The following is a 139973-nucleotide window of genomic DNA, read 5'->3' on the forward strand; positions in this document are numbered from 1 at the left end:
CTCTATGTGTATCTACACATCAAGAGATGTCTGGAAGGATGGTTATCCAAATGTTAGTAATGATGATTTCTGGGTAGTAGAATTTTTCTTTCTTTCATATGGTTGAAAAAGAGAAAAAAAGCATTATTTTTGAGCAGGAAAAAAAAAGAAAAACCCTTTGTTAAACAATATTACAAGTCACACCAAGAGTTATTAAAGCATTCATACCCTTTGACCTATCTCTTGGGAACCAACCTGAGGAAATATCTCAAATGAAGGAAGAAGCAACAGCCATAAAAATATGCACCACAGAATTATTTATAATAGAGGTAAATGGGGAACCACTTAAAGTGACTTACATGAGGGTAGTAATTATTAAATCAATCACTGATTGGAACACTGTGCAACAATTAAAATGAAAAAGATGATGACCATGTAACAACATGGAACGCAAAATTAGATCTGTGCCAGCAGCACAACTGGGCAAAAATCCTGCATGCATTTGGACGAGAACTAGAAGGGAACATGGACAAATAAAAAGTTTAATTTGTTGGGGCCACTGATTATGGGTGATTTATTTCTTCTTCATTTAGAATTCTGTTTCTAAAATGTTGTTTGTGTGATTTAAAAAAGAAAGAAAAGGCTTTAAAAATCCCTGCAGGAAAAAAAAAGGGGAGCAGGGAAAGAAAGACAGAAGGGAGATTTGGGATTCTCCCAGAAGGGGGGGCTCTGGATAAAAGAACTTCAGAGGCACACACTGGCAAACACTTTTGCAGTTTGGTCTTCTACGTGGGTGGCCCCAGAGGTTGTCGCCTTTGCTCTCTGACTTGAGTGATCAGATAGACAAAGTAGATGCCAGAGTTAGGGAGGCAGTAGATTAGCTGACGATAAAGGTGGGGTTAAGAGTGCTCTTCAGATTGGAATCATTTGGAAAAATGGATCATGCTTGCTACTGTCAAGATTATAGAGAAATGAGCACTAATAACCTGGCAAGAGCATCAACGAGGCAGGCTTCCTCATTGGCATTGTGTATCCAAACAAAGGATGTGAGTATCTTCAGTCAGCAATCCCATTTCTTGGAATTTATTCTAAACCTAAGGAAATAGGCCAGCGAGCGCATAAAAATATTTATAAAAGATGTTCATCACAGAGTTTGTAAAAATCAGAATTAAACCCTGTTTCACCAAAAAGGCATTGGTCGCGTAAATTTTGCCATAACCATGCGGTGGTATACTATGAAGCTACACTAAAAAACACTGAAAAACACAGATGTAGATATCAATTTGACATGAAAGGATGCCTACCACATTAGCTAGAACAAGAAGCCTCCAAAGAAAGATGTCTATTATCTCGTTATTTGTAAGATTGTGTATCTAAATACGTTCCTTTGCATCCAAGAACTTTATGCTAAGATACATACCAGAATCGTTAACAGTGACTCATCTTTGAACGGTGGGATTACAAATTGGATCAGTCAGTGGAGTCTCAATTATGCTGCACTACTAAACAACCCGAAAATCTACGGTTTGTAACAACGAACACGAATGTCTCACTCCTGTTCAAGTCACTGTGGCTGGCTGCTCCTCTGCCCACCATCTTCTTCCGTCTAGGACCCAGGCTGATGACACAATCTCTCTGTGAACACCGCAGGTCTCTTTGGCAGAGAGGGGAGACGGTGGACCACCCACTGGCTCTTACAGTCAGTGTGAGCAAGTCTCATGGTCCTTCCCAGGTTTAAGAGGGCAGGGGTACATCAATCCCCAGCAGGCCCTCAGGGAGGGGCACTCAAGGAAGGGTGGTAAACATTCTGAACAGTAATACAATCGACCACACAAGTTATTTCATCCTTGCCTTAGTCTGTTCAGGCTGCTGTAACAAAAATACCATAGGCTGGGTGGCTTAGACAACAAACATTTATTTCTCCCAGTCCTGGAGGCTGGGAAGTCTAAGATCACGGTGCCAGCAGATTTGGTGTCTGATGAGAGTCTGCTTCCTGGCTGATAGACGTCTGTCTTCCCTCCAAGTCCTCACGTGGTGGAAGGGTAGAGGGAGCTCCCTGAGGTCTCTTTTCATAGGGCACTAATCCCATTCATGAGGGCTCCATCCTCATGACCTAATCATCCCCAAAGGCCCCCCCACCTTGCGGATGAGGTTTCCACATATAAATTCTGGGGGACACAAACATTCAGTCTGTAGCAATCCTATTATTTAAGGTCCTTTTCTTTGCAGAATGCAGGTCTGTCCCAGGAAGTGGATGGTCTCACGGAGATGAGACACATGGGTTCTTATTGTCCGAGCTTCTTCTGGAGGGAAAATATAGACACCAAATCCGAGCTACCCAGCGCCATGCCAAAATGGCAGCTTCAAGCCTGAGGCAGAGAGGGGAGAGAGAGGTCAGGATTTTGCCTAATTTAAGAGATAGGTCAATTGACCTGGACCTACTGCAAGTATAATATGATGATGTAACAGACAGTTCTAGATGTCCAGAAGTGTTATACCAGGTCTGCTACTTACTACTTATATGACTAGAGTCCAGTTAGAGGGCCTATTTGAACATCCCTGTATGTAACATGGAAATTATAATAGCTGCCCTGTCTACTTCATACTATTTGGTGAGGGTAGGGGTGGGCGACTCAGTCATAGGGCTTGATAATTGTCAGTGGTCTTGCACTCAGGTTGGTCCTTCATGCTGTAACCACACACCCACACATATTACATTTCCCCCAACTCCTCTCATCACCAAAGTAGCTCGTTCACCCCTTTTAATTGTGTTCACGTGCTTTTCAGTAGGGCAGGTGAAAAATGACAATAAAAGTCTCACTATGAAGGACAAGCCCTTTGATGGATGAGCCATGGAAGGCCTAGATGCAGAGCGAAGGACCCCACTCCAGTTGGTCACGTCTGGAAGTAGCTGTGTCCCCATCGTTCCTCCTGACCCCAGCCTCCCAGGATGGAAGGCAGGCGATGACAGGGCTTCCCAAACTGGCCTGATTATTAGAGCCATTTAGGAAGCATTTAAAAACTAGATTCCTGGGCTCTGCCTCCGGGAGATTCTGATTCACCTGAGGGTGGGACCAGGCTGAGTCACAGAAGATGATCCATGCCACCCCCACTTGGCCCTGGCTCCTGTCCAGGCTGTCTGCACAGGCCTCGTGAGGTGCCCCAGCAGGGAGGGCCTGGGCATCTCAGGTGGCACGAGCCCGGGCCGCTGGGAGAAACCTGAGTGGGCCCAGGTTATCTGATGGTGCACCTGCTCCGGCCCCGTGCTCACTTCTTGAATATCAACATCAGGAAGAGGCTCTCCCAGGCAGCATTGGTCACCCTGCAAACTGCCCTAGAGCCACAGGAGGTGGTAAGGAAAACGGGTTCCCCCTTTCCGATCCCAGCCTCAGAACCAAATGCGCTGCAGACTTCTACAGTCCGCCTGCACACCCTCACTGATAACCCTGAAATTTATCTCTTTACACATCTATCAACATGGCAATGAGTTCCTCGAGGGCTGGAACAGGTCTTATTCCTCTCTGTGTGCCCGGCACAGAGCCTGGCACACCAGTAGTGCTTGCTAAATATTTCATGAATAAATGAGAGGTAGTAACACCACGTTACCACAGGGTCACAGAAGGACTGATATTCACACCCACTAGTCACACGGGAAATGCACGTGCTCACCTCTGAGGGGTGGAGAACCCCGTCATTAGTCACCCAGCTAGCTAGAGGCTGAGCTTGGCATGCCCCGATTTGCAGCAGTACTAAATTACTTCTGGCATCACAGGACCCTTTGATTTGAAAATTTATAAAGCCTCCTCACAGCAAAACGCCTTTCCCTCACACACATATATACGTGCACCCTGCATGTGATTTCTAGATTAAGAGTATCGGCCCTTCAAAAAGGGAAAGCTCCTTTTATATGGATGTTCAATTAATGAATAGAGATGGAAAAATAAAGTCAGAAATTAACATTTTGCAACCGTCAGTCTAATCACTGATTCAGGCAAGGATCACTGATGGACGCTCACTCATTCGTAAATATTTGTCAGGGGACAGAAAGAGATCTCAGCTTAGATTTTGCCGCTAGCCCCCAAATCAAGATTCCGCAATCCAGGAAGGAGCCTGGACAAAGGACAGCACCATAGTCAAGGTAAGCTCCAGATAGTCTTATTAGGCTATTTAAATAAAACCAGGTGACCATTTCTGCAAGTAAAAGGCCAGGGGAGAATTACCAAGCTTTGGGGGCTTTTCTGTATTCATCTCCTCTCCCCTTCCCCTGCTTGCTCCCCTCACCTTCACTCTCTCAAGGGAAAGGCTGCAGAGGAGAAGGGACTGGGAAAGAGAACTCGGCAGGGTCTGTGAGGCTCCTGACAACCCAAACATATCCTGGTTGCCAAAAGAGAAGGGGCAAGGCTCGCTCTGATCTTTCCCACTGTTCTCAGAGTCCACCTGTACTGGATATACACATGGGTCCACCAGCATTCTCCGTCCCTTCTATGTCCTCTCCTGTGTCACAGGGGCTGGAAGCCTGAGACCTAGATTCCTCAGAATCTCTTGCCAGCCTAGATTTGCTTTAGAGGCCACTAGTGAGAGGCACTCACAGAAACCACTACTCCTTCTCTGGCAGTGGTGGGTACACTTGATGCCAGCTCCGAGGCCAGAAAGGTCTTCCCGTTCACCTCACTAGCTGGTCTCCTGGGGATGCTATAACGACCAGGGCTGAGATGGCTTCTGCCAGGGGAGATGTCTGCAGTGTCAGCCCAGCCCCCAAGCCCACCTGGCACAGTGTTCCTCTGATACAGCAGCATCTGGTCATCCTTCTGGCACAGGGGAGAGGGCTCTCTGCTGCCAGACCTCTTGGAGTAGAGGTAGAAGGGTCAGCAACAGAGAGTCCAGCACAGCCAGACCCTCCCAGGAACAACGAAGACCCCTGGAAAAACAAGAGGCCTGGATGTGACTGCCTTATCTCACCATTTTCAATGCCCACCCTCCACCAGTGTCACCCAGAACCCACAGGCCCCTCCTTATTGGTCTTTCTCACTTCTCCTGGGTCTGTGATCTCTAGTCAGGGATCCCGAGGGCTCCTAACCACCGCCCTCCCCCAACACACCTGTGATCCAGCCGCAACAGGCCCTGCTCCAACAATGTGTCCACCTGCTTGCTTGCTCCAAACACGTCCCAAAGGGTCAACTGCGGCTCAAACTGCTGCCAGTGCTGGGGAGACCGGAAGGGTCAGAGGTGCAGGGGCCACAGGGTGGATAGCTACTCGGGCTCTTCTGGGCCATGTGTCTGGGGGTGTGGTGAGGGAGGGTCCAGTCCAGCGCAAGGATCTTAGGCCAATAGGTCAACAGGGAGGTAAGTATCTTCTAGTAGCTATTCCATGTTCAAGTCAAAACCCAGCTCCCAGCCACGCCGGGTCTCCCTCCAATCCTTCTCCCAACCCCACCCAGCCTCAGCCAGGGCTTTATGGCCCTGACTTCATCCAGAGCAATTTTAAGTTTGATCGACCATCTATTGCATTTCCTATCTGCGCTTTCAGTGCTGCTTAAAAACATTTGAAAACCTTTAATCTAGTCTATTCCCTATAGTTGAGAAAACTGGAGTTCAGAGAGGTGAAAGGATGTGTGCCCCAGGTTGCAGTAGAATAGGGACTAGAGCCCAGGTTTCTGCAGTCCAAGTCTAGGGCTCTCACCCTTGCACCACAGTGCCCATCCGGTCTCGGCTGGATTAAAGCCCAAGCTCCAGCTGCCAGCCCCAGAGGAATGGGAGGGATATGTGTAAAGAAGGAGGAGTGAGGGAGACCGAAAATGGTTCTGCACAGCTCAGAAGTAGGAAGCAGTGTGCCACAGCCACTTGACCCCTTACCTGGTGAGTGATCCCCACGTCTGTGCGTAGCCCCATAGCCAAAACTTCCTCCAGCCTAAAAGGAAAACCGTCCAAGGGTCTTAGAGAGGAGACCCGGCTTCTCCCAGTCTTTCAACCCTATGCTGGGATGCGTGCATGGGGGGCTAATGAGGATCATGCAGTCTGGGGACAGAACAGGGCAGGAAATAAAGAGGGGAACACGGTGGCGGTTCTGGGGGTGCGAGGGAAGCCCAGGTAAAGAGCCCTGTGCCCTGAGATGCTCACAGCTCCAGCCTGCCCAGGGGGGTGTGCTTCCGGGTGCCATGACCATGTACCATCACCTCCTTCATCCAGACGTCAGGCTCCAGGGTCTGGATCCGAGCTTCCCGAGCGTGGCCCCCGGCCCCCTGGGGCACAAATCGCCCATGGGCCCCTGACAACATCAACAACCACCCCCACTTTCATAGCAGCTAACCGTCAGTGCTTGCCTGATGGTAACTCAGTGCTTCTCAAAGTGTGGCCCGTGGACCAACAGTCTAATTTCTCGGGCCCTACACCCAACCGTCCAATCAGAAATTCTGGAGGTGGGGCCCAGGAATCCGAGTTTTCACAAGCCCTCCAGGGAATTCTGATGCACGCTAGAGACTGGGAACCACGGTGCCAGGCACTGTATCAAGCACCTTAAAATACACGCGATGGCTCTACGCCATCCTTTTTTGGGCCACACGTTACATATGAGGAAACAGAGGCTTAGAGGTTAACAACTGGCCCAGCATCACACAGCCACGACGTTCCATTCCTGAATCATCTGTTCTACGGTTTACAGGGGACTCACCAGGCCCGATGCCAAGGTACTGACCGCACTGCCAGTAAGTCCAATTGTGGGTACTAAGCGCCCCCTGTGGGGAGAGAGGGTACAGTGAGCGCAGAGCAAAGAGGGTAGCCCCGTTTCTGTTCAGGTAAGAGGCACCTGGTTAGAATGTCCCACCTCCTCAGGCCTCAGCGCACCCAGCAGAGACCCTTCTCCCCACGGGATCACATTTCCCAGGTCATGCCCCAGCTTGCCCCCTCTGCACTTTCTGTCACCAGCCCTAGGACTTACGTTCCGGGCGAAGTTGGAGACCTCATACTGGCGGAAGCCAGCCTGCCTAAGCACTGCCCGTCCCTCCTGGTACATCTCAGCAGCGAGCTCAGGATCAGGGGCAGGAAGGACACCCTGTTGCACCTGGGTGAAGAGGGTAGTGCCCCGCTCCAGGGACAACTGATAGAGGGAGACGTGGTCGTCACAGTGGCGCAGCAGTTCCTTCAGCTGCCTGAGCCACGGCCCCACCTGCTGTGCCGGCAGCCCCAGCATCAGGTCCACAGATACGCGTCCGGGAAAGAGGCGCCGGGCCTCTGCCAGTGTCTGTAGAGCATTACTGGCCGAGTGTGTCCGCCCCAGCAGCTGGAGCTCAGTGTCGTCCAGGGACTGGGGAGACAGGGGCCAGTGTAAGTGCACAGGCCAGCTCAGAGGGAAACAAAAATACCGGACGTTACTGGAGACACAGATACAGGCAAAACTGCAGAACAAGGCAGGGAGCTGGAAGGCAGATAGTCAAGCCAATACCAAGGGTATCATTCCCGGAAGGGTCACTATGTACCAAGCATTTTTATGTAATATCTAATTCATTCTTATAAACCTCCAACGTTGGCTCCATTTTACAGAAGAGAAAACTGACGTTCAGAGATGCTAAGTAACTTGTCCAAGGTCATACAATGGCAAAGCCAGACCTGGAATTTAGAACTATCTGACTCCAAAGCCAAGAGTCTTTTTACATTTCACTTTTTATTTCGAAGTATTTCAAACCTATAGAAAAGGTGAAAGAAAAATTCAATACCTACCTTCATCGAGATTCACCAACTAACATTTTGCCACATTTTCTCAATCTCTCCATAAATATGCTCACATCTATCATTAGGTTGAATCATTTGAGAGTAAGTCAAGACCAGCACTGTCCAAACCAACTTTCAGTGATGATGAAAATGTCCTATACCTGCACTGTCCAATACAGTAGGTACTAATCACATGTGACTATTCAAATTTTAAAACAATTAAATTGAAATAATCACATTCCAATTGTTTAATGGCACGTGGTCAGTGCAGACATAGAACAATTTTAGTAGAATATCGTAGCCATTGGCCACATGCTAGTGTGCATTTGCAAAGTGGTTATTTAAATTTAAGTAACTTAAACATTGCACCCTTTTACGTCGAAACACTTAACTGTGTATTTCCTAAGGACAAGGACATTTCTCTTACATAACCACAATCCAATTACAGAGTTCAGGAAATGTAACACTGATACAATGTCATTATCTAACACAGTCATATTCAAATTTGGTCAACAGTCCCAATAATGTTTACTGTAGTAATTTCCTCTTCCTGCCCCAATCCAGGATCCAATCAGGGGTCACACATTGCACTCAGCTATCATTGTCTCTTTTGTCTCCTTTAATCTAGATCCTTAGTCTTTCTTTGGCTTTCATGACACCGACATTTTTGAAGACTATAAGCCAGTTGTGTTTCAAAATGTGTCTTAATGAATAAGGTCTAGAAATCTGCTGTACGTCACTGTGCTTATAGTCAACAATACTGTCTGCACACTAAAAAAAATCGTTAGGATAGGTCTCATGTTATCTGTTCTTACCTGACACACACAGTCTCTTAATTTAGGATAGGTCTCATGTTATCTGTGTCTTACCACACACACACAGTCTCTTAATTTAGGTTTTCCTGAGGTTTTTTCACACTTAGATTCAAGATATGTATGCACTTGGGGCTGGAATATCTCAAAAATGATGTGCCCCTTTCAGTATGTCCCATCAGGACAAGGCCCTGACCCCAAACTCTACGGTAAAGTGGTACATGTATTAGAAGAGGGGAAAATACTGGATATGCAAACACTAGGGGTCAACGTGAGAGGAATACGTTTCTCCTTACTTAAAAACCTTCAACAGCTCCCCTGTCACCACTAGGCAAAACCCCAAACTCCCTAGTAAGCATGGTGCTGAAGGCTTTCTTGCCTCCAGCCAGTCACAAGGAATGACTCCCAGCTCCCCTAAAACATGCACGGCTCTTCCATGTCCTGTGTCTTTTCCCCTCACACCTGGTGACCTTCTCCTCCTCATTAAACATTACCTCTCCAGGAAGAAATCCACGATTTCATCAGACTAAGATGCCCTGCAGTCTATATTCCCAAAGCCTTTTGTAGAGACCCCCTTTAACACGCTGCAATGATCTGACCACCCGCTATTTGCCTCTTCCTGTGTCTCCAATCATGTAACAAATCTTTTTTGAGCATCTATTACCCAAAGGTGGGTGCTTGGAATAATGTGATGAACAAAAAGCATGCATGATCCCTGCCCCATAGATTACTGATCCAGCACAGAAGCAAACAATTACATAGTTACCGAAGTGTCATGATACATTTTTCAGTACCTACTGGGCCCTGGCACCCAGAAGGAGCGCAGTAAATGTTTGCCCAATAAATGAATGTGACCAGAGGAGAGACAGCACTGAAGGGCTGGGTGCTCTGAAATGGGGTGGGTAAGGTGGGTTACCTGGACGCCAATAGACAACCTGTTGACTCCTGCTGCCCCGAATGCTGACAGCCTGGAGCCTGGGGCCGAAGTGGGGTTGGCCTCCAACGTGACCTCACAGTCTGCAGGCAGGTAGGTTGCTTGCGCCACTGCCTCCAGGATAGCAGCCACAGTGTGGGGGCTGGCTAGACTGGGGGTGCCCCCACCAAAAAACACAGACTCCACCCTGGCGAAAGAGGATGGAGAAGATGAGACCTGGGGGAGCACTCTGGGATGCCTGCACCTGTCCTACCCACTCCCCAAAGGTCCACTTCCAGCCTCCGGTACCCACCGCCGCACCCCGCTGAGCCGCAGCAGTGTTTGCGCCTCAGTCACCAGGCAGCTCCGCACAGCAGCCTCGTCCACACCACGCGGGATGTACTTGTTGAAGTTGCAGTAACTGCAGCGCTTCTCGCAGTAGGGCCACTGGGGGCAAGGGGAGTATACACGGGGCGAGAGGTGACTCCGGCCTGTCCTGACCAGTTCCAGGGTACAGTCGCACACATCTCCGTCCCCGTTCCAGGTCCATCTACAGTGGCTACGCCATCTGAGCCACACAACTCCCCAAGGCAGGTCGGACTGGAATTATTATGTCCACTTCACTAAGACTAAACAGGTCCCGAAGGGAAATAACGTGGTCAAGGTCACCGAGCTGGTGACCCAGACATTTCCCTGCCCGGGAACCGGGTCTCATCCAAGCTCTAGTCCGGGGACCGGGAAAGTCGGCAGGCAGGTGGGCTCACGCGTGACCAGTCGTACAGTCCCGGCCGGCGCAGTGGAGCCGGGCTCAGAGCTCTGCCTCCCCCCCCTCCCGCCCCCCACTCACGTGGACGTAAAGCGCCGCGCGCCGGTTCCCGGGCTCAGGACTCCGGGATCTTCCAGCACCTTCCGCTCGGCGGCGCCTCTGGGCTCCTTTGGCCGCTGCCGCCCAGGCGCGAGCCCGGAACCCCGGGAGTGCCATGGCGCGTCCTGCGGCTGGTGGCCGGGTGCGCGGGGCAGGATCGGAGCCCGAGACGCGCCCACAGCGCACAGAGCGCGCAGAGGCCGACCGGTGGGCTGCCCGGGAGGAAGGAAGAGGGGCTGCGTGACCCAGCGCCGCCTCCCACGGGGCGCGGAAAGAACCCGAGGCTTCGGGACTGCGACGCCACCTGCCGGGCACCGATGCGCTCACCGCAGTCGCCTGCCCTTCCTTTCCTCGGAGGCCGCGAGATAGTCCCGTGAGCTGCCCGCCTTTTGGCACCCTGTCCGGAGAAAGAGTCCCCTGACCCATCCAGGAATTCTTAATTCGTTCAGCGAATTCTTTCACATTTTATGTGCCTGCACCGAGTTGGGCGCTGGGGAAATCCAGATGCACAGGACTAGGTCACAGTGTAAGGTGTGCAAGATAGGAGGGAGGCAAACCAACAAAAGAAAACAGCCAATGGATATTAATTCAGCACCTGCTGGATACCAGGCCAATAGGCTCTGTGATGTGGAGCAATCTGCTACAAGGGCGGTGGAATCAGCATGGGAGGAGAGGGCACTTGGGCTGAACGTTGAAGCAGCAGAAAATCCCAGGGAAAGCCTCTTGGCCTGGAGACTAGGGGGTCATCTCCTGGATCAGGCCACCCTTCCCCCCACCGCACCCCACACACATCTGCTGGGAGGAGAGTCAGGAATGGTGTCTGTGGTAGGAGACAGGATTCAGGGCAAGGGCTAGGAAAGCAGGCACCTAAACTGTCCCATGAAGCGGACAGATCATGAGCTTTGGAGTCAGACAGCTGGGTTCTAATTCCAGCTGTGTGACCCTTAGGCAAAACACCAAACTTCCCTGAATTTCATTTCATCATTTGTGAAATGGGGCTCATATCTCCTTGACAGGGTTGTTGGGAAGGTTTCAAGAGAATGTGTATCTGAAAGCACCCAGCATAACGCCTGGCACTCAGAGTATCCTAATCTTATGTTCATTTTCTAAAAAGGAAAGAGGACGCCACTGCTGCTGGGGGCAGACACATTGGGAGGTGAGGACTGCAAGCAGAAGCTGTTTTTATTTCTTAGGTTAAGCTACAGCCTACTTTATCTGGCTCTGCCCATCAGGGAAGCCCATGTTCATCAATGAAGAAATATATATAAAAATTGGGTTGGTTGGGGGAGGGGGTGAAGGAAGTAGGAAGATGAGGATGATAGCTAAAGAGTATGGAGTTTCTATTTAAGGAGATGAAAATGTTTGTTTTTTTATGAGGACAAGCTAGGGCTCTTTTTTATTCAAGGGGATGACATAGATAAAATGTTTTAAGTTGACTGTATGATGGTGGCATACATCTGCGTATATACTAAAAGCCAATGAATTGTACACTTAAATGGGTGAATTAGATGATATGTGAGTTATATTCAATAAAGCTCTTATAAATAAGAATAGTTCTTGCCGGATTAATCTGGTGATGAGGTAAAAAAAAGTGAGTGTAGTCTTTAAAAAGTCTGGTGACAATGTGAAAAAGAAATGAGTAAAGTCTTAAAACTCCTCACTCAATCCGTCTGGTATCTCAAAGAGACTGAGTGAGGAGTAAATTAATTAGATAATGCTAACTAACACCAAAGTGCTTAGCACCATTGTTGACAAGGAATAGAAGGTCTGAAAGAGCTAGTTTCCCTTTTGTTTCTTCCCTTCTCCATCCCATAGTAGCTGCCAAGACAGGAAACCAGCAAGGGACCAGCCAAAGAAAACTGAGAAGTTCTTTATGCCAAATCACAAAGACAGACTGGGGAATGTGGGGGAAGGGCAGGGAGGGCCTGGGAGGTTCCCCCTCCTCTTTATTCACAGATTTAGATGTCGTTCCATCTGCTCTCGAAGTTTGAATTTCTGGATCTAGAGGAAAGAGAAAGGAATGAGAGCCAGGCTTGGGACCTCTGTCAGCTAGGGTGACCAACCGTCTTGGTTTGCCCAGGACTGAGGAAGTTCTTAGGATAAAGCTGGGAAAGTTTGGGGCAAACTAGGATGAATTGACTAGTTGGTCACCCTACTGCCAGATTCTTACCCATCACTAAGGGTGGCATAGGTGGGGCCACCTGGCCTTCTGCACCTGGGCCCCAAGCTACCCTACCCTTCCCTAGTCTCCTCCACCTTACATACCTTTCCTGAGATGGTGAGGGGGTAGTTGGTGACAAACACGACGTATCGGGGAATCTTGAAGTGGGAGATCTGTGGACCAGAGGGAGATACATGAGGCTGGGTGGGAGTCATAGGGCTGGGGAAGGGAACAGTGGGCTGAGTGGTTGGCTGGGAGAGGGGTTTGAAAAACAGAGGACTATCAGTTTGGGGTGAGTTGAGGCTCCTACCTTCCCTTTGCAGAAAGCCTTGATGTCCTCAGGTGTGGTCTCTTCCCCCTGCTTCAGCCGAATGCAGGCACAAACTTCCTCCCCCATCCGCTCGTCCTTCACTCCCACCACCTTCCAGAGTCACAGATAGATATCAAACATCCCCATCCCCATCCATGTTTCCTGCTCCTCTGGGCTTACCCGGACTGGGTGCCTCACCTGCACTTCTTGCACCTGCGGGTGTGTGTGAAAGAAGTCCTCAAGTTCTGCGGGGTAGATGTTCTCACCACCCCGGATGATCATATCCGTGGAGCGGCCCACAATTTTGCAGAAGCCCTGCTCATCCATTATGGCGATGTCTCTGGAAGGAAAGGCTAGGAATGGCCTCTCGCCTCTGCCTCAGCTGGCCCGCTCACTCACTCATTTCATCAAACATTTATTGAGCATCTACTATGTGTCTTGCACTGCCCTAAACTCTGGAGGATACAGCATGAATAAGATATTTCCTGGAACTTACAGTCTAGGGTGGGAGGCAGACAAACACAAAGCAACACCTATAACATTCTCTGTCTCTCAACATATCTATACATATGCTTTCTATGGCTGGCTTCTTTTCTATCCTTCAGGTCTCAGCTCAAACATTTCCACCTCAAGAGGGCGCTGACCATCCAGTCTAAGAAAAGATCCCCTCCCTATGATAGTCACTTTCTCTCCTCTGATCGTATTTCATTTTCTTCACTTTATCAATGTCTGAAATTATCTTGTTTATATCTGTCTCCGTGCACCAGACATGTGGGAAGTAAGAATAGGATCCTTCTCATCTTGCTTTCCACTGGACCATCGGTATCTAGAATAGTGGCACATCGCGGGTGCATAAGAACGTGTTGAATTAAATCAGTGATGGAATCTGGGCTCCAATTTTGCAGATACTGGTGTAGTGCTCTGTCCGAGGCTCTCATCAGTACCGCATTTGATCCTTCCACGAGCTCTGTGCACTGACTATAATCATCCCCATTTTACACATTGTGGAAATTAAGTCTCTATGACATGAAGGGGCCATCCTGACACACATGTTCTCCCTCTTCTAGTTTAATGCTCCCCACTCAGCCTCAGGACCCCCAGCCTCCCCTCAGCAGCCAAAACCTCTGCCCTGCCCTGTCCTCTCACCCTGTCCGATACCACTTGTCCTGTCGAATTACTTCCTTAGTCTTCTGGGGCTCATTCCAGTAGCCCAGCATGACACAGTATCCTCGGATCCACAGCTCTCCGGGTGTATTCAGCTCTGCCAGTTTCCCCGTCTCCATGTTCATGATCTGGGCCTGAGACACGGTAGCTTCAGGCTGGTGCCTCCCATCCTCTCACTTCAGGATGGGGGCCCTCAGGAACGGAGGGAACTTTGCCTTTTCTCCCTGCAATAATGAGGCCCCCTGGCTCTGCCCATTCCAATCCAGGGAAGGGAGACAACAGTCAGAGAGGCCCCATCACCAGACACCTGAGCTGGGCGTGCAAAAATAGGTGCGGCCCAGATCAGGGGTGCTGAGGCAGACTGGACAAGAGCTGCCACAGAGAAGAAGGCCTGTGGAAGGCCAGGCTGGCTGAAGAATTATAAACTGTGCAGAAGAAAAGGGAGTGTCTTCTTACTTCCCATTAAGCAGCAAATAGAGAAGCCAAAGAGGGTGGCGTGGCAGGGCCATGTGAACAGGAGAGGCAGCAGAGAGGCAGAGTCTGAAAGCCCAATGGAGAAATGAGCCACAGCAAACATGCAAGGAAGGCTTAGCTTCTATGTGCCTCAGTGTCTGCATCTGTGAAATGGGGAGAACTGCACTGGCCCCTCTCTAACTCACAGGTAGGCATCCCACAGAGAGTGGCAGCGAGGCTGTCTGACACATGAGAGGGGGCTAATGTCACCACACACTCACTCCAGGGAGGAGGGCAAGAAAGATCCACATCAGGGTGGTATCTGGCCCCAAGGGAAGCACAAGGGCACAAAGGGGCAGGGGAAACTAGGTGCGGGCTGGCATAAAGCACCAGTGTTGGAGCCGAAAAGGAGTGAGAGATGATCTGGGTCAGCCATGAAGTTCAAGGAACACCCACCCAAAGAGACAGGCTGCTTGGGAAATTCAGTGTTTATACTAAGCAAAAAGAGGAACTCTGCTGAAGTGAGGGTGGGGGGCCTATGGGAGAGAAAGAGCTCTGTAGGAAAAATCTCTGTGCTTTGACTCCTTTTTGAGGCTGTCCTGGCTGCTCTGAAACAGACAGTGGGGCTTGGCAAAAACACCCCTCAGACAGGAAGGGAGGCTGCGGAGAAGTTCCGCTGGCTACCGCTCATGGCTGCTGCTCAGCTCTTCCTCTCAGCCCTCAGCCCACAGAGAAAGCCCCAGGCCAGGCCCAGAGAAGACTCTACTGTGGGGAAGGGTGGGATTCTCTGTGGGAAATGGGATCTGGGGGTCCTAGTGTGGGGCTCACCTCTGTGTGAGGCACAATTCTGCCCACACTTTCTGCCTTCTGCTCCACAGTGTCCTCAGGAAAGTTCATGAAGGTCACAGGACTGTTCTCTGTCGTTCCATAAGCAACCTAGAGGGTCCAGAAAGGATGTTTGGAGGGAGCTGGGAAACTGCAGAGGGATGGGGTGAGCTACCCTGAGGGAATGGAAGGAACTCAGGGGAAAGTGGAAGGCAACTGAAAGGTGGAGAAAGAGGCACAGGTGTTAGAGATCGGGGGTCAGGAGGCAGAGGTGCTGGGACATTGAGCCGACTAACTCAACTAACAAGGGCCCCAGATATGAAATAAAATGAAGAGCAGAGCCTCTTCTAACCAGGGCTCTCTCAGTCTCTGTTTCCCTGGACAATCACATCCCTCAGCCTGTGGCTCCCAGTGTTACCCACACTCATACTCCTCTCTCCCATCTCCAAGCTGCCTTAGCCCCCCCCACTTCCTGATTTCACGCCACAACATCCCCTGCCCCTCCCTTCCAAGCCCAAGGTCCCATAAACTTGATGAGAAAGCCAGCCTGCCTTGGCCCAGCTGGGAGCCACCCAGACACAACCCCCCACCCCCACCCCTACCCTGCCTCATCCACCAAAACTCGGGACAAATGCCTGGCCTTGGGATGGGGGCCCCCCAAGCTTTGGAGAGTTTCCTGTGAATTTTATTTCCATCAAAATAAAAATACAGCCAAAGCAAGGATTTTAAAAGCCCGTGGCACCCCCTGTCCCCCGCCCCACTTCTAGTGGTTGGAACATCCTGAGCTACAGAAAACCAGAAACCAGTCTTAGGGGAGCCTAAGTACCATGAGGGAACATTCTAGGCCAAGTATGACCCTCATCTAGAGGCAATGGGGTGAAAGGGGCTTAGGAGAGGGGCAGGCCTCCACATCTGAGCACTAAGTGAGGGGAGAGGGACTAGCCACTCTGTATTCTAGGTCCCTTCCAATCCTCAAAGACACCAGAACTTTGTCCACCATATTCCCCTCCTTCCCTCCCTGCCACCAATTTCCTCTGTGTCAGCTGGCATAGCTCAGGCACAACTGGGGTCTAGCGAGACCTGGGGTCCAGTTCGTCCTCTCCCACCCAACACAGATAACATTCCCTGCCAGGCAGCCCAGAGCCCAGACCCTAACTGCCCATCCTCCGCTTTCCACAGGAATCCAGACACAGTAGCTGGCAAATGGACACAGAGACCTGGTGGGCTGGGGCAGGGCTGCCCACAGGACCTGAGCTGTCCAGGGCTGATCCCTTGTAGTCAGGACCCGGGCCCTCTCACCCGCCCTCACAGTCCTGGGGCCACTGCCCAGGTGTGGCCTCTGCCAAGTACATCTTGGCGCCACTCTGGCCGCCACCCTGAGAGACCCCTCAGGGGCAGGTCCTGACCACTGAGGGTGGTAATGAGGGGATGGGATATTTTAGGGAGATTAAAGGGGGGTGGGGGGGGAAGGTGGGACTGTGCTTGTGGTCTTCAGGTGTGTTTGCAAGTGCTGTGGGTCACTCCCCACACCCCCCCACACACACACTTTTCTGGTTAGTCTTCAGCCATGGAAAAAGGGGAGCGTGGATACAGGGAAACTTCAAGTCGGGCTGGGAGAAGCACCGAAGGCAAGTCCAAGGGTGGGGTGGGAGCGCCCATCTGCTTGGGGCTGGCGGAGTGTCTAGCCAGAAGGGGGAGCCCGACGCCAGGGCGGCTCGCACGCTCCGCCGGCGCCGCACAAGAGCCCCATTAAAGCGCCGCCGGCTGGCCGACCGCGGCGAGACTCGCGTCCGGCTGTCCGGCCCCGCTTCCTCCCTCCCCGGGTCCAGGGCACCGGGCCCAGTGTATAATGGGGGGGCGGGGGGAGGCGGCATGGAGGCTCGAACTTGAGCAAACAAATACGTTCATAGAACGCCTCTCTCCCTGCGGCGTAATCTCGGGGCTCTAGACAGTCCCCCCCCCAAAAAAAAAAAGAATAAAAAAGGCATGGAGAAAGGAGCTAGGGGGTCTGGAGACAAGCAGGAACTGAGGGCAGGGGATGAGGTTGCGGCCACGGTCCCTGCCCCGCACAGTCACCAGCTGGAGGAGGGGCCCCCTCCCCTCCCGGTCGAGGGCGGGGGCCCATCTCCGGGCGGGAGGGAGTTAAGCCCGGTGGCCTCGATGCTCCACGTAGGAGCTGGCTTTGGCTGCCAGTTGTGGTCAGGGCCACCGTATAAATAGGGCGGGAGACCCGAGCGCCGAGGACTTCCCGCTGCCCTCACCCTGCCGTCGTCGCTGCCGCTGCCCCCAGCCGGGCCCCAGGCATCCTGGCCATGGCCCGCCAGATGCTCTTGCTCAGCCTCGGCCTCCTGGCCGGCCTGCTGCCGACGCTGGCCGCCTGCCCCCATAACTGCCACTGCCACGGCGATCTGCAGCACGTCATCTGTGACAAGGTGGGGCTGCAGAAGATCCCCAAGGTGTCAGAGAAGACCAAACTGCTCAACCTGCAGCGGAACAACTTCCCGGTGCTGGCTGCCAACTCATTTCGGGCCATGCCGAACCTCGTGTCCCTGCACCTGCAGCACTGCCAGATCCGCGAGGTGGCCTCCGGCGCCTTCCGTGGCCTTAAGCAGCTCATCTACCTGTACCTGTCCCACAACGACATCCGCGTGCTGCGCGCAGGCGCCTTCGACGACCTGACTGAGCTCACCTACCTCTATCTGGACCACAACAAGGTGACTGAGCTGCCCCGGGGGCTGCTCTCCCCACTGGTCAACCTCTTCATCCTGCAGCTCAACAACAACAAGATCCGTGAGCTGCGCGCCGGCGCCTTCCAAGGTGCCAAGGACCTGCGCTGGCTCTACCTGTCGGAGAACGCGCTCAGCTCCCTGCAGCCCGGCGCTCTGGACGATGTGGAGAACCTCGCCAAGTTCCACCTAGACAGGAACCAGCTGTCCAGCTACCCCTCGGCAGCTCTGAGCAAGCTGCGGGTGGTGGAGGAGCTGAAGCTGTCCCACAACCCCCTGAAGAGCATTCCCGACAATGCCTTCCAGTCTTTCGGAAGGTACCTGGAGACCCTCTGGCTGGACAACACCAACATGGAGAAGGTGAGGTCCTGGCTGCAGAGCTCTGCCCTGGCTCCTTCTCAGCCTGGAAGCCCAGGGATCCAGGGCAACAGATGGGCACCATTCTGTCTCTCCTAAAATTGCCTCTGTCTCTCGGGCTATCTCCAAGGTGATGAGCTCTGTCCCTCTTGTCACATCCCCACTCCAATCCCTGACCTTCTGCCCCTGTCCTTAGTCTCAGCCACTGCCCTCCTAGCATTCCTATTTATAAACAGAGTTGGGGCTGTCCTGGCCCCACCAATGGCCCCTAGGAGGCATATCCAGAGCTCCCAAACCCCCTGCTGTGGGCGGCAGCCACCTCTTCCTGTTGGGCCTCTGCTGTTTTTTCCCCTGTCTCCAGTAAACCTACCACCCCATAAAGGAAGGTTTGTTTATTGAAGAGCGTTCCAGAGGAGCTGGGTGAATCAGGCCCACAAAGAGACCCTGTTCCTGGAGGGGGGCGTGCATGTGTGCTCTGGTGGGGTTGGGGGCTGGGGAGTGAGGGGGGAGCAAATGCCTGAGGAAGATCTCCCCCATGTCCCCCAGAGGCGCTGGTGGATGCCCCCTCCTCAGTCCACACACACATTCCACTGCATTCTTGGGTCCATTTCAACTGAGGGACCGGAGGCTCCCCCAGGTTGCAGGCATGGTACCCATGAGCTCTGTGAAGGGGCAAAGACAAGAGCCACACACTATTGTCAACCTTTGGCACAGGTCCCAGGTGTCTCCCCACAGGGAAGACTGGCTGTGCCTCACTGTCCACCAGACCACTGACTGCCTTTTACCCACCCCAGTCACCCAGACCCGTCTCCTGACTGCAACCTCCTTCAGTCCTTCCTCCCTGTGATGCCCAGCACCTGGCCAGGGGGGGCTGCCTTGGGTCCGGGTGGAATCTCTCCTTGGGGATAGAAAAATCTCTCTGGTACAGGGACTTCAGCCAGGAGGTTTGGGCAGAGATCAGGGCAAGGTGGGGGAGATGGTCATCAGAGCGATCTGCTTACCAGACAACTTCACAGCCCACCCTGGCCACAAGCATGGAGACGAGGGCAGAATCCTACCTGGAAGGCAGCCAGCCTTTGTCTGCATGGATGGAGCCTGCCCATACCTGCCCTTCTTCAGCCCGGCCCCTTGCTAGCTTAAGTCAGAATCCCCTCTGTCCCACCAGTGCCAGAGCAGCCCTTCAGTGGGCAGCATAGCAGGGCAACAGGGGCTGATTTGGGGTCGGGGAGGCCAGGCAGGATCTGTGACACATCAGCCAACATGTGGGCACCAATAGAACGTTTCCTCTGGAGCCGTCCAACCTGGAGGCTCCACAAATAGCTTCTGGCAGGCAGTGAGGGAGCAGTAAGGACAGAGCTGGGGGATGTCCCAGGACCCTGGGGTTGTGGGGAGCCTGGGCCCACTGCCCATCCCACCAGACACTAACCAGCTTCACCATGTGCCAGCTTAGGCCTCTGGGGCCAAACTCTGGCTGCCTCCCCAGTCACAGTGCTTGTGCAGGGAATATGGTGCCAGGGGCAGAGGAGCTGGGTGTGGTCCTGCAGCTACTGTTCACGCCCTCGTATGACCCTGAGCGAGGGACTTAAATCCCCTCCCTCATCTGCATATTGGAAATAACACCAGCTATCTCAAAAGGTGGTCCTATGGATTAAATCATCGGAGACAACTTAGTCATGCTGTGACACTCCTCAAGGTACCACTGCTTATGTCCAGGGAAGAACGGGAAGAACCCTGCCCCTCTGGGGCCATAGAGCTGGGAGAGGCTGGACACTAGGGTTGGGGTGCTCACTTGTGCCCACCTTGCCCCCAGTTTTCCGACGATGCCTTCCTGGGTGTGACCACGCTGAAACACGTCCATCTGGAGAACAACCGCCTGAACCAGCTGCCCTCCAACTTCCCCTTTGACAACCTGGAGACACTCACTCTCACCAACAACCCCTGGAAGTGTACCTGCCAGCTCCGGGGCCTCCGGAGGTGAGAGTACCCCCATGCCACCTCCCGAACCCACCTTCCTGTGACGCAGTGAAGACACTGCCCTGCACTAAGGCTTCCTGGGCATAGGTCCCAGATCTGCTACCTAATAGGTGTAGGACTTTGCAAAGTTCCCACGTTTGTGAAATGAAGATGACAATTGCAGACTATCCTGGAGCCAAGTCAATCCTGGCCTCGTGGCTCACTGTCCCTTCTCCCAGCTTTCCCACGTCTCTTCCCCAACCCCAGCATCTCTCTGTCTCTTCAGGTGGCTGGAAGCCAAGACTTCCCGTCCTGATGCAACTTGTGCCTCACCCGCCAAGTTTAAGGGCCAGCACATCCGTGACACAGATGCCCTCCGCAGCTGCAAGTTCCCCACTAAGAGGTCCAAGAAAGCTGGCCGCCATTAAACAGGTGGGTGCAGGGCAGGCAGGTCCCCCATTCTCCTCTCTGGAGATTCTGGCAAGTGAGCAGCGTGTCCCAGGATACTGCTAGCATATAGATCTTCCAGTTTTGCAGGGAGAGGAAGGGAGGGCTGGGGCTCCCTTCTAAAGGGGAAAATGATACTGCGCAGGCCTCTCATCATTCTCTCTCAGCATCATTTGGGTTTCTGGAGTCCTGACACTGATTCTTGTCTCACTGCAGGTCCTGACCCAGCTGGTCCTGGTGACTGGCCTCTGCCTTCTGCCGGAGAAACTACTGACCTTCCCACCTATGACCCCCACCTTCTTTCACAGCCTCTGCTGATGCACAGAGCTGTCCACACCTAGACACGTCCTGGCAGGGGGATTTGAGCACTCCAGCACCAACCCAGGTCCACTTGATGGAGAGGGCTCCATCACACCTGGCTCCTCTCAGAAAAGCTGTTGCCAAGACTCCTAAGTCCTTCAGAACCAGAACTGGGTGGTCATCAGGATGGCCACCCTTCCAGAACCCTCCTTCCCTCTGCTTCTCTTTCCCTGCCATTTGGAAACAAACATCAGATCCTTGCCCCACCCCTTGTTTCAAGAAAGGGTCTTAAGCCCATACCCCCGTCTGCCAGCTCCCATCTGCCAGGACGCTCTAACAGGACATTGGTGCTTTGCCGCATATCCCCCCATCTGCATTCCTTCCCAGATTTCTATAAATATATGTATGTATAATATTTACTCCCCGTTCCTTATCTCCATGACTTGACAGCTGCTGATGAAGTCAGATTGCATTTTCTCACATCTGCTTTCTGGAAGGAGGGTGGGCCTAGAGGGTCATCCCTGGAGATCGGGCCTGGGCTCATCCCTCTTCCCATCCATCGGTTCTGAATCCAAGGCCTGGCCTGCCTCCCATCCACAGCCTTAGCCCCAGCTACCACTTACCACCATTTCCTTCATGTTCAGCTTGTTGATGATGTCTCGGATCAGCTCTGGAGGTGCCGGGGACCCGGCAATCACACCTGAATCAGAGAGAGGGCTGACACAATTCCCCCCCTTCTCCAGGCCCAGTGGACCCCTTTTGCCTGCAGCTCTTTCTAGGGAAGAACATTCACTTCTCTCGCCTGATCCTGAACCTTTTCCTAAACCTGGCAGCTGGCCTTGGGCTGGTGTCCAGGAATGTTTGGGATTTGCCTCCTTCCCACCCATATTTTTACAGTGACCTTCTTGCCCCCTACATAAAGGATTGGGTGTAAACCTAGCTCACCCCAGCCAATCCTGGCCTGGCTACCCTTGACCCCATCCTACCTCCACACAGGGTTGAGACGTCGTAACTGAAGAAGTCTGGCTGGTTCAAAACATCCACGAACATTGTGGGGGTGCCATACAGAAAGATGCCTCTGTATAAGGGGGGGGTTGGATCTCAAAATCAGGCTTGGAAGTGGAAGGGAACTCCCTCTTCTCAGCCACCCCACCTTGAACCTGCAGCAAGGGCCAAGGCTACAACTCGGGGAACAGGCAGGAGAGACTCTTTGGAGGAGGAGCTATTGCCGTCCTTGGATCCCCCACAACCCTTTCCATTTCTCTTGGCTGGAGAGAGGAGGCATCTTGGAGAGGGGTCAGGGCCCAGGAGTGAGGACTAGGAGAGTCTCATGAGGCTGCAGGTAGCTGCTCACTGATGCCCACCTCTCTCTGCTGACAGCCTCCAGCGCCTTCTTGCCATCAAAGATCGGAGAGGACAGGATGAGGGTGACACCGTGCATCATGCTTACCATTGTGCCCCCCACAGAACCCAGGCAGTGGTACAGGGGGGTGGGCAGGATTAACCGCAATTGTTCTGATGTCTAGAGATGGAGGCAGGAGGCTGGGTCTACCCTGGAGCCAGCAGCCCCAGAAGCTAGTTCCTCTAGCCAGCAGGGGAAGCCCAGCAAGCCCGCCTCCCCACGCCTGCAGGGTGCCAGGAAGCCTGGGCCAGCACCTCCTTACCTTCAGGTGCAGTTTCAGGCGCTCCCCTATCATATTGGAATTGTTGACAATGTTGTAGTGGGAAAGGGTGGCCCCCTTGGGCCTGCCTGTCGTCCCCTGATAAGACAAGCAGGTGACACTTGGCTGCTTTCTTCCCATTTCCTTCCTGGCCTGGGCCTCTGCACGGAAGAGCACTGGACTGGGAGTCAGGAGACTGGGACTGTTGCCCCAGATCCATTCATTCAATACGTATTCATAAAGGTTTACCACGTGCCTGCACAGTGCCAGGTGTTAGGATCCAGAAATTTGGAAGATGAGTTCTGTCTTCATTCCACTCATGAAGTGGCTGAGAGAACTCTGTGGCCCAGCAGCAGATACCCCTTTTGGGCCTCAATTTCCCTATCTGCTAAAGAGGGGACAGGCTCTACTAGCTCTGACCAGTGGTGACACAGTACATCTGCCCCTCTGCTGGGGACAAGAAGGCCAGCGGATGGGGACACGTGACAAGGACACCAGTTGCTAATGGTTACCAGGGCAGACAGGACAGATAGGGCCAGTCCCAGGAGAAGAGTGTTTGTACTCCCCACTTCCTGTGTCCTCATTCTCAGGGAAGTGTCACAGGGGCAGGCAGGGGTCAGCTTGGCAGCCTGGGCTTAGGGCCTGGAGACCTCTGCCCTACCGAGGTGAACTGGATGTTGATGGCGTCGTGGCAGGACAGGAACTGCTGAGTGTACCGGAGCTGGGCCAGATGCTGCTCTGTGTTGCCAGCCGCCACCACCTCATCGAGGAGAAGTGTCCCCGGCAGAGGGGTGTCCACCGAGATGACTGTGGTCAGCTCTGGGAGCCTGGGGGTAGGGATGATGGGGAGAGTCAGGGGCTGAGGGGGTGGGCAGGGGATGAGGGGGCCAGGATGCCGCACGATGGACCCTTCCCAACCTAGGACACCCCCACCTTTGACTCTTCAATGCCCCCGGCTGGGCCTTCTCCACCTCTGGACAGATTTGCTTCAGGATGTTGTAGTAGTGCTGGGTCTTGAATTGCTCAGGGAAAACGAGGGCTTTGCAGCCCACCTGTGGAAGGGGACCGCCTTCCACAGTCAGCAGGGAGCCCCAGGCTGAGGGTCTTGCGGAGCCCACATTAATAGTTGCTCTCTCTCATACACACACACCACTACTCTGACACACACATACACCACCCTGTAACACACACACACCAGCTCCCTCACACTACCTCTGTGATGAATGTATGCACCCCCCCCAACACATACACCAGCCTTGGATCTGCCCAACTATCCCCTCCTCCTGCCCACCCACAGCCTAAAGAATGACAGACTCTGGGCATTACCCACCTATACGTGCCCTGCCCACCCCATCAGCTCTCTGTCACAACTGGAAGACCCCCGTGCCAGGCACCCACCTGGCCCCACCCCCGGGAACGAGTCCTACCTGCTTGAGGGCATACTCCAGCTCCGGAGCCTGGTAGGCTGGGTTCACAGACACCTGATAGAGACAGCAAGGCTGTGTCAGTGTCCTGGGCAGACCCTGTCCTCATGACCCCTCCACGGCACCCTGCCCCTCCAGGCCTCCTTGGTGGCTTCAGGTGAAAACATTACCTGGTCTGAAACCAGCCAGACACTGGCTTCATTCTGGGGCTAAGGGGCCAAGTGGATTCCCCTGAATGATGCAAACCCCCCCCATGCCCACATACCCAACTGTGCCAGGCAAGCCCCTCCTCTCCTCACCAGAATGATGCCCGCTTGGGCTGTGGCCAGCTGCATGAGCACCCATGCGTAGGAGTTGGGCCCCCACATGCCCAGCCGGTCACCCCTGCAGAGGCCAATACTCAGGAGCCCAGATGCAGCTTTGTCCACCTGGTATAAACATACAGGGCACAAGGGGTAAGCTATGGGCAAGCAGGAAGGGGTTATGACGCCTATGTCAGCCCTTGGTCCAGGGCTTCACACCAGAACCATCTGAGAACAAGTGACAGGCCTCAGGAGATCTGGAGTGGAGCTTGGAATATGCAGAGTTAACAAGTGCCCAAGGAGTGACTGATGCAGGAGGCATCCGGGCCACCTCTGCCTCAGCCCGGTCCCCATCCCTGACATCCCCTGGGGTTCTCTGGCAGCCCCAGCACCCTGCTCCACAGTCAGGTGCTGCCCGTGTGGCTCCACCCAGCCAGGACAGCCTGGGGGCTAGCACCTGCCCACGCTGAGGGGTCAAGGGCAGAACCCACCTCCTCCTTGAGCTGGGCAAAGGTCAATCTGACATTTTCATGGAGGACAACCAAAGCCTCTCGGTCCGGGAACTTCTGTGCTGTGGCATCCAGGCAACGCCCAACGGTCTTGTTGATAAGACGCAATTTGGTGCAGCCCTGGACATAGCTGAGGCCTCCGATGGGCAGGGTGGCGGTGCGTTCTACCTCTTTGGAACTGTAGAGAGAGTCATCAAGGGCTCAAATGCATCAAGGCAGGCCTCCCTGGCACACCCAGCTCATCCAGGGCTCAGAGGCATCAAGGCAGGCCTCCCTGGCACACCCAGCTCATCCAGGGCTCAGAGGCATCAAGGCAGGCCTCCCTGGCACACCCAGCTCATCCAGGGCTCAGAGGCATCAAGGCAGGCCTCCCTGGCACACCCAGCTAAGAGGCAGGCTGCCTGCAATGTGTTAGGGAGCACTCCAGAAACTGTCGGAACCATCGCCATTGAACATAGGCGCTGCTTCATTCACCCTCGGGAAATCCAAACTTGGAAGCTGACTTCTTGTCGTCAGAGAGAAGATTCTTTTCCCCAGCCTACTCCTAAGTTTCCCCTCAGTGCCCCTGGCCTGGAGCCTTGGTGCAAAAACACTGGAACGGGAAACTGAGGCAAATCATGGTGCTTTGACTAAGCAGAGAGGTGGCCTAGGAGGGCTAGAAACGGCCTCATCCTACATACTGTACCATCCTGATAAAAAAAAAAACAACAACAACCTGAGTAATTGTCAAAACCCACAGAATAGTCCAATAGAAAAACTAAACCTTAATGTATACTGTGGGCTATAGTCAATAATAATGTATCGCTATCAGTGCACTAATTGTAACAAATGTACCACACTGATGCAAGATATTAATAATAGAGGAAACTGTGTCTGGGGTGGGATGGGTATGTGGAACTCTCTGTACCACCTGCTCAGTTATTCTGTAACCCTACGGTTTTTCTGTAACTCTAAAACTGTACCAAAAAAGTTAAGTCTGTTATTTAAAAAAGGAAAACCAAAAAAGGCCTCCAGAAGTCCAGGTAGCACATGCTTAGATTGGCATGTTCTCACTTGACCGCTCTGGGTAACAGCTGCTGGCTCCCAGCCAGGTCTAGGTGGGAGCCTAACAGGTCTCAGACTCTGTTTCTATCAGAAAGGGCATGCTCCGGGTGCCCGCCTTCCAGGCTACCTCCAGACCACCGTTGGGGGGTGTGGGCCCTGTGGACTCAGGGCTCCTCATGACTCAGTGCTGCAGCTGCTGTGTGAAAAGACCATGCCTATCTTTTGTTCATTGGTCACTTGGGGCTTGTGCGGTAGAGTTTCTGGGAAGAACAGGGTATGCAGGGCAGGGTGGGGAGCAAATCTGGGTTTCCCTGTAAATGGGAGAGGAGACTACTGCCATCTCACAGGAGGGTGGGGCACAATGTAGGCTGATAGGGAGGTGGCCCTGATTTCACTCGGAAGCTGGTGCTGGGGACCCAAGCGTGAATCACACAGGGTGGGGACTGACTGCTGAAGCTCGACGGGGAGCAAGCAAGCACTAGGCTGGGGTTGGGGACCTGAGGTCTCACCGCAGGTGTGCTGCTGGCTGGGTGGGTGACCCCTTTGTGTCCCATCTTACATCTCCTCAGTGCATCTCTGGTTTCAGCTGCTGGGACAATTCCCTGGGGGTCTGTCTGCTCAGGGACTTCCTCAAGCCTCCCCTTTCGCAGCTGGACAGTTCTGGTTGGCAGCTGTTCCTTCTCAGAGGTCCGAGTGGGTAAAACCCTGGTTGCCTGGGGCAACAACTTCAATAATACAATCGACGTTGGCTTCTCTTCCTGTCTTCTCTTCCCACTCCCTCACTCCTGCTTCCTAGGGTCACAAATAAACCACCTGCACCCAAGTCATTGTTCTTGGGGGAATCCAACTTAAGACACAGGATTTATCCTCTTTGGGGTCAGTTTCTCCACCTATAAAGTTTGGGGACTACATGAGGGGTTATTCTCAAGGGAATGTTATCTAAATTACCTAGACAATCTTCTCCAAGGGTTGTGGTGAGCCACCTAAGCCAGGTGGTTCCTGCAGGAGTGCTGGACAGAAAACAGCCAAGAATCACAGCTCTAAGTTTCTGTGAACTCCCACTCCCTACTGACCACAGGTTGACAAACTTACAGAACTGCTGAAGTGGTTCTCAGTGGTCGCCATGACACCCCTCAAGAGAGACTGTGTACCCTACATCCCTACCTCACAGGCATACTGTAGAGGGTGAGGAAAAGAGTGAAGAACTAAAATGGAGTCACAACAGCCAAGCTGCTAAATTATTAAAATCAAGTAGGCTAAGGCATGAGGAAATGATTCTATTCTTGCTTTAACTAGCCTGGGAACTTAAACTTTTGAACTCGTTCTACTTGTGACAACATGAATGAACCTGAAGGACATTATACTACGTGAAATAAGGCAGGCATAGAAAGACAGATATTGCATGATCTTACTTATATGTGGAACCTTAAGATATTAATTATTAATTAATGCCAGTTTGAGTTGGGTTTCTGTTGCTTATAACTAGTGAATCCTAACTGTACCTACATTTTCCACCTTCAGTGGATAACCAGGGTCCTTGAATGCCGAGCAGGCCACCTCCCATGGCCCAGCATCTGGATTAGGAGGCAGCAAAAAGCAAAGCTCAGCCAGCTTGATGGTTTTGTTGTCAACAAAACATTAAAGGTGGGGGAGGGGAGGTTCTGCCTCACAACAGGCATCCTCCTTCTCACAATGACCCAGAGTCCTATTTGGTTTGGAACATTGTTTTCTCCTCATTCACTATGGTTTTTGGAATAGATAGTGGCCTCTTGGAAAGTCTAGTTGGTAAATCCACAGGATGATTTACATGCCAAAAAAAAAAAAAAATGCAGTTCGATTGTCATATGTTATCTCTTTTATCTCTGATAGGAGCTGTGACAGAGACCTCCCCCACCCCAATAGCCCTTTCTTCCTGAATAATACATTCTCAAATGTTTAGCTGGCCACGTGGAGTAGAGACCACATTTTCAAGCTTCCCCAGCAGGAGACTTGGCCCAAAGGTGAAGTTCTGGCCAATGGGATTTAAAGAGAGGTACTGTGTACAACTTCTGAAAAGAATCCTCAAAGAAAAGTGCATCTTCTCTCTTCTTCTGGACAGCTGGAATGCTGCCTGTGACAGGAAAAGAATGACAGCTATCTTGGACCACCTGGTGAGCTTGGACACCACAGAGCAGCAAGACAGAAGGGGGCTGGAGCCTGACAGCAGGCTGTACCGCGACTGCTACAGACTGGCTGTCTTTCAGAAAAGGAAACTCCCATCTCCTTTAAGCCGTGGGGAGAGTGGGTTCCCTGATACACACTACACTAATCGTTAAAACCACAGGACTCAAACAGACATTTTTCCAAAGAAGATATATACAAATGGCCATTAAGTGTGTGAAACGCAAACTAAAACCACAGTGAGATGCCCCTATGCTCCCACTAGGAAGGCTATCACCAAAAAAAAAGACAAACAAACAAACAAAAAACCAACAAAATAACAAGTGTTACCTAGCATGTGGAGAAACTGGAATCCTGGTGCATTACTGGACGGAATGTGAAACAGTGCAGCCACTGTGGAAAACAGTTTGGAGGTTCTCCAAAATGTTAAACATAAAATAACCATATGACCCAGCAATTCCACTCCTAGGTATATACTCAAAAGAACTGAAAACAGGTGTTCAAACCAAGACTTGCCCACAAAGTTCATAGCAGTACTATTCACAATAGCCAAAGGTATAAACAACCCAAATGTTTGGCAATGGATGAGTGGATAAAGAAAATGTGGAATACCCATACAGCAGAATGTTATTTGGCCATAAAAAGGAACAAAGTGTCGATGAGGGTGTGGAGGAAAGGGAGCTCTCATACACTGCTGGTGGAAATATAAATTGGTGCAGCCTCTAATATTTTCATACTAAAAAACAGTATAGGGTTTCCTCAAAAAGAACTCAAATAGCTAAAGTAAATATTTAGTGAAGCCTCAGCCACTTGCACGGTTATTGCAAAACGCCAGGCCTCAGGTGGAACTGAAGCTGCGTAAATCAGCCATGTCCGGCTGTGAGGCAACTGGAGACAAAACACAGCCAAAAAATTTAAATAGAGCTACCCTATGACCCAGCAATTTCTCTCCTGGGTATCTCCCCGAAACATTTGAGAACACTTATTTGTAAAGATATATGTCCCCTTATGTTCGTTATAGCATTATTCACAATAGCCACGGTATAGGAACAATCTAAGTGTCCTTCCACCAATGATTGGATAAACAAGATGTGGTACATATACACAATGGAATACTACTCAGCCACAAAAAGGATGAAATATTGCCATTTGTGACAACATGGATAGATCTTGAGAATATCATGTTAAGTGAAATAAGTCAGATGGAAAAGAACAAAAACCATATGATTTTACTCATATGTGGGCTATAAAACAAAAAGCAGCAAATGAACAAACAAAAAATTTGTAGACACGGACAACAGTATGGTGGTTACAAGAGGGGACAGGGGATGGGGACGGATGAATAGGTAAGGGGGTCAAAATATATGGTGACAAAAGGAGAACTGACTCTGGGTGGTGAGCACACAGTGCAATATACAGATGATGTATTAGTGTTGTACACCTGAAACTTACATAGTGTTCTTAACCAATGCTTCCAATAAATTTAATTTAAAAAAGAAATCATTTCCATTTTGAATGTGGAAGGATTTTCCTCTCTGAGAATTTCAGTGGGTATATAATTTATGTGCCTTCCGTACAGTTCATAATACACTACAACCATTGGCTTAACTAATCCATTTCATACATGGATGGACGTTCTCCAGGTTCAAGAGCACAGAGCAGCTCATGATACTTTGCTCATTGTTTAGAATGCAGCTTCCCGGATGTGAGGCTTGGGGTCCAAAAGCAACCCCCAACTGGAAAACTGCTCTAGCAGGAAACTAAAATCCACCTGATAACTATTTACAATGTCACTTCCAGGAATGTCTATAGAGACTTTTAATGACAAGTCAGAAATGTATTGACTCTGATTTATGAAAAAGATGGGTACTCTCAATGGGGACGGACAGAGATAGGTAAATACCCTGCCAGGTATGTGAACTGAAGGGAGAAGAATCATTGAGCAGCTTTTCTGTGATGTTGTCATGCAGGTTTTCGCTGGCAAATTGTTCAGGTACTTATTCCTGTCTTACAAATGGAAAAAAGTGAGACAGAGAAATTAAGTGACTTGTCCAAATGCCACAATAAAAGCTGATTAAAACAGCCTCATCGATTGGATCACAAACAGCTTTCCAGTAAAACAGACCAAGTGACACTGACACATAAAATACAATAATGACCAAATCTGCCACAAAGTCACAAAAAATTGAAGACAAATGGCCAGTAAGCATAGGAAAAGATGTCCATGTCACAAAGCAAAGCAAAAAGCCACAAGGCATTTGTTCCCCAAGAGATCAGCATAAATGGCAAGTTCTGACATTATGATGTTTGCAGCTTATTTTCAAATGGTGGCAAAAAGAGTGTGTGTGTGTGTGTGTGTGCGTGCATGTGTGTGTGTTTGCAGAGAGAGAGGGTGAAGGCAGAGGGAGAGACCTACTCTCTGATCCTTTAGCAGTTGATATTTCAAACTTAATCTTTTTGGTTATTCATTTGGATTGTTATACCGCTTCCAAAAAGCTGTTATTCCAAAACTCATATTTATATACGTATTTATATATGGAAAGTAATTCTTTTCCCCCCCCTTTCTTCAGCCCCCCCCCCCACTCTGGTTCAAGCTGTTGTTTCTCAGTCTAGTGTGTAGACCACAGCTCCCTGGCCCATGCTGGTATTATGAGCCTTGCGCTCTCCCCAGCTGAGGCGGTTGGTCAGCCACTCACAGCTGCCGGCCGCTAACAATGGCTGCCGGCCACTCATAATGGCTACCGACCACTTATGCTGACCACCAGCTGCTCCTGGCAGCACATGGCAGCACACAGCAGCCCAGCTCCAGGGAGAGCTGTTGTTCACAATCTTAGCTGTAGAAAGCGCGGCTCACTGGCCCATGTGGGAATCAAACTGGTGACCTTGGTGTTAGGAGCACAGCGCTCCAACCGCCTGAGCCACCGGGCTGGCCGAAAAGTAATTCAATCTGTCTGATACTATAATAAATAAAAAGTCACTAGGAGGGAAATATAACAAATCAGTAATTCTCTGCCCAAACCAAAGATTGCTGTTTCTCCAGAGGAGTTCACATTTAGTTTCAAAATTCCATAATAGGTATTCTTGTCAAAGACTGTTCATAGGCAAAACTAAACAGCAGTTTCAGCTAAATGAGAGTTCATCCTTGCCACAGGAGCCAGTCTGTGCTGTCCTTGGCTTCATGTAATCAATAAGAGAGCTCATCCTCATCCAATAAGAGAGCTCATCTCCATAAGGATGGGGAGTACTCAGCAGAGAGCACATAGATTATAATGCTGCCCTCAATATTCCCTAAATAAAGCTCCCCAACCAGAAAAGATTAGTCATTTCATCATAAAAACAAGAACAGTTGATAATACAGAATGTTGGCAATTATGTGGGGAAATAGGTCAGAGTGTAAATCAGTATAAGATTTTTAAAGAACATTAAGTATAGAAGCCAGGAAGCTATGAAGCTGATGTTTCAGGACCCCTTGCTCTCCCCTAATGCTGGGAGTTCTTGGGAATTGGAGAGGGGAGGCTGACTGCAAATCAGGAAGTATTTATAGGTCAGCTTTTCTGGCAAATGGCCTAAAGAGCTCTTATAAGAAAATAACCTGAACCTTCAAGGCCCAGCAATTTGTCACAAATTCTTTTCTTATTCTAAAGTAATACTCAATTTGCACTAAATTTGGTGTTTGTAATTTTGAGTTCTTTTTATAAAGAGGGCACCCCAAATTGTGTAAGCTTCAGAACCCCAAATCTGGATCTCCTCTGATTTAGTAGTATCTATTAACATTTGAATATGCACGCCCTTTGCTCAGCAATCCTACTTTTAGGGAATCTATCAAAACACTAGCAAATGCCTAAAGGTAGGAATAAGCACATTAATTGATGCTTAGCAAAGAAATGGAAGAAAAACTATTTCTATAGGGATTAGATAACTAAATGATAAGACATCTATACAATGGAACACTAGACCATTAATCAAACTGAAGACACTATATATTTAATGATATGGAAAACGTCTTACATTTTAGGTGAAAAAGCACATTTCTGAATAATATGAGCTGACATTTATTGGTGTATCCTCATGCCAGCTCTCTTCTAAACACTCCACACACATGATCTCCTGTGATTTTCATAACCACTCCCTGACCAAGAAATGTACCCATTTTACAGATGAGGGGATGAGGCTTGAAGAAATGCAGGTAAGCAGACAAGATGGGATCCAAACCCGGGACTGTCTGGTTTCCAAGACCTTAATACAAGAACTTTGTAGAGCCTTACAGCTTTAAAAGGGCTTCCATGTGTATCTCATACGATCCTCACATCAGTTCTAGACAATCTATAAAAAGGATTATTTCTTTCTATGGATGAAGAAGCAAGAGGTTCATTTTCTTAATGTTCCAACTCTGGTGGGTGGCAACCCTGGACCCCTTCTATGTGTACCGCTCTTTACACTTCAGCACATCCACAGCCTCCCCTGGGGGCCCTGTGGGGGTTAAAGCAGCAAACCTGGGACTGATGGGTGCCTCTGAGTGCCACAGGCCTGTGGATAACCACCCCCACTTGGTATCCCACCTCTCAGCCCTCAAGCACATGCTGGCCCTTTTCCATGATTTACTTCTGGTAACTGATTCATACTCTTCACTGCCTCTGACTTATTGTCCTGTTCTCATGGCTCCAACTCACCTCTCCGGGAACTAACCATAATGACTTTGTGCCTTAACTGCACAGCCTCCTGGTTACATTAATCTGGGAAGCCTTCTGCCCCAGTGTCAGTCCTGCCCAGTGCAGCTTGGCCTTCCAGCAGGTGATAGACAGAAAATATAGGCTGGCTGGTTCAAGGGATCTTATGTGCAATAGCTGTGGTATTCTGTGACATTCCAGGGATGATGACTAACTTTCAGGCTAGAGGCCTCTGTGGGCACCAAGGATCATACAATCCTGCCAGGGTCAGGCAGAGACCAGGCAGAGCTGGGCCCTGGAGGAGCCATGGGAGACAGGGACAATCAGAAAGCCTAAGCAAACAGGTCTGCAGGATCTACTTGGGGTAGAAACTGCTTGTTTTGCCTCCTATTATGTATTTGCTGGGTGGAGGTGCTTAAGGATGGGCCCAAAGGCTTGTGGGTAGCTTCTGTCCCTGCTGGAGGCTGGAATTCCCCCAGGTCCTGGGCAAGGTCACTTCATCCTTTTAGGAGCTAGCTGGAAGGGAGGGTGACTAGATGTGAGGGGCCCATGGAACTGCAGTAATATGCCCCACGCTGAGGCTGACCACTTCTTCCTGGGCAAGGTGCCATGCCAGCCACCAGCAAACAGTCTTTAGACACAAAATTTAAAGCAATAGCCTGCTTTGTTCCAAGTCTTGGATTGGCCTCTGCCCCTCCCCCCAGAGGCATTTGATGCCAGGCTGTCTCCTAAGCCCTAAGAAAAACATAAATCAACAAAGCGAAAAGACAAGTAACTGCCTGGGTTTACTAATTTCGTTTTATATATAAGAGACAAAGGATTAGTATTCAGCCTGTATTCTAGGAAGAAAACAACAATAACAAACAGTAATCAGTAAGGACAAGAAACCTAACACAATAAGTGGGCAAAAAACATGAACAGGATATTCAAAGACGACGGTTCAAAAGACGCCCAATCTCACTGGTAATCAGGGAAAAGTAAGTTCAAACCACAATGAGATATTCTTTCCCCCACCATTATGGCAAACACTTTAATGTCCAGCAATACTAAGTATGGGTGAAGATGTGAGGAAATGACAACCTGTGGTTGTTACTGGTGGTCACAATAACACAACCTCTCCAGGGCATTTTCTAGAGAAGCTGAAAATGTCAACTCTTTACCAGTATACAGCAATTGCACTGGTAGAAACACGGTCATGCAATGGACGATAGACAGCAGGTAAAGAAAATAACCTAGATCTACAGGTATCAACATAAATAGATCTCAAAAACATACTGTTGAGCGAAAAAGAAACGTACTGTGATGCAATTTTTGCTAAAATTTTTTTTCTTTTTTTTTTTTTTATTAAATTTATTGGGGTGACAATTGTTAGTAAATTTACATAGATTTCAGGTGTACAATTCTGTATCACATCGTCTATAAATCCCATTGGGTGTTCACCACCCCGAGCCTGTTCTCCTTCCATCACCATATATTTGAATTTTTGCTAAAATTATAATAGCATCAGTATTGTTTCTGGACACAAAAAATAGGCAAACTAAGTGCTTGACGTGATTCCAAGTGCTTTACAAATGATAGACTATACTGTTTATGGATTCAAAACTATATTAAAAGCAAACCAAAGTACTCTGACACAACACACATTAAATTTAGGATAGTGGCTCTCTGGTGAAGGGTGGATTGAAGGAGAGTCATAAAAGGAACTTCAGCTTGATGGGTAATACCTAATTTCTTCTATTTATAATTTTCGGTAACAAGTCTGATCATATTTTAATTTGAAGTGGTAAGTATACAGGTGCTTTGTTATTTGTTAATAACAAATTAAATTTTAAATGAAAAAATTTTTCTTTCATAGGAAATTTTTAAGAAGAAAAATACAAGAGGCTTGATGGTCTCCCAAGAGAAGTACCTAAAACACTTAAAAGATGGAGTAACTTCCTGGCATGAACAGAATGAGACCCGCAGGACCTGTCCTGTGAAGGGACAGGACAAGACGAACATTTACGCAATGAGGAAGAGCCCCAATCTGTCCATGAAGGTCACATGCTGCTCTCACAGGCAAGCCTCAGTCCTCAGCCAACACACTGACTCCTGTGAAACAAAACAGTCCCAGCTAAATGTGCCAGTTCATTTTCTAGCTCATGGCAGACTACAGGTAGGCTCTCCTCTTCCCTCTCCCTTGCATGTCACCCAAAGATTCATCACCCAGTACACCGTTCTTCCAGCCCATTCTACCACTCACTGACCTGTGGGGCTGCATCCTCTCAGGGGCAAGGGGCTGCTTTCCCTAAGCTGCACAAAGACCTGAGGCTGGTGGTCGACGTGGGAGTGACATGGAAGTAGAGATGGCAGATGTTTTAAAATAGTTGCAAACCACATATCTGACAAAGGACTGGCATCTAGAATACATAAAGAATTCTGAAAACTCGACAGTAAGAAAACCAAACAATCCAACTAGAACATGGACAAAAGTCATGAAAAGGAAGAACAGATGGCAAATAAGTACATGAAAAGATACTCAACATCATTAACCATTAGGGAAATGCATATTGAAACCATAGTAAGATATCACTATACACCTATCATGTCAAAAACAAATAGCGACAAAACCAAACGCTGGCAAGGATGTTGATCACTTATACATTGTTGGTTAGAATGTAAAATGGTAGAGTCATTCTGGGAAACGGGCAGTTTCTCGAAAAACAAAATGTGCAACTACCATATGAATTAGCAATTGCACTTCTGGGCAATCATCCCAAAGAAATAATGAATTCTGTTCCCAGAGAAACAAAGACTTTATGTTTACACAAAAACCTACACACACAAGCTTATATCAGCCTTATTTGAAAAGAACTGGAAACAACCCAAATATCCTTCAGTGGGTTAAACCAACTATACATCCATATCAAGGAATACTGTTTAGCAATAAAAAGAAAGGAACTATTGATACACAAAACAAACCGGATGAATCTCTAGAGAATTAAGCTAAGTGGAAAAAAAAATATCCCAAAAGGTTGCATACTATGATTCCATTAACATAACATCTTGAAATGACAAAACCATAGAAATGGATAAAACAGATAACATGGGCTTAGGAGGGAGTAGACATGGGCAAAAGTGGGTGTGGCTATAAAAGAAAAATTGGAAGGATCCTTGTGATGGAAATGTTCTGTTATCTTGACTGTATCAATATCCTAGATACTGTACCCGTTTTGCAAGACGTTACTGTTAGAGGAAACTGGATTAAGGGTTTATAGGATGTTTCTATTATTTCTTACAACTGCATGTAAATGTTCATATCTCAAAATAAAGAGTTTAACTTTAAAAATAAATCCTTAAGATTATACGACATTTGAGATCACAAGGTGTAAACTGGACTGCCCGGTTCAGTGGGCCTGGAAGCTACAGTGTCCCCACCATTCTCTGCTGGGTTAGCCTCTGACACATTTGTAAGAACTATTCTGGGGCCCCCACTTCTCAACTTGCCTTCTTGCAGCCATGCCCAAGAGGTGAAATATTGCGCATATAAGACCATGTCCTTTTCCCCATGGTTGTCAAGGAAAGCTAAACTGGATAATGTATAATAAATACTTTCATGAATTTTTGTCAGCGTTAATGGGTCGCACCTCCCAAAAGCATCGCTTGGTTTTTGAGCAAAAGAAGCCAGACACAAGAGTATGTGAACTCTGACGATTAAGTTCGTGAACTTGTATGTGAACTTGTTGCAACGATGTTGCTAACCTTTTTCTGACATTGGAGGGATTATTCATTATGAATTTGTACCAACTGGACAGTTAACCAAGTGTACTAGTTGGAAGTGCTGAAAACGCTACGTGAAAAAGTCAGATGACCTGAACTTTTCACCAACAATTCATGGCTCTTGCATCACAACACTGCACCAGCTCACATGGCACTGTCTGTGAGGGAGTTTTTAGCCAGGAAACAAATAACTGTACTGGAACACCCTCCCTACTCACCTGATCTGGCCCCCAGTGACTTCTTTCTTTACCCAAAGATAAAGGAAATAGTGAAAGGAAGACATTTTGATGACATTCGGGACATCAAGGGTAATACGACGACAGCTCTGATGGCCATTCCAGAAAAAGAGTTCCCAAATTGCTTTGAGGTGTGGACTAGGCACTGGCATCAGTGCATAGCTTTCCCAGGGGAGGACTTCGAAGGTGAAAATAGTGATATTCAGCAATGAGGTATGTAGCATTTTTTCTAGGATGAGTTTACAAATTTAATTGTCTGACCTCATATACTCTAAGATTTAAGAATAGGCAAAATTAACCCACAGAGATTAAAACTCAGAATGGTGGTAGCCTCTGGTTGGAGAAGGGAATTGACTGGAAAGGGGCATGAGAAAAATTTCTAGAGCTACGCTGTCTATATGGTAGCCATTAGTCACATGTTGCTGTGGAACCCTTGAAATGTAGCTCATCTGAATTGAAGTGTTCTGTAAGTGCTAAATACATATGTTTTGGAAGGTTTTATGAAAAAAATAGTGTAAAATATCTCATTAGCAATTTTTAAAAGATTGATTACATGCTGAAATGATATTTTGGCTACACTAAGATAAAGAAAATATATCATTAAAATTAATATCACATTGGGGAGATCACTTTGTAAGTTATACAAATGTATAACCACTATGCTGTACAACTGAAACTAATATAACATTGAATAATTTAAAAATTAATAAAATAAAATAATTTAAAAAAATTAATGTCGCCTATTTCTTATTACTTTTTAAATATGGCTGCTAGAAATCTTAAAATTACATGTGTAAATTTAAAACAAAAAAAACAAACAAAAAAAGAAAGTTGCAAGGAGACATCTTAAAAGGTCTCATAACTAGTATTCCATTGTGTATATATATATACCACTTAAAAAAAAAAAAAGGTCTCATCACAAGAAAAAAATGTGTAATTATGTGCAATAATGGATGTTAACTTTCTGTGATCATTAACTTACTGTGGTGATGTTAAAAAAATACACATGTGGCTCACATTCTATTTCTATTGAATTTAGAGTGATGGACAAGGTCTACATCTTGGGGTGCTGAGTAATAGGTGTATACATTTATTAAAATTCATTGAACTGATCAAATATATGGTGATGGAAGGAGAACTGACTCTGGGTGGTGAACACACAATGGGATTTATAGACGATGTAATACAGAATTGTACACCTGAAATCTATGTAAATTTACTAACAATTGTCACCCCAATAAATTTAATTTAAAAAAAAATACCACAAAAAAAAAATTCATCGAACTGTTCATTAAGATTCGTGCATTTTACTGTATTTAATTAAACCATAAAGCCCCATGATCTTTCACCACCCAACACATCTTCCCTGAATGTGTCTACAGTCTGCAAAGGTACAGACTACAAAGAACTCCCAAGTAGTAAGAGCCACAATAAGCCTTGAGCAAGGTATTCCACACTGGTGGAATACTTCCACCAGTGTGGAAGCTTCCATTTTTAGCATCATGAACAAAATGATATATGTGTGGTTTGTGCTTATATATGTGGTTTGTGCTTATTTATATAAACACACTGGTATACGTGTGTTTGTGCTTATATAGAGAAAGTACGCAGGAAATTATTAAGTCCAGTAAACCCAAGAACACAGAGGACATTTCTGAAAGCCTGAAATATTTGGGGCAGGGACACATTCATGCAGGTTTTCCTTTGGGCCACTTGTATGGGGCCCCAGGGAAAGCACACAGGGATCAGGTGTGGGGGCTGATTTAGGACACTCGGTCCTTGAGGGGATCACTAAGGTACATATAAGGTCTGGATCTTATCTATGTAGGGTCAAAACCCGTGATATTTTCTGTTCACTTGCAGAGGACTAGAGAGAGTCACAGAGTAACACTTCATAGAAGTGTCGAGGCTTCATACTTCAGCCACAGCCCGCTTGGATTCAGGGATCAGGTTCAAAGTCCAGCCTTTTTAGCAATCACAGAATGTCTACAGAAATGTAGAGTGCTTCTTGTCCAAGTGGCCTATTTTACAAAGACACCAAAGCCCAGAGAAGTTGAGTGACTTGCTTCATGCCATACTGAGTTAGAAGTGGCAGGACTGGGACTTGCTTTCCTGTCATCTGACTCCCAAACTGAGAAACACGAGCATGCCAACAAGGTTCAAAAAACATGCTTTGTAAGCTAGAAACACAGCTTGTTTATTTCTGAAGGGAGGGGCACCTGGCAGGATTGTTGGTACCTGTCATTTATTAGCAGGACGCTACGCTAGCAAGGCCTATTCAAGAGATGAAATAATATCCTATACTTTGGTTTGTTCAGCACATGATCAGGAAAAAAAAAAGAAAGAAAGAAAAAAAAAATCAGCCCTTAATCCCAACATTCAGATAAACAGGCGTGCCAACGCATCCCAAGTAGCCCTACCTTGGTTTAGGCAGTTGCTCCCCGTCCCCCCTCCCCGCGCCAAGAACCATCTCCTTCCTCCTCTCCAGACAAGGTGATTAAAATGTGGACCTTGGAATCATTGTAGAAACCTGCAAATCATTGTTACACAAGCACTATCTGTATAATAGCTCCTCACTGCAATAGGTTGAAGATCCCCTTGGTGCCAGACTGTGGGTTAAGAATTTTCTTATGTGACCTCATTTAACCCTCTCTACAGCACTACACATGAGAAAAGTCAAGTTCCACTGCAGTCCCAAAGCTACTAGAAAGTGGTGCATTTGAATCCGGATCTGTCTGACTCTAAATTTTCTGGCTGTAGATTGAATAAAGAAAATAATGTTGGGGAGGTTAGGAGGGCTTCATACCCAGGATTCAAAACTGTTCAAGCACAAGCAAGATTTTATACAAGTCTATAGGCTGGATACTTCAAACTAAAATACAGCCCTGTGGTTGGAAGGTTCAGGCCTCTTTAGGAAGCCTTCCCTAATCCTATTTCCACCAATCAAATTCTCCCCTGCTTTGATTGACATCCTCCATGGCACAGTACCCTTTCTGCCTTGAATCAGTGGTCCACGGTCTTCCCCTACAGATCCTGTTTAGGCAAAGAACTCAGTGAAAATAAGTTCATTCATCTTTGTATCCCCTACCGCATCTTCCCCAGTAGATTGCATACCTACCTTGCGCAAGGCAAGAAAGGATAACTAAAACCAATGTGTACCATTCACTGACTAAAATGTTCAAGTTTGTATTTTCTATTGTTGTAATTAGACTGGAGGTCCCCCAGTGTTGAGTAGGGACATCATTACCAAATCACTTATTAATCATCTTTGTGGAATCATAAGAAGAGGCTATTTTTTGGTAACTATTACGGTTTCCACCCAAAACACTTCCTGGCTTAATACAATCCCCTCATATAGAGACAGCATTTTATAGTTTCCGATACTGGTCCCACCTAATGACAGCCATCACCCTGGAGGGGGGTCCATGAAGACCACTTACCCCTCTGCCCCAGCCATTAGCATCGAGTCACTGGAGCCCCAGCTCTCAGCATCACACCCAATTCTGAGGGACCTAAGCCACTGTTCTTTCTTACCCAGCTCCAAGGGCTCCCAACACGCCAGATGGATGTAGCTATATGGCACGTAGCCCCAGGCCAGCTTTAGAGATCTGGAGAAGCATGCTCATCTCAGGTTTATCAAGGAATCAGTATTGGATTGCTCCTTCCAAGGTTCCTTGAAGCCCCAGGCTAGTCCATCAGCCTCCCTTGGGAAAGGGGATGTGTGGACAAAGGGAAGGAGTTGGTGGTTCAGATCTGGAGAGCAATGGACCGCTTCCTATTTCCTTCTGCAGGAAAAGGCTCTGGACAGCCCTGACTTTGATGGAGAAGGGAGTGTCCAGCAGATTCAAGTACTGGCCAGGAGAGAGAACCAGGTACAAGAAAGAGGCCACTGAGGACGGGATCCTCTCCTACCTTCAAATCAGTTGGAATTCCTACCCAGACACCATTTGAAAGTTCTCAGGGACCAGCTCTGCTACAAGGAAAGGCTAAGACAAGTAAGCCTTTGCCAAGTAGGAAGCATTAATGACAAACTCACCAGGGTCAGAGGTTAGGTAATGTGCCCAAGGTTATATAGCAAGTAGGTGGAGAGCCAAGGCAAACAAGTGCAGTCTGGCTTCAAAGTTCTTGTTCTTCCTTAACAGGCAAACCTGGGGATCTGATAAGTAACAGGCCTGGGGTATTGGGCAGCAGAAAAATTGGGGACCAGATCAGAAAGAGCAAAGGACAGAAGTTGAGGAGCTTTGCACACGATTTGACTTGGAACACTGAGTCATGATTTATCTTTGCCACCACTAGACTGCAAGTTTCTGTAGGACAGGGTCCTATGGTTTCCGTAACCACAGCACCATATGCTTGATATGACATGTTCTCGGGAATGTCTGTTGAATGCTTGAGACTTCTTGAGGGTTTCTGAAGGGGAAAGTAGGAGTAGAAGGGATAGGAAGGAATGAGGCCAAATGCTCAGGAAACCTTCTCTCTCTAGAAAAATAGTTCTTTTCATGACATAGAGTCAGAATTTCTCTGAGGCCTGGTATCCCTACCCTGTAGTTGCGGGCCTATAGCAGAAGAGTGACCTGTTTTGTTTACACACACAAAAAGACAAAGGTCAGGAATGTTACCATGTGGCCAGAGGTGGCTTGATCATGAAGCACGTACATTTTTGTGATTAACTTTCCTTAGAGCCCTCACAGTCTAAGAGAGTACCCAGGAGTCCCGAGGTGGGGCCTGGAGCCTAGCAGGGAGTGATGGCGGAGCTTGCCTAGGTAGGCACTGGGAGATAGTGAGGGACACAGCTATAATAGTAGAGAACCCAGGTCACTTCCCCAGCATGCCATCCACTGACCAGCCTTCAGGCCAGAAAATTAGGCACAGTGATCTTAAAGCAAGTTAAAACATTGCGATCTTGAAGTTCTAGCCAAAAGAGGAGTTTGCATCTCCCTCCATTTTTTTTTTTTTTAAACCAAATAGTTCTCTCAGATGAGAAACCTCTTCTAGCTCCTCCTCCCTCTTCCATGCCCAGGCGCATACCCCACCTGGCGCCTTAAACCAGGTCCTGATACCAGACTTTGTACCTGGCCCAGCTGGTGGCTGGGGAGGCTCAGTGGTGCCCAGACCTCCCCCCTGCTGGGTGCTAAAGATAACCACCACCACTGATGACCTCAGGGAGAGCCCAGCTCTGCTTCATCAACACACTATCACATTTGCAATCACAGGATGGCAGCATTCCTTATTATACTGCTATAGAGGCAGCAGGGCTACTGGGAACAGGAATCCTCCACCTGCCAGCCCCCATCCCTCCCTTTGCACTGAGAACAGAAGAAAATAGCCAAAACAGGCCTAGTAGGTAGCAAGGAACAAAAGCAGCATTTGTCAACAGCTAATGAGGAGAGGGGAGACTACTGAGTTTAGTGGTCTGGGGTGGGGAAGACTGGGTTGAGGATCCCCAAGTTTATCCCTGAAGGGGGTTCAGCTCACAGGCAGTGTCCTGGGGACAGAGACCAGGCCTGGCCCCTGTCCCTCCCCTTCAGGCTAGACTGCTAAGGCCCACACTTCCTAGCCGTCTGCATGCCCACGAATGTAAGAATATAGGGTCCCTGACCAGAATCCAAAGTCAGTGCAGGGCCACTGCAAGCCACCAGCCGAGCCCCAATCTGCGCGGGGTAGGCCAGAATCTCCTGTTGCCTAGGTGCTAGATGCGGGGTACCTACTCCCCCGAGCGCCATCCAGAGGTTAAGCAGCTGCCGGCCTCCCAGCCCGAATGGGATCAGCCCCCAGCGCAACTCTGCAGGACCTTTCCGGAGGACCGGCCCGCCCTCTCTCTTCCCGGGCCCGGTACCTGAGGGGACGGACGCCCTGCAACCTCGCTTCCAGCCAACCCGGAGGGAGGACGGCGCGGGCCCCTAGCACCCCCGGACTCCCGGCGCAAAGCCTCGCGACACGCAGCATCCGGACGCAGACAGCCATGGCTCACTACGCCCGTGTCCCGGCGGAGGAAACTTTTAAAGTCAGCTGAGGCGGGGCGAGCGCGAAGCAGGCGGAGACGCGGGGAGGGTCGCCTGTGCCTATGGGGCGCGGAGGACTCGGCCCGGCGGGGCGGGGCGAGGCGTGGAGTGGAGGAACGGACTCCGCGCGGGGCCACATTCCCCTGCGGCCCGCCTCCTCCCACTCTCGAAGAATTGCCCTGGTTTCCCTCTGGAACCGAGGTCCGCGGCCGCAGCCCAAGGCAGGTCTCCCCTCCCAACTACCAAGGACCTGGGCGTTGGGGCGCAAGAACTTGTTGATTTCGTAGAGGGGAGCCAGCGAGACGTAAATGCGGGGTGGGTGGTGAGGCCTGGGTGGGTCTGTCTATTCCCCCAGTACGGTTTAGCGCGCGGGTCACGTGCTGTCGCCTCCCCTCCCTTCCAGGGTTGAGAGCCAGAGACCAAGGGAGCCGGCGCAAAGTGCCTGTCCCCAAGGCAAGCCAGCTGGGGTATAGGGCCCGCCGGGGCTGGAGAGGACGCCGGGACAAAGAGTGCTGGAGGTGAGCGAGTCCCCGCTGAGGCCAGATGTCAGCTTCAGAAAGGAGGACAGTTAGTACCCTCATCTCCCATGAGGCAGCCACCCGTCCCTCCCCCAGGGCCGCTGCCTTCACTCGCCCGCCTGTGCAGTAAGGTGCCCTCGAGGATTGCAACTGGTGTCTCCCAGTCCCTCATCTGCCTGCCCCAGCACAGTTCCTGTGAGCTGTCCCAGGTGTAAATGGAAAGCAATCTCACTCTCTTTCCAGCCCCTCATTATGGTACCTTGAGGCCCTGGTGTGACTGGCTACAGGACAGAGAGAAGGTGACAGCTCCTCTCTGGTCCTGTCTGGGAAGGGTGGCACTGGGCACCAGAGTGGCACATGTGCCAGGGCCACACTGTCTGGAGCCTTGACCCTTCCTCCAGAGGAGAAGGAGGAGAGCAATGGGGGAAAGGCCCTGGCAGGGTCACCTCCCTTCTCATGACCCAGAGGCAGTGATGAAAGCTGGGCCAGACAGGAGGGGCAGCTAAGGGTGGAGCCTGGCCTGAGAAGACTTTTGCCCTTATCTGGGAACTTTGGCTCTACTAAGGTCATGAGGAGACTATGAAGCTCTTCTTCATGATCTTGAGAGTGACCTCAGATCCCCCTGAAACCCTGGCTCCTGGGGAGGGTCTCCACACTTCAAATTGTGTAGCAATGGGGCAGGAAGGAAGACAGAGGAGCAGGTAGATTATGAGGAGCTGGGCTTGCAAGGGCACACCTTCTTGATAAGACTAACACTGACTGATAGCCCAGCCCATGCATGTGGAGCACTGGCGAGTAACCCACATCTGGGCTGTCAGCCTGCCAGCCTGCCTGGTAGGCTCTGCCTCTAGCTTGCTGGGTGACCCTGGGTAAGTCGTTGCCCATCTCTGGGCCTGTGAAGTGAAATATGAATACAGATCTGGCAGTCCCTTCCACTTTCCTTGCTAGTTTGAGGGTCAGTCCTGGGGGAAGGGAGGGATGAATTCCTCCTTGAACTTTGCTCTAGCTTTGGCTCTCCACATACTGGATTTTCATGCCTTCCCAGACACCTGTGCCATGGAATCACAGCTGCCAGTTTTATGATACCTTCCACAAGCCTGATTTTTCAAGGATGTTATCTCTGGCCCCCTACAAGGAAAATTACCCTGCAAGGAAAAGGCATGCCTTGGTATGTGTCTCTTTTTTTAATGGATGAAGAAACTGACATCCAGAGAGGTTCAGCTACTTGCCCGAGGTCAATGTGGACACGGTGAGCACAGGCCAAGTCTCTGCCCATACTTGTTTTGTGGCTTTAGATAAGTCTTGGAGCTTCTCCAGCCTTAGTTCTCATCTTTAAGATGGGATAGATAATACCAGCCTCCTGCAGAGCGTTGGGGTAAGTGATACGGGAGAGCTCCCTCACTACAAAAGTTTTAAGCCTCTCTCACTATAGAAATTTTTTTTTTTTGATTAAAGAAATTTTAAGTCTCGTTTTTCCTAGTTTCTTAGCTCCTTAGCCCTGGGCTTTGATTACTCTTCTAATCAGTTCTGAGTCCTAGAGTAAAGATTGCTCCTGGCCTGAATCACAGGATGTTTCTCACCCCTGCCTCAGATAACTACTTAAAAGCCTGTGACTTTTCAACATGCCCCAAGCCATTCAGGGATGGACCTAACTCTTGGCCATCCCAGAAATCAAATAGGTTTTAACATTCCCCCAGGCCAGTACACTTGGGCTGTAATCACTGAAGCCTAATGTTCTTTCCAACCCCTTCTGGGCCCAGCTCTGGGATAGTTGACGCCACCTAAATAACTTGAATGGCCACAGGCTCTGTAGCGCTAACAGATTTAGTAATTAAAATCTATTTTTCCTCATTTAGGAGCTTTGGGGATGCAGAGGATACCCCAACAAGATTGCCAGTCCCAACCAAAGAAGCCAACATGGTCTTCCAGGCGGGTCCTGAGACCCCGTCCTCTCATCTGAGATCAGATAGGGCGAGAGTTCCGTGAATCCCTCAATAGATAGACACAGCTCTACACCCCTGCGCAGCAGGAAGCAGATACAGAAGAAAAGACCTTCTGTCCCTCAGCTTCCCATAGACACTTTATGGGGATCACATCTCTCAAGGGAAAAACAAGGCAGGCAGTTAGAGATAGGCATCTCTACATTACTGCCCTGAAGACTTCCCCTCTCTGTCTGAAACTTCCCCTTTCCGTTGTAAACAAATGGATACAAGATACCCAACTAGATCAAACCGGCCACTCACACCTGCGCAGTTCAAAAAAAGATGAGGTAATAGTCTTGTCAATCACAGGTTTCAATCAGGTGGTCCCTTGATGGAAAGGAACAGCCCATTTGAGAGAAAAAGATAAAAACCACTAAGGCCTCATTAGACGGCGCCCTTGAGCCACTCTACTATTCAGGTCCCTGTTTCTTTGAAGTGTACTATCTCTTCTAATAAACTACTCTTTCACCACTTTATTTCTGTGTCTCATTTCCTGGACATTGTGCTGAGAAGAAGGACTTACTCTCCAGTAACATAAGGGTGTGGCACAGAACTGGTACTTGACCAGTTTTCAGTGATTGTGAGTTTTTTTCTCCATCCTCTCCTTCCTCCTGTGTCGAGGACCTCCTCTGTGTTAGGTGTTGCAAAACTTTTTTAGGAGGAGGAATTATTTTCCATCTCTGCAAAACCTTGAGAGTTCTGGTAGGCATTGGTTCTGGTAGGCATTGGTTCTGTGGAAGGGAAAGAGGATTGGGAGAAAGGATAGTGAAGATACCTGATGTGGAAGTCTCTGAGCCTGGGTATTGGATCATGTTTATCAGAATACTTGGGTCATTTTGAGGGAGTACGGAACAGGGCACATGGGCCATCCTGGCCCTTCAACTTTCCTCCCTCTTCCTTCTACCAGCCTAGTTCCTCATAACTCCCTGAGGGGCTTTCTGCCTGAACCGAGTCTGTCTGCTGTGTGCTACACGTGACTCACATGGTTTATGGTCCCTATGATTTTGCTCATGCCATTGGCTACCCAGGGAAAGCCTTTAGTCCCTCCCCTTTGCCAATATCCTTCTCGTCTGTGCTTCAAAACGGGCTCAAACTATAAATACCACTTACTGATTTTTAAAATTCTTAGTATCAACCTATGAAAAGAGTTCAGAAGACTTAATCGCAGTTAGGAAACAATGTAAATGCTATGAACCTGGGAAGGCACACCTGACTGTAATTGAGAGGTAAAAGGGAGGAGATAGGGAGTAGAGGAAAATATTCTTACTTTGTAAATCGAGGTGTCGAGAGATTCTGTCTACCAATTATAGAACATGAATTAAAGGAGTATGTTTTTTAAAGTTACAAAGGCAACCAGTATATCTACAAAATAACAATGAAACTATTTAGAAGGACTTGGGGAGGAGAGAGGAGAGTGCAAATCCTTACCTATCGAACAGAAAATCAAGAAATGGCTGAATAAGTTTTTGTTTAGAGGTAAATAACAGAATATATAAAATGGAAATGGTTAAAATAGTTCAAAATGTTCCCTTTTGGACTTGAATAGACATTTTTTAAGGAAGACCTATGAATGGTCAATAAGCATATGAAAAGATGCTCTATCACTAGTCACAAGGGAAATGCAAATCCAAACCACAGTGAGATACCACCTTATACCCATTAGGATGGCTATTATCAAAAAACAAAACAAACATTGGGTGCCCGGATGCTTCAGTTGGTTAGAGTGTGAGCTCTCAACAAGGTTGCTGGTTCAATTCCCACATGGGATGGTGGGCGGTGGCCCCTGAAACTAAAGATTGAAAACTATGACTGGACTTGGAGCTGAGCTGCGCCCTCCACAACTAGATTGAAGGACAACGACTTGGAACTGATGGGCCCTGGAGAAACACACTGCTCCCCAATATTCCCCAATTAAAAATAAATAAATAAAACCAAACGAAAAACAGAAAGCAAATGTTCATGAAGATGTAGAGAAACTGGAACCCTGGAGAAACAAACTGTCGTGTGGAGCGGCAGGCGGGGTCTCAGCTCCCCCTCCCCACATAAGAACGCAGGATATGGTGAGGCCAAATAGGAACAACCACGGAGCCATAGGTAGGGAAGTCATACTACTCTATTCTCGCTGGCGGCTGGGCTGGAGACACAGGAAGCAGGATCTACATAATCTGCCTAACAGCAGTCCGCGCTTGCCAGCCACCATCTTCTTGCTAGCCCACATTCTTTCTGCTAGCGTAGCCACAGCAGTTATATTAGTGGCCAATGGCTTACGGGTTACAGCTGACAGCCAACTAGCCACAGCTGATGGCCATCTGCTCACAGTTGATGGCCATTTACTACCCGAGCCAGCACCTTTCTATGTGAGGCCAAGAGCCTGGAAACTGCTTGCTGGGGCTCTGTCCCCACACACACTGTTCTCCAATATTCCCCAATTAAAAACAATTAATTTAAAAAAGAAAAAAACAAACAAACAAAAAACAGAAAACAAATATTCATGAGGATGTAGAGAAACTGGAACACTTGTGCACTATTGGCAGGAATGTAAAATGGTGCAGCTGCTGTGAAAAATGGTATAGCAGTTCCTTAAAAAATTAAAAACAGAAATGAAAAATCATGATTCAGCAATTCCATTTTTGGGTATGTACACAAAAAAATTGAAACTAGAGACTCAAGCAGACATTTGTACACCAATTTTCGTAGCAGCATTATTCACAGCAGCCCAAAGCAGAAACAACCCAGATATTCATTAACAGATAAATGAATAAATAAAATATGGTACCGTGTTTCCCGGAAAATAAGACCTAGCCGGACAATCAGCTCTAATCCGTCTTATTATATTATATTATTATATTATACTATTATTATATTATACCAGGTCTTATATTAATTTTTGCATTAGAGTTGACTGTCCGGCCAGGTCTTATTTTCAGGGAAACATGGTATATACGTACAATAGAATATTACTCAGCCTTATAAAGGAAGGAAATTCTGACACATGATACAACAGGGATGAATCTTAAAGACAATATGCTAAAGTGAAATAAGCCAGACACAAAAGAACAAATATTGTATGATTTCACTTATACGAGGCCCCTAGAGTAGTCAAATTCATAAAGACAGGAAGTAGAACGGTGGTTGCCAGGGTCTAGGCAGAGGAGGAATGGGGAGTTGTATGTATATGGAGTTTTAGTTTGGGAAGATGAAAGTTCTGGAAATGGATGGTTGCACAACAATGTGAATGTACTTCAGGCCACTGAACTGTACCCCTAAAAATTGTTAAAATGATAACTTTTATGTCTATTTTACCCCATACACAGAAAAAGATTCTTTTTAGAGCATGGGACTGAGAGGTGGATCAGAGAACTGATGCTTTTTGTTAGAAAGCATTTATCTTGTACTATTTTCCTAAGACAGTGTACATGCTTTACCTTAATAATTTTTTTATTAACAGGTCAAGGGAGGCACCCTGACTAGCGTCGTTGATCATGTACAGGGACCAGTGTGTTTTGTGAGGTTTTCACTGTAAAACAGTGAGTGCAAAGGGGTTACATAGGCCTGCAGTCAGCCTCCAAGTCAGGTCTGGGAAGAATCCAGCTCTGCTTCTTTTTCTCTCCGTGACCTTGAACAAATATCTTCTCTCTGATGTAATTTTCTTAGCTCTCTGTTGTAATCAACTATTTCCAAGTAGTGTATGAAAAATGTTCCTTTTAAAGAATTTTCTTCCCTGTGTGAGAAGGGATCTGTCTAATAAGAAATGCAGCAATCATGAGAGGTGGGAAAAAAGGAGACTGCTGGCAGCCCCATAAAAAAGAGAGGAGAGGAGGATGAGGAAGGGAGTTTTTTAATTTTGAAAGAAGAGATGACCGTGACTTGGAACATAACATGTATACACATAACATGTATACTTTGCCAATTAGCTCCAATACCAAAACAAAACAAAACAGAGCAGAACAAACAAAACAAAAGAGTAGCCAATACCCCCACCCCCCCAAAAAAAACCCCAAGGCTGTTAAAAATTCTTCTAAAAGTGGATGTTTCTGATTTTCAAACTGAAAGTGAAAATAAGGAACTTGTTCTGAACTTCTGTGTAGAGTAAAATTATTTGATCACAACTAATAATTGATGGCAGACACAGGAAGATGTAATCTAAAATGATCAGTATTTTCTTGCTGCCCCAAATTAAAAAACTAAATAAGCTGCCATCCCAGCAGCTGCCAAAAATTGTGAAAGCCTTGCTTTTATAAGAGAGTGTAGGGCAAACATCGTTCTTTGGATGATGTCATTTTTAAGTTTTTGAGTCAAAATTAAAAGATAGTCAACGGTGAAGTCTTGGATAAGGACCCAGTGTCTTGGTAAATTAGACCAAATCTAATTTATCTTCCTGTCCTCATATGTTTGGTTCAATAGACATTCATTGAGTGCTCATTTGAGAGCAGTCGCAATTCTGGGTGCTCAGGTCGTATGAAAGAGAGTGTCTGCCTTCGGGAAGCTCACTGTCTAGTAGAGAACGCCAGCCCTGAGACTGATGATGGCATGTGGTGTGGCCAATGCTAGGAGATGGTACACCGGCACCCTCCCGGCATGTCATAGGTCTCTTAGAGGTCTGAGCCGAGTCCCAAGAAATGAGTAGTGTATTAGTTTCCTATTACCACTGGAATAAATCACACAAATTTAGTGGCATTTTAAATCAGCAGTTTATTCTCTTACAGTGCTGAAGTCTGAAGTGAGTCTTGTGGGACTAAAATCAAAGTATTGGCAGGTCTGGTTCCTTGTCGAGGCTCCCTAGGAAGAAGGTGTCCTTGTCTCTTCCAGCTCTAGTTTCCCTTGGCTTGTGACCCCAGCACTCTCATCTCTGCCTTCATAGTCACATTGCCTCCTCCTCATCTATGTCCAGTTTCCCTCTGCCTTTCTCATAAGGATATTTGTGATTTCATTTAGGGCCCTCCTGGATAATCTCTCCATCTCAAGATCCTTAAGTTAATCACATGCTAAATTATTCAACCACTCCCCTTTTGATGGATTTGACTTTAAATGCACTATTAATTATATATTAAGGACTCATATACATTTGTATCTGTTTCCAGATTCCCTATGTTGTTCCACTGATACCTGCCTATGACAATGCTAAACTGTTTTGAGTTTTATTATAAGGTCTAATATCTGGTTGGGCAGAATCCTTGTAACAATTTTTTTTTAAATTTCATGACGTATTCTTGGCAATTCTTGTACATTTATTAATTAGATTTTCTTTTTTTTAAAAAAAGATTTTATTGGGGAAGGGGAACAGGACTTTATTGGGGAACAGTTTGCACTTCCAGGGCTTTTTCCACGTCAAGTTGTTGTCCTTTCAATCTTAGTTGTGGAGGGCGCAGCTCAGCTCCAGGTCCAGTTGCTGTTGTTAGTTGCAGGGGATACAGCCCACCATCCCTGCGGGAGTCGAGGAATCGAACTGGCAGTCTTGTGGTTAAGAGCCCACCGGCCCACGTGGGAATCAAACCAGCAGCCCTCGGCATTAGGAGCACGGAGCTCCAACCACCTGAGCCACCGGGCCAGCCCTAGATTTTCTATATGAATTAGAGTTTTCACTCTTATATGCATTTTAAGATCATTTTTACCTAGTTCTAAAAACAAAACAGAAATCTTTTTGGGATTTCTAGGTGCAATTGCTTTAAATTTGAAATTTACTTTGGGAGGGCTGATTTACAGGAATATGATCTTGCTGCATGTGGAAATATTTAAAGAAATCCATGTAAATAAGTAAATTACATAAACAGATCATTTGCATTAAAAACTGCCTTGATGGCTCCAATCTTCAAGGGCTATCTGAGGCTGTCTTTATTTCAATCTACTTCTCTGGCTGTGATGACAAAAACCATTAACCCTTCCTAGCTACTCTTAGAAAGGTGGATGATGCATGCTGCATAGTGCTATTTGGCTCCTTCTTATATGTGTCTCTCTTTCCCATTTTATTATCTCCATTCCACAGAGGGAGAAACAAGTTAGGAGACATGGAAGGACTTGCCAGGATTGCACTGGAGTTAGCAGTCACAGTGCTGGCCTGACGCCCAAGATTTTTCCAAGAAGCAGCTGCGTCTTGTTTTTGTCCTGATCTTTGGCTTCTCAAGGGCTGTGGTACTTGTGTTACCTTTTGCAGCTCTCCAAAGAAACTCAACATCCAGGCACAAGATGGTATGTGATTTGGGGGCTGCAGCACAGTGCCAGTCTTTCATTCCCAAGGAAAAAGCTGCCAATAAATGACAGGCTCCACTTTCTCATGAAGCTGTGGGTTTCCAGCCTTAGGAGTTTAAAAAATCTTTCTCAAAGTGAACAGCTGCTGTCAATTCCTCTCTCTGCTGTCCTGCTTTCCCGGGCTGTATCTCTGCCTGTCTGCACCTGACCCATTCTTCAAAGCCCAACTTAAATGCCACCTCCTCTGTGGAGCCTTTTCTGATTTTTTCTTTCTTCCTAGGCTCCTCCTCCCTTCCTTGCTGGATATGAGCTACCTTCCTTGGAGTGCATTCACTTACTTGCTGTGACTGTCTTTAATTAGTTAAATAGATGACCTCTCTGAGCATCAATTACTTCTTTTGTAAAACTGAAATAATATCTTTTTATGTGGCTGTTGTGAGTTAAGAAAAATAACATGTATATGTAAATCACAGTCCTTGGACACAGAATGCGCTTACATATGTCAATCTGATGTTATCACACTTAAACATATACCCTCACAGCCCTGCACATCCAACACACAGATTTTATCTATATGTGTTAGAGCCCTTACTCTTTCTACCTTACATAATAGTTATTTGTGTTGATCTAGGCTTGAGGGTGGGGGTAGGGAAAGTACGGTGTAATGAAAAGAAACAGAATTTGGAATCAAAAGATTTGGGTCTGCCTCTCAACTAGCTATGTGACTGAGGACAAGGTACTTCTCCCTGAGTTTCTTCCTTCGTAAAAGGAGATACACGGTAAAATGTTCCTTGTAGTCTCTTCATGTACATTATCAAAATAAGATAACGGATACCCAAGGACTTTAGAGATTGCCAAGTGCTAATGTCTTATTACCCAATTGCCCTTGAATATTTCCCAAGAAGCCCAGCACAGTGTCTCACTGGGGGCTGGAGGGATGTGCACAAGGATTTGTTTCACAAGTAGGCCATTGCACTGACTTCATTTGACCTTCACATTCCTCTCTGAGATAAGCCTTAATATCCCCATTTCAAAGATGAGCAAACTGAGGTCTGGAACAGGTTAAGTGCTTCACTCATTCATTCAACAGACATCTGAATGAGCAACTACCATGCATCAGACACTCAGACACTGGGGATACAAGATAAAAATCCCTGCCCCATCCCCCAGTCCAGAGCAGAGGCAGACACATAAATATAAGTATAACACAAGTCAGATTATGAATTATAGGTAATATATATTGGGTATTTACTAAGTGCTATTCACTGTGGCAAGCTTTTCCTGTGTTTTACTCATTCAGTCCTCCCCAAACTCTATCAGGTAGGTACCATTATTATGCCTATTTCTCATGTATCCATAAATATGGCATGGTGACTGCTTAAGGTTTCATAAGTAGCAAGAGGCAGAGCCAGGCTTAATACTCAGTTGGTCTAGTACCAGAGGCCCCACCTTAGCCACCAAATTCTACCACCTCTGATAATAAGGTAGCACACAGGGCATATCAGGTCCCCCGAGGGAGGAACCCCTACCTCAGTCTGGGGTTCACCACTGCCAGGGGAGATTTTATGAAGGACCAAGAATTAGCTAAGCAGAGGTGCTGGGAGAAGGCAGGGCCATTCCAGAGAGGGAAAGGTGAGGAGGCCACCTAGTGAAGACCCACACAGCATCCCAGGTAGGTACTGGGGCTTGTCAGGAGGCTGTAGAAGCCGGCAGGGCTCAGTACACAAAGGAGAGTGATCTACATCCTAGAGGTAGCTGGAGGTTTGACGGGTTTTAAGTGGAGGAGAGAGTTGGCTAGATTTTTAGAAACATCACCTGGGCAACTGGGTAGAGGTGGATAGGAGGAAGAGAGACTCAGAATAATCCCAAGCACAAGTTGATGGCAGCCTGGGGCGGGGGAGAGGGGGTGAGGAGAAGATAAGAGAGATTCAGAGGTTAAGTTTTCTGGATGAAGATTTGGGGATTGTTAGCTAGAGGACAGGAAGCCATTTTGAAGGACACGCAGTGTCGGCTCCTAACCCAGGGGAATGAGGGTGATCTCATGAGGTCAGTTTTGGATGCTGTGGGGACAGAGTCCCAGAGAGCAGTTTCCAGGCTTGCGGCCTTATGTGGAAAGGTGCTGGCTAGGGTAGTGGATGGCCACCAGCTGTAACCAGTTAGCCATTGACCACTGATATAACAAACGTGGCTGAGCTAGCAAGCGCAGATTGCAGTTAGCAAGGGGTTGGTTGGTTGGCGGAGAAGCAGACTGCGGATTGCGGCTAGTAAGTGGGGTTAGCAAGCTGACTGTGGATTGCAGATAGTGTGGAGCTTGCTTCCTGTATGTCCAACTCAGCCACCAGCGAGACTATAATGGCATGAACCCCCCATCCATGGCTCCATTGGTGTTCCTTTTTGGCCTCACCATATCCTGCGTTCTTGTGCGGGGAATGGGACCAGAGACCCTGCATGACAGATGCAACTCAGGTCTTGCCCCCAATTCCGTGCCCGTTATCCTCTTGGCACTGCAGCGACGATGCCCGTGGGAGTGCCCCTTATGTCACTAGGGAACGCAGCTGCCCCGCTTGCAACCGAACTTGGAGCTTTGAACGCCACCCCTCCGGTGTTGGCAACGTCTGCAGTGCGCAATCCTCGGCGCCAGAGGGCGCTGCGACACCTGCTCGGGCCGCTCTGGCCCAGCCCGTCTCAGTGGCCGCGGAAGGTGACGTGGACACGGAAGTGGTCGTCGTCGCGGCGGCACCGGTGGGAGCTGGGCGCGGGGATCCGAGAGCGGCGGGCGGGCGGACGGGCGGGGACGGTCTCGCACCTGCGGCGGCGGAGGGCGAAGGTGTTGTCGGTTGGGTGCGAGTGCGCTGAGCCCCCGAGCGGCGTCTCAGGCCTTCTCCTGCCCGTCGGAGCCCCGGAGCTGGGACCTGCTTAGCCGGCGTCACCATGACCAAGGCCGGTAGCAAGGGCGGGAACCTCCGCGACAAGCTGGACGGCAACGAGCTAGACCTGAGCCTCAGCGACCTGAATGAGGTCCCCGTCAAGGAGCTGGTCAGTACAGCCCTGCGAGGCCCGGGCGCCCACCCGCGACTGGCGCTAGCCCTTGCGTGGGCCACCTTCTTTCCCCATGCCTCAGTTTCCACGTCTTAAAATAAGGTGGGGAGAGTGGGACTGAGGCCCTGGGGAGGCCTCGTGCGGCCCCAGGGTTCTTCCTGGGATGCACACGTGTCATTTTGGCACAGTTCCAGAAGGTGGGGGACCCGCTTGACCGGCCGTGGGGTTTGTACGGGGCAGGAGTGAATCTCCCCCCCGCTCCGTTTGGGGGCTTTCCCAGCGCTCGGCTGCGTGCCCGACCCCAAGTGGGCACCCACGGAGCGGTTGCTGGATGCGTGGGAGAATGAATGAACAAATGAATGAATGACGAGGTCTGAGAAGTAGGCCTCCAGGTAGACCGGGGTGTGGCCCAGAACCGGGGTTTTCTAGGAAGCTGGCAAACCCAGGTGACCGCTCCATCCCTGAGGCGTCCTTCTGGTAGGAGGTGAAGTCTTACTGCTTGGCTGGCAAGGTCTCTGGCCTACTGGTCTGAAGCTGGCAGGAATCCCACGCCACTGAGGCCCACCCTTCCAACCCCCCTACTCCCACACTCCCACCCAAGAAACTGAGGCCCCTGGGAAATGACACAACTAGTTGTTGCCCAAGTAGAGTAAGGTGGTAGGGACATCCTTGCTTTTCCCACCTGCTTCCCCACCCAGGCCTTCACCCTCCCTGCTGGCCTTACTTTGGATGACGTGCCCTTTCCTCATTTCCTTTGGCACTTGGCCCAGCCTTCCCTCCTCCTGGGTTGTGTAGTATGGAGGTTAGCGAGGGATTCCCAGTTCATGTCTCAGCTCTGTTGCTTCATAGCTGAGTGCCCTTGGCAAGCTAGTTAACCTTTATGCCTATATTTCCTCATTGATGAAATAATGGATGATAATAGTGCCCATCTTATAGGGTTGTGAGGATTCAAGGAGATTGTAATGTAAAATACTTGGCAGGTGGCAAATGCGGATGCGTGTAGCGATTATCATGGCGTTCTTCCCACTGTAATATCTAAAACGTTTTTAGGTGGACAAAGTTCATTCTTGGGAATGTCTGACAGTTGGCAAGTGTAGGTTGGCCCTGTGTCCTTAAATGAATATTTGGCTTCTCCACCCCAGGAAGATGGCCAGCGTTGTTTCCTCCCAGCCTTAGGACTGCTATCTGAAGCCGTTTACTCCAGGCGTCTGGTCAGCACAGTATTGCCCCTGTGGAAAAAGAAGGGGCAGTTTGGCTGAGCCTCTCCAGCCCTGAACCCCAGGGGGAAATGGAGATGGGCAGTGAGGGCCTTGTTTTCACTCTGATATTCACTCATTTACTCATTCATGAATGAATGAATCTGCAAACATGTGTATAAAGTGCCTGGAAAGCCTGAACTGGGGAATATGGAAATCACAGAGCTATGTTAAAAACAGTCCCTGCCCTAAAATCTAAAACAGAGGGGTACTGGAGAAAACATTAGAAGGCAGAATTTCTAAGAAATTCTTGGATGTTCTGCAGCCAAACCCCTACTCTTTGCATTCTTCCCTAGGTTGGGTTGACTGGCTCATTTTGTCTTCTATCCCTAGGAACATTATACTTGAGCGCTTTCTTTTCTTTTTTTTAAAGTCTTTTCCTAATAATGGGAGCTAGAAAATGCTTCCTTAGCAGATGCCACTGAATCGTTCCATGTGTTGGTTTGACATTTTGTTCTCATTCTCTTTCCTAGGCTGCCCTCCCAAAAGCCACCATATTGGATCTGTCCTGCAATAAACTGAATACTCTACCGGTAAGACTGGCAAGCAGGCACAATTCCTTCTAGAGCCCTGGTGCTTCTCCTTCCTGTTTGGGGGAGTTGTGTAATAAGGCATAATTTCAGAATAGGTCTGCAAGCAGGCTTCAGCCAAGTCTGAGTGTGTTGGGGTGGAGTGGGGTAGAGTTGGGTGGTCTCAGTGGGATGGAAAGCAAGGTAGGGGCCTCATTCTTTAGAACAGTGAGAAAGTCAGGCCACAGAAAACTCAAGTCAGTAGGATGCTGGCTGAGTCACTAACTAGGCTCATCTTTTTTTCTGCCTTATTTTATTACTTTGAAAAATAGTACCTCTCTATTGTATAGAGGAGACTGGAAACCTTTGGAAATTGCTCTCATTTCAGGGATCAGCTGTTTATAAACCTCCTTGTACATAGTTTGCTGGGGAACAGGAAAAAGTGTGGTTTTATAGGACTACTGTATCATAATCCTAATATTTAATTACTTGAGATACTTTTTTTGTTCAGCACATCCAATCTATGGTCAAATCCTTTTGATTTTTCTTGCACAACTTCTTCCAATCCCCCTGTTGCTTCACCTGTGTTGGTGCTGATGTCTTTCAGCCCCCTCATACTCTCCTGGGTAATGGCTGCTCTCTCCTCCATAGCATAGCAGTGCTCCTTCATTGTCAGGCCTGTTTGTTGTCCTTGTTGCCTTTCCCAGCCATTACCCAGGCCAGGTCACTCCTTGCCATTCTCTACTGGCCTCTGCCTTAAGGATTGAGTCTCAGAAGTTGGCAGTTTCTTCGCTGGATTGTTAGTCCATGCCCCTCTCGGTATCCTCCTGGACCTCATTCATTGTAGTATCTTGCTGCAGCTCATCAAGAACCATTTCTAACGCTGAAAAAAGCATTTGAGATCCCACTTTTTCTAGGAAGTATTTTGTGTCTAATTAAAGAAGGGCAGCAACTTCTTGCAGCCTGACACCTGCTGTATGCTTTGTCAGACAGTCACTCAGTGCCCCCAAGTGCACTTTTCAGTCTGTTTGTTCAGTTGTCTTGACCTCATCGGCAGTGCCGGTCCACTGGCATTTACAAGTCCCCGAGAACACAGACAGTGCTTCATTAGTGGAGGTTGAAGCATCACTTCAGATGGGTGCTGAGCAAAGCCTGAATAACAAGAGGGATGTTTTGAACTGTGCTGAAGAAGAGCCAAGATAGGAGTAGGACGGACCCCAGGCCATTCAGGCATTCAGAGAACACTCATGGAGTACCTGTGCTAAGTACTGTGCTAGGTCTGCAAAGAACAAAGGAGAATTACACTGGGGACTCAAGGGGACACTTGATATTAGGGAAATGGATGGTCTCACTATGTTTTAACAGCTCCTGTGAAAGGTGAATGGAGGTTGCTGTGGGAGGACAGAATGGGTCCCTCATCACTCTAGTAGCAATGTGGAGGGTGGGTTGGAGGGAAAACTGAGGGTGAAGGAACCCACACTTTGTGCCTGCTTTGTGCTCAGCCTTTTGCATACACGTCGCACTACTTAAGCACCAGGTATGATGCTTGTTATGTCCATTTTCATTTGAGGTAGAATAGCTGGTAAGAAGTAGAGTCAGGATTTCCACATAGGTGCCTCTGCCTTGAGGGCTTCTGGACTGTTCCATCAAAGTGTGGGAGCCTAAGATATAAATGTTCTCTCTTTGGGTCCTAGTCGGAGTTCTGTGGCCTCACACACCTGGTGAAGTTGGACCTGAGTAAGAACAAACTGCAGCAGTTGCCGGCTGACTTTGGTCGTCTGGTCAACCTCCAGCACCTAGATCTTCTCAACAACAGGCTGGTCACCCTGCCTGTCAGCTTCGCTCAGCTCAAGGTAATAATTCGTGAACCAGTGTTTCATAGCCAGGTGTAGCAAAGGGCTCAGGGACTGAGGGACTGTGGCTTTGAGAAAGGCTGACTGAAATATGACCTTGCTGGTATTGCTGAATGGCTTTCCCTGCAGCTGGGACACAGGGGCTCTCTTCCTGCTCATTTTGTTCCACTTTGAGGGACTCTGTGTGTGAACTCAGGCTTGGTCAATTTTTCTGCCCCATCTCTTTAGAGCCTGAAGTGGCTGGACCTGAAGGATAACCCCCTGGATCCTGTCCTGGCCAAAGTGGCAGGGGATTGCTTGGATGAGAAGCAGTGCAAGCAGTGTGCCAACAAGGTAAGCATGAAGCTCCCCGAGGTCTCCTTTACATGCTCCCCTGGGACTTACCTCTGCCGCTTGTTTTCCCTCCAAGCACCCATAGATGTGTGTTGATTAAAGCACAAAGATCTCAGTGACATAGGTCTACCATGACCTGGCAAGCATAGGGACCTTTGTTTCTGTGTTTACTTTACAAGTAGTGGAATCATACTGTTTACTGCAGCACGTCTTAAGAAACCAGGACCTTTCACAATCCAACATTTCACTGTCAACTGTTGTTTGAATGGGACAAGAGGATTAGGGGCTGTGGCCTTTCTGACTCTCAGTTATTGTAGGAATTTTGATATTAAAGGTGTTGTTAATTTTTGTGAGTTTATACTTATAAACAGACACATCCTTTGCAGATCTGGCATTTGACTTGTGAAGTCATCTTACGTAGTGAGGAAATAAAGTCTGCGTGGAAGGCAAACATTGCCAATAACCTTGAAGACGCCTTACATTGCTCTTAAGAACAGCATGTACCCATCTCTCAAAAACTCCAACTAGTTATTTTCCCTCCTCTAGCTTTAGAACAGATTGCTGCTGCTTCAGCCAAACACCAGATGCCTTACATGGCTATGTTTAGGGGGCCTGGTGGACAAAAAGGACTTAATTTTAAATGCTAGAATTAACGTAAGTGAAATGTGTGTATAATGGGTCTCTATATAGAATCTCAAGAGTAATGGCCTTATTAGTAGCTGAGGGCTTCTTAGATAGTCTCACCATCTGTGTCACCCATTGTTATAAGAATCCAAGAACAAAGTCAAGGCAACCACGTAACCAAGGCAACAGTTTGCCCTTAGGTGAGAACAGTACAGGTGATCAATGAAATCCTGTTTTGAAAACTTGGTGCTTTAGGAGTGATGTCAGTTGTGGAAGACCAACAGTAGCTACCACTTACTGCTCTCCCTTTGTCCTACATGCTTTACATGTTTCATCTCATAATCCTCATAACCCTGGGAAGTAGGTATTACTTCATATCTCTGACAAGAGAAACCCTCCTTGTGCACATGCCTTTCATTTATCCATTTATACATTCAACAAATACGTTGAACCATATGGAATTGCTGATGTTCTACTGTTTTTTACCTATACAAGTAATATTTATTGCGTCTAAAGGTCGTTAGTACTCACATATATCTTCTAGAGAGAGCACTGTGGAGGAGGTAACTTAAGCCGTGCTCCCCGGCACCGTTGCCCCAGAGGTGTCTCCGGCAGTGCACCTTCAGCCATTGTAGGGGAGTGGTGTGCAACAGTCGGAATGAGGTCACTTGTCTTCAGGAGTTATTTTAGGTCTCACCAGCTCTGACCTTGTGGATGCATGGGTTAGTCCTAGTAACTGATCAGCCCGATACATAGTAAAGCACCTTTTAAAAATAATTTGTTAGGGGCGGCCTGTTAGCTCAGTTGGTTAGAGCACAGTGCTCATAATACCCAGGTCGCCGGTTTGTTTCCCACATGGGCCAGTGAGCTGCGCCTTCCACAACTAGATTGAAAACAACTTCACTTGGAGCTGATGGGTCCTGGAAAAACATACTGTTCCCCAATTAAAAACTAATAATAATTAAAAAAATAATAATTTGTTCAGTAGTGTTCATCAAGTGCTTACTATATGTTGTGGGCTGGGATTAGGTAGACAAAAATCTACCCTCCAGGGGTTCACAGTCTAGACTAGAGGGGTCTCCCATTTCTGAACTTGCTGTGTTTTCAGATAATTAACTCCTGCTGTACTGTGGCTAAGGTAAAAAGGGACGTCTCTTAAACCTCCCAGCTCTTTATTTAGCCAGCTGTATACCTCCTAAAACCAACTGAATGGTTGGTGCTTATTTAAAATTCAGAGTTCAGAGTGACACAGGGACTTTGAACTTGGGCTGCCTGTCTCCATCATGCTTGACCTTTCGCCAGATCCTGAAACTCCTTGTTGAGCAGCCATTATTTTAGGAAGTTTGACTCCCTCTGGAGAGGTGCCAGCAGGTTCAATTCCTGGGTTACTCAGGATAGGGTTCCTTGTGGCTTCAAACCAAGCTCTTAGAGGGAGCTGCTTGTGTAGGCCTTCTGCTGAGCTCCTCCTATCATGAGTGTGTGCATGTCTGAAGTTTTCACAAAGTAAAATAATTACATTTGAATATATGTCTGTCCTAAAGGGTGTCTAGTGTGGTAATGAAACGGACAGTTTGCTATTGTAATTTAGAATAGTTTAGGTTTTCCTGTCTTGTTAATGCAGTGAAGAAGATGGAGTAAAAAAGCAGCAGTATTTATGAAGCACATATAATGCCAGGAACTATGTTAGGCAGCCAGTACAAGTTATGTAATTCAATCTTTGCAACAAGCCAGAGAAGTCTTACCTCCGTTTTCCAGATGAGAAAATCGGCTCTGAAATTCAGGTTAAGTCACTTGTTGAAGTGACACTGTTAGCAAGTAAGAGGTAGAGTCAGGATTGTTGGATTCCAAGCTTACACTCTGTCTCCTACATCCAAGGAGTACCAGCTTGTAACAAATACAAACAAACCTAGAAAACGTCTTTACCTGCTCCCCTAACCATGCCCACAGTGAGAATCTGTGGCTGTTTTTGTCAGAGGTCAACCATTACTGAGCTGACGAGGATTCGAGGGGCTCATGGCGCCAGTGCGTCATGTGTGTTTGGGCAGAATGGCTCCTTCCCTTTCTCCTGGAGCTCTCCTCCCTCTGCAAAAGGAGTAAGTGGAATCAGCTATGGTCTAGGAATTCAGAAGACCTGTACTCCTAGCTGTGCTGCTTTCTAGCCCTGTAACACGGACAGATCACCCGATCAGAGTCAATTTTCTTCCTTTTGAAATGCGAATCCAGTCAGTTGTTCATCAACCGTGTATTGAGTGCCTGTAATTAGCTAAGCTCTGTGCTCACCTACAGACAGGACAATAGTCCCTATCTTTAGGAACTCACAGTCTTATAATTGAGCTACATAAGGAAACTCCCCAGGATTGGGAGGAGGAGAACCTGAGGTAGCCAAAGGAGGTGAGGTCAGGGAAACCTCTTGGAGGAAGTGCTATCCCTGCTCATCACAGACTTGCTGGGAGAAGTGTATGAAATCGTGCACGTGGAGCCACTGTAAATGGCAGGATTTTTACACAACACTAGTTGGCATTGTTCACAAACCTTTTTCCTGATCGTTTAGTGAACTGGGCTCGTATGCCTCTTCTGTAACTGAGCTTCAGCAGTAAGTTAGGATACAAAGAGGATTAACTCGTTAACCTCTGCACTGCTTCCGGGGCCGGTGGCGATCTGGGATCCTGAGAAGAGCAGTCCCTTGAGACTCCCCTGAGCAAATGTGTAGCTGTGAAGACTGCTTACTGCGTGGAGTAGTTCAGCGCCCTCCTCTGCCTTTGCAGGTGTTACAGCACATGAAGGCCATGCAGGCGGATCAGGAGCGAGAGAAGCAGCGGCGGCTGGAAGTAGAACGAGGTAGGTAGCCATTCCTCGTCATCTTCCAGCCCTTCCTTATCCCGCAGCTGGTTCTCATGCTTCGGGAGCTGGAATGCTGTGGAGGAGTTGTGGAGAGCAGTGGGCAACAGTGTGGTAGACGGTATCACCTTTGTCTGACGAATCTCTCCAGGCCTGGCTTCTCCACCGAGCTCAAGAGTTGAGTTCAACTCCTTGTCTTGTCTCCTTGGAGGGTTGATAAGCATCTCAAATTAAGCATGGCTAAAACAGATTCCTTCAGCCCCTCACAGTCTCTCAGAATAGGAAATCACCGTCCGTGCAGTCATTCTCGCCGGAAAGTGGGAAGCTGTCCATGATTCCTTTCTCCTGTTAGTCTCTATCCAGTCTGCCAGCACATCCTGTATGGGACTTTCTCCAGCACCAGTGCCACCAGTGTATTCACGCCTCCATTCTGTGGACTGCCACAGTACCTCCTTACACAATGCCCTGTCTCCATACATGTGCCCTCTGCAGTCATTCTCCACACAGCAGCGTAGAGGGGAGATCTTTTTAAAACATAAAGCAAGTATGCTGCTATTTGCTTATAATCCTCTAATGCTTTCAACTGAACTTAGAATGAAATTCACACTCAGTGACGTGGTTGGCAAAGCCTGCCATAGCCCAAGCCTGTATGCGTCTCCGGCCTTGTTCCACACACAGGCAGAGCATGAAGTTCACTTCAGCCACATTAGCCTCTGCTGTGGCTTGAACACACCCAGCACCGTCTCACTTCGGGGCTTTGCTTGGTTTTCTTTCCTCTCAGATTTTTCTGTGGCTGCCTTCATGTAATCCTTCATGTCTTTGTTCAAATGATGCCTTAGGTTAACCATAACCCTTTCAGAACCAGCCAAACCAGAATAGCCATCCCACCTATCATTCCCATCACATGCTCTGTTATTTCTTTTATGGCACACATCACTGTCTTTTATACTATTTGTTGACTTTATTGTGTGTCTCCTTCTCTAGAAAGTAGATGACTTGGGTACTAGAACCTGGCTTGTCTTCACTGCTGTATCTTGAGCACTTAGAACAAGGCCTGGCACACATAGGCGCTCTGTCGCCTGGCTGGCTGACTCCTGAGCCCCTTATTGGAGGACTCCTGTGGTTAGAGGAGGGACATATGTGATACTGATTACAGGCAGTCCTTGAGATCAGGACTCTTGAGTTACGACCGTCCCTTAGATAGGTGCACAGCTGCCGTGATGCCCGTGTTTACTCTGACCACTGCTGCTTTCACTTCTTGACGACACATGTTCTCTTGAGGCGGAGTGTAGTGTGTTCTTGGCATTCTCAGTGCCCAGCTGGAACTTGGAGCTTGTTTGTTCATCGAGAAACAGTGGAAAGCTACAGTAATTATAGTTACTATTCAGCTACATATGGTTCAAATAGGCTTTTAAGCCCTAAAAGGACATTTAACCACCATTTGTGTCATTCTGGCTTTGGAAAAATGTACTTCAGATTTCCAAATAACTAATTTGGAAATGCATTTTTAGAACCCAATAATTTGTAAGTTGGGTACCACATGTAAACGTCCTTGAGCTGTGAAGTAAATTGGAATGTGTTGCAGAGATTCCTGAGTTAAGTCTACACATTACAAACGATTAGTCTTGCTTTTTCAGGAAAACATTTCCATCATCTCTAACCATAAACCTTAGTGCTCACTTTCTCTTCTTACTTGCCCTCCGCATGCCACATTCCTTTCCTTAGCTTGGGGAGATGGGAATCTCAGTCTCAGCACCTCCATTGTTTCTTTGACTGAGCTGTTTGAGGCTGTCGATGGCTGTGCCTCTGAATCATACCTACTCAGAGAGGAGCACCAGACTCATCACCACCCGTGCCTTTCTTATGCCCCTCTAGTTACCTCATCCTACTCTCTCTGCTGCTTGTGGCTAGGAGCCCAATAATAAGAATCCATTCAGCAAACCTTGGGAGCAGCTTATTGTATTTTGGGGCGGGCAGAAAGACAGCTGTTTCGTGGTATGTATCCTACGACTATGTGGCACAGGAAAAATGAACCTGAATCCATACTTTTAATTACTTGGGAAAGCACCCTGGAAGGTATGTGGGAGAGAAGCCATTTTGGGGTCTGTTTTCTTGTAGAGGCTGAGAAGAAGCGGGAGGCCAAGCAACGAGCTAAGGAGGCTCAGGAGCGGGAACTGCGGAAGCGGGAGAAGGCAGAAGAGAAGGAGCGCCGGAGAAAGGAGTACGATGCCCTCAAAGCATCCAAGCGGGAGCAGGAGAAGAAACCTAAGAAGGAAACAAATCAGGCCCCGAGTAAGTTTTCCCTCAGTTGTAAGGTTCCGGCATGGGGAGACTCAGTGTTCAGGCATGGGTGAGCGAGCGAGCTTGCACACCTCGTCAGATACAGTGAATCCTAAGGCCTGGGAGTACCTTGGAGGGGTTGCTCACAGGAGATGTGGGGCTCTGCTGGGATCAAGTGCCCAGTTGGCTTGTTTCCTCAGAGCCGCATGCTTACGTGCCGGTGTTTTGGTCAGACGCGGCTGAGGGCATTCTCAGAACAGCAAGTTGCACTTTTTCTAAGACTTCAGATTCTGAAATCACTGAGAAAGGCCAAGGCTGCGTATGGTCCAATGACTCTTAAATGTCCCTCACATTATTAGTGAAGAACACTGGCTGTGTTTTGAGTGCACGGTGCCGTCTCAGTAAAGCCAGTGCTGCCTGTGGTTTTCTTTCCAATTTGGAACCGATCGCTCTTTCCGCCTGAACACCAAGGGAATCATTTGGCCTGTGTTCAGGGAAGCCTATTATATAAAAAACACGTTAGTGTTTTGCCTGAGTATGTCCAGTGAAATTGTGTAGTGATGTGGCTCCATGTATGTGGGAAGTTCGTATACCCTCTGGGCCAAAAACGAGCCCCTGAGGAAGAGGCACCTGAGAGGGAAGGGGCTCTGGACGGAGGTGGAGGCCTGTGGCCCATCTGCTCACCTTCTCTAGCCTGGAGCAAGTCGCCTAACCTCACCATCATACCTCCGTACAGGGTAGTGATAGGACTGAGAAAACCTGTGTGACAGGATCATACAGCTCTTGGCATGTGGCTGCTCAGTCAAGCTTTTTAAAATTTTGCCTAAAAATCTCAAAACCAAACTTTTTTTTATAATGTAATATATGTGTTCATTGCAGAGAATTTAAAAGTTCTCTCTCTCTCCACACACACACACACACACACACACACACCCCAAAAATTGGCAGTCACCTCTAAAATCCCCCATTCTCAGCAGTAATCACTGTTAACAATATGGTGTATTACCTTCCAGGCTTTCTATGTATCTTATATAATGACGGTAACAATATTCATAAATCTCAAAGCCGTTTCCCCAAACGGGCAGCACCCTATCCATGCTTGATGCCCCCTGGTAAGCCTCACCCCCGATCCCGAAGGGCCTGGATCATTGTCGTTACTGAGGAGAACGTAGGACCCTGGGGACTGTGTGGGCCACGTGAGATGTCCAGAATGAGTTCCAGTTCCCAATGTCCTCCTCTGAGATCCAAGGAGAAGGTGTTTCTATTGCAGTCTCCGCATAGCAAAGTTTTAAAGAGCTGAAATATTCTTAAAATAGTTTCGTCTCCAGGGCCGGGGGAGTTTTCACTAGAGGAGAGGAGTGCAAGTGGAGGATGCGAGCATCAGTGGGGAGAGTGTGGGTCTCCTCAAACTGACTGAACTTTGTCTCCTGTGACTGTCCCTCCAGAATCTAAGTCTGGCTCTCGGCCCCGTAAGCCGCCGCCCCGGAAACACACCCGGTCCTGGGCTGTGCTGAAGCTGCTGCTGCTGCTGCTGCTGTGTGTGGCCGGCGGGCTGGTGGCTTGCCGGGTGACAGAGCTGCAGCAGCAGCCCCTCTGCACCAGTGTGAACACCATCTACGACAATGCGGTCCGGGGTCTGCGCAGCCACCACATCCTCCAGTGGGTCCTGCAGACCGATTCCCAGCAGTGAGCTTGTCCTCAACACCTGCTGCCTCCCAGCCTTGGAGCTTGGATTCCTATGGAATTGGGTTCTGCTGGACACAACCTCTTTAGGGTCAGACCTACCTGCCATCATCAAATGGCTGCTGATTGGTACTTGAGACCTCGTTTGTAGGACTTCTTTGTTCCTTAGTCAGGGTTCCCTGGTGGAATAAGAAGTAGGAGGTGGGGAGAGGAACAAACCTGCATGCCTAAAGGAATAGGCTTGGGGGTGGGGAGAGGAACAAGCATAGCCTTTTCTAGTTGTTATACAAAGCTGTGCAAAGGCAAGGCTCATTTCTACTAAATGGTCAGCTGTTCACGACATTTATACTTTTGTATGTCACAAACCCTTTCTTTCATTCCTTCCTGGGTAGCCAGGGCAGATCAGGAGGCAGTGTGTTATTGGGGACTAGGGGAGCACCATACTCAGCAAATCTAGCCTGAATTGGGGGGAGGGGCATACCTATTTTCTTAAGGACCTCAGACATTCATTTTAATGACCATACAAAATCTCAGGCTCTGAAAGGGACTTCAGGACCATCCAGTCCAATAGGACACTCACAGATGAGGAAATTGAGGCCTTCCATGACTTGCTTATGGTCGGTCTCCCAGCTAGTTTGAGGCAGAGCTGGACTCCCACTCCGGTATCTTCTTTCCTTCCCATCATTTTGCCTTATGTCCCGAGAGAACAGAACGCACAACAGAATTGAGTCTCTGTCAGCTGGAGTATGAAATCTTTCATGTAGACAGATCCATGACCCACAAGCAGAAATCTCATAGCCATGAGGGTCTTGGGCAGCTCCTGAGGAGTCCTGCCCCAGCTTATGTGGCTTCCGTAAAACCGGGATGGCCCAGGCTCCTTGCCTCGATTTTAGAGCATTAACTTCCTAACTGCCAATAAACAAGGCAGACCCTTGCAAAGCCACACTGTGACAGCTCTGTTAGTAGTTGGTGTGACTACCTCAAAGGCATCCTGAAAACTCGAGTATCATAGACTGCTGTTTAGAATTATTTGATTCTAGACCTAGGATTACACCCTATGCAGTGAAGGGAAACAAGTAGCATCATGGCGTTTAAAAACAGTGCAGGAACTGTAGTGACTGGGGCAAATAAGGGCAGGACTGCCATTCTGTCTGCCAGAGTAAGCATTTTCTTGCTCAAGTGGCCTCCTCTGCCTCATCTTTTCACAACAGCTGAATGAAGGGATTAGAAACGGCCATGTCATGGTGCTTATTCACTGAAATCGCCCGATTGCAAGCTCCTTGCCTCTCCCCCAGAAGAACAAGAACCTGTCATGGTTCAGAGATAAAGAGGATGGGGTCCAACTTTTTTAGCTATAGTGGCCCAATTGGGTAGGACTGCCATGCGTAACTGTCCTGATGCTGGAAGAAATGACTTCTCCCCCAAGGATAGCTCTGCTGCAGAGGCCCACACCTCACTCAGAATCACTACATATTCCTTTAGTCTTCCTCTAAGCTCCAGAGCCATTGGTACAAATGCTTTATTGAAATTAAACACATAATATATAAAATGAGATTAGCATACAGAAATCGGTATAGTGATCAGACCCCGTTCCCTTGCTGGCTGAGGCAGCCTCAGTGGGTCAGAGGGAAGCTGGAGCACATCTAGCCTTGTAAAGCCAACCCACCGAGGGCAGTTCACTCATGATCTCAAGATTTGATGCTGAGGTTCTTTTGGATTTCTACAATGATTAAATACGTGTCTGAGTGGTCTGTCTGTGCTCCTTTGTGTTTTGAGGGCTGGCTGGGGCAGGGGTAGGGGTGGATTGTGCATGGCAGTTGCTTTCTGCCAGGAGAGGAACACTGAATGCTGGTGAAGGTAAATGCAAGTATCTCAGCCAACTGACAGGGAGACTTTTCGCAAATAACACCCAGGAAAGAGTCTGTTGTGGGCCTGACCCAGGCTTGTGCTCCAGGAGGCGCTTCCAATCTCTTCACTGTAATCACGTTCCCAGGTGGGTGAGGTGGGAATGTCCAGCTTTTTATCCTGCCCGTGAAGGCTAGCCATCAGTCGGCACTGTCTAAAGAGAGATCTGCCTGCAGAGTAGTCATCTGAAGGTAGATACGCCGGGATAGCTCTGGTCCAACACGGCGCGAGGTGGATGTCACACCTTCCCCACGGCGCACCTGTATGTCTGCAAGCAAATTCTGGCGTTCTTGCTCCGAAAAACACCGCCTATAAGCCTGAAAGTGGTAAACGTTCCCTTAATACCATACCATCCACGGTCATCCCTCATCCATGAACAAGGAAGTGGAAAACTTGGGTTGGGGGATTAAAACCTATCCTCCCACCCTGGGTCAGTGTTAACTCGGATTTAGCAGAACTGCACTGTTGACCTCTAAGGCATTCCTGGGCTCTCACCAATGCTGTCCGTGAAAACCATCTGGGAGACCTACCAAAGCCACAGGGCACTGGGCAATGGCCCCTGGATGAGCATACCTGGACCAGGAGCTGCGGGGAGGGATAGGTGGCCACAACAGCACTGGCCATTTCCAGGCTGACTCGGTTCAGCTGCTGAATCTGTCTCCTCCAGACCTGAGCAAGTCCCCTACCGGCACGGTCCACCTTCATCCCTCTAGCCCAGTCACTCTCGAGGCAGAAGGAGAAGCTAGTTTGATCTCGGAGCTTCCTGCAAACAGCACCGACAAAGAGTTGAGTCACTGGTTACTCTCCTGCACCCGTCCTCTTAACTGGGAACTTAAAACCCTCCCTCCAGTGACCTCAGAAGGTGGGCACGATGTTATAATCTGGCCTATTTGAGTGCTCACTTTGACCCCAAGCAGTGCTTGTTGCTGATTCCCTTAAAAATGACATTAGTCCTTTTCACTAAAAGAGAAGGTACCAGAAAAATACCAGAATATTTTATGTTGAATTGGGTTGTATTGACCAGAGAGGTAGTGCACAGGGCCAGACACCCCAGAATGGCTGTCAGGCTGTGGAGTCTAATTCTGGTTCTTCTAACTGGCTAGGAGCTTGGATAAGTCAGTCTCTTCAGGCCTCAGTTCCCTCAGGTATAAAACGAGGCACTGAGACTGGATTGTCTCTGAGGTCTTACTAATTTTAAATTCTGACTGAATACTCCTTACGCTAAGTAAGCTAAAGGTTTTTAGTTTATGAGGACTTATCACATTGTGACCTGACCCGCAATGAAATGAATCCTAGTCATTTGGCCTACTGGTGACCCAGCCTGTGGAACACAAACACATAGGCTAAAGCAGAACATCTGAAAGGGATTGGGCTTGAGAGCGCGTCCCAAGAACGCCCAGTGGGAGGTCTGCGCCTGCTTCAAGCGTGAAGACAATGGACTGACAGCAGAGTTCGGGGGAAGGGACATCTTTGGGTACCAGAACCACCGTAAAGGACAAGACCCAGCAGTGGAGCTGGGACTTGCCAGGGCACTCACTTGAAGGGTGCCTCAGCCACAGCCTTTGTGAACGTGCACGTGAAGTCGGCCAGCTCTTTCCAGCTCTGCACAATCTGAGCCTGGGCATTTGTGTGTAGCTGCAGGTCCACCAGAGCCTAAAACCCAAAGGCAGACGGACGGGCAGGGTGGGGCGCCTGCTCTGAAGCTCTCCCCCCACTGCTCACCGCGGCTGCATCCCAGGCCCCTTGGCGCCTGTTCGGCCCCTGCTCTCTCCTCAGCACCAAGGCAGGCAGTCCTGGCCGGCAGCCATTTTACTCTTTCTCAGTAGCAAATCGGGATAGACGGGAGTGGGTACCAAACCTGCTTCAGGCCACAGGATGTTATTACCTCCTCCATGTCAACCCTGGACACCACGGGTCCTGTGGTGGCCTCTGGCGGTCTCTGCTGCTGCTTCTCCTTGGCCTCTTCTCTGTTTGCCAGGCCCTGTTTCCTTCTCCTTGCAGTTTTCGGAGCACTGGAGCAGGGGAGGAAATCAAAGAAGGGGGCAGCTCCAGCTGAGCTGAGGCAGAAGAGGTGCAAGACGACTGAATGAGAGCCCCCCACAGGGCTTGGCAGGGGCGCTCTGGCAGAGGGACTCAGAGCCAGGAGGAATAAGTTCACGCCTACTGGCCCAAGCGCCGCCCCTTTTGCTGCTAAGTCTCAAGGACAAATCCAAACCTGAAGCATTTCTCTTGATCCATAATCACCAGTGACAGAGCCTTCCCTGCTGTCCTTGCTGTGATGTCGCTTACAAAGCTCCGAAGTGTTTCCTTCCCTTTCTCAGTGCTGCCCAGACTTCCCTGCATGAAGGGGCAGAAGCTACATGAATACTTGCTCTCCAAAGCCAGCCCCCTGGCCCATGCCTCAGCACCCACCCCTTTGGCTCTGCCTACCTGCTTGAAGTTGTAGACCATGGACACAAACGCCTCTGTCAGGAGCAGCACCAAGACCAGCGGCTCCTCCACCCCGCTCTCCTCTCCATCCTGTCAAAGGACCCGGAACCCAGCCGAGGGAGGCGGGTCAGCAGGTGCTTAGCACCTGCAAGAGACCCAGGCCTTCTGGGTGAAGAAACTCACCCCATCAGCCTAGTCCATTTTACATTCTTCTTTTTCTTCTGGAATGAAGTCATGGTGGCAAGAAATAATAACCCACGATCTTGTCCCTGCCCAGTCCTCAACTGTCCAGCCTTGGTGTATTGCATCTCAGGGGCAGTGAGTAAGAAAGGAACATTAGCGAGTTGAAATCAGCTGAGAAAAGTATGAGATCTAGACAAGAGACGAAAAAATCTCAATGTTTCATTTGCAAACTCTTGAAAATGTGGGGTAGAGTATTTTGGATTCGCAGATAAGAGGAGTGGAAGGTACAGAATCCGTAGTAACCTGTGGAGCCCAGGCTGGGAAGGAACATGTGCCGCGTGCCTACTATGTGCTCGGTGCTTGGTTATCTGATTTAGTCCCTAGAACGGGGTGGGGGTGGGGGTGGACTGAAAGGGACGTAACACTGTCCTCCTTTTATACACGAGGCACAAAGAGATGACATAATTTGCCCAGGTTCATAGCAATAAAGCCCTGAGGCTGAGATTCAAGCAAGCCAACCCATTCCCAAAGCCCAGTTAGAGAGAACTAGGACTCCTGTGCGGATTATCTCCCCTCTGCCCCACAGATCCACTCTCCACCCTTCCCCACTCTGCTCTCTGCCCAAGGACGGTGGTCTCGACAGGCCACATCACAATGTCCGCATGCCCTCTGGCGGGGTATGACCAGTGGGGATCCCGGCAGGAGATGGGAGGGAGGGAGGGAGAAGTCAGGGTATTTCTTTCCCTGGTGCCCCCTCCAATGGGATCACCTAGGGTTTGCTACACTCTTCTGTTGGCGGTAAAGCTTCTCTGAAGGCGGGCCTATGTTTTTCTCTCCTTCCGGATTCTGATAACCACTTCCTCCCTTCATCCCTTCCGGTCTAGGCATGGTAACAGTTTTGCCAGTGGTTCTCAACCATGGCTTCTCCCCACGAGGAACATTTGCTATATCTGGAGACATTTTTGACTGTCACGACTGGGAGGGTTGCCAACAGCATTTAGTGGGTAGATGCCAGAGATGCTGCTGAACATTCTACAACGCACAGGACAGCCCAGAACAGAGAATTATCCAACCTGAAATGGCAACAGTACCTGAAGGGGAAAAACCCTGAGGACTGTGTTTTCCCTTGTAGTTTCCTTGTACCGTGCCCCCACCTTGGAAAACAGTCCCTTTATTAAATCCTCCTCAAATTATACTAAGTTGAGTGTACCATCTGCTTTCCTGCTGGGGCCCGGACATATATATCGGGGGGCGGTGGGGGAGGAGAAACATCGCCAGAAAACCCCCACCTCAGCCATCCCGGCCCTTCTCCTCCAGGTGATGCTGCGCGGCACGGCCTGCGCCTCGATGACACAGCAGCACTCCATGGCCTGCAGCGCTCCCAGGAGCTGGCCCCCACCTTCCATCTGTAACAGCACTGCAACAGGCGGGAAAGGGGCGGTCAGTGGGCGGCCCAGAAAACAGGCCGCAGCAACAGGGCGAAGGCAGATGCACGGACCTGGATCCAGCAGCACAACCATGTGTTTTAAGCACTCCTCCGGCCTCTGGGCTTTTGGCCTGTTAACCGGCGCTGCGGCCTTCTTCCTTTCCTGTGGTCTCGGGGCGCCTTCCTTCTGGCTTGCTCGGCCCCACCGCTGGCATCCCTGAGAGCCTCTCCTCCGCACCTTCTGGTTATGCTTGGTTCTCTTCTGAGGCAGGGGGATGTCAGCATTTGTTTTGGTTCCTGCCAAGCTGTTGCTCTGGACAGGGCAGGGAGCTTGGTAGCCTGGAAGCCGATGGCCTCGACTGTCTGCCACAGGGTCCTTGTTATTTGATGCACACCCCTCTGTGGTGTCATGGAGGGGAACATCGGGAATCTTTGGAACGGGCTGCGTTTTCCACTCACATGATGCTCCTTCATTATTCTGATGATCCCAAACTCTTTTAACTGGGAAGCTAGAAGCCTCAGGGCTCAGCTGCCTGTGCGTCAAAAACTTACATGTGAGCCTCTCAGCCAGGGGAATAAGTTCCTCCTCATCCTCACTCGCACTGCTTAGCACTCTGACTGGCTGTGTTTCTGTAACAGTGTCAGCTGTGTCTGGGACACGTGGTGGATCTTTCACCGTTGGAGACGGAGGACACGAGGCTTCAGAATCTGAGGTGTCAACCAGTACAATCTTCTCTCTCTTTGTTGAAGATGGTTCCTTCTTGAGAAAGGCAAACACTGGCAGCAACTCAGAATCACTCTCACTGGATTCCAGTGAGAGGGAGGACTTCTTTAGAGCCATCAATACGTACCATCAAATTAATTCCCTAAAAAAGAAAGAAAGATGAGACACAGATTGTAGCGTTCAATTCAGTCCACTAGATGTGTTCTGTGGCCAGGCTTTATGGAGATAAACATGGCACAGAGAAAGAGAAATAGGACATGGCCCCAACACATTCAGTGTGGAACTCAGAACAGCTATACCTGTGGTCTAACAGGAGCCCTCCTCAAGTACTTTCCAGGACAAGACGAGATAGAAGCGAAGTGGGGGTTACTAATACAGAATATTAATAGGATAGGAACAAGACTCCCACTTCCCCCCGTTGATCTTTGCTTTTGAAATGGAGATGACAAAAGTCATCCTTTTTGAAAAAAGTGAGATATTCACATACCGTAAAATCCATCCTTTTAAAGTGTACAGTTCCTTGGTTCTTTGTATATTCACCAGGCTGTGAGACCATCACTACTGTCTAATTCCAGAATATTTTCATCACCCCCCCAAAAAATCCCAAAGCCATGAAGCAACCCTTGTCCTTCCCCCCCCCCAGCCCTTGGCAACCAGAGATCTCCTTGTCTCTATGGATTTGCCTATTCCAGATATTTAATAAGAATGGAATCATACACCATGTGGTCTTTGGGACGGGCTTCTTTCACTTAGCATAATGTTGTCAAGGTCCATTTATGTTACAGCATCTTTCTATACTTTTTGCGGATGAATGATATTCCGCTGTATAGATACGCTGTTTTGTTCACCCCTTTGTCACTTGGCGGACATTTGGTTTCTTTCCTTTTGACTATCGTGGATAACGCTGCCATGGAACATTCATGTACGAGTTTTTGTGTGGACCTGGTTTCAGTCCTCTTGCCTGTATCCTAGGAGTGCAGCTGCTGGGCCGGTGCAAGCGTCACGCTCTGAACGAGTATTTACGATCGCTGTGGGTGCGACCCAGGTGTGCCCTGTACCCTCCCTGGGCCTCGCTTTCTTCCTTAGTAACACAGGGATAACAGCACGTGCTCTATAGGGTTGTGGGAAGTAAGGGAAATGCGTCTACGGCCCTTAGTAGAGTACGTGCCGCACAGTAAGAGCCTGCAAACTGAGCTGACGGGCCGGGAGGGACCGCACTGCGCCTCGCCGGGCCTCGGTAGGCGTCCCGCCAGGTGAGGGAGCGGGGCACGCACGGCCGTCAGCTCGTCCTCAGCCCGCAGCAAAGGCAGCGGACTCCCAGGCCACCAAGCCGCTGAGGAGCGGTGCTCAGGAGGGACGCCTGCCACTCCGCGCCCACACCGGCACCGGGGTCGCTCGCTCACCTGCAACTTTTCCCGCTACTCTTTCAACTGCCACGCCTGACCTGGAAGTAGATCGCCCGGCAGCGGAAGCAGACGCTTCCTCAGGCCGGAAGTGACTACGGCCGATATGGCGTTGGGGGCGCTGGTGCCGAGGACGCGGGCAGCTGGTAACGGGACGCTGTGGCGTTGCGGGGAGCGGGGTGGAGGAGGAGGGGAGACGTTGCAGGGAGCGTGGGGGTGCAGTGGAGGCCGCGCCCTGGGGAGGACCCTGGGTGCGGGACGCGGGGGACGGTGCAGCGCCCACGAGGTTTGACGGATGGCTGTCGCCGATCACGTGACGCCTGTAGGGCGCCGATCCCTGGATGGTTGGTGGAGGAGCACGTGTCCTTCCCGTGCCTGGCGTGCAAGTGTAGCCTCCCCCGCGGCTGAGGAAGGAGGCTCGCCGCTCCCCCTGTCTGGGCTTGTTGGGATGATTCTTTCGTCCCTAAGAAGGGGTTTCTAACGCTGGCACACCGGCGCCGAAAAGTTAGGCTGTTCCTTCCGCAGATTGAGATTTCACTTTGTGCCGGACCCTTTGACGATCTCAGCAGAGAAGACGATCTCTGCACCCTGAAGGGCTCTTTCCAGTGGATAAGCCAATAAATGAGCACATAAATAAAATGGTTATACATTGTGCCAAGTGCTGGGAAAGAAAGCGCGCGTGCGCGTGTGTGCGCGCGTGTGTGTGTGTGTGTGTGTGTGTCAGGTTGGATGGTCAGGGAAGCCCGGGGTGAGACGGGGGTAACATCTCAATGAAGGCCTGAAGGATAACAGGAAGCTTAGCCGTGTAAAAGTGAGCGGCAGGAGAGTGACTTGGCCCAATTGTAAACTTCGCGAAGCGAACTTGCTCGTATATGAATTTAAAGGGTGGGGGTGGGGGGAGCAGTGGAAATGAGGAAACCAGATGGGAAGCTGGCACAGCAGCCCTCACGAGATGGTTTAGCCAAGGTGGGAGTGGTGTTAGTGGACTTGCAGACAAATGCGTGCACGTGAGATCTGTTCTGGAAACAATGCACAGAGCTTGCTGGTGGGCCGGTGTGTGAGTGAGCAAAGGGGGGGTCTGCAGTGACGCCCGGGTTTCTGCCTGAGCAACTGCTTGTGCCGTGGCATCTCTTACTCTGAGGAGCAGGCTGGGGAGTAGGGTGCAGGGCAAAGATTTGTGAATGCGATGATGTAGGTAAGGCAAAAGCCTGGTTCTGAGGTTAGTAAAGGTGAGGGAGTGAACGAATGACTAGATGTTTAAAGGTTGCTAGACCCTCGTGCTGGGCATTTAACATGTTGCGTCTCTAAGTCTTTATCTCCGGCCCTTTACCCCAGCTAGTCTGATATTAAATCGTCAGAAACCTAGGCTTTAGGACGCTGAACTTACAGGCTCCAGAGACCCACACGGCTTCTCTGAAGACCCTGGCATGGCCCTGATTACCCATGGCTGTGTCCGGAGACCCGAAGGCAAGGACTGCCACCCCTGGGCTTGTCATATAGCAAGGGGCTTCCATCTTAGGATGAATAGTAGGTCACTTTCCTTTTTAAAATAAATGCCCTTGAGCACTATGGAATGAGTATAAAGAGGTTAGATTAACAAGGGCAGGGTTTGAGTCTTCTTGGTCGGACCTGTGCTCGGTGGGCTTGCTAAAGAAAGGGGTCAGCCTTCTAAACTGGCCAGGAGCCTGTGGGAGAAGAGAAGCTGCCCTTTTGTTTACAAGTATCTGGTGTGCCCTGGATGGGTGGATGGCTAAAAAAGCGGTGGGTGAGGCCAAAGCGGGCGCCTCTCTCTGGGTGTCCTGTTGCTGGGCTCTGTGGTCTGGCCCCTCCACAGTGCAGGGAGCCTGAGGGCACGCATGATGGTGAGTGACGTGGAAACAGGCAGCTCTGTGGTGTCCTCATGCTGGCTTCTGCTTCTGTGGTGTTTGTTTCTCCTCCACAGGACTGAATGTGTCAGCTCCTGGGACACATGGTGTTCCTTTTTATTTTCCATTAATATTTCACTGCCCCACTCCCCATCCCCTGGCCACACACACATCTCATACAGTGCTAACACCCTGGACAATACAAGGAATGACTTGTCCCCTGGCGTGGAAGAAGGCCAAGGGCTTCCATACACTCCCTGAAAACCAACACAGTCAAATAGCATTTCTGCTCACATACCTTCCTCACCTCCCCTGCCACCGTGCAGCTCAGCAAATGGCCCATTGGGTCTGATTGGGAGGCTCTGTGTCTGGACAACATTTCTGTTCTCTCTGCAGTGACGGCCCTGCTGAGCCCCCCGCAGGCTGCAGCTCTTGCCGTCAGACATGCATCCAAGAAGACAGGTGGCAGCTCCAAAAACCTTGGTGGAAAGTCACCAGGCAAACGCTTTGGCCTCAAGAAAATGGAGGGTACGGTTGTGCTCTGGCTTTCATTTCCTAACTGTACCCTACCCTCTGCCCTTGGCATTTCTTTGAAGGGCAGGAAAACCATTAAATGCCTGTGCCCTGTGCTTAGCTTACCAGAACATTTAGCTCCGGGTTAAAGAGGCAGATAAGACCTGAGGCGGGGTGGGGGCCTAGCGTGGGGTGGGGGACCTGAGGAAGAGCAAATAGTGTGAACCTTGGGCATGCAACTGGAGAGAGAAGGCTGCTGGGTGGGGGACAGGGGACTGTGTCAGACCATCTGGGAGTTGATTTTATCCAGGGGCAGGCTTAGAGGTTGGTGTGCCACATTTGGACCGGGACAGCGAGGGTTATCATGTTTTCTTAGCAGTTTCCTGTGCTGCCCCATGCCTGGGGCCTGGGGTCAGTGCACTTGTGGACTTCTCTTCTAGGTCACTATGTTCATGCTGGCAACATCATTGCGACTCAGCGCCACTTCCGCTGGCACCCAGGTGCCCATGTGAGTTGTTCTATGCCCCCTCACCCATTTCTAGGACCACCTCTCCATGCTTCTAAGCACAGCAATAATAATAAAAGTTACATTTGTTGGGTGCTGACCAAATGCCAAGCATTAACCTGGCTCTCTTGAGTCTCTTTCTAACCCCTAGTTTTTTGGGGAAAAGATGCCTAATGATTTAAGATATCTTTTGAATCTTGGGAAACTAATTGCAATTTACTCATTTTGCTTTATTTCTAAGAATTCCTCCTTTACATAAAGTTGTTCTTAGATGGCTGAGAAGTAGCTCGAATTTAATACAATAGACTTGAGCGTGTACATCAGAAATTAGTTCCATCCCAGGCAGGAATTTCAGCTCAGCAAGTTGGAATGACTTTCTGAAGTAGGCAAGTTCTTTGTTAACTCAGGTCCTTGCTGTACCCTTCACATCATTTTAAATATTAGTTTAGTTTCCTTTGTAATCGATTCCCCAACACCCCACCCCTTTTTGGGCAATTGTAGTAGGAACAGAAAGACTGATCGTAAGCTATAATAATTTCAGAAATGCTCACCTGTATGTCAACTGATTGTGTTAGAGTAGCTTCATCTTTTAGAACTTGGGACATTGGCTATGTGGCTGTGTTAACCCTTGGGACTTGCTAAAATTATAATGACAACAATAATAAAAGCTAACGTGCTTTGAGCTGGGCAGTATTTTTGGTAGTCTAAACTCTTTATGGTTGTTAACTCATTGAATCCTTGAGGTGACCCTCCCTTTATAGTAGTTCACATTCTACCCATTTTGCAGCTGAAAAAACGGAGACAGTGATGTAAAGTAGCTTGTCCAGATCACACAGTAGTTAAGGAGTAATGCTGGGATTTGAACCAGGCGTCCTGTCTCCAGAGTCCATTCTTTTAATCAGAGAAATATTGACTAATGCTGGACTGCCTGCATAAAAATCGCCACACATTCAATCTCAGGTTTTAAAAGCAAAAAAGCTAAAGCATATACAGTTAAAAAAACTGTATATACAACACACAGTTTATTTGATATCCTTGCTCGTCTGAAAAACAGAGTTAGAAATAGTACCTACTAAACAGGGTGAGAATTAAATGAGTTGGTGGATGTAAAAGGGCTTTGTTATTATATGTTCGTATTATAAAAGGGCTTGGAACAGAGCTTACACACAGTGAGCACTAAGTATTACGTAATATCGTTGTTGTTTTATTAGCATACACATTATCTGTATAGCTTCAGTCTGCACTTTCTTTCCTAAGAGCCTAAACTTGACAGATCACTATATAAATGAACATGTATGTCAAACTTGTGTTTAATATGACACCCCAGTGTTTTTAAAATCTGAATGAAGCAAGCTTCCAGGGGCTGTGAGTAGGGGCGTTTTCTTAGGCCTGATTTGGGGAACGGTCTGGTGTGGCTTCTGGCCAGACACGGGTTCAGGTGACAGCCCTTAGGGACTGAGCAACCAATCAGATTGGTGGTGGTTTCCTTTTCCTCCTCTGTCATGGAGTCAGTAAAGTAGCAGGCAAGGCAGTATGGAGCAATGGGAAAGGGAATCCGAGATGGGACCTCTGACTCCTCCCCTTTGGTCCCAGGGCCTGCCTTCTTGTGAGAAGTCTGTCCTGCAGCCACAGGATGGCCCACCTGGGCTTTCCCTACCGCTGAGCAGGTCTGTGTGTTGCAGGTGGGGCTGGGGAAGAAGAAGTATCTGTACGCTCTGGAGGAGGGGGTCGTCCGCTTCACTAAAGAGGTCTACGTGCCCAACCCCAGCAACTCAGAGGCTGTGGATCTGGTCACCAGGCTGCCCAAGGGTGCTGTGCTCTACAAGACTTTTGTCCACGTGGTTCCTGCCAAGCCTGAGGGCTCCTTCAAGCTGGTAGCTATGCTTTGAGCTCCTGGTGGAGGCCACTGGACAGAGACTGGAGCAGGTGGTACCAGAAGGCAGGGGTCGGGGTGATGACAAGTCCCCCTGACGAAGAAGCCTGCTTGCTGATGACTCTGAGCAGAGCAGGAGGCTCGCTCTGAAGGGACTGGCTGGGAAACCCTTTGGGAGATCTGACCTGGGGCCAAAAATAAAGTGAGCTGGAGTCGTGAGTCTGTGCTGTTTGGGGACAAACCTGGAAGGAGCCTCTTATGGATTTGTTGGTCTTTCTGCATGTTCTCTAGTGCGCACCAAGAAGGAAAGAGGCCTGTCAGAGTGACGAAATGACAAGAGGAGACTCGGAGGAGGGGATTGCTTTAGCACCATCTCTCAGAGGGGAAGGAAGGGGAGAGCTGGTGTTTAAGGGCATTGCTTCTGTTTCCCTTCCTGAATCCTACAGAACTTGGGCTGGGCCCTGGGAGGAGTAGGTGGGCAGGGCCAACAGAGAAAGCAATGGGTCATATTCCTTTCCTGGAGCCATATTTGGAGGGAGCTGGGGCAGCAGCCCCAGAAATGACTACGTGGCGGACCCCTCCCTGCCTCTGCAGGTCCCGAGCAGAGAGGTCCCATCTGCCCTGGAATACTGAAGTCCTTCCAATGAAGGGCAGAGTGGGGGACAAATGGGCTTCTTCCCGCTCACGTGGAGAGACACACAAGCTCACATTCTTTTGTGGTTTTTGGTTTATCTCAAACCATAAGCAGCAGCAAAGAGTCTGGCTTCAGGAATACTCAGTATGGGTCTAGACTGGGCTGGGGCAGGCCTTCATTGTCATCTGACCCATGACCTTTAGAGGCTTGGCTTCCGGTGGAAGGGCCAGGAAAGAAGTCTCAGTTGGCACCGAAGGTTGTCCTGACCATTGGAGGTAGGCGGTGTTGGCTATAGCCCCAGAGGAGCCTGTAGAGTCCAGTGGCTTCCTGCCAAGACTCTCCTCTGCCTTGAACTTGTCACCTTGTTCTCATGACCACACTTTCCCCGCTTCCAGCAGGTCCTTGGCTAAGGTGGCCCTGGGTTTGTTGAGCTTCACTTTGGCTTCCTTCCCATGAGGTCTCATGTACCAAGGCCCAGCTGGGGGGAGACTCGGGGCATCACCACAGGCTCAGCAATGTCCCTGCCAGTCCCCTGGAGAAGTGGGAAGGGGCAGGATAGAGGAGGTTGTTTCCTCCTACACCGTGTTTCCCTGGGAAGGGCAGGTGGCTGCTTCCTGGGGCGGGTGAACAGCCACGATTTGGTGGTGCAGGTGGTGACGTCATCCTCATAGCTCAGTGACGTCTGGAGGTGTGGGAGAGCAAAGGCATTAGACACACACACACATACTCATACACACATGCCCTTTCTTTGGACTGCGGCTTTCTGTGTCTCCTCTCGCCCAGTGACAGTCCTTCCTGGGAACAAGTCGAGTCCTAGAGCTGCTGGCTCCATGGAAACCCTTTTGTGGGAGCCTGTCCTGAGTCCTAAGGGCAGGCCTCCCTGGGCTGGGTCTGCCACCTTTCCCTGTACTCGAAAAACTAGTGTAGGGTCTCCAGCCAAATTCTGGGGCTCTCCATCAGTGGCCCTTTTCCTTATCCTGGCACAATGCTCTAATTGGGCATTGTGTGTAAAAGACTAACAAGAAGAAAAGTTCTCCAGGGCACCCAAGGCTGGAGGAGCTGAACATTCACCTCTGCAGGCCCAGAGCCTGAAGCGCTGTGCAGTCAGCTGGTGAATCTGCTGCTGCTGCAGGTCCTTTCTTTCCTGAACACTCATAGCTGGGCAGGCAAGACGGCTGCTCCAGGGGCAGCTAGTAACTGCTGGGCAGCCCCACATAATACCTCGCCCGCCCCGCCCCGCCCCACAGGTAGCCCTGGAACCAAGAAAAGCCAAGGGAGCCAGGTAGTCCAGCTTCCAGCTGGACCCTCTTCCCCAAAGGGAGCCTAAGGTTGGGGTGCTACATGGCCCTCCTCTCCAAAAGTCTTCATCTCATCCGTCTTGCCAGACTAGGCCCCTTGTCTGGATTCAGGCCCTTGGCACACATGTCTCCTCCCATTCTCAGGTGGCAACCCCAAGGGTCCTTCACCTGCATCCCCCAGGACTCTCAGCACCTTTCCACTGTCTAGACCTCAGTGGGGTATCCCATGGTGCTGACGGAGACCGGGGCAATCCTGGGGATCGTGAAGGATGTCTCGAAGTGAAACTCAGGATTTAGGGTCAGCCAGCAAGACAGCAGAGCCCAAACTTCTGTCTTCATGCCCCTCTCCCCATCCCTTTAGTTCTCTCTGCTGAGCCCAAGGACCAAAGCTCAGATCCCCAGCATCTGAAATGCACTCAGGTGGTAAGAGCTTCCTCTCCTTTCTGGCCACTAGCTCATCCTCTCACAGTCTGGCAGCCAGCTCTGATGACATGTGGAGGGAGAGTCTGAGAAAACCTGCCCCGCTCCATCCCCTTGTCTGGTGCCGAGGTGGGAGGTCAGAGCCCAAGGAGGCTGCAGGTCAGAAGGTTTATTTTGCTTTCTGTACCCAGGATGCCATATGGTGACCCGTCCCTGGGGAGAGGACTGACAGTACTGGAGTTGCCCCCTCCCTCCCCACCGAAGCCAGGGCTCTGGGTGCTCTCCCCTGGGGGCTGGAGGTGGGGCCTCCAGTTCCTCTGAGCTAGGAAAAGACCCTTGTCTTCAGCAGCAGCTCCCAGCACTGGGGCCTGCTTACCAGTGGCCAGTGAGGAGGCTTTCTACACTGCTGCCCTGCCCGGCCTGGAGGGCGCCATCCAGAGGGGATTCCAAAGGCCCCTCCACCTGAATGGAAGGCAGGTGCCCTTTTGTTGGCATTGGGGGAGGGGGTGTAGAGAGAAGGGATTGCTTACGTATTGGCTGGGTTTCCGGAAGAAGTGGCAGGAGCCGAGGACCTGGCAGCATTGGGACTCGCACTGGTACAGCAGCAGCAGCAGCAGCAGCAGGGAGGAAACTACCTTCCCCCTGCCAGAGGCAGAGGCAGAGGCAGAGGCAGAGGCAGGGCTTCAGCCTGGACCCGGCCAACATGGGCCCATCTCATCTCCCAGACTGGGATTCAGCCCCAGAAGTTGGGTAGGAATGACCTGGCTGTGTCTAGAACTAGCTTGACATGCAGGGGAAACTGAGGTGCAGGCGGCTTCCTTTCTTGCTGCTGCAGCCACTCCCTGTGACAGATTTGTGAGGGAGCTTTACCCTGTCTCTTCCGCCCAGGGAAGGAGTGACGTGCAAGCGAGTTTACAGAGGGACAGACTTAGGAAGGGGAAGGGCCTCGTGGCAAGGGCAGACACCCTTAGAAACAGGACCTGAGGAGGCAGGGGAGAGCTCAAGAATCTGAACTGGACTCCTGGTGCAGCCCCTCTTCCACCGTCTTACACTGTGCCATCATGGAACTCGGTGCCAACAGAACGGATCTCAGCACAAACCAACACCACGCAGCGTTCTTCCCAGTGGCCGGCTCTAGGTGACCCTATGGCTGAAGAGGCTGGGCTTCTGGCCTATGGTGATGGGGTGTCTGCCCCAACCACAGCACTCGGAACAGCGGTAGATACTCACCAGCGACCACAACTATGGCTAGGAGCCTGCTGTCCGTGGTGACCTCTGCACATGGAGCAGCAGCGGCTGGGGTGCCAAGGAAGGCCAGCCTTCAGCGACCTTGAGGATAGCCAGCAGGGTCACAGAACTGGTTCTCTTCCCCACACTCCCAACTCCCTATCCAAGGCCACCTCCCAACTCAGGAACCCAGGCCCAGAGGAGCAACTTTATTCAAAGTCGGGGCATCTGTGAGCAGCTCTCCAGCTTCTCGGCTTCTGCCCATCTGTCCTGGTCCATAGCATACAATGACCTGGTGGCCCATAGATGGCATTCCCCTCTGCAGGCCTGGCAGCCACGAGGGTCCCTCTGGAACCTTCAGGAGAAGGGGTTGGTGGGAACAGGCTTGGCTCCTGCTGAACCAGACAGCCAGCCAGGGGAGGAGCTCCAACTCATCCAGTTCTCTTCCCTTCTCAGTCACAGGTCCCCTCCAGCCCGACTCTGCCCCCTTCACTTCCCATTGGCCCAGGTAATTGGGCTCTGGGTGCCAACTGGCTGTCCTCTGGTCTTGGCTGACACCTCTCATAGAACCAAGATGTCCATGGTTACCCTGGAAACCAGGCAGAAGGGCCACAAAATACAAAAGCCTTACTGCCCTAGCTGTCCCTCTCCTTCCAAAGGAATTGTGCAGCTCTCCCGACCTGCCCCAACCAGCTCCCCACACCCACCCCACGCCCAGCCTGGCCATAATCCTGATCTTGACCCCAGAGGCCCAGCCAGGGGAGAATTTCAAAGAAGCCTCAAAAAAACCCTGCCTCTAGGCTGAGTTAACCCTACAGAAGGATGGGAACACAGTTGGTAAAGCAGCTGCACTCAACACTTGCCTCAGTGACTTGGGCAGGGGAGAGGATAGGAGCAGAGGGCCTCCATGCCAAGCTTGCCCTCTGAACCCATCAGGAGTCGTGGAGCCTGCTCCCTGGTCTGCAGTGCTTCTCACTCATGGGGCCAAGATGGGCAGCCCGAGCAGTAGGTGAGGGGCTGGACTTGTTGTCGAGGGCCTGCAAGTTCGAAGTGGCCTGGGGCAGCTTGGAACCCATACCATTGCTGGGGTTCCACCTGAGACCAATGAACTCAGAACCCTCAGTCAGGATCAGGATCCAGTGGCTAAAAGTGCAAATGCACAGTGTTCTCAGCAGGCGATGAGAATGAGGAAGACCTAGTGTGCCATGGTGGGAGTGGTAGGGGCTGTGCCAGAGCGTGCATGTGCCACTCAAGTTCAAAAACACTGAGAAGTGTTGTGCGAGCCTAACAATAGCATAGCCACGGCCCACACTGAAACTGTAGGCTGGTCTGTCAGGGCTTAGCCAGCAGTCTAAATGTTCTGTGTACTGCCTGGGTCTAATGTGCTGAACCTGGGTATTAATTTTTTTATTTGCCAAAGCGTTGATGAAAAAAAAATTCCAGAGAACCAGAGTAGTTCCCGACGTTCACTAAAATAGGAGCCCCCCAAAATAGTCATCTTAGCCCCTGAACCCGAACAGTTTTCTTGGCGTTCTTGTTAGCTCTTTCCTGGGTCCCTGACCTTAGGAGAGCAGAATGGAGTGCCAGGGACACGGAGGGCTGCTCCTTCTGAAGCCTGCTGCCACCACCTAACAGCTAGGACGTTGGGATCATCGTTTCAGTTTGCTGATGTGCTGAATGAAGAGAAGTCTCTGTCTCAAAGGGTGGTGAGGATTAAAGGAGATACTGCATGCAGGGTCAGCTCAGCAGCGAAACAGAAAACCCCAATGCTGTTATTGGTGGTCAAGGGTGCCCTCTCCTGGCAACTAGGAAAACTTGACATGTAGCAGCATGGACAGGAACTGAGCCCTTTGTTCTGCAAGCTGAGTTGACCAGGCCAACGTGACTGGCTGATTAAGGTTTGAGAACCCTTCACACCCAGTAAGGTGTGAAGGACTGACACGGAGCCGTAGCTCACAATGGCAGGAGAGTCAGAGGGGAAAGGGAGTGGCCAGGGAGCCAAGCCACTGAGGCGCCTGCCCCTAAAGGGACAAGCTCCAAAGGTCACCAGCAGACTGTGGCTGGGATCACCTCCCTTCTTGAGAGTGCTCCACGACTCAGGCATGGGCGGCAAGCACAGTGAGGAGGGTTTCTGGGATGGGCCCTGGGGAACTCCAAAGGCAGAGCAGTTAACAGCTGCCTTAGCCTGGCAGCAGGGGAGGAAGTGCTGGGTCAGGACTCTCAAGAACTGAACTGGTTCTCCTGCTGGCCTAATGGGTGGCAATGAAGTCTCTGAGTCTCTCTGGGCCTCTTTGCCCCGTAGAAAAAGACAGAGCTGGATTAGATACGTTCTACCATCCCTTCTGGTTCTTGGATGGATTCTAAACTGATGCCTCTCTTGGGAATGAGACCCCCACCTCGTGGCTGCCAAAGTCCCAGCCAAGACTTTTAGGAGAAGGCCCAACAGGGATGGCTCCCAACACCCAGGAGGAAAAACACAGAGGCTGAGCTTAGAGAGATAGAGATGTATTTCTTCTGTTGCATATTTCAGACTTCACACTGAGCTTCAGGCACAATGCTGCTCCAAGTTCTTCTGAGAGCCCTGACAGAATCTTCTTCCCACACTGCTCAGGAGGGCTCGCCCCTGCTGCAGTTCTGGGTACCTGGGAGACTCTGCATTGGTCTCAGTAGGCCCTGGTGCCCTGCCTTTCCCATCAAGGGACAGGGTATGCTGGAAAGCCCTAGAGCCAGCCCCACCCCCTCTTCTTCGGTCCCCTGGCTACAAGAGGAGAGGCTGTCCCACTAGAGTCCTGCTCTACAGTGCTCCCCCAAATCATGTCTTCTTGGCCTCAGAGCCTGGCATGGCACTTACAGAGACTCAGCCATGAGCACCACAGGCCCAGGCTGGGGCACGAGGCCCTAGAGAGTGAGGCAGCCCCAGCCTTGTGCAGGGCAACGGCAGCTGGGCTCGTCAAGGCCCCGCTCCCCAGCGCCATGGCCCACTTCCTGGGACTGCTCTGAGCCCCTATTGCACATCTTTTGTTTCCAGTTCCTCTCCCCACCACCCATTTTCCTTTTAAAAAAAAAGAAAACAAAACTAGAGGGGAAGGTTTAGAAGAGCGGGGCGAGGAAGCTGGAGCCCTTCTCCCCACGTTGCTGCCACCCTCGGGTCCCCAGCGGAGCCAGTAGCAGTAGTAAACACCATGTCCACCTTCCCTGCCGTCTTGCGGGTTCTTGATGGCTGACGCGGGTGTGCTGCCTGGGCCCCTGGTGCTTGCCTGTGGGTGGGGGAACACCCCTCCGTTGTCTGTAAGGTGCGATTCCCCGGGTCCTCCGGAGGTGCTGGCTGGGGCCCTGCTACCTGAGTCGCCCGTCTGTTTTGACAGGCCCCAGCTCCGATTTGGGGTCGGGGAACAGAGAGCTCCAGCTGGTCAGTCTGCAGAGCTCCAGGGAGGGGCAGGTGGAGGAGCCCATGGCGCACAGTCCAGCCACGGACCAGAAGCTGCTCAGTTCCTTGTCTGTCCAGGCCTCGAGTTCAGGGCCTGTGAGCCCAGCGTGCAGCCTGGAGGCCGCCTCTGCAGGCTCTGGCTGAGGCAGGTTCAGGATGCCGCTTAGGCCCTGGAAACTCTGTTCCATATATTCGTTGTGGGGGGGCCCGGCATGCAGCCAGCTGGCATCATCTGGGGGTGCAGAGCAGGCAGTCAGCATGCCCTGCCCAACTGATCCCATAAAGGCCAAGCCCTAGTAGTCAGGTCTGGGCACCCCAGTTCCTGTCCCAACTCGACCACCGAGTTACATCTTTCTGAGTGACCTGTGATCTCAGGCTAATTGACAGAATTTTCTGTGCCTATAAAACGATTAGTTTTATATAAAATCAAGACACTAATCCCATAATTCCCCATTTGAGGATTAAGGAAAACAGTGGGTTCAAGGCACTTTAGAAAATAAGGTAACTTTCCCGTAATGGTCTGGTTTGTGTCACCCACGCCCACCTCCAGGGATTCCCAGAGCCCTCCAGTTATGGGGTCCTGCTTGCTTCGCCCAGCCTTCCTCCAAGCCTTCTGCATTTTATTCCCCTCCACCCTCTGTTCCCCTCACACACCAGACACCTGCCAACTTGTTTCCTCCGCTTAGGATACCCTTCTCTGTCCATAAAAATCCAGCTCATTCAAGGCTCTGCTCCAGTACCCGCCTGCTGTAAAGCAGGCCGTCACTCTTCCTGTCTCCTCCATCAGGCTGAGTCCTGGGAGAGCAGGGGTGCAGCTACCTGCTCTGGATTTGCCATAGCCCTCTCAGTACCCCAGCCTCCTCTGGGTTACCCCATCTGACCCACCTTCTCTGTGATAGGATGTGGCCAGAAGAAGGCAACCTCTAGCTACCTACTGAGCACCCACTGCATACCAGCCTCTTTTACCCACATATTCGGCCTGAATGTCTCCCAAGGGCTAGTTACTTACATTAGGCCCCCTTTCGGACCCTGCAGCCTACTACGCCTGTGCTTAGAGTCTGCGCCCTTAGCCTCAGCCAGGTGGCTGGAGGGCCATGTGACCTTGCCCATCCAGCCACACAATGGAGTAGGATGGCCAATCAGATTTGCTGTCCCAGGAATGTGGGACTTAAGAGACCCAGAGGCCCTCCTCAGTCTCTGTTGCACTGAGAGGGCATGTATCATGTATCGATAAGCCAGAGCCTGAGACTGACAGAAAGGACAGGATGGGGGACAACACGGCCCCAGAGAGTGAAAAAGCACCTCTGGTTCCCAGCGAGACCTTAGACATTTCCTAGGTTCTATGGGACAGAGCCCTTTCATTCTTCCACTAACTTCCCCTTTTTCATTTGAGCTAATTTAAGTGGATTTGTGTTCCACGCACCCAGAAGGTATCCAATAGTTGTATTACTCCTACTTTACATGTAATAAAACTGAGGCTCAGGAAGGTCAAGTAACTTGCCAAGGATAACACCCAATGAAAGCATCAGAGCTACGTTCCAAAGCCAAGTGTGCCCTGCTTCCCTTTCTACCATACCACAATGCAGGGCCCTGGGACGCTAAGGGGTCGACAATCAAGTTCCCAACCTCCCCCTTCTCCTGCTCTAGGGGTCGGGGTCGGCTCTGATGGTCAGCTTCTTGGGGTCACCTGCCTGCCAAATCCCATTCTGTCTGGCTTCTGGGCATCAATTGGGAACGAGATCTTACCTTTCCTGAGAGGTAGTTTGCGGTTGAAGGTCAAGGGCAGCACGAGGAAGCGGGTCTCACCCAGGGGTTCCCAGAACTGAAGCAATCGAACAGTCCAGGCCCCCGGTCGCAGGGGCCGGCTCAGTGGGGGCTTGTACTGCGTGACCTCAGTTTCCGCGTCTACCACGATGTCATACGAGGTGGCCACCACATAGGTGGGATCAATCCACACCACGGTGGCTGTGAGGTTGGGGCCCCGGGCCCAGCGCTGCATGGCCACAGGCTCATCCAGTGGCCCCAGCAGCCCCCCAAAGTTCCGGAAAAGACGCTCTTTGGGGTCCCACTCTGTGCCAACCTGTAGGAAGGGAGGTAGCTGGGCAGGAACCTGGGGGGAAGTCCCTCCACCCTGATGCTGCCTCCAACTCACTGTGCGACCTTGAGCTAGTCAGTCTTCTTCTGGGCCTCAGTTTCCCCATGTGCAAAATGAAGGGCTCAGACTGGGATCTCTTTAATATTTGTCCCAGCCCTGAGATTCATTCTAGCCTTCCGTTTGACCTGCTCTGTAGCGGTGGGGGCAGGAAGGCAGAGATGAGGTTCAAAATCCTGCCCAGAGACCATCCCCAAACAAAGTCAAGGCCTCTGAGAAAGAGACCGAGGAGAAACTCAAAATCCTAACCTAGGTCCTGAATGGAATGTCCAAGTCCCTCTAGACTATCCCTGTAGTTTAGAAGCCGGGGTTGCTTTGTAGTGGAACTACAGTCCCTTCCCTGCTCACTGCATGTCCTGTGTGCACCCCAAGTGAGAGGTGCTCCTCCATGTGTGCCTGTGGGGTGACACAGGCATGTACACAGGGCATCGCCAAGGCTGCCGTCACTGGGAAAGAAGAGCCCATGAATCCAGTCCTTAAAGGCCTAACCCAGTCCTTACCCCTCCCTTAGTGACCCTTTCTTCCCACTACCCTGAGTCTTGCTGGGGATCAGGAGAAAGCAAGGGGAGGGCCTGTCCCACCTCCAAACTCTGGAGCCGGCTGGCCTGGTCACTGCGCCCCAACAGCTTCAGGGACCCCTGGGGCATCAACCACATCTCAAGCGTCTCTGTCGGCCCCTGGGCTGAGGGCTGCACCGCCTGCGTCACCAGGTAGCCCTGGAAATGGTCGTCATAGAAATACAGGTGCACGCTGGACGGCAAGCCCCTGGGCTCAAACCTAAGGTTCCAGCAGGGAGAAAGGGAGATGCCATCAGCACACCCAACTTGGGCTGGAATCCCCGGGAGGGGTCTCTGGGGAGTCCCATCCCCAAATCTCACACCCACAGCACCTACGTGCCTGGCTCTTACTGTCTGTTTTATTTGCATTCCCCCCTGCCTCTGACTGGGGGCTCCCTGGGGGCAGGGGCTGTCTCTTTCTGATGGCACCCCCACCATCACCACACCCTGAGGGCCTGCAATATGTCAGAAGGAGGTCTCACCTGCAGAGTGGGGTGGCTGGCGGAGACGCAGTAGTGGAGACGTGGCGCAGGCTGAGGCGGGCAAAGGCGGTGTAAGCAGTGAGCGTGACATCACTGAGCCCACTGGGGCCATCGGCCACGTCATAGGTGTTCTCCCAGTAGGCCTTGAGGGCTGGCGTGCTAGGAGGGTAGCTGCCATAAAGGTGGAAGTCCAGGATTTCCAGAACCTCCTGGTTCACAGTTGACTCAAACTTCCGGGCGAAGAAGGTAGGTCTGGAGACTTGCTGGAGAGGGAGAGGCCAGGAGAATGAAGAGATCTGGAGGTCCCAGAGAGCACGGCAGGGAGAGGCCCCTCCCAGCACTGCCCACAGAGCAGTCTCCAGGGCTTTTCTTGGTGCCACTGCAGCCCGAGAGCCCTGCGGGCTGCTCCAGGCGAAGGCCCCGGATTCTCTGACCCACCCTGAATCCTTTACTGACTCATGAAAGGCCAGGGCGAGGCCCTAGCCAGGGGCAGCGACGGGGGGTCATGGGGAAGCACCTGCAACCGTAGGAAGTCCTGCGGCTTGAAGTCGTTGGGGGAGCAGCCGCACCAGTCCACGATATGCTTGTACTGGCACTTGCAGCCCAGCTTGCGGTTCCAGTTGGTGACCCGAAGGTTGTTGTCCACGAGGCTCTCGCAGGCAGGGCTGTTCTCCAGCACCGTATGGAAGAAGGACTGCAGGTGGCAGGGCAGGGTGGAGGGTGAGCCATGGGCACCCCAGCATGCCCTTGCCCGGCCCGGTGAGGGCCTGCTCACCCACCTCGGCCGGGAGCAGCGTGTAGGTGTAGAACTGGCGCAGCTGAGCCACGAGCGGGTCATCTGTGTAGACAACATACTCCACGAAGCTGCGCGTCAGCACAAACCAGTCGGAGCCGCCGTCCACCACGATGCCTGCCGGGATCTGCCGCTCGCCGAGGCGCCACATGTGCGAGTCACACTCATGGAAGAGCCGGTCCAGGCCCTGTTTCTTGATGAACCTGTGGGGAGCAGACCAGCTACGGCTGAGGGTCATGCAGGGTGGGGTCCCGGCTCTCCCATCTGCATAGGAACCAGCTCTCCTCTCTCTGTGACTGGTCTGGACACTTCATTTCCAGGGCTGGGGCCTGGAGCCCCTGTGTGGGAGGGGTTGTGATGAGACCCCAGGGTCTGGGCCTCCTACCCCACCCCCTCACCTGGAGTTGTCCCTGCCATGCGACTTGAGGAAATTTTTGTCCCGGTTCTTGGACAGGAAAGCCACCAGCTCTTCATTGGTCCTGGAGAGGGAATGGGGTGTGGGTAGCGTGCGTGAGGGGTTGCTCAGTCACTGGCCCAGAGTGGACTCCCTCTAGCACACTTCGCCTCACCCTTTGGCCTCCTGGCTTCCTGGTTTGTGCTCTGGAGGGGTGGACACCTGAGGCCCCTGAGGAAGACCAGCCCCTCCTCCTCCACCTCTTGCTGTCCGACCCAGCGTCCCCATACACACCTCTGGCTCCTCCTCCTCCCTGGCTCTTTCACTCTCAATCCTCACATCATCTTTCACCAACTCCTCCCCTAAAACATGGCTGGGGCCAAGGGACCATGTCTGGGCTGTGTGGATCCCAGAGTGAGGCCTTCGGGAGAGGAAGGAGTCTATGAGGACCCTGCAAACCCCAGTGCTTAGATGGGCCCCCTGCCATCTGGAGGGTTCGGAGCCCCACCCCACACCTGGTTGGGTAGTCGGTGGCACTGAGGTTGATGAAGAAGTCCCAGGCCCAGCCAGGCACCTCCAGCAGGTCCCTCATGCTCCGAAGATACATCCTCAGCAGGCTGGCCCCGCCCCAGATGGTGACCATGCGCCAGGGTGTCACCCGCACATTGTCATACTGCCGGGCTAGCTCCACTACCTCCCGGTGCAGGTAGTTGGAGCGCTGGGGGGAGGGGGCAGAGGAGGAGATACTCAGTAGCCAAAGGTGGACCCTCAGCATTACAACCTCCCACCCCACCCCAAACATGGGACAAAGTACAAGTGACATGGAATGGAGAGAGCACAGGGCACGGCCATGTCACCTGTGCTGGCTGCTCCCCCATTCTAGGCCTGTTTCCCTATCTCGGGGCCATCTGAGCAGGTCAGAAACCCTGCCTGTCTGTGGCCTTCTGGGCTTCTGCTTACTCAGACCCCCTTGGTCTCCCCATGACAGTACCTTGTCCACGTGGATATAAAAGAAGTGCTGCTCATGGTAGACGGCCTTGATGAGACGCTTCAGCTGGCGGATGGCACGGCCATGAACCACCAGCATGTAGGCGATTCGTACTGGGGGGCCATCCACGGGCTGCTGGGCCCGGACCTCGTCCCACTGGATGCCGGGGCTCATCTTCCCTGAGAATGGAAAATGGGCATCAGGGAGGTCCCTCCCCAGGTCAAAGGGTGAAGGTCAGATGCGAAGAGGGGGCTGCCTGCCTTCCAAAGGAAGAATCCCAGACTTGGAGCCCAACCCTCCTGGCTCCCAGCTCTACCTCTGCCACTTAGTGCACTTGTCATCAACCAGGCAAGGGAGGTGGGCCCCTCTGAGTTTTCTTCCTCTGAGAAATGGGTGGTGGGATCCCTGCATGTCACCTCTTGGGACTGCCACCTCGCCACCCATGCCTGTCTCTTACCAGCCAGCTGGCAGTGCCTGGGCACCACCTTGGGCATGAGGCTCCCGGCCTGGTGCAGGCATACCACGTTGGCGATCTCCTGCTGGCACTGCTTGGAGCTGGCCCGGGCCAGTGCAGATAGCGCGTCCTTGCCCACAATCTCGCACTTGGGGGTGAAGGCATTGTCCGTGGGCTGGGGGGCGCCCTCCACACTCCCTGTGTCACCATGTGGTGGGAAGCCAGCCGCCCCAACCAGTGCCTCCCCGGCTGCCGCCCCACTCAGGTTCTGGCGGCTGGGGGCGTCTGGGGGTGGGGCGGGTGGGACCCGCCTGCTGGCTCTGTGTCGGCTGGTTACTGCCCGCACCACCTTGGCCACGGGCACGCCTGGGCTCTCAGCACGGCCCCGCCAGCGCCCATGCCTTCTGCTGGCGCTGCCCCGCCGTCCAGCCGAACTATCTGTGTCCTTGGAGCCCTCGCCCGGGTCCAGCGGCCGTGGCTTCCTCTGCCTTCCTTTCTGTAAAAGACAGGCAGACACAGGTCACTGGGACAGTCACTTTCCTCCTGCTCTTGAGCCCCTGCCACCCTTTACCTAGAGAAGTTCTGTTCACCTGAGGACTCTGCACAAACAGTATACCTGCTGGGAGTTCTCCCCGACCATCTGGCTGAGAAGCACTGTCCTCCCTCCATGGCACCGTCACACCCACATTCCCCTATTAATTATACAGATCGCGGGGCACTGTCTCCTTTGTGTTTTGGACTCAGTACCAAATTGTTTTCAGCAGATGTGAAAAATGAATGTCCACGTGTCACAAGAGAAGGGTACGGAGACCCTGCAGAGGACACAAGAGTGTCCATCCAGCACTCCCACCCCACCCTGGTTGGGAAGAGACAGAAGGAAAGCATTCTGCCACCCACAGCATGTTTCCATGTGGCAGCACAAAGGAGAGAAGCCACAAAGGAGAGAAGGGGACTTGTCTGCTGGGATGGATAGAGGTGAAACCTGAGGTGAAACCTGAGAACCCAATATTGGTTGGGTGCTCTGGGGAGCCAAGAGCAAGACAGATTTTCAGTGGGGGTAACACCTGTGGATGATGGGGTACAGGAGTCAGCAGGCAGCTTTCAGACTGCCAAGCAGGCCTGTGCAAGGAGAGGAGGGAGGAAGAGTTACAGATGACAGTACAACTCGGGGACAGCGTCAGCCAACTAATGGAGACTCCAGTGCAAAGATGGCCTGTAGACGTGAGCCCTGGTACCACGGCCACACAAGCACTGGCTGGGCTGCCCTAGAAGGCTGGGGCAGAGCCTGAAGGCACCAGCAGCTGAAGGCTGGCAGCTAACCACTTATCAAAGCAGGTTCTCTCGAAGGGAAATGTGGGCCTTCACAGCTGCCACACCCTGCACCCTGGTTCCTGCTGCCTCTTGTCAAACACTGGCACTTCCCAAGGTGGCCAGGTCACACTTAAAAGGCATGTATACCCACCCTCTTCCCCAGCTCTCTCAGTCCTCCTCCCTTGACCCCCCTTCCCTGCCTGACCGAATCCCATCAAGATCTAGCTCCAAGTCCCCTCATGGGAAGCCACTCCATTTGCCCCAGAGTGGGAAGGTCCTTTAGCAGACTGAGCTCCTGGGGGTGAGACTGTCACGTCAGGCCTATCTGCCCAGTGCCCAGTGGAGTAGCTGGCACACGGGATGTCTGATTGGTGTCTGGTAGACGAGACGTGGAAGGGACAGAGGAGCACGTGGCCCTTATGTGACTACTCTGGAGTCCCCAGGGCTCCACGCCTAGCACGGCCGCTCCCCCGCAGTCACCTGCCTTCTCTGAGCATGTTCCCTCAGCTGTAAAATACAGGAGGGAAGGTGTCACATGAGGAAATGCAGGTAGAAAGAGCGGTCGCTGTCAGCGGTTCCCGTTCATTTCTCGCCATTCTCGTACACCCACTCCACAAGGGCCACAAGTTCTTTCTGGCCTGGCCTTTCAGCAGCAGGACGGCCCGGACCTCAGCCTCTTCTTGAAGCACCCTCCTCACCTAGTTTCCAGGATTCCCTCCCGCTGTTTCCACTGCTTTGTGTCCACTCATCAGCATTTTTGGTTAAGCCTTCCTCATCTCCTAAGGCTACCCTGAGCCTTGCCTTGTTCCTAGCTCTATAGGTGATCGGCTTCAGTCTCTAACTCCACCCGCTCCCAGGTTTCTCCGTCTGGCCGGGATTGCTCCCTTGAGCTTTCAAGTGTTGAACCGCCTGCCCCCTTGACATCTCCCTTGCTAGCCCTCTCAAGCCCACAAGTCCAAAAGTGAACTCCTGGCTTTCCTCCCTAACCTGCTCCCACGTCAGTCCTCACCATCGCAGCCAATGGCAACTCGATCCTTCACGCTGCTTGGGCCAAAACCTTTTGGGAGTCATCTTTTGACTCATTCCCTCACATCCCACATTCAATCCATCATCAGGAAATCCTGTTGGAGTTACCTTCAAACTACAACCAGAATTGGATACTTCCCACCGCCTCCATCACTGTCACCCCTGCCTGTCCCCTGCACCTGGAATGCTCTTCCCCAGATGTCCCTACAGCTCATTCTTGACTCCTTCAATTTGGTGCTCAGATGGCATCTTCTCAATGAGGCTCACCGTGACACTGCATTTAAAACTCCAGCCCTCCCTCATCCGCTGCTTTAATTTCCCCATAGCACTTAATGCCATCTCTCATCCTACACTGTATTTAGATTGTGTTATTCTGTGTCTCTCCCCTTACAAGAATGTAAGCTCCATGAGGACAGGGCTTTTTGGTTTTTCAGGGTTTTTTTTTTTTTTTTTTTAAGTTTTGATAGTAGTTTGAGACAAAACTGAAGACAATTGCTGAGAAGCAAGATCTCAAATGCTCCAGAGTTTTGTTGTTTTCTTCACTGATATATTCCAAGAGCCCAGAAGAATGTCTGACAATGGTAGACATTCAATAAGTACTTGTTGAATGAATGAATGAATGAATGAATGAATATAAAGCTCTTGGCATAGGCTCAGCATTCAATAAATGCTGCCATCCCTATTCTTATTACTGGAAGGGGAGTAGGAACCAGTCAAATGTGAAATCAGGAGAGGGCCTAAGGCCCTCAGACACTTCGGACTCTGTTGGGTTGAGTTTTCTCTGTCCCTCACCTCCCTAGGAACTTCCTTCACTTTCTCTCCCGTCAGAATGCGGCAGGCACCTCACGTCAGGCTGTCAGCCACCGTAGGGCCATAGCCCCACCCCTCCACCCTAGCACCCATGCCCTCTGTGCCTGGCACCCAGCCACCCCTCTGATCTCTTGAGAGACATCCAGGGAAGCTGGGCGTGTCTATCCCCATTTGAGAAGAGACACCTGCAATAGGGAGGGCAGGGTGGGGAGGAGGCAGCAGACTCTATTCTGTGCCCATGTTGGAGAGGGCGCTCTGGACTGGGCAGCTCCCAGGAAAGGTGAATGTAGCTCCACTGGTAATGTCTGATCTGGCCACACAGCCAGCAGAGAAAGACATTCCCAAGCTTCAGTGGGTAGAGATGGCGGAGGAGCCGTGGGCTTTCAGGTGGAAGCCAGTATAAGTGAGTCAGGAAGCTGGTCAGGAGGGCAGGGTCTGGGGCACAGGGCCAGGCTGGCTGCGGTGGGGGACAGGATGTGGGAGGAGACAGGCCTGTTGGTGCCCTGCACTGCAGCAGAGAGCTGGCTGACCCTGAGAAGGACAATCCCAGAGGAGGCTGGGGAACCAGGAGGCAGCAGTGAGGAATGGGTGATGGGGGAGGGTCCTTGGTGGGCAGCCAGCCCTCAGCCCCGCCCCCTCCCAGGTATGTTCATATGGGCAAAGGAGAGCCCCACGTTTGTGCCCCTGGAGGAGCTGCCCTCAGTAGTCCCTGAGGTCAGGATCCCCTCTGATTACTGAGGGTGAGGACTGGCCCTCTGACCTCTGGTCTGGATGTGCCTCCGAGGTCCCCTCCTCCCCACTGAGGAGGCATTTGAAGTCCTATGTCATTTCTGGCTCTGCAGCTCCTCCGAGGAGTCCTCTGAGCCGAGGAGACAGAACACAGAACCACACCCCACCTCCTTTGGACTTCTCAGACTGCCTTTAAAGTAAACGGTGAGACGGTGCTTGTGAAAGCTTTGAAAATGATAGAGTGGCTCTCTGGATGTTAATGATCATCCCTGGTCTCCACTCCAGCCCCCGCCAGATGGGTAGAGTGCATCTTAAATGTATCTCTGATCCCATCACTACATAAGCCCCTTAGGTAATCTCCCACTGCACTTCGAATAAAACCCTCGCCCCTCACTGTGGATCTAGGATGTGCCTTGGACTAACTCTTGAACCTTTTTCCAGGGAACACACAACACCCTCCTTTCCGTTCCTCAAAGGTATCCCGCTGAGCCCATTCTCCTCAGGGCCTTCTGCCCAAATTCTGCCCACCTCTCCCCCAGGCGGGCTGGCTCCTTCAGCTCACACACTACTTCCTGCAGAAGCCTTCACCGACCACCTGACTTAAACCAGACCCCTTGTAACTCTACTGAGTTTCCTTTACACTGTCTCTCCCTGCAGACTGCCTGCCCATGAGGGTGGAGACCCTATTTTATTTCCTTCTGTATCCCCAGTATTAGCACAGTGCCTGGTACCAAGTAGGACTTAATAAACGTGTTGACTGAACGAATGCATCTCTATTCCCAATGTGTAGTGCTGAGACGATAATACGAATCATTTACTGACAGCTTAGCATGTGCCAGGAGTTCCTGCAAGTAGTTCTCAGTCATCATTTTCGTTTAATCTTTACAATCACCCAACAAGAGAGGTGCTATTATTGTCCCCGCCATGAGGGGGGATACTGAAGAGGACACAGAAAGCAGTCAGGTGATTTGGCAGTGGTCACACTGCTACTTAGTAGCAGTGCCAGAATAGGACATGAAGGTGAAGTGGGGCGGTCCAACTTCAGCACCCACCTTCCTAAGCCCTGTTCTGCTGCCTAGCAACCCTGAGGTCTGGTGAGGTGGCTGCTGAGGTGGTCTAAGCACTGATGGCTGCTTGCATTACACAATCTTTAGGTCATCAGGGATTATTTTCCATTCCAGTCCAGGGATTCCCCTATCAGCTTCTGTCAGGAGGAAGTGGGAAGATGGGATCCCAACCACTCTGCTGCCCCAGTTCTCCACCCCAGGCTGTGGGCAGGGACCTTGAAGCCTGGACAATCTCTCTGCCCATCCGGAGTCCAGGGCCATTTGTTTCTCAGAAGTCTCAAATGTTTTGCCATGCCCCTCCCCAGAGGTCACTAGCCTCTGCTCACATACTCCAGGGTCGTACTCCCTAACTGCTTTGGCAGCCCATGACATCTTAGACTGTCTCATCTGCCCAAAGAGTCTTCTTACACTGAACCCGAAGCACTCTCTCCCTCCTCCTTATTGGTCCACGCAGACCGAGCTCACTCCCTTCAGATGTCACAGAGCCATCCTCTCACACCCCCACCCTCAGCTCCTTTAGGAGTTATGGTCTCACGTGACTATGTTCCAGCTCCCCTCATCACCCTAGCCTCTTGGTTCTCCCAAAAAAGGCAAGGGCAGCTCTCCCAGTCTCCACACCAGGCCTTCCAGACTGCCTAGACGCAGGAAGGGGAAGTGGGCATTAGGGTTCCCTTGGCCTTCACCCTGCCAGGTGGAGAGCCGGGAGGATACCACAAGCAAATCATCTGACTCAGAACCCTAGAGGCACCAGAACCCAGGACGTGGGGTGGGCGCAGGGAAGCCCTGCCTCTGGCCCACAGCTAGGGCCAGGGTTTGGCCTATCCTTCCCCACTTTCCAGGATGGCCTCAGACCCCACTGGACCCTTCCTGACCACACTGGGGAGGACATATCTGGGCCTCCATCTGAATCCTCGATCAGCCAAGAGTGACTAAGACTCTCAGGGGCAGGTACCTGGGGACTGAGCAGGACGGGTCCGCCCCAGCTCCAGGGCCTGGGGCTCTGCTAAACCAGCTGCTGCTGTCCCCATTCCCTTAGAGTCAGAGGGGGACCCTCTCTCCAATTTCCTAATGTTCTGAGGCCAACTCACCCACTTACTTCCCCTTACCATCTCCTCTTGAAGACCCACGCAGGTTCTTCGGACACCTGGAGCGGCTTGGCTGAGGAAGCCCCGCCTCAGGGACACTCCAGGTTTTTCCCTCGGGGTCACTCCCTGTTCCCTCAGTTGGCGGACTGTGTTCCACCCCCGAGGCTCCACTTCCCTCCCCCGGCTGCTGCCGGTCAGGAGCAGCTGGACGCAGACGCCCGGGGTCCCTCCGCCCACAGAGCGCACACCCCCGCCCCCTCCCAACTTCAGAAAGTTTGGCCTGGGGCTCCCCTCCCCGCAGCAGGTTCAGGCCCAGCCCCACCTCCTGGCCCCGCTCTCCGCGCCTGACCTTCATTGCTCCCCGAGCCGGAGACCACCCCACCGAGAGCAGCTTCTGCTGCTCCGGCCCCTGCCCGCCCGCGGCCCGGGCCTCCGGGTCACGCACCGGCCCCGCGCGCAGTCCCCGAGACTCGTCTGGGAAGAAGGGGCGCCAGGGCTCGGACGCCCAGCTCCAAGAGGCTGCCCGCGCCCGGCAAGCACGCGGCCCACGCCCCACTTCCCCAGCTTGGGCCGCCCGCAGCCCCACCAGGACCCCGCGCGCCCCCGTGACCGGCCTGCCCGCCTGCTCGCCCAGCCGTCAGAGCACCTCGCCCGGCTCTTCCTCCTCCAGGCCGCTGAAGCTCCACACGACCAGGCCCTGCAGCAGCAGGATGGCCAGCGCTGTGGCGATCGCCAGTTTGTAGCGCCGCACCAGCTTCTGCACCCGCGCGCTCGCCACCATCTTCCTGCCCTGGACGCGGGGCGCGCGCCCAGCCCTGCAACCCGGCCGCGGGCGCGCGCAGGGGCGCGGGCCGAGTCGGCTCCCCCCACGGGAGGCGGGCCGGGCGCGCGCGGGGCCGGGGGCGGGGCCGGGGCGGGGCCGGGGCGGGGCCCAGGGGCCTGAATCGCCGCGCCCCGCAGGCCCGGGGCGGGGCCTAGATGCTCCGAGCCGCCCGCGGGGAGGCGGTGGGCGTGGGGCGAGGCGGCGGCCGCCGGTGCCCGGACCGTTCCCGGCAGCGCCTACCCTGTCTCGGCCGGTACCCCAGCTTCCGCGTGTGCTCAGCTCCTCCTGGACGGCAAACACCTGGCTCCACCGTGCGGTGAGGTCTGCGGCCTGACCTCTCTCCTGCCCACCGCCTGGTGTTTGGGGTGGGGGGAGGAACTCAGCCCCTCGCGGAGAAGCCCTCGGCCCCAAGGGTGCACAGAGAATGCCAGAGCTCCCAGAGACGCCGATTTGGGAGAGACTGTGGAAGTGCCACAGCCCCTGCTTTTGTCGCGACTCTGGAGACAACACCTATGGGGCAAAGTCTAACCCTTTTGACTGGCCGCAGAGGCCTCACAGAGCCTCATTTCCTTTCTCCTAGTTCCTCTCACGTAAGGATCCTCTCAGGTCCCTGTTAGAGCAGTGGTTGTCAAATTCCAGGATGCGTCAGAATCACCTGGAAGACTTTATAAAACATTGCTGGATTCCACCCCAGAGATTTTGCTTTGGTAGGTTGGGAGTGGGGCCTGAGAATTAGAATTTTCGGCAAGTACCCAGGTACATATATATATATATATATATATATATATATATATATATATATATATATATATATATATTTATTTATTTTAAAGATTTATTGGGGAATATTGGGGAACAATTTGTATCTCCAGGGCTCATCAAGGTATTGTTGATGCTGCTTTTCTAGGACCACACTTGGCGATCCACTCGACCTTTGCATATGCTATTCCCTTTGCCAAGTCCTAGCAGGTGTTCCCACCCCTACCCATCCACTCCCCCATGTCCTCCAACCGCCATCCCCCTGCCTTCCCTATTAATGGCATTCTCCTTAAGTGCTTCCCCAGTGTTCAGCAGAGCACTGATCACGTATCTCGTTGTGATTTCCCCAGGATCATGCCTTATTCACTGTTGAATCCTTAGCCTGGCATTGGGCACCCAGCAATGCTCAATAAATGTTCTGAAAGAAAGGGCAGGTGAAGTCCAACTTCCTGTGTAATCAGCTGACCCCAACAATTTTTGAGAACCTGTCATGTTCAAGTTCAGCACAGACAAGATCTGAACACCTGCAGCCCTCCCCTGAATCTGGCAGGTACATGGAGAGAGGCAGGAGGAGAAGAAGGAAAGCAGTGCCCACCAAAAGCAAGGTACACAGACAGCCAGGGGAATCCAAGCTGCCTGAGAAGGAAGTAATAAAAAGCAACACCAAGATTGAAGATTTAAAATGAAGACTTTAAGAACCACTACAGAGAGGTCGGGGTGGGGGTTGGGAGAATGGTTTTAAAAAAAAGGTTTGCAAACAATGATAAAGGGGCTTGGAAGTTGCCAGGAGAACGAATTCTAACCTGTGATGAGTACAGGAGATCCAGTTATTTGCTGGCACTTAAATAAAACCTCTAATGTCTCCTGCCCCTTTGGTATTTGTAATCATTCCATTCGTCAGTTTTTGTTAAATGGGAGGATTGTAAACAATGTTTCAGACGACAGTTTGGCTACTTAAGAGAACCTACTGCTTCAGGGATTTTGGAAAATATCAGTTGACATGCCAGCAATTGATATGTTAATTAAATATCGATCTTCTGTGCTCATTAAATCAAGTCTCCTAGGGACCTCTACCTGCCAATACCCCCGCCCCCATGAAAATAGCTTTGTTTCCCACTGATTATATAAATAACATATACTCATTATGTAACATTTAAGACAGAAAAAAATATTAAAAAGTAAGTCACCTGCAATCCCACCCCATGAGATAATCATCATTAATATTCTGGTGACCATCCTTTTCCCCATCTCTATATGTGCACATACTTTTGCACCAATGAGGTCACATTACACACATGGTTTTTAAATAGAGAAACTTATTTTTAAGTATTTCCCATTCCCCTTCATGTTCACAGCCTGGCTAGCTTGCTTGTTTCCTTCCTAACTTCTTTCCACCTTTCTCTGTAACAATTCACACACACACACACACACACACACACACACACACACACACCACACACACAGGTATTTTGGGGGGGAAGATGAGTATCATTATATTTAAAAAGTAGAATCGTATTACATACACTACCTTGCATCTTGCTTTTCTTCCTTAACCATGAATACATAGTAAATATTCTCCCAAGTTGTATCGTGCATGGCTAACTCATTTTTAATGGCTGCATAATATTCTACTCTCTTCTTGAATGAGCTTTCACTTGGTTTCCAGTTTTGCCACTACCACAAGGCCATAGTAAACATGGTTCTACCCACATTGCTATGAACCGATGCCTTTATTTCTAGGGTAGAGTTTCCCAGGAATGGGATTACTGGGGAGAAGAGAATGTCTTAATAGTTTATTGCCAGATTGCTTTCCCAAAATGCTGTGACAATTGACATTTCCAAGAGCAACGTTTGAGAGTATTGTTTTCCTACATCCTTTCCATCAGCAGGTGTTATCGCTGTTTTTAATTTTTGCTCATCTGATAGGTGAGAAGTGACCTCCTTGGTTTTTTAATTTGCAGTTTCTCTGCTGGAGAGTGTCTGTTAATGGGTTTCTCGACTGAATTGGCTCCTACCAGAACTGCCTCTTCACCATCTTCCTGAGTTTATCTACTGCTATTGCATTATTTGTCTCTTTCTTATCAATTTTAAGAGTTTTTCATCCTTTTAAAATTTGTCTCAACTTATCGCTGTGCTTTGACTTAAGACTTTACTCAATTTTTTAACATTTTTTGGAATAAATATTTTCCTCTTGTTTTACGGTTTCTCATTCATTTAGTAGATCTCTGGATCTTGGGTGAGGTACATAGTCTCATATATTTTCTCCTACAATTTTTGTTTTACAATTTTACATTTAAGTCTGTAATCTATCTGGAATTTATTTTTGTATACGGTATGAAGTGGAGTTGTGGAAGTCTTTATATAGCATTCATTCCCAGTTACTCTATCAGTATCCATTTAGATTTAATGATTTAAAACAAATTTGTTCTTGAGGTATAACGTGAATAGATTGATTTAGATTTGACCACATAAAATCCAAGGTTCGGGGCGGCCGGACGGCTCAGTTGGTTAGAGCGTGGGCTCTGAATGACAGGGTTGCCGGTTTGATTCCCACATGGGCCGGTGAGCTGCTCCCTCCACAACTAGATTGAAGGACAAACTTAGAGCTGATGGGCCCTGGAGAAACACACTGTCCCCCAATATTCCCCAATAAAATATTTAAAAAAAAAAATCCAAGGTTCATTGCTCCTCACTGTCTCCTATTCAGTTTCCTCCGTAATTTTCACTGTGATTTTCCCCCTTTCATTGTAGTAAGTATTGAAAATACAAAATGGCTCCTCAGAAAATCAGACCAGAAAGCATTTTTTTTTTTTTCAGTTTTAAGTGGGCTGCTTTGTATGATACATCCTTTCTCTAAGGTATTGTCTTTAGAGTCTTAGCTTTAAGAGCTACTTTATAAGGCATGGACGCTAAATGTTTTCAAATGCATTTTCAGCAGCTAGAGTTCAAACTTGGCTCTGGACCAGAGGACATGGAGGCCTCCTGCAGTAACGCCCCAAGCCTGTGCCTCCAAGCATCTCCCAGGCTCTGCCTTCTTACCTTTATCTGGTTTCTGCTTCTCGTCCAGTTTCTTGGAGTGACACTGTACGGGGCTGTCACCTAGGCCTGGTGCTGCCTTCACCCCTAGATGCTACCTTTGGGACACCCTCTGCCAGCCTACACCCAACCCAGCTCTGGATCCCAGGGCCTCTGCGTGTCAGGAAGTAAGTTCCAACGTCTACTGAAATGATCATATGGGTTTTTCTAATGGGACCTATTGAGATGATGGATTATTTAAAAAAATAATTTTCATATATTAAAACATGTGTGCCACCTTTAGAGTAACTGTATTTGGTCATATATATATATATATTTTTTAAAGATTTTATTGGGGAAGGGGAACAGGACTTTATTGGGGAACAGTGTGTACTTCCAGGACTTTTTTTCCAAGTCAAGTTGTCCTTTCAATCTTAGTTGTGGAGGGTGCCGTTCAGCTTCAAGTTGTTGTCCTTTCAGTCTTAGTTGCAGGAGGCACAGCCCACCATCCCTGATTGGGAGTCGGAGTCGAACGGCAACCTTGTGGTTGAGAGCCCACTGGCCCATGTGGGAATCGAACCGGCAGCCTTCGGCGTTAGGAGCCTGGAGATCTAACCGCCTGAGCCACCGGGCTGGCCCCTGTCATAGATTTTTTTTAATGTAGTGAAGGTTGAATTGGACTTGCTAGTATTATATTTAGAATTTTTACATCTATGTGTATAAAGAGATCGAACAATACCACAGGCTGCACACTGGTGACTCATGGGACTTGTTTATTTGACCAGCCCAGAGGTTTAAAGTGATTTCGAATTCCTAGTGAAGGGGTACACACTCTCCAGTTCCTGCAGCTCCCACTATTTCCTGTCATTTCTCACCCAGTCAACTTCATACATTTATATTACTTTCTGGCTCTGATAGATACTTGTGTTTGCAAACTCTGGTCTATAGTTTTCTTTGCTCATTTGTGTTTTTTTTGTACATTTGAGAGTTAGAGTTATAACAGTTTACAATCCAAATTGAGGGCATTCTTTCTTAATGCTGTGCTTTGAAATATCAACAATAGACACTGCTGCTCCTTCAACATTAGAAAAAGTTCTGCCAGCAAAAGCATCTAACCCTGGAGTTAATTTTTTGGAAACTTCTTTTCTTTCCCCCCTCTTGGTTATTGGTCTGTTCAGAATTGTGTGCTTCTTTTTTGGGTCAATATTGAAATTTATGAATCTTTTTCTGGAGAAGAAACACTTGTCTACATCTCTCTTGTTTTTCTTTCTCAGTTATTTTGTTTATATTGTGTGTCAACACTATGAATTGTTCCAAAACAAAAGGGTCATATCTTGTTTATTTTTCTATTTAGCCAGCTAAGAGCCCTTATGCAGTATTAGCTTTCTCTTTGGTCCCTGAGTTGTCTAAAAAGCCTGTGGTTGGCTGGTGAAGCTTGTTGGACTTCCAAATGGACTGTAGAGAGCACTGGGGGTGGAACATTCTGCTCCTGCAAATCATCTTATGACCACATGGGGTCGGTATAGGAAGCTTGTGCATAATTAGAAGTCGCCCAGATGGGCTTTTACTGGTCTGGTCCACATCCCTGCCCAACCCACTAAGTTCAGACAAAATGCCCATTACTTGAACTGCCAGAGTTTCAGTCTCAGGTGCTCAGCTCTTTCACCCCCAAATTCTATTTGCTAGTGTATTTCCACTGTGAGAAGTTGAAACTCCATCCCCAAGTGACTTAAATGCTAAGGAAAGGAAGGTTGCTACACCCTCTATGCTCCAAACACGTAACAATGAGAGAAAAAGTTGTAAAAGACATTAATAAGACCTAAACAAGCTAAAAAAAAATAACAAAAAACCAGGATAAACTTCTCAGTGGACTAAAAAGAGAACTGAGAAGCTAAGTGGTGAGTAGGGCCAAAGCCAAGGGCTCATGGGGGTAGTGGGAGCTAAAATGTTGCACATGGAACAGAGGTTAAAGCCAGACTCTCTGGCTGAATCCAGGGACTGGAATGAAGCCCACTCATTTGTGAAACAAGGCTGAAAAAATGGCAACTGACCAGCTCTCAGGAGCTATGGCCAAAACTGGGACTGAAGGAAGCAAGAGCAAAGACAGCTTCACAACCAAGAACTGGGGCAAGGCATTTTCTAACCTTGTGACTAGGTCTGCAAGACCCCCAAATCAGTGAAGAGCACAAGTGCACAGCTGCCATCACAAGACCAGTTCTGGACTAGGGCACAGTGGGTGCAACCACAAAACTTAATCCACCAGACAAGGAAGGAGAGAGAAAAACAGAGCACAATGCAAAAGCAAAAACTCAGCCATAATGAGCCTGTAATCCAAAATTCTAAAGCACATGAAGAAATCAAGTGCTAAAAAAGATGACCAACCAACTCAACAACTGAGATACAATCTCACATTTGAAATTAAATTTTTTGGTCTACTCTGATAAACACTTGAAAGTAAGGAAGCTCAAAGAGATAAATGAAGACATCGTTTGGCAAACAAGAAATTCTGAAACAATGGAGATGAAAGTGAAATGAGCAGATAGATATGAACTATAAACACTATATGTATTGCTACAAGAAGCATCCTAGTTCATATATCTTTAGACACTGGTGTCTTTATTTTTGTATGATAGATTCCTAAGAGTGAGGGGAATATGTACATTTCAATTTTTAAAAGATATTGCCAAACGACTGCAAAAAAGATCCTAGCAAGTCACATTTTTTTGAGACTATATGAAAGTGTTCTTTTCCCTAAACCTCTAAGTAGATGCTTCAAGCTGGATTGTTTTTCTCATTCTTGAGTTTTTGCATCTTACTTTTCCTATGCCCTAACAGACATTTTTAAGTGATTTGTTCAAGAGTACTTGAGAGGGATTATTTTGTTAAACATCATCCACACCTGACAAAGCCTTTTTGTTGCCTTCGTCCATGAAGGACAACATGGCTTTTCCTTTAAGTTTTTCTAGATCAGTGCATTGCAAAATGCAAGTTACAACCCACTTAATTTAATTAGAGATTGAGCGTGCATTAAAAAAATTAGTGATATAGACAAGAATAGAAAATATTAAAGTGCATTGAATGTAATAACGAAAATGATTACATCATGCCCGAAGATCTAAGTAAGAGGGAGATTTAAATTTTTGTATCCTTTGTCCTGTTTACATATATATAAATGGGTTACAAAGTAAACTATAATTATTTCTAACAATGAGTTGAAGTAAAAAAAAAAAAAGGGACATTTACTTCTCTAGATGTAAGAAGTCTGAAATCATTTTAATTTTAGGTTATTTGTTCTTTTTCCTATTGCCTGTAAAATCCTTATTTACCACCTCTCCCTCCCTCCAATTTAAGCTGGTTTTAAAAATTACAAAGTAATAAATGTGCATGGTGTTTTTAAAAAAACAACAGAACCAAGGATATAAAGAAAAGTAAAATCTCTTTCCCCTTTCAGTTCCCTGTTTCGTGTGTGTGTGTGTGTGTGTGTGTGTGTGTGTTCCAGACATTTTAACTCCTTTTACTTTGAGAATTCCATTATAGTGTGTCGAAATGTGGTCCTGTTTTCATCAACTTTGCTTGGTATTCAGAAGAATACACATGTACTCTTGGCTCCAACCGGGTTCTTTCTGTGAACCAGACAAGTTTTCTCCTTCCAGGTCCTTGATGTCTGCTTTGGCTGTATTCTTTTCTCTTCGGAATTCCTATTATTCCCAGGTTATAACCCCTGTGCCTGACCACCTGCCTTTTTCCTTTACATCTTTTTATCGTTTTTTACTCTTGACCATGATAATTTTATTTTCTCCCATGTCTTGTCTGCTATTTACAGCCAGCGTCATGGGTTTTAACCCAGCTATTGTGGTTTTTGTCTCCCTGTTACACTTTCTGCTCTCAGACTTCTGCCTCTTTATTATGATCTTTTCTAGTTTTCAGATCTTTTCCAGAGCCCACTGTAATCTTATTGTGAATTCAAATCAGATATTCAGATGAAAAAAAAAAAAACTTGTGTTGCAGTATATCTACCCCCCTACCCCCGCCAGAGGCAGCTTCCTCAGAAGATTCAGGGGACGTTTAGCTTTTGAGCAGCAGCATATTTCCAGAGGAAAGCCTAAGTCAGCCTAGGGTGGCTGTTGGGGTAGAATCTTTTTTTCCTTGATTTCATTTTTCTATGTGGGGGTGAAATTGAGGGTGGTGCCGACTTAGGCCACAGAAATATTAGTACTCACGGCCTGTCGCCCACTTCTCAGAGGAATGTCTTGTCTGATCTATGAACGTGGCTCAGCTCCTTCTCAGAGTGTTTTCTGGGCTGCTTTTTGCCTGGCAATAATTGGCTTGGCACTATAGGGGGGCAGTACTTCAGGGGCTGATGGCAAACTCTGTGTAGTTCAAGGACCACTAGGGAGGCTATTTGTCTAAGGAACTAAAGCCACATTCTCTAGTTCCCTTTGTCAGTGATAAACCTGACATGTTCATCTCCAGTTGCCCAATTCCTGTGACCCATTTCTCAAATGACCCTGCACTTAGTGGGGGAAGAAAAGGAAACCATGTTTTGCTGATCCAACAACGACTCAACTCAAGAAGGAAGGGAGCCACGTACAGTGAGAGGTGGTAAGCATTCCTGCCCGAATCTATTTCAGTCATTCAGGTTCAGACCAAAGGACTCGAAGAAAATTGACAGAGAACACAGCAGGGAACAATCACTTCAGGCATCATCCACAACCCAGGAGGAGTGGGAGAAAGCAGGAGCTGCACAGCCACTGCTGGGAGATTTAGTGTCTCCTCCATGGATGAAATTTAGAAAAAAAAAATGGAGTTGTATGATTTTTAAATTCTCAAGAAGACATGATCATCGCAAATAAGTTACTAAAAGGTTTGGGGGAATTCCTGGCAGGATGGTGGCTGCATGTCTACTTCATGGAGGCGACAGCTGCTTCTCAGGGCTTCTTGGTGGCTGTGTACAGTTGTGACCAGCCAGGCACCCAGAGTGCACTTGGGATGATATGAAAGCTGCAGGTACGCAGAGGTGGGAGGGAAGTTTGCGGGTGCACTTCCACCCCAACCTACCATTGCCTGCTGAGTGAAGGGGGCTCTCCTTGGGTGGGCCAAAATCCTGGCCAGCGCCTTCCCCCAGTGTAATCTGAAACCGGCCCCTCGGTAGGTGGAGGGCAGAGAGAGACCGAAGAAAGAGGCAGCCCACTCCAGATTGGTAGGTGGCAGGTTTAATAAGCAACAGACTTACTTACGAGGCTTATCACCACATTATTATCTCAAGGGTGTGTCTCTGGCACTTTCCGGCAGTGGGAAAGGCAAGGAAAGCACACATTCCAAAGACAGGGAGGGGGTGGGGAGCCTCTGATTGCCTGGGGCCAGCTTGCAGATCAAACCAGCAGTTGCGACTTTTATTTTTTTAATCACATCTTCTTCTTTTTTTTTTTTAAAGTTACAGTGTTAAATGTTTGTCAAGTGAAATTTCTCCAGTTTTTGTCTCATCTTCTTGATGACCATCTCCATCACCTGGGTAGCCAGTGTGTCCTACTTTGTCCGGAACATGTGACCCCTACCTGCCTTCTCCCATGGATGGATGTCTTCTGTTTGGTCCTACAGGGCGCTGTCTGGCAGAGGGTCCTCCAGTTTCCTTGCTGGGGATGGCTAGTTTCTGGTACGCATGCAAGTCTTCCCCTGTTTCTGATGGCCATTCTGGGGGTGTTTTATTGGGACAGGAGAGAGGGTAGGCCGAGCACAAGATCCAGAGAGTAGGGTCTATGCCATGGTCCTGCCAGGAATTCCCAGCTAAGATTTGCTCATTTAGTCACAATTCTTATGTCGACTTGAACATTTGAAAACAAGAAAACTCATGTTCTTCCTACTTAACATTCTGCATTCCAGGCTTTTAGGATCATTTCTTTCCCCCAAGTGTCATGATACGGTTTTCTGATGATTAAAGGCTAAAGACAGGCTTCTGCCTGAAAATAGTGTCAGATGGGAGACACAGGCCTGGATAACCTCTGACCTGCTCACCAGCTATTGCCTAGTGAGTACTGCCTGGTCTTTAAATGCAGCTGAAAGAACCCCCTTAGTCCCCCTCCTCCTGGGTGGGCCCCCCTTCTCTCCAGGCAGGAATAACCACGTGAGTGCCCCACACTCCCCCTGCACTTACCCACCTCCCACCAGTGTGCTTTCAGGCATTGCTTGGGCACGTGTTCCACTCTGGCTCTATTGAGGTTTTAAAAGGTTTCCTCCTCCCCTTTGATTTCTGATTGTGAAAACACTTAAAGAAATCATCTTCCATGCTTTTAACATTTAAAAATTATCATAGAGAGGCTAAAACAGCTGGAGCCATTCCCAGTTAATCAAGCCTCCCTGGGTGTTTGTGCAGCAGAGGAGATAAGGCAGGTGAAAACCACTTGGCAGACAGGAGGGCCCAGGCAGGGCTGCAGTGGGGTGTCATGGGGGGCCTGGAGGCCTTTCGCAACCCCTGTATGTCTGCGTGTTGTTCAACACTCAAGGATCAGGAGCGCCGAGGCTCTGAAAAAGCTCACACAGGCCTGACCCTGTCTTCACTTTGACTGACTAAAAAGAAACTGGCCTGTATTTGGCAGGGCTGACTTTCGACCAGGCCACTGATGCCTTCGCAGAGTGGTCTTCAACGCTAAGTGATCACCACTAGGAAAAGTCCTGACGTTGGGGAATTCCGTCAGGGTTGGTCGTGGCTAAGGACTAGACTGTACCCTTGTGTGCGTGTGGGGGGGCTGTTCCTGATGGGGGCTGACAGTTCCACCAGCAGACAGGCTGGGAAGAGCTGGGTCCCTATAGAATACCAGAGCCTCAGAGGGGGACCTAAAGCTGGGAGGAGGGAAACCTCTCCCCTCTCTGGGACTCCAAGTAGGGAGGATATTCAACATTCAACATCCAGTGGATTTTAATTGAGCACCTACCATGGGCCAGACCCATTCTAGGCATTGGGATACAGTGGTAAATAGAACAAAGCCCTTGCCCGCATGGGGCTTGCAGTCTACTGAAGAGAGATGATAAATAAATAAGAGAGCAGATATAAATGAATAAGGGTGATTCAGATAGTAATAAATATGCTACGAGGACCGTAAAACAGGCTGAGGTGACAGCGAGGGGCCGGGTGGCTATTGTAGAACCAGAGCGCACGTTGCTGTGCCCATTTTGCAGGTCCAGGCTGAGGCCAGGGCATGCTGATAAATGACTATGACAACGGTCCTCACATAGCTGGGTGTCCTGGCTGAGCCTAGCTGAGCTATAGAATTGGTGGACTGGGGAGCCTGAGGGTTCTCTTTGTCTGAAACGATACACACAGCACAATGGGCTTTTGTGCCAAAGAAGGAAGCAGGACTATTTCTTGGATTCATTCATTTTTTCCATTCATTCTACAAAATTTCTTGTACACCTACTATGTGCTAGGCATGTTCTGGGCACTAAACATACAACGGTGAAAAAAATGGACAAAAAATCCCTGCCCTCAGGAAGCTTACATTCGTGTATATATGTGTACATGCATACACACACACATGCGCACACACCCACACAATAGCACAGAGGAAAATCCAGGAGGGGAGGAAGTGAGAAGAGAGGGAACGCAGTGGCCCATGCCTCCCAGCCCCGCCTGAGGAACTGGTTTAGAACCTTGATGGAGATGGGTGTAGGGCCAGAGGCTGAAGGGTGGGGGAGATTAAACACCCCTCTGCCCCTTTGAAGTCCAGGCGACAGGAGGACGCTGCATGGCTGTATGGCTGTATGGAGCTGCGGAGGGGCCATTCTCCCTCTGTTCCTCCACCTCAGGTCTCCACAGAACTTGGCAACTTTCACAGCCTAAGGGCCCTGACTGCCACCAGCAAAAACCCAGTGGCCCAGTAGCATCAGGAGAAGACTTGGTCACTGCACAGCGCCAGAAGCAGTGGCCCTGCTGGGCCTGTCTTTGAGGAGGCATGTGGGCAGTGGCTGACTGGGGAGAAGGCTCAGACTGGGAAGCTTGTCCTTGGGAGCAGAGAGGCACCCTTTGCAGAGAGGCTGGGGAAGTGTGGCCTGAGGTCCTGCAGGCCAGAGCAAAGAGCTTTTGTGATTTGGGCATTAATGACAATGTGGCCTCATTTGTACCCACAGGCTTAGGCCAGAGGCCTGGTGGACTGAGAGATGTGGGTGCCCCTTTAAGCCAACTTTCTCTAAACACTTGTTAATAGTAGATGGAGGAAAGAGAATAAAATCTGTACATACATTCCTTTATCCTAAACATGAGGGATTTATTGCATGTCTTTGTTGCATGTTCTTTTCTGAGCCCTTCAGACGATTTATTGGGAGGCATATTAAGCTGTTTAAATATCAGACAATAAAATAAATCTCTCCTTCTGGGTCAGCAGTCTTCCCCTTGTGTGACTTCGTTTCATAATTTCAGCTGACTGCAGCTGCCGTCTTCAGGGAAGCATATCAGAGCTGCTGGCTGGTTTTAGAGTTGGTGCCGCGCCATGGCTACACCTCCTGACTTTCATGTTGGTGGAAATACTCAACAGAAATTGTTTGGGGCTGATGAGCAGTATTATGAAATTTGCACCCAAAGGCATTGCCAACTCTGGCAACAGTGGGGGTAATTCACATCTTTCTCCTTATATAAGAAGTCACTTGTGAAAACCCGAGTTAAATCTGCACCACCTTTCTTATTAACGCCAAGGATGGTCTCCAGGCAACTGCCATGCTGGTCTTCCTTTTAATCTGGCTCTACCAAAAGACATTTGGGTTCTAGTCAGAAGGAATTCATGCTGGTTTAAGCTAGAGGTAAGTATAACCCTTCAGATTTGAAAGGATGAGAAGGTAAAATCTTATTATTTGACAACCTACATACAGTACAGCCAGAGCCTCCAGAAAGGTACAGAAAAGTTGACTCCTTTTTTAAATAAACCCAACCCAGTGGGCACCCAAAAGCTCCCTCTCTGGTTTCTCCTCATTCTCTTCCTCTCCCCATGCCCCTGCCTCCAACCAGTCTCTGGGTCATTTTATCCCTTTGCTTCCCTGCCCTAGGCTCCCAGACAAATGGTTCTGGTTTTTCTCTCAGTGAAAGTTGAGGTGGTTTGCATATTATGAGGGAGGTTTTAGTTCCCTCTCAGTGAAACATTCACCAGTCAAACAATTATTTCTCGGACTAAAATGGGTCATTTCCTGCAGCATAACTTCACTGGATTAGTCTGCTAACAAAGCGTCTGTCCCTTCTCTTACCCAAGTATTTTCTTCTATATTCTAGCTTGACCTTGAGGCTAAAGATGGAGGAAGGGCAAGGGCACTTCCTTGGAGGGTAGGAAGAGAAAATCTGTACCTGCTGAATGATTGCAAATGTCCTAACGAAAAACAAGTTGCCCGAGAGGTAATGAACATCCTATTTGAAAATGTTCAAATGGAGGATGGTTAATTACCTTTTCAGTGAGACACTGGCTGAAATGATCTCTCAACTCCATCTTAGAAGTAAGAATCTAGGGAAATTGTTCTTAGCTACTTCTCAAAGTAAACTTGTCACTGTCGTTTGGCATCTGCTGTTTCTGCCTCCCAGCACCCTTTATCCCTTCTCTCTGGCCTGGATGGTTCTCATAGATCACATTAACATGTAATACAAAATTTTCACACTTCGTGCCCATTCCCATGGGTCCATCCACATGCCTTTTCTGCAGATGTCCTTTTTCCTAATCTTGAAATGTTTCTTCTTGAGGGTCCCTGACCAACCAGCCAAGCCATTGCCACTACCCCTGAGTCCATGAACATTTTTACTTCAGATTACTTCTCTGTACACAAAGCAAATGACCAGATGTGCCACCTGGGAGAGGATTCTCCACCCTGTTCTTTCCCCATCCCAATAGAGATATGGTTTAGCAGTAGTCTATTTGTGGTCACTCACATACCAAGCCAACTCAGCCATGAACAAAAGTTTCATAAACTGGCTATCAGTCCCCCACCCTTCACCCCAAGGTGGCTATAGATGGGGAACTAAATGGGAGAAATTACGGAGACTATCCTTTAGGTCTTTGAGGATGGCACTAATCTCTGCCATTCCCTCAGGATGAGATGTGGCTTTTGGTTGGCGGAGGTGGGAGGCCTTTCAGAGGCTTCCATTTCTCCTGCCTCACTATGATGGCCCTTACCCCACAGACCAAGGAACCAATGCGAGGATTCTGTCAACTCTCAGCTATGTCTATTCTAGTTATATATTACGAGACCAGAAAAACGACTACCAGGTGGGTCTGTGGACCTGTCAAGTTGGTCATGGGCTGCGACTACACTTATTACCTGACCCCATATGTCCCCACTCTAACAAAGGGCCATGATGATGCTTTAGATCCCTGGGGTATCAGTGTCAGCTTGAACTTTATGTCCAATAGCTCTCAAAATGTCTGCAAAATTCTCTTTCTCCAGTGTATGATTACTCAAGTAATCAACCAAGTTGTTCCTTCAGTAGGGCTTGGGAACCTTACCCTATGCATTTGCCAGGCGATGCGGGGTCCTTCTTTATTCAGTAGGTTCTAGGTCTCACCTTAGGCTGGAAATTGTTCAAGAGATTATGACTTTTTAATGGGGTGGCTGATTTGTTTTTTAAAGGTAAGCAATGCTCTTTTTGGCTGCCCATCTGTCTTGCCTCTAGGAATACTATGTCCTATTAACCATTTCCATGGCTCTCTGAAAGTCAGGCCCTCTGGCGGCTTGCTTCTCTGACCTCGCTGCTCATGATGAGAATCGTGGCCACTTTCTGACAGGTAGGTGTACCACCTGGCCTCTCTTATGCTAGGCTCCTCTTATCCCCATTACTACGTTTCCATGAAAATAAGACCTACCCGGAAAATAAGCCCTAGCATGATTTTGCAGGATGCTCGTAATATAAAACAAGCCCTGATGTGTCTTTTGGAGCAAAAATTAATATAAGATCCAGTCTTATTTTATATTATGAGCATCCTGAAAAATCATGCTAGGGCTTATTTTCCGGGTAGGTTTTCTTTTCAGGGAAACACGGTACTATCATCTCCCACCCTCAGCCCTGGCTTAAAGAGGATATAACCAACAATGAACTCTCACTGATGCAGGTGATCCCTCCTTCTACTACCTGCCACAGCAGTTTGGGTTTTTCTACTTCATTAAGTTTGGGTCGTTGCTCTTTCCAGGCTTCTGAGAGCCATCCTAGCACCGTCTCCTTGTCAGGGAGTGAAATCCTGTGTCACAGGAGACTGCTCCCATATTAACAAATTTTCTCTTATCACACTTTATGTTCTGCCCCCTTGGTCTTCAACCTTAGGATCCAGTCTCAAATCTACTTTCCTGACTCCTGCCAGACTTATTGACGAGTTCTTGAGCTCCATCAGGGGATAGTTGTGGGGACAAAACCCCAAAAAACAGTTTCCAGGCTCTCGGCCTCACATAGAAAGGTGCTGGCTCGGGTAGTAAATGGCCATCAACTGTGATCAGATGGCCAGCAGCTGTGGCTAGTTGGCCGTCAGCTGTAACCCGTAAGCCATTGGCCACTAATATAACTGCTGTGGCTATGCTAGCAGAAAGAAGGGAATGGGGGCTAGCAAGAAGGTGGTGGCTGGCAAGCGCGGACTGCTGTTAGGCAGATTATGTAGATCCTACTTCTTGTGTCTCCAGCCCAGCCGCCAGCGAGAATATATTGGTTTGACTCCCTTATCTATGGCTCCGTGGGTGTTCCTGTTTGGCCTTACCGTGTCCTGCGTTCTTGGGCGGGGAGTGGGAGCAGAGACCCCACCGGCCATCCCGCACGACAAATGGCGCAGCGAGCAGGGTCCCCTGCGTGACAATAGTACAGGCTTATTCCTTCCTTAGCAGCAGGCCCAGCACTTCCCTGGCTTGGTTTAGTTGTGACTTTACTCTAGTTCCTTGTCGGCTGGTCAGGAGAAGGGTGCATACTGTCTTGCAACGTAGAGGACTATGGGAATAGAGCCCCAGAGAGCAGTTTCCAGGCTCTCGGCCTCACGTGGAAAGGTGCTGGCTCAGGTAGTAGATGGCCATCAACTGGGATTGGATGGCCATCAGCTGTGGCTAGTTGGCCATCAGCTGTAACCAGTGAGCCATTGGCCACTGATATAACTGCCGTGGCTACGCTAGCAGCAAATGGGGGCTAGCAAGAAGATGGTGGCTGGGCTAGCAAGCGCGGATTGCAGTTAGCACGGCGGGTTGTAAACAGTGTGGCTCCTGCTTCCTGTTTCTCCAAGCCAGCCTCCAATGAGACCATAGTGGTGTGACTCCCCTACCTATGGCTCTGTGGGTGTTCCTTTTTGGCCTCACCGTATCCTGCATTCTTATGTGGGGAGCGGGAGCAGAGACCCCGCAGGCTGCCCCGCAAGACAAATGGTGCAGGAGCAGGGTCTCCCGCATGACAAGGACCCTGCATCATCTTCCAGGAAAAGGGAGCTTTAAACCTTAACCAGGAGGAGGGGGCACTTGTGCAGGTGCAGAGGGTTCAGTGGAGCCAGGAGACTGAAGCCTTTCCAGTGCACTGACCCGATGCCCCCATCCTGTCTGAGTCCTGATCCTTCTCTATCATGGAATGATCTTGACAGAGCAGACTTAGCTTGGCTGAGAATTTGACTTTCTCTGGAACTCCATTACTCTTTTTTCCTGGCGTCAGTTTTCACATTTTTACAGGGGGCCACAGAGAGGGCCTCCTCCCAGCTCACGGTTTCTTCAGCCACTCCAAGCGTGGGCCCTGGGAGTCCTGGGGATGGCTGGGCAGGTTGGGCGTGTTCCCATCATCTTGGAGGGGTACTGGATAGTGGAGAGTGTGGCCTGGATGATTGCGATGGCCCACTTGGTGTAGGGGCTGCGTGGGGTCAGAATTATAGTGAGGGCCCCAGCGCCGAAGGATGAGACCAACACTGGCTCCGTGGCCCAGGCATTCTTGAGGAAGGCGGGCAGTCCTGGAGGGGTGGGCGAGGAGAACGTCTTGTCTCCCTGCCATCTTGTCTCTGCTGCGGCTGCTCCATTCTTCTTACAGTTAAGTCTCAGACCTGATCCTCAGTGTTTTCTGCTCTCCAGCTGCAGACAATGAAACTATTTACATGCTGCCCAGGAGACTTCACATTTTGCCTTAACTTCATGATGAAGGACCCTCAAATGTTCATGGTCTTTCTTTAAACATTGATAACCTCCACCTATGTGATTCTGCAGTCCTTCCAGTCCTGCTTCCCTCAAACCTCCCAAGTGCCTGAGAATTGGCCGCCACCAGTGCCTTCCCATCCATCGGTCTCTCATCCCAGTACCTCCCTGTGAAAGTTTTAACAGTTGCACCGCTCAGCTTGCCAGCAGTTGTTGGTGCTCCACCCGCCAGCTCCAAACTCCTGTTTTTAGAGTTTGCTCCCCAAAATCACTCCGAGCCCCAACTGTCACAGGTCTGGGCCTCTGGAAACAGATTCTGTGGTGGAGATTTCCAACCCAGAAATGTATTGGGGAGTGATCTGGGAAATGGTAGCAGTGATGTTGGAAGACAGTAAGAGGGTAAATGAAGCAGGATGAGCAGAGGGTAAAGATGAACAGTGACCCAGTTGTACCAGAGGCCTCAGCGGGCCCTACGGGGAGCTCTGCAGTGAGGTGGCCCTGTAGAGTGGTCCCAGATATAGGCAAGAGAACCCCGACTTTGTACCCATGCACTGACCAGTTGTTAGGAGGCCACATACCCTTGGGCGAGGCAGAGGATAGTGTTTGGATGGGAATAAATAAAACCTGAGCATTTACTAATAGGAAACAACGCCTGCAGGAATCAGCTGTGAGCCCTCAACAACCAACCCTCCCTACAGCTGGGGGAATGAGAGCTGCGGTCCTAAAGGAGATAGAGAGGTGGTACTCTCAGTATGCACGACCCTGAGGAAGAGCATGACCCAACAGAGGTCAGAGAGGAGCCGCAGAAAGACACCGGGTTCTTGGAAGCATCCTTTCAGCTGCTGGATGAAACCTTGCCTGAAGCCACATTTCCTTTGTACTTTTCATTTAAGCCTGCAAGCAAATTCTCCTCTCGCCAGGTGAGTTGGGCTGTCTATCACCTGCAACATAAAGATTACCCGTGATCTATGAATCCAAGTGCAAACATTAATGGTCTGTTGCCTTTTTTAAAAATCAGAAGCTAACGTTAAATTTGTGAATTAGAAAATTTATTAGTAAAAAATGTTCTTGTATAAATTAATGATTTTTTTTTTTTGGACTGCAATGCTACCTGACTTTGGAGTGGGAATTGCTTACAGAAATATTTACAAGCTTATACTGCAGTATAATTGGTGCTTGTTTGAGCACTTCATTAATATTTAATTTTGCTTCATTTCTTGAACTAATTTATTGGCACATTTTCAGCATTCCACTGAGAGACTTAACATACATCACATTAATAATAAATGGCAGCTTTTTATATTTCTCTTCTGAGCTATCATTTAAAGATAATTTTCTATGACAGGGCATTCTAAATGTACCACTGAAGATAAGACTTGCTTAACGTCTGCTTCAGCGACCAACAGGAAATACAGTGTGATTTTAATTATATTCATGTCTTGGATTTTGACACAGTGCTTTCTGTTATTAACTCTTGTGAAGCGTACCTCTTCATAAAGTGTTTTCAGCCACCCATGACAAAACAGGCGTGCTCAGACAAGTACTTGAAACTAAAATGAAACTATAGAAGCAAGGTCACCCGATGAAGCAAGAAATTTCCTTGTGGGAACTGGGGCAGTACAGGTTTGTCAGAGTAGCAAGGACCTAACTTCTTCAGGTGGTCAATATTTCTGTTGTCAGGCTGTCATGCCCCATCCATCTCCTGAAAAACCACGAAATTAACTCTTTCAACAAGTCACACTTGCCAATAAGTAATTCAAAAGTTTTATGTAGAAGAGAGAAAATATGATAAACCACTGAAGCATATCTTTAAATTCATGTCAAATTAAGAATTAATCCACAGAATTTCAAAACAAATAAACCTTAAAATAGTTTAAAATTAAAAAAACATTTTTAGGGCCAGCCTGGTGGCTCAGGAGGTTAGAGCTCCATGCTCCTAACTCCGAAGGCTGCCGGTTCGATTCCCACATGGGCCAGTGGGCTCTCAACCACAAGGTTGCCAGTTTGATTCCTCGAGTCCCATAAGGGATGGTGGGCAGCGCCCCCTGCAACTAAGATTGAACATAGCAACTTGAGCTGAGCTGCTGCTGAGCTCCCGGATGGCTCAGTTGGTTGGAATGCATCCTCTTAACCACAAGGTTGCTGGTACGACTCCCGCAAGGGATGGTAGGCTGCGCCCCCTGCAACTAGCAACGGGCAACTGGACCTGGAGCTGAGCTGCGCCCTCCACAACTAAGACTGAAAGGACAACAACTTGAAGCTGAATGGCACCCTCCACAACTTAGATTGGAAGGACAACAGCTTGACTTGGAAAAAAAAAAAAAAGTCCTGGAAGTACACACTGTTCCCCAATGAAGTCCTGGTCTCCTTCCCCAATAAAATCTTAAAAAAAAACACCAAAAACATTTTTAGCAAAGCACATGGATATTCAAAAGTAAATGCAAAAATGACCCCCTTACCCTGCAATGCTTCTATAACAGTCAAGATTCTTTTGATTGAAAAAGACAGAAATCCAGCATAGAGGGCAATGTGAATTAAAATAACTAGAAATGTTTGTTTTGTTACAAAGTAAGACGGGGAATTTTTCCTCCCTTCCCCTGTATCTTATTCCCACTTCCAAGGGGATCCTCAAGGGCTGGGGTAACTATTGGTTTGTGAGCCCATCAGCCTTCTCCTGGTAATAGCACTCTTTTCTTCTGCAGCAGATGCACCCAACTCTCTGTAGTCCTGATGGGGGTGCTGTCAATCATACTGCCCATCCCACTCCTGCAACTAGGGTGGGCGTGTGACTCAGACTGGATCTAATTGAGCAGCACGTACTCCTTAGAACAATCCAGTGATAGTTCTAAGAGGTGGACATGTGAAAAAGATGGGCCAATCAGAGGCCTTCCCTCGGAAGGCCTAAAGGCTGGTCCTGGCAAGTTGGGTTTCCTGAGCAATGTGATGGGAAGTGGAGTGTGCAGGATTGTGATTAGAGCCCAGAGAGCAGCCAAACCATTCCACAAAAGGAAGGAAGCAATGGAGGGAGGTCCAGGGGAGAGTCACGACCAAGGAAGCAGAACTGGTGGCCTGAACACTACCAGGGCTTGCCTGGGGAGGGTCAGAGGAGAATCCTGGAGACCCCCCCAACGTGGGACTCGGAAAAAGACATGGTGGAAGAAGATCGGAAGAGTTTGCTCTGGAGCAAGTGAGTGATGTAAACACCTCCTGCTCCGTTTTCTCTACAAAATATTCAGTAAAATCCACATTGCTCACTAATGCCAGAGAATGCAAGATTGTCATGGGGCAACAACAGAGACGACATCCAAGGACAGCTAACATTGATGCAGTCACCTCCAACACTCACAGTAAGAACAGAAGGCTCCTTCCTTCACATTCGAAATCTCATTCACTTGAAAACTATTGCCAAGACCATATTTAAAAGGGATATTTTCACTGTTATGATTTAACATGGTTCTGGAAGTTCTATCCTTTGCCCTTAAGGTGACACAGTTGGCAGAGTTGGGAAGCCTCAAGCCCCAGCCACTTCTGGGGAGGGTCTGCCTTTCGTTTTCATGCTTGTACCTACCAGGGAGACTAGTGGGAAGGGCACTGGTTGCCAAGTTAATCTGAACATTATTGGGCAAAATTGTCACCACTGGTTCCATCATTTTGACTTATTCTACTTTTCTCCTTCCCTTGGGGGCTTAGAGAAGAGTATTTCAGTGGGAATCAACAAAGTCTGAGCCTTTACTCATATGAAACATTAGATAGAACAGTCTGGTTTTAATCTAGAGGGGGCTAGGATAGAAGGGTCTGGCCACTAAACTCTGTCCCTGAACGGGAACCAGTAGGAAGGTGCACTGTGAGCCTTCCCCTCTGAGAGGGAGGAGGCCATGGCATGTGGCCATCTTGGTAGGGCTGACCTCTAAAGCAATTTGTGCTAACTGGGTCTCCAGAGGAGTGGTTTGGGCCACATCCGTTCTGTGGTGTCCCAGCACCTGGCTCAGGACTAATGCAGAGTGATGCCTAGTAAATTAAAATCCACTATACGAGGCGTGACCTAAAAATTCAGTGACTGTTTAAATTTAAAAAAATATATTGCAGTAAAAGACACATTGCCATTAATTCCCCTCAAAATACTCCCCTCTCACTTTGAACACACTTATCCCATCGTTCTCGCCACTTTCTGAAGCAGTTCTGGAAGCCCTCTTTCCTGAGTGTCCTTACTTCATCCTCCATCATGACAACACTCCGTGTCACACATCACTTCTGGTATGCGGCAATTGCTGTCAAATAAAGACGTTACAGTGTGTCCTCATCCACCTTATTCACCGGATCTGGCACTGTGTGACTTCTGGCTCTTCCCCAAAGTCAAAATGACAACGAAAGATAAATATTTTGAATCGATTCAGGACATTGAGGCAGCCACGACAGTCCAACTAAAGATACTCACGAAAGAGGACTTCTAGAACTGCTTCAGAAAGTGGCAAGAACAATGGGATAAGTGTGTCCTAAGTGAGGGAGGAGTATTTTGAGGGGGATTAATGACAATATGTCTTTTACTGTAATAATTTTTTTTTTAAATTTAAACATTCACCATATGTTTTTTAATCACACCTCATATCTATCCTGTGTCTTCTAGAAGGACACAAAGCCCCAATGGCAGCCAGCCATGCATAAGAAAATAGCCATGTGCGTCAACAAAACCAGTTCACCCTGGATGAGCTAACCGTGGCTGAGCCCAAAACTACCCATTCGGCAGCCTCTGTATTGGATGCTGATGGACCCGCCAAGTGAAACCCTCTCTCCTTGGGAAGGTTGAAGGTGAGAAGCAGAGAGACAAGAAAAGGGTGCTTAGGAAGGCTGTGAGAGACCTGGGAAGGGGTCTAGACCCAGCCTCTGCTTTCCTAGTCTGACAATGGCTGCTACCCAGCGCCCACCATATTTCTTACATTTGTGGAGTCACAACTGCTCCTGCAGCCAGAGAGAGTGGAAACCACACATCCCGTGGTCTCTCAGCCCTTCTCAGAAGAAGGCAGCAGCTTAGCTTGGCAGGGCTCGTCTTAGGAGCCTCTCGAGCTCCAAGGGCTCACTGGGCTTGCTTCTAAATGTGCACCCACCATCTGTTGGATGATTCACGCCTGGCTGGATGCAGAGCTGGGGCTCCATTTGGGTCTTTGGACTTGAATTCATTCCAAAATCAAAGGTGTCAAGTTTAGTGGCCTTAAAATTCTAGAATCCTTTTGGGAAATAAGCACCTTGTACAGTCTCTTGACATGTCTTGCAGTTTTCATAAAAATGGGAAGAAGATTCTGAGAAGCCCCTGAGACGACTCCTTCCCCCTACAGACCGAGGCCCCTCTGGACTAGAGACTGGGCACTCGTGGTCAGGTCATGCTCACACTCTCACTCATCCCCTCCGGGACCAGCTTGCTTCCCTCCTTCCTCCCTCTTTTCATTCCCTCCCATCCCGATTTTCAACTTCTGATGCATAAATTTGCGTTACTCCTAATATGCTGTAGTTCGTGGCACTCCCGCCTCTGTGGTCCACACAGGGCCCCTCTCGTTGGTAATATTCTCTTGTATCCACACCCTCCTTTGCTGTTCTTCACCCCTTCCCCACCACAGGCAAAGATTCTAGTAAGTGAATCTTTTGTTTGTAGGTGTTCTTATAAAAAGAGAAGTGCTGTGTTGTATTTCGTTTTCTATATACACATACATTTTAAATGTTGACCCATGGGTTTGGGTTGTATTTCTCATCCTGATTCTCATTTGTCTCGCATGGTACTATGTTTTTGAGATCTGTCATGTGGCTCTGTAGGCGTATAACCCATTGCTTCCAACCCTGCAAAGTTCTCCTCTAGGCACTCTCCACTTGCCCCTCAGACCCGCTTTCCACCATGGTCTGTGCTCTGGGAAGCTGAACTCTATGGACTGTATCTACCTGCTTCCTTTTCCCTTCCACCTTCCAGTTGGGTTTGGCCTTTGGAAGGTGCCATCAGGAGATCACAGGGTGAGGTCACATGTTTATCTGACCTGTTGGGCTGCGGAAACAGTGGCTGCATTCCTCTACCAACGGCCGAAGGCCACAGCTCAAGTCCAGAGGCCTCCCTGCCCTCGTCCCCTCAGGCACACAGGCTTCGCTGTCCCTTGTCAGTATCTCGAGTGCTGCCCACGCCTTGCACATGATTCCAGCATTGAACTCGCCTCAGCCGCCCTGTTGAACCAGCACCCTGCTTGATTCTGCATGTACTCGCCACATTTGTTCCTCTTTGCTCACCCAGCGGTGGACTCCTGCATCGCCTCCAATTCCTCGCCACCACAAATGTCTCTGGAATAGACCTCCTCACTCTTTCTTTTCGCCTCTGGTCCTTTACTTTCCAATTTCAGTGCATTCCCCTAGCTCCTGAAGCTGGAACAGCGAGGATAGTGTTTCTTCCTTGTCTTTCTGATCTGTTAACACAGTAGTTCTTTTTTTTTTTTTTAAAGATTTTTTTTTTTTTTTTTTTATTGGGGAACAGTGTGTACTTCCAGGACGTTTTTCCAAGTCAAGTTGTTGTCCTTTCGATCTTAGTTGTGGAGGGCACAGCTCAGCTCCAGGTCCAGTTGCAGTTGCTAGTTACAGGGGGCGCAGCCCATCATCCCTTGCGGAAGTCGAGGAGTTGAACTGGCAACCTTGTGGTTCAGAGCCCACTGGCCCATGTGGGAATTGAACTGGCAGCCTTTGGAGTTAAGAGCATGGAGCTCTAACCGCCTGAGCCACGGGGCCGTTCCCAACACAGTAGTTCTTAACCTGGGGTTTCACCCCCAGAGGACATTTGGCAATGTCTGGAGACATTTTTGGTGGTCATGATTGGAGGTGAGGTGCTAGGGATATTGTACATAAATTTCCGTCCATGCACAGGACAGCCCCCCCCACAACAAAGAGTTGTCTGGTCCGGGAAGATCCAGGATGACAGAATGGTCATGGCCACGTAATGGACAGCACAGGGAATAGTCAATACTGTTGTGATAGCGTGGTACGGTGTCAGATGGTTGCTGGACTTATCAGGGTGATCGCTTCTTTAGGTCTATAAGTGTTGAATAACGATGGTGTGTACTCCTGAAACTAATATAATATTGTAGGCTAGCTATATTTTAATAAAAATCTTAAAAAACAAGAAAAAGAATTATCTGTTCTGGAATGTCAGTAGTGCCGAAGTTAAGAAAATCTGAGTTAATATAACCCCACTTTAGACATTGACTTAATCTTTCCTTGGGGTATTATTTGTTCTGGGGGCGTAGTGGGAAAGCTCCTCCCATCTTGGCATTTCCTTGTGAAAGGAACTTTGTTGGATTGACCTCCTGGCCTCTCTCCATCCTCTCCCTCACTCCCCTCAAGGGAGGAGGCAGCACCCAGGGGAAAGGCACCATTGGTTTAGTTCCTCCAGACCCTACACTAAGTTGGCTGGCTCTGCCCCTCGCTGGGGAGGACCATGTCCAGCACTGCCTAGGACGGGGCAGGAGGCGGGGGGGAAGTTGGCCTGATTCTGGGGTGCAGTATTAGGAAATTGTTGTCGGTGCTTAGCTCAGCATGTGCTCCTCCAGATGCCACAGTAATAAAACTAATGTTTTCAGCACCATCTGCCTAACCTCTGTGCCAATCTCTCATTTGGTTGGTTCAGAACTGAGGGAGGGAGGGTGGTGGAGTGTAATTTAATGGGACCCTTCAAATCCCAACCATCGCTTTCATGTGACTGGAGCTCCCCTCTCTGCTTCAGGCCAGTCTAGGCAAACACCCAGTAGGCTGATGGGATTGTGGGCACTGGCCCGCTGTTAGGACCTCAGGATTCTTCCTGTGTACGTGGTAGTGGAAAACTTCACTCAGTTGGGTTTAGATGGAGAAGAAGAGTATGGGCTCATTATCCGATGAGTGTAGGTGGAGCTGAGCACTGGGGCTCGGGGGCTGTGGTGGGAGACCAGTGGAGGGGACCAGTGGCTATCCTCCCATACTCCCATAGCTAGATTTCTCTCTTCTGTGTGGACCAGACTCTCCGGCCAGCCCTTCCAGTGGCCACCGGCAGCCACCAGACTCTGCATTGCAAGTTCAAACACTGCTGAAAATAATGGTTTTGTCCAGCATCCCCAGTAGTGTCTGATTCTGTGACCTCGGACACCTCTGTTGCCTGAAACAATGATTGATGTCTGGGGAGTGCACTTTTCTGGTCACATACCCCAGAGTAACCCTCAGTTTTTCTCTATATCTCTGAGACTGTTTCTGATTAGTTTGCTCATTTATTCTATTCTTTAGATTCCACATATAAGTGAAATCATATGGTATTTGTCTTTCTCTGTCTGACTTATTTCACTTCGCATAATGGTCCATCCACATCGTTGCAAATGGTTAGATTTCATTCTTCTTTATGGCTGCGTAATACTCCATTGTATAAATGTACCACAGTTTCTTAATCCAGTCGTCTACCGATGGGCATTTTGGTCATTTCGGTTGTTTCCACATCTTGGCTATTGTGAATAGTGCTGCAATAAACATAGGGGTGCAAAAATTTTTTTGAATTAGTGTCTTGGGTTTCTCTGGATAGATACCAGAGTGGAATTGCTGGGTCATAAGGTAGTTCCGTTCCAGTTTTTTGAGATACCTCCATACTGATTTCCACTCTTATTAGGAGACCACTTCAGGGACGGTGTAGATGCCTGACCACTGAGCTGTACACCGGACGCTGAAGCTGAATAACAATGGATGTCAACTATAATTTAATTATGTATGGTCACAAGATGTGGAGTACCACATAGGGAATAGAGTCAGTGGAATTGTAACAGCTGTATACGATGTCAGAGGGGTAGTAGATTGGGGGAGGGAGGTGATCACTTTGTGAGGGGTGTAAATGGCTAACTAGTACATTGTTTTGTACACCTGAAACTAATGAAGAAGGAGAAGGAGAAGGAGGAGGTATCTATCATCTGGTATCTATCCAGAGAAACCCCCTAGGGCTGGTGGTGGAGGCCCTCAGGACCATGAAGGCTGACAGAGGGGAAGGGATAGATCCCCAAATGAAAATAGGTTCTGGGGCTGGAAGAAGAAGAGAATGGATACTAGGGAGGGTGACCCTATGGTCCCATGGGTCTGCTTCTTCTCCTGACCTCCTACTAACTGGCTGTGTGGCTTTGACCAAGTTACTTAGCCTCCCCGGGCTTCCTGTTTCCTTTTCCGTAAAATGAGGGTACTAACAGTACCGATCTCAGAGCGTTGTTATGAGCACTATTTGAAATAATACATATAAAATACTTAGCACGATGTCTTGCACATAGTACATGTTTAAAAATGGTAGACATAATGAATATCTTCTAGGCCCTGCTTCTGGTGGTTCTCTGAGGGTGGGTATCTGGATGAGAGAGGACCGAGAGCATGTGTTGTCGTTGTTGGGCTGAGAAGCCTTCAAGAACACCCAGAGTAGAAAGGTTGACATGACTTTTTATGTCATTTAGGCAGGAGGTCCTGATGCCATTAAAAGGATATTAAAAGAGAGGTTCCAGATGCAGCATAGAGTTAATAGGTACCTCACTTCAAAGGTAGGTGTTTGACCAAGATACATACGTGGTCACATGATTCCTAAGAATACATATAAAAGAGTAGGAAGCTGGACAAGAAAGGCCTTTGAGAGAAAGCGTTAGTGTGCCAGGAGTCCGCTCGCCCTCCCTGCTCACTCCCCCACCCCAGGAGGTGTGTGGGGGGTGCCTGCTCCTTGCCTCAAGCTCAGTGACCCACTGCTGTGAAGGCTTAGTTGGTGGACCCAGGGCACCTGACTCCTGGAAGGAAGATCTAAAAGGCTGAGTGAGTTGAGGTGGCAGCTCCCAGGGTTCGCTGGGGAGAAGGCGGGGTGAGCGCCTCACATGAATCAGCTGGAAGTGCTGAGTGCAGAGTCACAGAGTCCAGTCCAGCAGGGCCTCCTGGAGGGGCAAACACATCTGGCAGAGAGAAGCTCCATGTAAAGCCAGAGGCCCAGGGCTGCAAAGGAGATGCAGTGGCCTTGTTGAGGGAGCTAATCGGAACCCAAAGCATCTCCCCCACACTCAGCCCAGACACTGAGATGGGTGTGAAAGAACAAAAAAGGGGTTTTATGGAAAGTAACCTCACACGGTGATCTGATCATAAATTCCTAACTGGCAGGTCACGGTGAGTCTATAACTTCTTCTTCTTCTCCTTCTTTTTCTCCTCCTCCTTCTTCTCCTCCTCCTCCTCCTCCTTCTTCATTAGTTTCAGGTGTACAAAACAATGTACTAGTTAGCCATTTACACCCCTCACAAAGTGATCACCTCCCTCCCCCAATCTACTACCCCTCTGACATCGTATAAAGCTGTTACAATTTCACTGACTCTATTCCCTATGTGGTACTCCACATCTTGTGACCATACATAATTAAATTATAGTTGACATCCATTGTTATTCAGCTTCAGCGTCCGGTGTACAGCTCAGTGGTCAGGCATCTACACCGTCCCTGAAGTGGTCTCCTAATAAGAGTGGAAATCAGTATGGAGGTATCTCAAAAAACTGGAACGGAACTACCTTATGACCCAGCAATTCCACTCTGGTATCTATCCAGAGAAACCCAAGACACTAATTCAAAAAAATTTTTGCACCCCTATGTTTATTGCAGCACTATTCACAATAGCCAAGATGTGGAAACAACCGAAATGACCAAAATGCCCATCGGTAGACGACTGGATTAAGAAACTGTGGTACATTTATACAATGGAGTATTACGCAGCCATAAAGAAGAATGAAATCTAACCATTTGCAACGATGTGGATGGACCATTATGCGAAGTGAAATAAGTCAGACAGAGAAAGACAAATACCATATGATTTCACTTATATGTGGAATCTAAAGAATAGAATAAATGAACAAACTAATCAGAAACAGTCTCAGAGATACAGAGGAAAAACTGAGGGTTGCTAGATGGGGGGGCAGGGATGAGGGAGCAGGTGAGAAGATTAGAAAGTACAAATTGGTAACCACAAGATTGCCACAGGGATATGAAAGACAGTTTGGGGAATATAATCAATAACTTCTTTACTGAAAGGCTTGTCTTTGCCTTAAGCACACCCTGTCCATTGTTTCTGTGCATCTAGGTTAATACACCTTTGAAATGTGTCTTTTCAGAGCCCTCCTTCTAAAGCCTATAAGAGAGCACAGAATCTTAACTGCCCTGTAATGCATTCACCATCTTGCTTTCTCCCACTTTCATGTCAGCTTCCTTACCATTCCCTCCTTAATCTCAACTGCTTAAAAGAAACTGCAAACCGTTCCTTGTGATTCTCAGAAGCATTTATCTCAGTCTGTTGAGATCTTGCTTCCGGGTGGATCCTCTATGTGTCTCAAATTCATTTTTATAAAAATTCTCTGTAGGTTTGGACGTTCTTATAAGGGAAACCACATGTTACTCTACATTAACTGGTCATGGCTATCCACTGCCTTCATTCGTGTTTCTCTACTTTGCTGGGACTGTCCTGTCCAAGGAAATAGTTCGATTGTTCATTACAGGAATTTCCAGAAAGACCTATCAGTACTTCAGTGGGAAGGAGCCAGCATTTCTTAGGGAAATATGTCAGGGTATGAACCTGAATAAGGAATGGGGAGGGAGCAAGAGTAGGTGGATGGGCCAGGCGAAGTGTGTCTTTCAGAGGGCCTATGGCCAGTCCTCCGACCCCCTCCTCCATTGGTCATTGGCTGTGAGGATGTGCTCCTGGTGAGGCAGCAGTCCAGTGAGGCAAACCCTAGACAATAGCACTCCCACAGCTGGACAGCCAGTCCTTGCTCCCGGCCAGCAGAAGTCAACGACCCTGCCTCTCTCTAGACACAGGTTTCTCCCCGGCACAGGCCCCAGCTTAGAGAGAGTTCTCCTTGAAAGGAAGATCAATGTTTCCGCTATTTTGCAATTTAGACCTTTTAATGACTAATGTGACACTGTTTCATGACTTCAAAGGACTAGAGTTGCCAGGGGTTTTGCCTGGGTTTTGGGCCAACATGGGAAGAACTAGCCGGTAGGTTTGAGAAGCAGTGGGAGAACACAATAAAGCTCCTTTAGAATTATTGTTCCTTAGGGGTCCTGCTTGTTCAGCTTAACAGGAACAGTTAAATGTATCTCTGTGGCAAGTGGGAGGCCCCAGCGTGGAAACCTACCAGTGCCCTGGGAGATAACACACTGGTCTCAGCCCAACCAGTTCCTCCCTACATGACAACACAATTGCCATTTATTTAACAGAGATTAAGTAAGGGAAATGCACCCTTAACTAGAAAAGGTCTAAAAGGCAGGAGGGACTGGTAAGAACTTGGCTTTGTATTTGTGTAGCTGGAGGCAACCTTCCTAGGTTAAAATAAAAACCCCAAACAAAGAGAAAGGGTGTCATCAGCTCAGCAAGACTGAGGAGCCCTTGGGAGAGAAATCACTAAGTGCGAGACACCATTGAGAGCTCCCCTGCTGTAGGACAAGCTCTAAGTACTGTCCTTGTTGGATACTTACATTCCTTCTGCTGCTTTAGTTAGTTTGAGTTGGATTTCTGTTGCTTTCAACCAGAGGGGACTCGGGCATGTGAATGAGCTGAATGGAATCCGTCCAGGGCCCCCTGAAATGGTACGGGGGTAACTATCTCCCAGTAGAGTATTAGGGGCCATCATAGTGATATCTTTTACATTCCTAAGGGATCCGCCCCATTGCCACTTGGAATTAAGGTGCCAAACATTTCCTGGCCTCTTTTGAGGTTGTCAGTGAAGACGATTTTGACTGGCTTACTGGAATGGGGAGTGAACATGGGGAAGGGACACAATATAGCTTCTACTTTCCAGAAGAAAGTGGAGGGGGAAAAAATCACTTCAATCTAAAATCTTCCTTTAAAAAAAACTATTCATAATAGGTGGATCACAGGGGATTTTTAGAGCAGTGAAACTATTCTGTATGATACCGTAATGGTAGACCCATGTCATTATACATTTGTCCAAAGCCATAGAATGTACAACACAAATAGTGAACCCTAATGTAAACTATGGATTTTAGTTAATAATAATGCATCAATATTAGCTCAATTGTAACAAATATACCACACCAATGCAAGATATTAATAATAGGGAAACTGTGGGTGTGGGGATGATGGGGGTGGGGAGATGGGAACTTCCTGTACTTTGTAGTCAATGTTTCTGTAAAACTGAAACTGCTCTAAAAAGCAGTCTATTAACTAAAGCAAAACAAAACAAATCTATTAATACAAGTTCATATTTCTAATCTCTTCCAGTTAAAAATCACAGCGCATGACTACATCTGTATTTTCTGCAAAGAAAACCATTCAACACACAGAAAAAAATGAGGTAAGCCCCAATTCTATCATGATTAAAATCAGTTATATATACACGAGCTGTAACTGACACAGACCTTTCCAGATTTCCACGCTAAGGCTCTTCCAAAGTTTGCACAAGTGCTTGTTTTCACAATTTCAACAATTATTTATCTTAGAAAAATACCAGAGACTTGGACAAACAAGCCATATCAAGAGCTTGGAGAAATGAATTCACCTACATCTTCCTGTCTCAGTCTCTTTCCACAAGACACCATTCTTCGCCAAATAAGTCCTGATTCCAACTTGGAAGTGGGGAAGTTTATAAACACACATAGACAGGCAGACACACAAACGCTTCCTGCAACCATACAGTTCACCAGTTAATAAGTCTGGGGTGCTTCCTACCATTCCCAGATCTCTACCGAGTTGCTTCACCCCACTCTTTTCCCCATTTGTCTCCAGTCCACATTCCAGGGCCCCCTCCTCCAGGCAGGCAGCAGGGGTCCTGCTGTAAGAAGAGGCAGCCTGTTCTTTTGTCAGCTTGCCTGTGCCTCTCACAGCTTGGATTGGTGACTTGTTCTGTGTCCTCCTGGGGGAGTCTCCTGCTCCCAGCCATCACACAGCCCAAACCCCATCAGCCTTTCTTGCATGGGACACTTTGTTCTAACAGCCACTGTTTCAGCTCTGTCCATACCTGGCTAGCTGGCTCTCTGCCATTCATTTGGGGCCCTCACAGTTCTGCTGCTGCTAAAATAGCCCTCTTCCAGCTCTGCAAAGGGGCAGACGGGGGTACTTGGCTTATAAGAAAGGTCTGAACAGCGGCATCACCACTTCCCCAAGAAGTTCTTCCTTTTTAGAACCTCTACTGTTAGGCCCCTACCCCAGGTATCACATATTGAGGTCCCAGTGCTGCCTCATGTGTGCCCGCGCCTAGCCCACAGATACCTTCCCTCCACCAAGGTCCAGGAAACCATAGGGCATCTTGGTTCCCTTCATGGGCTCTAGGGCCAGGCAACCTGGGTCCTGATCCTGGATGTTTCCAGGTATCGCTGAGTGACCTTGGACAAATCACAGAACCTCTCTGAGCCTCGTGTTCTGATCTCTAAGGTAAGGGATAAGAGCCACACCTGCCACCTAAGGTTAAGGAACAGGCTTGCTCAGGACAAGGCCTGGCTCCTGCCAACAACTGGCAGTGATAGTAATGCCATTAGAATCTGACTTGTCCCCAGCAGACGGTGAGAGGCTCCCCTCTCAATGTCACCTTGCTGCGCTGAGGGCTGCACCTTCATTGACATTCCCACCCCGTTAGCTTAAACTCTGTACTCTGCCCTGCAATTTCTGTGCTTTACAGGTGTCCTGTAAAGGCTGCCTCTTCTCACAGTCAAAATGGGCCAGCCAGCCAGTGAGCCAAGGATGCCTGTAGACGGGCTTCATCTGGGATGACTGCTGTGTTGTACCCATGTTTTGCCCTTGTTCTCATGGCAAGGGTGTGGGGAGGCATGGGAGGACCACAGCTGTCTGGTCCTGTCCTCTGTGGACACTGAGGCTGAGCTCAGACCCTCAAGAACATGGCCACACATCTCCATTGGTAACACCCTCTCCTTGCCCCACCGGTGCGTTTTGAATGACAGAGCAGGTGGTTGCAGCCTCTTTTGGAACTTAGTAAAGACCACCTGAACACATCCCACCTTGGCCTCTTCACAGCTATGGCTCCCTCTGTCTCAGACTTCTCCCAGACACACTTAGGCATGTGTGTGCATGCACGCGCACACACAGCCACACACAGCCACACACACACACACACACACACACACACAAACACACACACACACACAGTGCCTGGACTTAATAAAACTATTCCATCCTTCAATTCTTACCAAAAAAGCCAGTGTCTGGCAAATAGTTGGCTCTGACCTGCTTTCCCTTGACATGTCCTGGGGTGTTAATATTTTCCTGACCTGTTAGGAAGGTGGTGAGTATCATGAGGAAAATGGTAGGCTAAGAATACCACGCCCACGCTGCCGCTGTACCTGGTCTTGCCCACTTACGTAACTCCCTCAGTTTCCATCAAGGTCATCAACTTCCTGTTCCCTCTACTCTGAATTCCTCACACTTGGGTCCTTGCCAGGCACCTGCTCTCCTTCTGAAACCTCTGGAATTTTCTGTACATGAGGCAACAGAAAAATCCCCAAAGAAAGACAGACTGACATGACTACATCAACATGTAAAACTTCTGAAGTTTAAAGAAACAATGAACAAAGGTAAAAGCAAACTACAATCCAGGGAAAATATTTGCTCTAACATGAGGGATGAAAGATAGTATGTTCAACAAATATTTATTCAGGGCCTACCCTTCACTGGGCACTGGGAAAGGGAAATGAAGGCTGGAGTAGTTTATTTAGTGTCGTGTGTTCACATGCACACTCGTGCACATGCGTGAGGTGAAAGTGACTGGGTGGAGTTCCGTCAGAGGGAACCGTACCTGGGAAGAACTCCACCTGGGATAGAGTTTGGCACACCGGAGGGGCTGAGAGAAGGATGGCGTGTTTGGACCACAGAGAACAAGGTGGAGAGGGACCATCAGCAGGGGCCGGGCCGGTAGTCCTTTTCTTGTTCTATATTTTATTCTAAGAGCCATGGGAAACCACAGGTAGATTTTAATTGGGGGCAGCAGGGTTGAATTTGGGTTTTCTAAGCTCATGCTGGCTGGTAAATGGGTGTGTGGTTGAGAGGAGGGTAAGGATAGATGAGGGGGAGGCCTGATAGGACCAGTGGCTCTTGTGAGGTCAAGAGAGAGATGGTGATGGCTTAGTGCAGCAGGTGACACAGATGACCTACACCTAGTCAATAGGTTGACTGTGATGTCGTGAAAGACGCTGAGCCAGAATCACCTGTCTAAGCCACTCCCAGTTTCTGACCCTCAGAAACAGTGTGAGATAATAAATATTTGGTGTGTTTTTTTAATTGCTAAGTTTCAGGATAATTTGTGATGCAGTGATAGGTAACTAATATGCCCAGGACGATTATTTTACTCAGTTTTTTTATTTAGCAAATGTTCATTGAGCAACTACTATTTCAAAAGAGAAATTATCCGAAAGAATCTTAAAAAGCAAAGGCTACAAGATAATGTGAAGAACACAATCTGAATTTTGTGAAAATGTGTGTGTGCACACATAGGAAATGTTTAGAAAGATATTTAAACATCACAAAGTTGATTGTTTTCAGCTCTAAATTTTTCCATATTGTCTGAATTTCTTTACAGTGAGAATTTGTAGAACCTTTCTAAGCAGGAAAAAACAATGTTGTGATTTTTCACTTGGGGAAATACTGTAAAAGCATCTTAATGAGCCTTCCCGGGGAACGTTGAAAGGCAGTGTGTTCAAAATCAGTGCTTCACAAGTTCTGACACACATACCAATTTCCTGGGGATCTGTTAAAATGCTGGGCCTGATTCAGTAGGTTTCCAGGAGGCCTGAGATCCTGCATTTTTCTAACGCGCTCTCAGATGACATGGAGGCCGTTGGTCCAAGGACTACACTACGAGTAGCCAGGCTGTAAAGCAACCTTGCATTTAGAGCTCAGGGCTCTGGGTTCAAATCCTGACTCTGTCCCTAAGGTGTAGTTCAGCCTTGGGAAAAACACCCAACTGCCGTGGTCTTGGTTTCCTCTTTCGTTGAAGGAGGTGAGACTAGCTATGTCATGGTCAGAACTCCCTCTTTTGATACTGAGCACCTCTTTTGATGCTGAAATTGGCCTGGAAACCAGCTTTGCACATCATACCACCTGCCTCTTCAGGGGAGGTGCACTGCTGTCCTCTCAGCAGGTAAGCCCATGTCTCCTAGTCAACGGGAAGGGATCTGAGTGAGTCCTTGCTATTCCTCCTTCCATGGGTCTCCGTCCCTTCTTGTCCCCGCACTCCCTCTTCTCTCCAGGTGATGGCAGCAGAGGAAAAGAAGTGTCTGAGGGGTGACCTCCTGCCAACTAGGGTGACAAGTGGGCATTTGTAAATGTTTTTTCATGTCTTTTCAAATGGTTACAAGATGAACCGAGCCAGTTCAAATTCATATTTTTATTTGTTTAGGATTTAGGCTCCAGTCCCCCCCGCCCCCCCCCTCCCCGCCACCCCCAAGAAGGTTTGAAACATTATATAAAATGGGAGAATTCCAAATTGAAATTAGACCAGAAACCATGCAGAGCTTTTACTGGCACCTGAGCTGAACCTCAAGTTCAAAAGTTAGTCTTGAGTTTCAAGGCGAGTGAGGTCCAAGGAGAAGGGCATGGACATTCAGGGTCAGGAAAGTAGAGGCGACCGCGTGATGAGCTGGCCTGGGCTCCAGGCTCGCTGTGGGCTGGAGGTTTATTCTTGCATTCTAGCTGCACCATCCTGGGAGTTATTACCCCATTTTACATACATGAAAACAGATTCAGTGAGGCCAGCACGGTGGCCACTGTCTGTCAGCTTAAGTGGCAGAGCTGGGAACTGTTCCCTACATCTCTCTGTCTCCCTTGGGTGACATGATTTTCATTTCCTGGGCCAGTTGCCATACCCCTCCTTGCAGAGAGCCTGTTTTTTCTTTCCTTGAGATGAAACCCATCAGAGTGTAAAGTGACCTGGGACCACAATGGGCAATGGTTTCCAGGACCGTTGTTCAGGCCCAGACTCTGTGTCACAGATTGGTATGCGCTAAACCACATCGAAGGCAGAGAAAAACAGGAAACGTTGAATCCATGGAGACTGAGAGAAACTAGTTCAGTTCTATTGTTTTGTCACAATTTCCTCCACTACAGCCACACTGGCCTCCTTGGCATTCCTCCAGCACACCAGACACGCTCCTACCTTTGAGCTTTGCACCTGGTCTTCCCTAGAAGGTATTTCCTTGACATCATCAAAGCTCATTTAATTGCCTCCTTAAGGCTTTGCTCAAATGACTTTTCAAGGGGCCTACCCAGACCTCTTTATTTACAGTTGAATTGAATCTGTTCCACAGCCCTCATCCGCCTTACTTTTCCCTAATTCTTCCATAGCGCTCATCGTCACTTTCTAGCATACTATATAATTTATTTATGTATTATGCTTGTGGATTTATATGCTTACTATTTATTATTACATTGAATAATAACAGTCAATTGAATATTAAATTATTATTATTATGTGTGTTGTCTTGCCACCGCGAAGGCAGGGCTCTTTGTTTGTTCCCTGTTGTAACCACAGAGGCTAAAATAGTGACTGCCACAATGTAAGAACTCGAGAATGAATGAATGAATGAATGAATGAATGAATACATGGGTTACCCTGATGATCACATGCCAAACACGTACTGGACCTATGAGGGAAATATTACTCAACAGACAAGTGACTTACATGTGAAACGACATGTGGACATCCAGCGGACATGTGGAGGACATGTGACCCCACATGGCACACACTGAACCAGAATGTGACAGAGCCTTGAAAGGAATGTACACTCCATGTATAGACACATGTAAACCAAGTGACAGGATGTAACAGACGTGAGATGGGAATGCGACAGCACGGGCTGATTGCACTGAGGGACATGACACATCAGGCAGTACAGGTGGCAAGCACATGGAAAGGGAGGCTTGTCACAACCCTGTAGGGATGCCATTGCCTGGACCTCCTAGGTCTTCTTCATTATAACGCAGAGGTCTCTTTGCATAAACGGAAACCCATCTCAAACAAACAACGTTTGCCTTTCCTAAAAAAAATAAATAAAAGCAGAATTTTTTTCCAGAAATATCCTTATGCCTTTCCCCAGAGTTCAGAGACACTTAATTTTCATTATTATTAGTTTTCCTGGGTCCCTCTAGCAATCTGGTGAAGTCTGCAGAGACTTTCTCAGAATAATGCATCAATGTACTTTAAATATATAAACTAAAAGACATTGGAGCAAAGGAAACAAACTATTTTAAAATGCAATCCTCAAAATATTTGGGAAAATTGTGATAAAATAATGCACATGCTTTCTTAGAAAAATACTAAATAATGAGGTCTAGCAGTGAGTCTAATAACTGAATTTTAATATAGTTATAAGTGATACTTCAAGATACTTGCAATGACCCTAGGGTGATAACACCTGTGGTTTCTATGTGACAAACCTAGAGGTACTACTATACTAACATTGCCATGGCTTGTTGCCTGCCTTCATAATAAAGGAAATGTCAAACTTCAGTTAGAGGATTGTGAACATCAAAATGGAATGCCTTTCCCATTTCAGTCCACAGACTCCCTGAATTCTGTCCAGGAAGCTGTTGGAGGTTCATGGACCTCCAGCCACACCACAGAACTGCAGGTGGCTTAAAAAAATGGTCTCTCCTGGTTGCAGAAATTCAGCCTTAACACTCTTTTCTATCAAGGAGGTAGATGTCTAAATCTTAGGGAAGAGGAGCAGCGGACTGGCAAGGCTCGGTTTGGGTTGGATGGGGAAGGAGAAAGAAACAGACGGTCTTCACCTCTCAGGCATTTTGTCACCTGCTCATGGGCTGTCTGGACACTGCTCATTGCAGGAGGACAGAGCCAGCCTGGGGTGTCCTACCCTTCGTGGCCAGGATTGGAAAGGGCCCCCAAGTGGAGACTGAGCTGGAGTCCTCCTGAGCCTTGTAGGTCTAGTCCAGAGGGCCTGGTGGACCTGACACCAAATAGGAGCTAAAAAGGAAGGAAGCCCCAAAGAGGAGAGTGGTCGGCCACACAGGTTGTATCTCTGAGGAACCTGGTTGGGACAGATCATTGTCATTGAAGAGTCCTGAAAGCCTGCTAAAAACTCTAGAAATTAAACTCATCTGATTTTCATGGCTTATTCTTAGGATTCTAAAGGATCCTTGTCCTACAACTGAGACTCGAAGAAGCTACCCTGGGGAGTCCTGATGTTTCCCAGGTAAAGGAGAGCCAAGGAATAGATCCAATTTAGGCATGAGTGGCAGATATTTGGAAATTAGACTTGATGTCAATACATCCTGGATTTTCCAGGATAGGTCTGATCTCAAAGATTCTATGCCATTATAGGAATATATGTCCCAATTTTGAATCTGGGTCTTAGAGTAACCATACACATCGGTCAGGTTAATGTTTTGGAGATGGGGGGACATTTTTTGCTATTTGAAAACTTCTGCTAGGGTTTCTGAATTGCACGAGTTGTTCCAGAATCTGGCAGAATTGCTATTAGAGAGACTATTACCATTCAGATTAGAAAAAGCATCTTAAGGAACTTGTCTGTTCATGGAAGGCAAGACCACAGAGGACTGGAAAGTCTTCGATAAAAAGAGTTAAAATGCTCTTCAGAGTGGGCTGCAGGCTAGAGTTTGGGGTTCTTCTGGGAACACAAGGAGAGGAAGAGAAACCGAGCTATAGGCAGGGCCTAAGGAAACACCAGGTGAGGTACGTGTGCCTGAGGAGGGAGGGCTGCAATCTCGCAGTCAGGGATGATTATTACACATCATGTATGTGTTTGTGATGTAACCTTCTGGGCAGGTTCTGCAGAGGGTGGGGCTTGGGGCTACTCAGGAGTTGCCCTCTGCCCTGAGTACCCACCAAAGTATTGTTTAACTGTGGGAGGATCTAAGGGTACTAGACAAGAATGAGCTGGGAGATGTCAGTGTTGTGGCTTCTTGGGTTCCCCCGGGCTCCCGGATGGTGGCCACGGGGTTCTGCCTGTCCTGGGTAAGGTTCTTCCACGTCCTAGGGTTCACCAAGCTATTTGTCCCCCAGCCACTTCTTCCTGAAACTTTGTCATAATTGCCTCACAGGGTTGTAAAAAGCTGCTTTTCATGAGGCAGGTCACTGGGATGCATCTAATGCTGTGGTCTGGAGACAAGTTCTTGCTTGGCATTTCCAATCCAGGCTGTTGACTCATCTATTTAGAAGTGACCACTCTGTTACCCGCATATGTCACGTGGCCCAGGAGGAACCCAAACTCCTGCAGACCTGCCAGGGCCCATCACCCCTCTCTGTTACCCCACACCTTCAAGGAAAGTCAGAGACATACAACTTTGTCAGCAGCGCTTGGGAGGTGGGAATCAGGGAGGAGGGTGTATCTAAGGTGGGCTGAGGGAACAGGAGGAGATTGTCAGCTGCAGGACCCTTAACTGCACAACATTGCAGAAAGGGCATCTGGAACCCCCTTTGAGCCATCTTATTTCATAATAAAGGTAAAGGTGACCTCAGTAGGCTTGGGGATCTATGGGCAGCTGACACTTGAGTGGGTCTCTAATCTCCCTTTAGCCCTGGTTAGGAGGATATTTATTGGCTCGGTTTAATCTGAATCCTGCATGAGAGTTTTGCAAAAGGGTGAAGATCTCCTTTGATTCTATCTTCCTTGTGCGAGAGCTCAGCCACAAATAGTATGGTGTCCTTTTGGTTTTTACCTCTAACAAGCCCGACTTTGTTCTTCCCATTCTCAATTTCCTGTGCCAACCCCCCATGTCCCAGGTATCCAGTTACGTTTCGATGGTCTCCTATTTTTATCCTTCCCCTTTGTTTTGTAGATAGGAGGATGTATGGATGCACTCCCTCCAGCTAAGGACTCTGGAAATCTCTGACAGGCTTTAGACATGTCACATGGCATTGCATTAACAGCAGCTGTGCAGGAACACCTGGGAGCTACAATCAGGAAACTTGAGATTTAATTCTAGCCAAGCCATTCACTATCCTCACAGCCTTAAGGAGGACATAGCCTTTCTCAGAATCTGTTTCTGCATCTGTAAAGTGAGGGAGTTTGTCTAGTATGCTGTTCTGGACTCTTTTGTTGCAAGTGACAATAAACCAACTCACACTGTCTTGAGTAAAATAGGGGATGTATTAGCTTTTGGTTGCCAAAAAAGGGTGGAGTAGCCAGGCTATGGGAAAGGCAGCTGGGCCTCGGGAACAAATGGAGTCAGGCATTTGATGGTCATCAGTACTTTCTCTCTGTCTCCTGTCTTCACTTTCCTCTGAATATTGGCTTCTTTCCTTCTCACTCACCCGGGTGTCTTCATGTAGTGGCTAGCATGGGCCCCAGTGGCTCCAGGCTCTCCATCTAATATCCTTGCTACCTGAGTAATGTAGAGAATAGACAGACTCACTGAGTTCCTAATCCAAAATTCTCATGGAAAGCCTCTGATTGGCCCACATTTGATCAGTGCCCACCCCTGAACCAGTCAACTGTGGCCAGAGAGGCAGAGCCACTTTGTGAAAAATGGCTGTGCCCCACTCCCACAGCCATTATGTGGATGGGAGGTGGGAAGCAGGTAGAGACAGTTCCAAGAAAACTCAAGGGACTGGGCATATGGGAAAATGTGCAGTATAACAAATTTGGAGTTTAATTGTTGGTGAAAGTTCTGCTATTGCTATGTCAAATTGTGTAATTGTCTTCTTGCACTTCTGATCAAAGTTCTTAACATCCTTTCTTCTGAGAAAATGTTGGCAGGGAACTAAAGCAAGTTTTTGAATAAATTATTGGTCAAATCTCAGCTAATACAACTGAATTTTCTCAAACAAGTATAATTAAAATATAGCCTTGCTTAGAGGATTCTGGGAAGAAGATGGAATAAGAAGGACCAGGAATCTGTCTCCCCACCTAGACAACAATTGCACTGGCAGCATCTGTCTGTTATAACTATTTTGGAACTCTGGAGTCTATTAAAGGTTTGCAACTTCCAGGGAAAGGTTTAGACAGTAAATTGCAGTTAATTTCAGCTCTTACCCATTCCCCACCCACAGCCAGGTGGCAAGCAGCTGTGCACATGTTCCTGGAGCAGCTTGCACACAGCTTACTGGGACCAGAGTGGACAAAAAGGATGTTGTCCTCCAAATATCAGGGATCTGTGCTCTGATTGCTGCTTCTGTTCTCAGAGGTGCAGACAAAGTGGAAGGGAGCCATTGTTACCTTCTCCCCTGCCTCTTGAAATGACTTTCGGGGGATTTAAAGGGCTAGTACCCCTTTCCCACCTCATCATTTTTCTTTTTTTCCCCTTTTGAGAGCCAGAAATTAAAGACTAGGACATTCAAAAGCAAATGCATATACAGGGAAAATAAGAAGAGACCACACGTGCCCAAGGAAAGACACAGACTCAGGAAAGATCTGAGAAGACCTTAAGTTTACACCTCAGTCTGATTCTTGGCACATAAACAGCCTATACTAGTCAAAAAACCAAAATAATAACAAAAAATAGCAAACTTTGGGGAGGGGAAGAATCTGATTTCCAGAGTTAACACATTATTAGATTCAAATATGCAGTTTTCAACAAAATAATCACAAGGAGTACAAAGAAAAAGGAAAGTATGACCCATTCAAAGGGGAAAAAAATAAACAAACTGTTCATGAAAAAGGCCTACTAGACAGATCTGGGCAGATCTACTAGACAAAGACTTTAAGACAATTGTCTTAAAGATGCTCAAAGATCTAAAGAAAAATGTAGAGAAAATCAAGAAAATTAGGTGTAAACACAATGGAAATATCAATAAATAGACAGAAAACCTAAAAAGAAACCGAAATGAAATTCTAGAACTGAAAACTACAATAACTGAAATGAAAATTTCACTAAAAGGATTCAAAGATAGATTTGAGCAGAAGAAAGAATCAGTGAGCTTAAAGATGGAACAATGGAAATTATCAAGTCTGAGGAACAGAAAGAAAAAGATTGAATAAAAGTGAACAGAGCATACACATTATGCTGTTGTTGGGTAGAGTGTTCCCTATATTTCTGTTAGATCTAGTTGGTTTATTGTGTTGTTTAAATCCTGTTTCCTTATTTATCAATAGCATACACGTTATTCTCTAGTGTACATGGGAAATCATCCAGGATAGACCATTTGTTATTAATGAATTACAAATTAAGTCTCAATAGATTTCAAAAGACAGATATCATACAAAGTATCTTTTCCAACTACAATGAAATAAAGTTAGAAATCAATAACAGAAATAAACTGGACAATTCACAAATTTGTGGGAATTAAACAACAGATTCTTAAACAGCCAATGGATCAAAGAAGAAACCACAAGAGAAATTAGAAAATACTTAAAGATGAATGAAAATGAAAACACAACATATAAAAACTTATGGCATGCAGCAAAAGCAATGGTAAGGGAGAAATTTATAGCTAAAAACATATTAAAAAGCAAGAAAGATCTCAACTTAACAACCTAACTTTACAACTTAAAGAACTAGAAAAATAAGAACAAATTTAGCTCAAAGCTAGCAGAAGGAAGGAAATAATAAAGATTAGAGCAGAGGTAAATTAAATAGAGAACAGAAAAACAATTGAAAAATATCAATGTGGGCCGGCCCGGTGGCTCAGGCGGTTAGAGCTCCATGCTCCTAACTCCGAAGGTTGCCGTTTCCATTCCCACATGGGCCAGTGGGCTCTCAACCACAAGATTGCCAGTTCCATTCCTCGAGTCCCGCAAGGGATGGTGGGCTCCACCCACTGCAACTAAGACTGAACATGGCTCCTTGAGCTGAGC

At 49.0% G+C, this 139973-nt stretch overlaps 7 protein-coding genes and 1 long non-coding RNA gene across 11 annotated transcripts; 4 read left to right on the forward strand and 4 right to left on the reverse strand.

Moving 5' to 3' along the window:
- Nucleotides 1-1057: 1057 nt before the first annotated feature.
- Nucleotides 1058-10677, reverse strand: RSAD1 (radical S-adenosyl methionine domain containing 1). The gene is made up of 10 exons (XM_081027462.1): nt 10256-10677; nt 9722-9855; nt 9412-9616; nt 6914-7279; nt 6647-6710; nt 6097-6244; nt 5833-5887; nt 5078-5181; nt 4745-4897; nt 1058-2348 (listed from the first exon to the last, which is right to left on the reverse strand). Exons 1-9 carry the CDS (start codon nt 10388-10390, stop codon nt 4780-4782), a joined length of 1329 nt encoding a protein of 442 aa, XP_080883588.1. The 5' UTR covers nt 10391-10677; the 3' UTR covers nt 1058-2348; nt 4745-4779.
- Nucleotides 10678-12123: 1446 nt separating this feature from the next.
- On the reverse strand, nt 12124-42795 carry ACSF2 (acyl-CoA synthetase family member 2). Its single transcript, XM_081027461.1, has 16 exons — nt 42568-42795; nt 24848-25043; nt 24354-24482; nt 24058-24111; nt 23564-23682; nt 23292-23457; nt 22634-22729; nt 22334-22491; nt 21956-22047; nt 21593-21669; nt 15190-15297; nt 13891-14042; nt 12943-13084; nt 12745-12855; nt 12539-12607; nt 12124-12274 (listed from the first exon to the last, which is right to left on the reverse strand). Exons 1-16 carry the CDS (start codon nt 42693-42695, stop codon nt 12224-12226), a joined length of 1848 nt encoding a protein of 615 aa, XP_080883587.1. The 5' UTR covers nt 42696-42795; the 3' UTR covers nt 12124-12223.
- CHAD (chondroadherin) lies at nt 17325-21387 on the forward strand. Its single transcript, XM_081027463.1, has 4 exons — nt 17325-18272; nt 20080-20243; nt 20509-20654; nt 20886-21387. The coding sequence occupies exons 1-3, from the start codon at nt 17499-17501 to the stop codon at nt 20648-20650; spliced, it is 1080 nt and encodes a 359-aa protein (XP_080883589.1). The 5' UTR covers nt 17325-17498; the 3' UTR covers nt 20651-20654; nt 20886-21387.
- LOC308488133 lies at nt 42671-45704 on the forward strand. Of its 2 annotated transcripts, none has more exons than XR_013991857.1 (4): nt 42671-42954; nt 43137-43251; nt 44297-44500; nt 45108-45704. It is a non-coding gene; the product is annotated as an uncharacterized lncRNA (long non-coding RNA). The 2 variants fall into 2 exon arrangements; XR_013991858.1 differs by having other exon boundaries at nt 44297-44419.
- An 8405-nt stretch (nt 45705-54109) lies between these two features.
- On the forward strand, nt 54110-67585 carry LRRC59 (leucine rich repeat containing 59). The gene is made up of 7 exons (XM_081027884.1): nt 54110-54455; nt 56188-56247; nt 57918-58076; nt 58305-58409; nt 61799-61871; nt 63990-64163; nt 65597-67585. Exons 1-7 carry the CDS (start codon nt 54351-54353, stop codon nt 65839-65841), a joined length of 921 nt encoding a protein of 306 aa, XP_080884010.1. The 5' UTR covers nt 54110-54350; the 3' UTR covers nt 65842-67585.
- On the reverse strand, nt 67336-74209 carry EME1 (essential meiotic structure-specific endonuclease 1). Its single transcript, XM_081027883.1, has 9 exons — nt 73906-74209; nt 71851-72644; nt 71642-71769; nt 70170-70259; nt 69955-70076; nt 69625-69751; nt 69277-69392; nt 68313-68502; nt 67336-68056 (listed from the first exon to the last, which is right to left on the reverse strand). Exons 2-9 carry the CDS (start codon nt 72617-72619, stop codon nt 67880-67882), a joined length of 1719 nt encoding a protein of 572 aa, XP_080884009.1. The 5' UTR covers nt 72620-72644; nt 73906-74209; the 3' UTR covers nt 67336-67879.
- On the forward strand, nt 73989-78880 carry MRPL27 (mitochondrial ribosomal protein L27). Of its 2 annotated transcripts, none has more exons than XM_081027886.1 (4): nt 73989-74051; nt 76167-76298; nt 76724-76791; nt 78471-78880. In XM_081027886.1, the coding sequence occupies exons 1-4, from the start codon at nt 74012-74014 to the stop codon at nt 78675-78677; spliced, it is 447 nt and encodes a 148-aa protein (XP_080884012.1). In that variant the 5' UTR covers nt 73989-74011; the 3' UTR covers nt 78678-78880. The 2 variants fall into 2 exon arrangements, with proteins under 2 accessions (XP_080884012.1, XP_080884011.1); XM_081027885.1 differs by lacking the exon at nt 73989-74051 and adding an exon at nt 75204-75432.
- Nucleotides 78881-84725: 5845 nt separating this feature from the next.
- Nucleotides 84726-98357, reverse strand: XYLT2 (xylosyltransferase 2). Of its 2 annotated transcripts, none has more exons than XM_081028651.1 (11): nt 98162-98357; nt 91491-91983; nt 91037-91212; nt 90561-90763; nt 90050-90130; nt 89638-89854; nt 89376-89552; nt 88859-89121; nt 88401-88596; nt 87414-87747; nt 84726-85899 (listed from the first exon to the last, which is right to left on the reverse strand). In XM_081028651.1, the coding sequence occupies exons 1-11, from the start codon at nt 98294-98296 to the stop codon at nt 85577-85579; spliced, it is 2598 nt and encodes an 865-aa protein (XP_080884777.1). In that variant the 5' UTR covers nt 98297-98357; the 3' UTR covers nt 84726-85576. The 2 variants fall into 2 exon arrangements, with proteins under 2 accessions (XP_080884777.1, XP_080884776.1); XM_081028650.1 differs by having other exon boundaries at nt 89638-89872.
- Nucleotides 98358-139973: the final 41616 nt, after the last annotated feature.

The sequence above is a fragment of the Rhinolophus hipposideros genome (assembly GCF_964194185.1).
Source record: "Rhinolophus hipposideros genome assembly, chromosome: 20".
Classification (NCBI taxonomy): domain Eukaryota; kingdom Metazoa; phylum Chordata; class Mammalia; order Chiroptera; family Rhinolophidae; genus Rhinolophus; species Rhinolophus hipposideros.

Coding starts and splice junctions, on each gene's coding strand:
- LRRC59 (XM_081027884.1), top strand. CDS start 54,351: ATGACCAAGGCCGGTAGCAAGGGCGGGAACCTCCGCGACAAGCTGGAC. Junction 58,077..58,304: donor TCAGCTTCGCTCAGCTCAAG/GTAATAATTCGT, acceptor CCATCTCTTTAG/AGCCTGAAGTGGCTGGACCT. Junction 61,872..63,989: donor GCGGCTGGAAGTAGAACGAG/GTAGGTAGCCAT, acceptor GTTTTCTTGTAG/AGGCTGAGAAGAAGCGGGAG.
- RSAD1 (XM_081027462.1), bottom strand. CDS start 10,390: ATGGCACTCCCGGGGTTCCGGGCTCGCGCCTGGGCGGCAGCGGCCAAA. Junction 9,617..9,721: donor CGGCTCAGCGGGGTGCGGCG/GTGGGTACCGGA, acceptor CTCTTTCGCCAG/GGTGGAGTCTGTGTTTTTTG. Junction 5,182..5,832: donor ACGTGGGGATCACTCACCAG/GTAAGGGGTCAA, acceptor CGGTCTCCCCAG/CACTGGCAGCAGTTTGAGCC.
- XYLT2 (XM_081028650.1), bottom strand. CDS start 98,296: ATGGTGGCGAGCGCGCGGGTGCAGAAGCTGGTGCGGCGCTACAAACTG. Junction 89,122..89,375: donor AGGACTTCCTACGGTTGCAG/GTGCTTCCCCAT, acceptor CTCCCTCTCCAG/CAAGTCTCCAGACCTACCTT. Junction 88,597..88,858: donor CCAGCCACCCCACTCTGCAG/GTGAGACCTCCT, acceptor CTGGAACCTTAG/GTTTGAGCCCAGGGGCTTGC.
- MRPL27 (XM_081027885.1), top strand. CDS start 75,333: ATGGCCCTGATTACCCATGGCTGTGTCCGGAGACCCGAAGGCAAGGAC. Junction 75,433..76,166: donor CTTCCATCTTAGGATGAATA/GTAGGTCACTTT, acceptor TTCTCTCTGCAG/TGACGGCCCTGCTGAGCCCC. Junction 76,792..78,470: donor GCTGGCACCCAGGTGCCCAT/GTGAGTTGTTCT, acceptor TGTGTGTTGCAG/GTGGGGCTGGGGAAGAAGAA.
- EME1 (XM_081027883.1), bottom strand. CDS start 72,619: ATGGCTCTAAAGAAGTCCTCCCTCTCACTGGAATCCAGTGAGAGTGAT. Junction 68,503..69,276: donor GTGGCTGAGGCACCCTTCAA/GTGAGTGCCCTG, acceptor TGCTGTTTGCAG/GAAGCTCCGAGATCAAACTA. Junction 68,057..68,312: donor CCCCGCAGCTCCTGGTCCAG/GTATGCTCATCC, acceptor TACCACTTTCAG/GCTTATAGGCGGTGTTTTTC.
- CHAD (XM_081027463.1), top strand. CDS start 17,499: ATGGCCCGCCAGATGCTCTTGCTCAGCCTCGGCCTCCTGGCCGGCCTG. Junction 18,273..20,079: donor ACAACACCAACATGGAGAAG/GTGAGGTCCTGG, acceptor CCTTGCCCCCAG/TTTTCCGACGATGCCTTCCT. Junction 20,244..20,508: donor CAGCTCCGGGGCCTCCGGAG/GTGAGAGTACCC, acceptor CTGTCTCTTCAG/GTGGCTGGAAGCCAAGACTT.
- ACSF2 (XM_081027461.1), bottom strand. CDS start 42,695: ATGGCTGTCTGCGTCCGGATGCTGCGTGTCGCGAGGCTTTGCGCCGGG. Junction 23,683..24,057: donor TGGAGTATGCCCTCAAGCAG/GTAGGACTCGTT, acceptor CCCCTTCCACAG/GTGGGCTGCAAAGCCCTCGT. Junction 23,458..23,563: donor GGGGCATTGAAGAGTCAAAG/GTGGGGGTGTCC, acceptor CCCTACCCCCAG/GCTCCCAGAGCTGACCACAG.